This window comes from Arachis hypogaea, chromosome 18 (assembly GCF_003086295.3).
Source record: "Arachis hypogaea cultivar Tifrunner chromosome 18, arahy.Tifrunner.gnm2.J5K5, whole genome shotgun sequence".
Classification (NCBI taxonomy): Eukaryota; Viridiplantae; Streptophyta; class Magnoliopsida; order Fabales; family Fabaceae; genus Arachis; species Arachis hypogaea.
Genome location: NC_092053.1, coordinates 1622826 through 1762274, shown reverse-complemented (window position 1 = coordinate 1762274; position 139449 = coordinate 1622826). Strand labels below are relative to the sequence as shown.

The 139449-nt window shown below is 32.5% G+C and overlaps 18 protein-coding genes and 1 non-coding gene across 27 annotated transcripts; 14 read left to right on the top strand and 5 right to left on the bottom strand.

Moving 5' to 3' along the window:
- Positions 1-8289: 8289 nt before the first annotated feature.
- LOC112771392 (peroxiredoxin-2E, chloroplastic) lies at positions 8290-9345 on the top strand. Its single transcript, XM_025816120.3, has one exon. It carries the CDS (start codon positions 8486-8488, stop codon positions 9179-9181), a length of 696 nt encoding a protein of 231 aa, XP_025671905.1. The 5' UTR covers positions 8290-8485; the 3' UTR covers positions 9182-9345.
- A 1974-nt stretch (positions 9346-11319) lies between these two features.
- Positions 11320-11799, top strand: LOC112772583 (uncharacterized). The gene has a single exon (XM_025817546.1). The coding sequence runs from the start codon at positions 11320-11322 to the stop codon at positions 11797-11799; it is 480 nt and encodes a 159-aa protein (XP_025673331.1).
- A 3621-nt stretch (positions 11800-15420) lies between these two features.
- On the top strand, positions 15421-16767 carry LOC140181701 (protein MAIN-LIKE 2-like). Its single transcript, XM_072225999.1, has 4 exons — positions 15421-15492; positions 15991-16128; positions 16210-16353; positions 16480-16767. The coding sequence occupies exons 1-4, from the start codon at positions 15421-15423 to the stop codon at positions 16765-16767; spliced, it is 642 nt and encodes a 213-aa protein (XP_072082100.1).
- Positions 16768-21238: 4471 nt separating this feature from the next.
- On the bottom strand, positions 21239-22847 carry LOC112772878 (inorganic pyrophosphatase 2). Its single transcript, XM_025817889.3, has 4 exons — positions 22515-22847; positions 22285-22406; positions 21879-22080; positions 21239-21785 (listed from the first exon to the last, which is right to left on the bottom strand). The coding sequence occupies exons 1-4, from the start codon at positions 22650-22652 to the stop codon at positions 21435-21437; spliced, it is 813 nt and encodes a 270-aa protein (XP_025673674.1). The 5' UTR covers positions 22653-22847; the 3' UTR covers positions 21239-21434.
- A 13305-nt stretch (positions 22848-36152) lies between these two features.
- On the bottom strand, positions 36153-49137 carry LOC112772155 (uncharacterized). Its single transcript, XM_025817036.3, has 3 exons — positions 49033-49137; positions 40714-41134; positions 36153-37687 (listed from the first exon to the last, which is right to left on the bottom strand). The coding sequence occupies exons 1-3, from the start codon at positions 49135-49137 to the stop codon at positions 36435-36437; spliced, it is 1779 nt and encodes a 592-aa protein (XP_025672821.2). The 3' UTR covers positions 36153-36434.
- Positions 49138-51895: 2758 nt separating this feature from the next.
- On the top strand, positions 51896-59376 carry LOC112770756 (serine/threonine protein phosphatase 2A 55 kDa regulatory subunit B beta isoform). Of its 2 annotated transcripts, none has more exons than XM_025815152.3 (14): positions 51896-52589; positions 53705-53808; positions 53912-54010; positions 54102-54221; positions 54784-54984; positions 55439-55530; positions 55825-55943; positions 56963-57086; positions 57391-57514; positions 57930-57998; positions 58098-58189; positions 58276-58353; positions 58439-58509; positions 58593-59376. In XM_025815152.3, exons 1-14 carry the CDS (start codon positions 52478-52480, stop codon positions 58727-58729), a joined length of 1542 nt encoding a protein of 513 aa, XP_025670937.1. In that variant the 5' UTR covers positions 51896-52477; the 3' UTR covers positions 58730-59376. The 2 variants fall into 2 exon arrangements, with proteins under 2 accessions (XP_025670937.1, XP_025670938.1); XM_025815153.3 differs by having other exon boundaries at positions 51944-52589; positions 54784-54981.
- Positions 59377-60932: 1556 nt separating this feature from the next.
- On the top strand, positions 60933-61572 carry LOC112770758 (uncharacterized). Its single transcript, XM_025815154.3, has 2 exons — positions 60933-61221; positions 61322-61572. Exons 1-2 carry the CDS (start codon positions 61040-61042, stop codon positions 61506-61508), a joined length of 369 nt encoding a protein of 122 aa, XP_025670939.1. The 5' UTR covers positions 60933-61039; the 3' UTR covers positions 61509-61572.
- A 3668-nt stretch (positions 61573-65240) lies between these two features.
- Positions 65241-67758, top strand: LOC112772587 (uncharacterized). The gene is made up of 4 exons (XM_072225998.1): positions 65241-65329; positions 66237-66316; positions 66540-66597; positions 66834-67758. The coding sequence occupies exons 1-4, from the start codon at positions 65241-65243 to the stop codon at positions 67387-67389; spliced, it is 783 nt and encodes a 260-aa protein (XP_072082099.1). The 3' UTR covers positions 67390-67758.
- A 2205-nt stretch (positions 67759-69963) lies between these two features.
- Positions 69964-75874, top strand: LOC112772586 (uncharacterized). 2 transcript variants are annotated; one of them, XM_025817551.3, is made up of 16 exons: positions 69964-70255; positions 70765-71360; positions 71795-71906; positions 71998-72199; positions 72757-72843; positions 72934-72993; positions 73080-73166; positions 73274-73345; positions 73787-73842; positions 74153-74238; positions 74439-74529; positions 74641-74798; positions 74903-74994; positions 75096-75176; positions 75380-75453; positions 75545-75874. In XM_025817551.3, the coding sequence occupies exons 2-16, from the start codon at positions 70799-70801 to the stop codon at positions 75618-75620; spliced, it is 1896 nt and encodes a 631-aa protein (XP_025673336.1). In that variant the 5' UTR covers positions 69964-70255; positions 70765-70798; the 3' UTR covers positions 75621-75874. The 2 variants fall into 2 exon arrangements, with proteins under 2 accessions (XP_025673336.1, XP_025673335.1); XM_025817550.3 differs by having other exon boundaries at positions 71777-71906.
- Positions 75875-75968: 94 nt separating this feature from the next.
- On the top strand, positions 75969-80010 carry LOC112772585 (uncharacterized protein At1g51745). Of its 2 annotated transcripts, none has more exons than XM_025817548.3 (4): positions 75969-76580; positions 76719-77013; positions 77300-78312; positions 78671-80010. In XM_025817548.3, the coding sequence occupies exons 2-4, from the start codon at positions 76817-76819 to the stop codon at positions 79693-79695; spliced, it is 2235 nt and encodes a 744-aa protein (XP_025673333.1). In that variant the 5' UTR covers positions 75969-76580; positions 76719-76816; the 3' UTR covers positions 79696-80010. The 2 variants fall into 2 exon arrangements, with proteins under 2 accessions (XP_025673333.1, XP_025673334.1); XM_025817549.3 differs by having other exon boundaries at positions 76387-76580; positions 76722-77013.
- Positions 80011-81917: 1907 nt separating this feature from the next.
- LOC112772584 (large ribosomal subunit protein eL28z) lies at positions 81918-83456 on the top strand. The gene is made up of 4 exons (XM_025817547.3): positions 81918-82009; positions 82087-82258; positions 82487-82650; positions 83091-83456. Exons 2-4 carry the CDS (start codon positions 82111-82113, stop codon positions 83229-83231), a joined length of 453 nt encoding a protein of 150 aa, XP_025673332.1. The 5' UTR covers positions 81918-82009; positions 82087-82110; the 3' UTR covers positions 83232-83456.
- On the top strand, positions 82800-82888 carry LOC112774546 (small nucleolar RNA R24). Its single transcript, XR_003189030.1, has one exon. It is a non-coding gene; the product is annotated as a small nucleolar RNA R24 (small nucleolar RNA).
- A 1198-nt stretch (positions 83457-84654) lies between the features above and the next one.
- On the top strand, positions 84655-85966 carry LOC112771194 (ESCRT-related protein CHMP1B-like). The gene has a single exon (XM_025815843.3). The coding sequence runs from the start codon at positions 85146-85148 to the stop codon at positions 85755-85757; it is 612 nt and encodes a 203-aa protein (XP_025671628.1). The 5' UTR covers positions 84655-85145; the 3' UTR covers positions 85758-85966.
- Positions 85967-86817: 851 nt separating this feature from the next.
- Positions 86818-91157, bottom strand: LOC112771466 (jacalin-related lectin 19). 3 transcript variants are annotated; one of them, XM_025816228.3, is made up of 7 exons: positions 90930-91148; positions 90664-90756; positions 89073-90399; positions 88790-88963; positions 88498-88678; positions 87452-87664; positions 86818-87355 (listed from the first exon to the last, which is right to left on the bottom strand). In XM_025816228.3, exons 5-7 carry the CDS (start codon positions 88561-88563, stop codon positions 87017-87019), a joined length of 618 nt encoding a protein of 205 aa, XP_025672013.2. In that variant the 5' UTR covers positions 88564-88678; positions 88790-88963; positions 89073-90399; positions 90664-90756; positions 90930-91148; the 3' UTR covers positions 86818-87016. The 3 variants fall into 3 exon arrangements, with proteins under 3 accessions (XP_025672013.2, XP_025672012.2, XP_025672017.1); XM_025816227.3 differs by lacking the exon at positions 90664-90756 and having other exon boundaries at positions 90930-91157; XM_025816232.3 differs by lacking the exons at positions 88498-88678; positions 88790-88963; positions 89073-90399; positions 90664-90756; positions 90930-91148 and adding an exon at positions 87974-88114.
- Positions 91158-96927: 5770 nt separating this feature from the next.
- LOC112771041 (IAA-amino acid hydrolase ILR1-like 4) lies at positions 96928-100528 on the top strand. 2 transcript variants are annotated; one of them, XM_025815608.3, is made up of 5 exons: positions 96928-97710; positions 98015-98140; positions 98524-98838; positions 99380-99508; positions 99960-100528. In XM_025815608.3, exons 1-5 carry the CDS (start codon positions 97360-97362, stop codon positions 100362-100364), a joined length of 1326 nt encoding a protein of 441 aa, XP_025671393.1. In that variant the 5' UTR covers positions 96928-97359; the 3' UTR covers positions 100365-100528. The 2 variants fall into 2 exon arrangements, with proteins under 2 accessions (XP_025671393.1, XP_025671394.1); XM_025815609.3 differs by lacking the exon at positions 98015-98140 and having other exon boundaries at positions 97170-97710.
- A 20-nt stretch (positions 100529-100548) lies between these two features.
- On the top strand, positions 100549-104871 carry LOC112771039 (uncharacterized). The gene is made up of 11 exons (XM_025815606.3): positions 100549-101146; positions 101270-101512; positions 101616-101777; positions 101849-101958; positions 102116-102224; positions 102609-102764; positions 102909-103024; positions 103142-103308; positions 103690-103820; positions 103895-104027; positions 104289-104871. Exons 1-10 carry the CDS (start codon positions 100772-100774, stop codon positions 104000-104002), a joined length of 1677 nt encoding a protein of 558 aa, XP_025671391.1. The 5' UTR covers positions 100549-100771; the 3' UTR covers positions 104003-104027; positions 104289-104871.
- Positions 104872-109829: 4958 nt separating this feature from the next.
- LOC112771040 (transcription factor bHLH87) lies at positions 109830-111333 on the top strand. Its single transcript, XM_025815607.3, has one exon. It carries the CDS (start codon positions 109830-109832, stop codon positions 111252-111254), a length of 1425 nt encoding a protein of 474 aa, XP_025671392.1. The 3' UTR covers positions 111255-111333.
- Positions 111334-115137: 3804 nt separating this feature from the next.
- Positions 115138-120166, bottom strand: LOC112771037 (putative leucine-rich repeat receptor-like protein kinase At2g19210). Of its 2 annotated transcripts, XM_025815604.3 has the most exons (14): positions 119775-120166; positions 119154-119694; positions 118546-119027; positions 118311-118449; positions 118147-118218; positions 117982-118053; positions 117806-117886; positions 117562-117707; positions 117237-117478; positions 116990-117116; positions 116832-116894; positions 116400-116589; positions 115679-116110; positions 115138-115445 (listed from the first exon to the last, which is right to left on the bottom strand). In XM_025815604.3, exons 1-14 carry the CDS (start codon positions 119851-119853, stop codon positions 115442-115444), a joined length of 2670 nt encoding a protein of 889 aa, XP_025671389.1. In that variant the 5' UTR covers positions 119854-120166; the 3' UTR covers positions 115138-115441. The 2 variants fall into 2 exon arrangements, with proteins under 2 accessions (XP_025671389.1, XP_025671390.1); XM_025815605.3 differs by lacking the exon at positions 115138-115445 and having other exon boundaries at positions 115603-116110; positions 117237-117475.
- A 1304-nt stretch (positions 120167-121470) lies between these two features.
- Positions 121471-128320, bottom strand: LOC112771036 (putative leucine-rich repeat receptor-like protein kinase At2g19210). Of its 2 annotated transcripts, none has more exons than XM_025815603.2 (12): positions 127177-128320; positions 126502-127075; positions 125891-126372; positions 125308-125458; positions 125132-125203; positions 124739-124810; positions 124225-124305; positions 123326-123498; positions 123019-123245; positions 122629-122815; positions 122359-122548; positions 121471-122150 (listed from the first exon to the last, which is right to left on the bottom strand). In XM_025815603.2, the coding sequence occupies exons 1-12, from the start codon at positions 127253-127255 to the stop codon at positions 121712-121714; spliced, it is 2727 nt and encodes a 908-aa protein (XP_025671388.1). In that variant the 5' UTR covers positions 127256-128320; the 3' UTR covers positions 121471-121711. The 2 variants fall into 2 exon arrangements, with proteins under 2 accessions (XP_025671388.1, XP_072080057.1); XM_072223956.1 differs by having other exon boundaries at positions 123019-123242.
- Positions 128321-139449: the final 11129 nt, after the last annotated feature.

Sequence of the window (139449 nt, the reverse complement as noted above, 5' to 3'; positions counted from 1 at the left end):
ATTAGGTAAAAATTATGCCATTATCTTTTATTAACTTTTATGATTAATTCAATGGAGATACTTGCTCATTATATATGTTATCTACATTAATTATGTGCCAATATTTTTAGAAAAAAACTAAAAGAAGAGATATATAAATTGTTCCTTGCAAGATAAAGCTTCTGAAATGTGATCGGCTATAAGATCCGTCAGGGGCTCGGAAGTATTTTCCTCGGAATTGAAGACCTCGGCGTGAAACCTACAAAAAGGATTCTGACGCTCAAGTTAGTGCTCGGTAGTATAAACTTCAACAAGCAAAAGTAAAAATAAGGAATTTGCAGGGTTTGGTGCTATGGAGTCGTTTTTCCTAGCAGCTTGTGATCACTGTTTTTCACTTGCCCCAGACGAGGTTTGCTCGTCTGTTTAAACAGACCGCGTAGTAGAGGAAGGTGGACGTTTTAGTAATGTTCGGCTTTTTAGGGTTTGTTACCAGGAATCAATGTACGAGTTTGGTTAAGTGCGAGATTCTTGGCACTTGTGACGTGTTTGACCTGTTCTCGGTTGTGAGTTTTGTTAGCCGATGATATCGGTAAGGTACATAAATATATATAATATTGTTGCTTTATACGAAGTAGATATAAATTGCTACGTTTTTTTTATTATATTATACAACTTAAAGTTATAGTATCATGTTATTATTAATTATAGATACTTGCTATAATTATATCAAATTTAATTATGACTCTAAATAAATAAAATAGATAACAATCAATATTATTTTAGAAATTTTTTACATTCAATATTTACTGTAAATATAAAAAATAAAATAACTAATGAATAAAAATATGAGTAAAAAATAAAATATAATAATTAAAATTTAATTTTTTAACTAATTAATCTTGTGTCCATACATCATCATCATCATCATCATCATCATCATCATCATCATCATCATCATCATCATCATCATCATCATCATCATCATCATCATCATCATCATCATCATCATCATCATCATCCACTAATTAAAGTGAAAAATAAAAAACTATATAATTAATGAACCATTATTAGAATGAGTGAGAATTATAGCATGAATTATTGTGGATACAACTATCTACTAATAAAATTGTGGATACAACTAATTATTGTAGATACAACTATCTACTAAGAATTAGAACTATATCAATTAATATAATTAGAATAAATAAAAATATTAATGATTGATAATTAGTTTAATAATGCATTGAATATTAATTTGATATAATTATAATAAAGATATTTTCTTAAAATAATATAATTATACATTATTCATGAGATAATTGTAATATAATTAAAATAAATTCACTTGAAAAAAATTCATGTGTAATCTTCATAAATTACAGTAATTTCTTTATTTATGTATATGTATGTATTAATTTTGTTAAATAATTTTAAATATTTTCTTATTTATACATACATATATATTAATTATACATAAAATATTTAAATCACATATATTAAATATTTTTTGTTATAATTATTTTCTTATATATATTATTCCACAATGCGTGCAATAAATTTTTATGTTTGATATGGATATATAGTCTCCAATCCCAGCCTCATTCATATGTAAATTATATACAATTTTTTTTAGTAGAGCAATTTTAATTTTTAATGGAGATACTTGCTACAATTAAATAAAAATTATATTATTTTCTTTTATTAACCTTTATGATTAATTCGATGGAGATAATTGCTCAGTATATATATATATTATATCTACATTAATTATGTGCCAATATTTTTAGGAAAGAGCTAAAAGAAGAGATATATAAATATATATAATATTATTGCTATATAGGAAAAAAATATAAATTATCATGTTCTTTTTTATTATATTATACAACTTAAAATTATAGTCATGTTACTATTAATTATAGATACTTATTACAATATATCAAATTTAATTATAGATCTAAATAAATAAAATAGATAACAATCAATATTATTTTTTTCTTTTTTACATTCAATATTTATTTTAAATATAAAAAATAAAATAACTAATGAATAAAAATATGAGTAGAAAATAAAATATAATAATTAAAATTCAATTTGTTAACTAATTAATCTTGTGTCCATACAATATTATTATTATTATTATTATTATTATTATTATTATTATTATTATTATTATTATTATTATTATCCACTAATTAAAGCAGAAAATAAAAAATTATATAATTAACGAACCATTATTAAAATGAGTAAGAATTATAGCATGAATTATTGTAGATACAACTATCTACTAATGAAATTATTGCACATGAATGAGAATTAGAACTATATCAATTAATATAATTAGAATAAATAAAAATATCGATGATTGATAATTAGTTTAATAATACATTGAATATTGATTTGATATAATTATAATAAAAATATTTTCTTAAAATAATATAATTATATATTATTCATGAACTAATTGTAATATAATTAGAATAAATTTATTTGAAAGAAACAAAATTTTATGTGTAATCTTCATAAATTACAGTAATTTCCATATTTATGTATACATATATATTAATTATACATAAAAATATTTACATCACATATATTAAATATTTTTTTGTTATAATTATTTTCTTTTATATATATATATATATATTATTCCACAATGCGTGCAATAAATTTTTATGTTTGATATCCATATATAGCCTCCAATTCCAGTCTCATTCATACGCAAACTGTATACAATTTTTTTTAATAAAGAAATTTTAATTTTTCGTTTTGTTTTCTTTCACGTACATTTTATTTTTCCTTTAAATAGTGATATTTTAATTTTTTTTTGTTTTAAGTACACTTTTATTAAGAATTGCATTACTAATCTAAAATACAAAAAGAGAAAAAAAGGTGATATATATCCAAGAAAAAAATAAACTTAAATATTAGAAAAAAGAAATCTTATATTAAAACATTTAAAAATAACATATCCAATAAAAATAGTCGTAATATATAAATTGAGGCAATAATTTAAATTTAAATGAATGTAAAATGAATTTAATCAAATACTAATATTAGAACTAAATTACTTAAAAAATATTTAATCTATTCTAGTCCTTAAACACGTATAGATTAGAGTCATTCTCGTAATGACAACCAACTGAAACATCATAAGTTTAGACATTTAGAATTCGTGCAAATTCAGACCATCCTCTTGTTAAATAAGCTTCATCATCTGCTATCCATGCAATACGGCAAGATATAGAATTGCCACACCGAGAAACTAAACTGACCCTTATTTCCCTCAATGGCATTGCATTGATGCAAAAGAAGGCGGATAATTTCTGAATAAAAATCACAATATGTTATAAAATTATTTTAATAACGAAAAACTTAAAATAAGAAAATTTAAATATATTACCAATCGTTGAAATTGTATATCCAAAGTTGACACGAATTTAGCAAAACTGAATTTAAACTAAGGGAATTCAATCTCATTATGTGCTTCATTTCGAAGATCTCCAAGCAGACATAGAAAGCATGGAGGGGATGGAACTTGAACTTGGCTTACAAAGCTCCATGGAAACAATTCCTCAATAAAAAATCGAGCTTCTCCCAAGAAAACTAATTTTACCCACATTATTCCATTAGGTTAGTCATAATATGTGAGTAGATCCAACCATCCTTCGATAAAATAGAGTTTACTGCCTCTTATTTGGACACTTACATCCATGTAGTTAAAATCCGAATACAACTCGATGGGGTATTTCATAGATGTGATGCATTGTAAACGATTGCGGTAAAAGACAATCGCACTGGAACATTAGACGAAAAGAATAAGTTGGAGTAAGAACAATCATTAAATTATCAAAAGAACAATATAATAAAATGAGTATATAAAAAATAATATACAAAATTATAAATTATACCTTAAAAGGATATGAAGAATACATTCTATGAAATAGTAAACGAAGAATAATAAATTTAAAGAAAATGAGTTGACTCTCAGATCTAGACTCATGTACCACAAAAAAATTCTATATATAGACTTTATTTAAAAAACTAAATATGTAAATTAGTTATTATTAAGATAATTTTTTATTATTTACGTTAGTTATACATCATATATTTGTGTTGTTAAAATTATATAATTTTATCATATCATATCATGATTAGAATTATTATTTTTTTATTATGAATAGAATAATCGGGTCAACTTCATATCATTATCATACTATATTATTATTATTATTATTATTATTATTATTATTATTATAAATGGATCACCCGTAACAACTTACCATTAATAAAATCATTAGATAATGAATAAGAATTAGAATCGTATTAATATATTTAAAATCAATATAATTAAAATAATTAAAAATATTTTCGAGTGATAATTAGTTTAATAATATCTTAAATATTGATTTTATATAATTATAATAAATATATTTTCTTAAATTAGTATAATTATGTATTTTTCATTAAATACTAATTATAATATTATAATATAATTATAATAAAGATATTTTTCTAAAATAAATTTATTTAGAGAAATATAAATTGGTTATTAATAACTGGTACCATTATCATATAATTATCATATCATATTATTATTATTATTATTATTATTATTATTATTATTATTATTATTATTATTATTATTATTATTATTAAAAATATTTTTGATTAATAATTAATAAGTAGTTTAATAATGTATTAAATATTGATTTTATATAACTATAATAAAAATATTTTTCTAAATTAGTATAATTATGAATTATTACTTAAATGCTAATTATAATATAATTATAATAAAGATATTTTCATAAAATAAACTTAGAAGAGAAAATAGTTCATTCATTTTGACGGAAAAATGGATTTATGAGGAATCGACACCTCACTTCCATTAGTTGGGGGAAAACCCAATTTTAGTATATTAAGTAGATAAGTAGATTTGATATATTATTTTACTAAATTATCTAACTATTTGTAATATCTTTATATATAAAAATATTTTTATAAAAATAGTCACGTATATATTATATACTCTTTTAATTTAATTTTCTTAAGAACATGCATTGAATATATATCATAATTTATATTCTATACTTCCTTCAACCATGTATAAAGTAAGCTCAACTGTTAAAGTACATTGTATATATTTAATAGTATACATATTTTTAAATGGTGAATACAATGAAAGTGACATAGAACAGGGTGGAGCCATAAAGAGAGGACCCTAATAATTCATGCCCATGGTGCTGTGAGCAAAAGCCCACATGCCAATGACAATATTGACCCTACAAAAAGCTAAATGGTTATTGTCAAATGTCAATGTCTCAATGATCTATGTATATCCCTACATCCACAAACCTACGATACAAATACAAAATTCACACACAATGACATAAATAACACACCCAAAATTCTTCGAGCATTGTGTGATCTAATCTAATAATCAGTTTATTCTCAAAGTTCATCACATGCTCAATGATTCAAGCCCTCTTGAGTGGGCCAATTGGAATCTCTATGCTCAAATGTGCGACATATATATGCTGATATGCATGCAATTTCACGGTAGAAAAAATTATAAAAAATATATAATATATATTAATTAAAATCAACAGTTAAATTTATTAGAATACTGATTTTTGGTATATTTAAAAACTTTCTTTCACTGTGTATGATAGTAAAATTAAATGAGTAAAAAGTTAAATTAGTTTTTAATAGATCACTTATTTTTTAAATTAATTTTTAAATTTTTTTAATCAATTTTGTTTTTCAAAGATTTTAAGTTAGTTATATTAGGTATCTTTTGTTTTGAGGTACTGAGACAGAAAGACTGAGAGATTGAGATTCAGTATCATATTTGTTGGTTTAGAAATTGGTACTAAAATTTTTATCTCTGTTCCCAAAATTTAAGTATTTCAGTACCTCCAAAAAGTAGAAAGACAAGGGACTAAAATTTTTAGAGATAGAGATTGAAACTTTAATAACATTTTATACCTAAAATATCCTCATTTCATTTAGTTAATTTCAATTTTACCCTTTGTGCAAATTAAATTAGAGTTTCATTCTTGTTTTAATTTCTGTCTCCCACTTTGTACCAAATAGAATATTGAGATTTATTTCAATCTCTGTCTCTCAGCCTCTGTCTCTTAGTCTCAGTTTTTTTATCTCTGTCTATCCACCAAATGTTACCTTAGTGCTTCTATCACTTCCATTGCTAATGACATTAGAGTTTGTTAATATAACACATTAGGTGACACCACAACACACACCCAATAACCCTAATTGGAGGCTAATATGATAAGTTTATGAAATTAGATCAATCAACCCTAAATTAAAGGATTTCAATGCCTCGAAGTCCTCTCAATTAGATTTTTATTTGATCTAATTTCATATTTCGTAGTCAATTCCAACTTCTACTAGTATATGTTGTATTATCACTTAACATGTAATATCAACAAACTTTGAAGCCATTAACAAAGAAAGTGACAAAATGATTAACATGATTAATTTAAAATATTTAAAGAACGAATTTGATTAAAAAATTTTTTTAAAGACCAACTTTATAAAACAAATGATCTTTTAAGAATGAATTTGATTATTTACTCAAAGTCAGATATATTCCCATACTTTTTCGGTAGAGAGAAATTACTTAGTAATTATTAGATATATAATATAAGAATTTAATTTCATGTATGAAAACACAAAATTAATTATATATTGTTACATTAATAAAAATAATTAATATTAAAATTTATTATTCAAAAAAGTATCTAAATACACATGTGAATATGGTTAAATGATCATGTTAGTACATCAAAAATTAAATTCATAATATAATTTAATAAGAAAGATAGTATACAATATAAAACCTTAACACTTAATAATCTATCTAAAGAGAACGTATTAGATATAAAAATATAAATTCTCTTTATTTAAACCGAATTCTTTTTTTAAACTTCCAAGTATTCGACAAATATTAGTATTTTGGTAGTCTTAATTATTAATTTTAGTCATATATATTTTAATAATCAACATGCTAAGTATACATCAAAATTAATTATTAAAATAAAATACATATTAAGATACAAAATATATATTAAAAATAAATTAAATTATATATATATATAGACTAACTTTAATAAATAATTTTACTGTATAAATAATATTTTTATTTAATAATTAAGATCAATTACCAAAATCACAAAAACACTAATATTTTTGGAATACTTAGGAATGCTTGCAAAACTATAAAATCTCTTGAACCAAATCCTTCTTTTAAAGCTGCTGGGGAAGGGCACTTGGAGAGGAGAAGAGGGCCTTTATTGCTGCTACCAACAATGCATATTGAAATTGCTTTGTGCTTGTCAGATTCTGATAGCTTAATGATACAAAGAAAAAAGTGAAAAGAACGAACCATGCATGGCAATGAAATAATTGTGCAAGACTACTTGTCCCATGAAGTCTCTTCTTTAGCCTTTACAAACTGCAAACCCAACAACATACATCAAATCTTGTCAGATTATATATATCCTTTTTTTTTTTTTTTTGGGTTTAATATAACTTTTCCCTTTGCTTCTCTTACTTACTTTCATAGTTCATCAGCTTCTAACTAATTTTATAAATTGGACTTGTCATTCCACTATAGTAAAGCTTCTGAACACACAATAAAGAAAGTATATTGGGCTCACCATAAAAAAAATATCGATTTTGGGATTGGGATTTTAACAAGTGATTAATTTTTCGTTGACTAAAGACGAAAAAGAAAAAGTACCAAAAAAAAAAAGGACGAAAAAGAAAGAAATAGCACATAGTATAGAAAGGCTTAGAGTGGGGTTGAAGAGAAAGAGAGAGAGTGAGTAAGAGAGAGGGGTTGAAGATAAAGTAGGCAGAGCTACGTAGGATCGGATTTTCACGAACTAAGCTCAAATTCAAGTCAAGACACTTTTGTCATATAGAAGGTATCTATGTATAACTTTAGTTTAAGACTATTATAGATACAAATGTCAGCATTTTTATTTGTGATAGATATAAATAGTCATTTATTCTTTGTTTAAAAGATGCTTCTGATAAATATTTTTGAACAAGTATAAATATTTTCACCGCTATGTCATTAATCATGGACAAAAACTATTAAAAAACGAATTTAAAAAATAAGTCATTTTTTAAAAATTAATTTAACTATTATCCTGACATAGAACTCTCTTTCCGCACAGGCAATACGCAAACTCTCAAAACCCAAAAAGGCCCAAATCCAAACTATACCGAGGCCAACCGTAATGAAACCCAAACTAGGCCCAAACCCAAAAAAGACAGAGTAACAATTCACAATTGCACACCACACCACAAAGTCACAAACCAAGCCAATCCCTACCATAACCATTCATTCACCCAACAAACTCACTCTCATAACCTCTTCCCTACCTACCTTTTCACACTACACAACACAAAAACCTAACACTAACACATTACACTTCCGTTTTCTTAGTGCCACCTAGCTCCTCCTCCTTCTTCAATGGCCGCATCTCTCACCTTCTCCAGGCTCCTCACCTCTCCCACCACTACCCACTCTCTCACCTCCGCCGCCCTCTTTCCACCCAAATCCCTCTCTTCTAAACTCCCCCTTTCCCCTTTCTCCCTAAAATTCAACCACTCCAAACCCTTCAAACCCTGCACCTTCCGCACCCCATCCTACGCCACCAAATCCACCACAATCTCTGCCACTATTGCCGTCGGCGACAAGCTCCCGGAAGCGACCTTCTCCTACCTAGACGACGCCGGCGAGGTTCAAACCACCACCATTTCCGACCTAACGAAGGGCAAAAAGGCCATCCTCTTCGCCGTCCCGGGAGCCTTCACACCAACCTGCTCGCAGAAGCACGTTCCGGGATTCGTGGAGAAGTCAGCGGAGCTGAAGGCCAAAGGCGTGGACACAATCGCGTGTATCTCGGTCAACGACGCATTCGTGATGAAGGCGTGGAAGAAGGACCTGAAAGTCAACGACGAGGTTTTGTTACTTTCTGACGGTAACGGAACGTTCACGAAGGCCATTGGGTCCGAGTTGGATCTGAGCGATAAGCCCGTTGGGCTTGGTGTTAGGTCAAGGAGGTACGCGCTCTTGGCGGAAGACGGTGTCGTTAAGGTCTTCAATTTGGAAGAAGGTGGTGCCTTCACTTTCAGTGGCGCTGATGATTTGCTCAAATTGCTTTGAATTTGTCTTCTTTTTCTGGAATTTTCGACATAACCGAGGTATTCCGCTGTTTACGAGTTTTTTTTTTCTTTTCTTTTCACGATGTGAGTTCTTCCTGTATCTTAGGATGAAGGCTTTTCGATAATAATAATGTGAATTGAAACCCTACCAGAAAAATTTCGCAATTTTTGGCTAGTAATTTTGAATGCGTTTAATGAACAGTGTTACCCCAAATTCGCTGTGGGGACTCCGGAGATGGGTTTGGCCGATAGCGTTTTATGTGATGAAACTTTGGTTATCCCGTTATATGTTCTAACAAGAACGAGTAAATGAAAAAACTAGACGGTTACTTAAGTTATCAAGACTAGTAAAGTTGTTAATTTACTACTAAACTGTTAAATTATGACAATACAAGCATACATTAAAGAACGAATTTAAAAGATGCTTCAGATAAATATTTTTTAACAAGTATAAATATTTTCACCGTATTTAAAATGTAGTTACTTGTTATTGACATAAATGGATGTTTCTCATAGAAGTGTAGTAAGATATCTCTCGTTTATTTCGAAGAGAGATTTCAACAAAAACTTTAACTTAAGGATCGGAGGTTTTTTTTTTTTTTTGGTCAAAACCTCGTTCGAATCGCCGTTTTAAGTAATCTACGGAACAGTAGTCTATATTAAATAAAGAGGCTCAACTCCTTTAAAGCTTAAGCTGTTGGGCTTTGGAGGATTTTCTTTAGCAATACAAAAGACAAGGTTTTTTTACCATATGACTTTTTTCTGTCTTCCATATTACTAAAGAGTATACATTTTATGCCAAAAACATTTAAGTTGGTTTCCAAATAATCTGTATTTGAAACCGGGACGGGTTGGGTATGGAACTTCTGTATTGGGATCTGGGCCAGGTTGTTGGCCCAGTATGCTGACCCAAAACAGAATTTATTCTTTTTAAAAATTATTGAGATTTGAGAATGACTGTTCTGACTTCTGAGTTCTTAGATAAATTAATTCTCCAGCTTTTTTGCTTTAGACGCATTTGATCCCATGGATGATGGATGTGTGTATAAGAGTCCATTAATCCACTTGAATTTCTTTTATCCACACACATCATACTCGAATATATAAATATTCTATATCCTCACTAAAATCTCCTAACTGATGACATTAAGTTTGAAACACAAAAACAAGAATACAAAGAAAGCAATGGTTAAAAAAGTAAGCTTGATGAAAGATTAAAAAAGAGTTATATACGTATAAAAAATGTATGTGAAATTATTGATAAAACTGTGAAAGAATAAGAAAATAAAAGAAAAGATAAAAAAAATTTTATTGATGGTTGAGTGATTGAATTGAAAAGTATGAAAGTAAAACTCCTACGAAAGATAAGATAAAAAGATAACATAAAGATAAGAAAAGATAATAAAACTAAAAATTAAAACTGAATTTATATATTCTGTTGCGTTGAATTTGTGGGTCACAAAACTTTTTTATTGTCGTCCTGGATTAAGATAAAAGAATAGTTTAATAATTATTTCGAAAAATGGTGAATGCAAAACAAAGAAATGCGATAACGAAAATTAAAAAAAAAAAAAGGACAGCATATGAAAAGTTGGAATGAGAAACGAAAAAAGATAATAATAAAAATAGGGAACGAACAAAAAAAAAGAATGCTAATGAAAAAGGTGACTAAGAAAATAAATATAATTAAACTTTTAAACTATAAGAGTAAGTTGACATAGAAAGGATTCATAAAATCCGTTTACTTCCTAGTTTTCTGGGATATACTTTCTTAGAAAAAGAAATGTGAGAATAAACGAATATCTTACGATATTTTAAAAGATAAATTAAATTAAGAAATCATATTTTAAAATTTAAATTTATTAGTCACTTATTTGTTGAAGAAGTATTACATTGAGGGTTGATTAAGCATTAACTAACCAACATGATTCTATCTTTTATCTTTTATATTTAATTTTTAATTCTTAATTCTTGATTTATCTTGAATAAATATCCCACAAAACCAACAACCACTCCCTCTCCTTCTCCTTCGTCTTCAAACTCTAAAAATTTCTGAAAAATATGAGGACGATCAAAAAGTTTTTCTTGAGGCAGTACTACTCTCTTTGGCCGTCACCATTACTATTATCATCGTCACACATGAATTTTAACTACGGAGAAAATCATGGAAAGAGCGTCGTCGCCACAAAACAAAGGAAGATCAACAAAGAGGAGGGGAGAGGCGAGTCATCCTCGATTTCCTCGTTCATATGCGAAATCTGCATTGACACTAAAATCGAAACAGAAAATTTCTCTATGACTGGTTGCAGCCACTCATATTGTACAGATTGCGTGGTGAAGTACGTTGGTTCTAAACTTGACGACAACGTGACTAATATCCGGTGTCCGGTACCCCGATGTGGTGGTTTCTTGGAACTCGACGGTTGCCACGAGGTTCTGCCAAAGATGGTTTTTGATCGGTGGGATAAGTTGTTGTGTGAAGCTGCTGTTGTTGAGAACGAGAGCGAGAGATTCATGTATTGCCCCTTCAAGGACTGCTCTGCCCTTATGATCGTCGACGATGATTCACCGACGGAATCAGAATGCCCTAGCTGTTATAGGCAGATCTGCGTCACGTGAGAGGCAGTTTGGCATCATGGGAGCACGTGCGAGGAATTTGGGAGGACAGATAATGAATATAGAGTAGTAATGGAGGTAACGGCCAGGAACCAGTGGCAGAGGTGTCCAAACTGCAGGTTCTTTGTTGAGAAAAAACGTTTCACGTGCAATCAAGTCCGTTGCAGGTGTGGACACTTGTTCTGTTACGGCTGTGGAAATAGTTGGGATTTCACTTGCGAGTGTTATCTCACCACCTTCGATACTACCCTCGAAAAAAATCATTCTTTAAATACTGTTCTTGATTCAGTCTTTAAATCCAATATTTTATTATTTTAATTTTTTAATTAATTATATTTTTTATTTAATTTATTATTATAATTACACCCTCAATCCCCCAACCGGATTCTGGTCTGTTATTCATATTTCTCTATCTTCCAACTTCTAAGTGTGTTGTTTTATCACCAGAGAATAATAATAATTTATCTTTTCAATACAACAATATATAATGTCCATTCCGTGCTTCTAAGCATGATAGTTCATCCATTCTCTAAGCCTTAACATATATAATGTCCATCTCAATAATAGATACAGGTTAATTGCTTGCACCTGCAACACTCAATCCTCAATTTATTATTATTTTTCTTTTTATAGCTCATTTTTTGTTAAGGAACTCTATAAATGAATTTAAAATGAATTATTAGAACTTCAAAAATATGAATATAATGCAGACTGCGATAGAATTACTTAGAGTCTATCTTATAATAGATATATCGTGGTATGCACATGTTGGATTAACTTAATAATATTATAAATTAATGTTATAATTTGTCCAAAAATACTATATACATATAAAAATTTAGTTATTAAATTAATTATTATATATTTATGTATAAATATATGTTGTTTAATTTACTTTTATTGTTTAACTCAATTTTAATATTTATTTTATACTAGTATTTTTACCCGTAATAATATTACGGGAATATAAATTTTTTAAAATTACAGTCCATTTTGTTCTGACAGTATAGATTATGCATGACACAAAAAATTTATAAAATTAAACTATTTTTATAAAAAAAAGTTCGTAAGTTAACAAAAGTCTTTGTCTAAGAAAACCAAAATCTCTATGGATAAAAAATTAAATAAAAAAATTTTTAGTTATTATTTTTATATGACGAAGACGGCGACGCTCTTTGGGACCAAGAAGACGTACGACGACGCTCTCTGGAACGCACAAGACGGCGATGCTCTCTGACGCGTCCACGTTCTCCTCGCCGGGTGAGGCGCGTGCGAGTGCTGACCTTGGCAGGGCGCCGTGGAGGAAGCTTCTTCGTCTTTTTTACTGGAGATGAAGAGACGAGTGTGAAGAGAAGAGAGGGAGATACTAACAAAGAAAGAAGAGATATGAAGGTTGGGTGTAAAACCCAGAAAACAAAGAACAAGTGATATTTTTTTAGTATTTTTTAGATTTGTTTATTTTTTTTTTGTATGAATGATTGATTAGGGTTTATAAAGGGATGAATAATTTTGTTAAATGTGATTTTGTTTTTTTTTTTTAATTATTTAAATTTTGAAATTGTAAAATTAAATAATTTGATTAATTTAAAAGAATAATTTTTGTTTAATATATAAAATGAATATTTAAGTTTTTTAAAAAATTAAATAAAAAGATCTTTTTATTTTTATTAAATTATAAAGATATTTTAATAAAATTAGTAATATGATATATAATTTTTAAAAAAAAATTAGATGTTGATGTAAAAAATAAATTCCATATGTAATATTATTGTTTGTTTACATTTTTTAGATATCAGTACGTATAAATTTATCATTGTATCAAAACAAACACCTAAAATATATAATAAATTTTAATATATATTTTATATACATGACTCATTTAATGATTACTTTTTTCGCATATATAACCTAAAATATTGATAATCTATATTTGAATTTAAAAGTTCTAATATCATATTATAAATCATATCTCTAAAAATATTGAAATAAAAGTTCCATGATTTATGATTTGTTGGGAATTGTGCATGAACTTCACGTTGGCCACCTTCTAAGATCATATATTATATATTTCTATTACAATCATATAATATATTTATTGGGGTCATACTACTCATTCTTCATCTTCAAAATCTCAATTTATTCTTAAGTTTCAAGATCTCATCTCATTCTTTATTAAAAATTTTTATTAAAAATTTTTTATGGTTAGTAAGTGTCAAAATAAATAATATTTTTTACGGTTAATAAATATCACAAAAATATATTCTCAATTTTTTTTAACAAATTATTTTTGACAGCCAATATTTATTAAAATAAGATTTAAACTTTTTCACAATTACTTATATGTTAAAAATACTATTTTTGACAAAACTTTTATTAACATATTTTTCATAGTTAAAATAATATTAAAATTTATTTTTTTGACGAATTTTAATTTTTTTTTATACATATAACCCTATAAAATAATCTGTATTATTGTAGTGTTTAAATGTGGCATTAAAAAATAGAAGGAAATTAAATAAACACTTTCGTAGGCTTATAATTAAACATGAGTAACCCACCTTACAATAAAGTAATATATAAAATACAAAGAGTTTTTAAATGTATCCTATTGTTGTTTGAATAATCTTTTAACAGTTAATTTTAATTAATATTAAATTCTTGTATTATTTTTATTTGTTATTTTATTTTTTTAAAAAAAATTATTATGCTTATTTTTTTTATGTTAGTTATGTTTATCTTTTTCTAACAGAATTATCTAAAAATTTTAGTTGTTTTATTTTATTTTAAAATTTAAATCAATTTAGTAATTAGTATAAATAGATAGCATTATTTTTACATATACAACAACAATGTATAATAAAAATTATTTATCTTTTTTTTCTTATTTTTTTACAATTTTATTAATTAATATATATTATATATTTTTTTATAATTGAGATTAACAATTAAAATAATTAAAATACCAGTATATATCAAACACACTTAAAATTCTTCCTACAAAATATGAAGAGGTTGATGATCCAGAAAATGAAGAGTTTGAAAACGGCATTAAAACAAAAGAGACTATTTCATTAAGAAATAATTAATAAACATATGAAATGCATACACGTTTCCTCCTTTTAAATGTATTAATAATTCGTAATATTATTGTGGCTATGATACCGTTGGCGTGGGAGCGGATGATAGTCCTAATTATGAGGGCAAAACACCATAATAAGCCAACATCACTTTAAATTTATGTATATGAGCCAGAAGGAAAATCGATTCAGCAATAAGTCAAATGGTATTTTAATGTAATTCGAACCAGGCCAGTTCGAACTGCATTTAAGAATAATAAATCGAACCAGGCCAGTTCGAATTAGTAAGAAAGGATTGTTGGTAAATCGAACCAGGCTGGTTCGAACTAGCAATGTATGTAATTCGAACCACCCTAGTTCGAATTATAGGTAAGTTAGGGTCTTCAAGTAATTCGAACCACCCTGGTTCGAATTACTAGTGATTGGGCTATATAAGGAGTTCGAATCAGCCTCATTCGAACCATTCTCAGGTTCCCCTACCCCACCAAATCTCAGAGAAAACGACCCAGATTCTCTCCGACAAAGACCTGAACGGAATACTCTGCTGATGGGGGACGATCCGGCACGGTTATATCGCTTGGACGGAGTCGCCCATATAGCTGGAGTCATCAACGAGGAGGTTAGTACGGATATAACTTTGTTCTACCGGTACATGTGAGTTAGTGGTTTTGCATGCGGGTTAGATGGTGGTTTATGTTAGTGGTTTTGCATGCGCTTTAGATGGTGGTTTAGTTTGTGGTTTATGTTAGTGGTTTATGTTAGCGGTTTATGTTAGCGGTTTATGTTAGCAGTTTATGTTGGTGGTTTATCTTAGTGGTTTATGTATGTGGTTTATGTAAGTGGTTTAAGTTAACGGTTTATGTTAGTGGTTTATGTTAGTGGTTTATGTTAGTGGTTTATGTTAGCGGTTTAGTTGTGGTTGTTTAATGTTAGATCTTTCATGTCCGTGGTTTATGCTGGTTTCTTATGTTAGTTGTTTATCCTAGTGGTACTCGTTCATGGAATTTTAAGCGCTTATATTTGGTACGATTTTTTATGCTTTATCAATTATCGTGTTGATTATCTTTGTCACTGGTAATTAAGTTGGTCCTAATAATGCGGTTCATTTCTTTCGCAGCCTCAGCGATGCATCAGGAGCATGCGGCGGCAGCAGGGCATGGTCCTCGATGACAGATATGTTCCGTACCTACAGATGGCTGGTCTTTACCATCTTGTAAGGCTGAACGATAGATGGTTCCGGTTGGACGAGGCCCTTGTCAGTGCGTTTGTCGAGCGATGGCGTCCGGAGACGCACACGTTTCATATGCCGTTCGGAGAGTGCACGATCACACTCCAGGACGTGGCATACCAGCTGGGTTTGCCAGTGGACGGGCGTTACGTCAGCGGCTGCCTATCAGAGTTCCATATATACATCGAGGGTGGCCGTTCAGCCTGGGTTTGGTTCGAGGAGTTGCTTGGAGTGGTACCTCCTCCTAGCCAGGTTCAGAAGTACGCGGTCAACTGCAGCTGGTTTTAGGAGACTTTTGGTGAGTGCCCGGAGGGAGCTGATGAGGATACTGTGCGTCAATATGCCCGTGCGTACATCATGATGTTGTTGGGCACGCAGCTTTTTGCGGACAAGTCCGGCAACCGCATTCACATCAGATGGCTTCCGTTTGTAGCTAGGCTGGAGGAGATGGGGACCTACAGTTGGGGTTCTGCAGCACTTGCATGGTTGTACCGGTGCATGTGCCGAGTGGCGAACAGAAATGTTATCAAGCTAGCGGGCCCACTTCAGCTACTTCAGTCATGGATTTTCTGGCGATTTCCTCGGTTTAGGCCTGCAGGATTTGAGACGTTCAGCTGGCCATTGGCCTCGAGGTACTCTACTAATCTTTGTCTATTTCAATGCTAACTAAGGGCTTGCAATGGCGAAATGCATGGATGAGCGGTGGAAACGTCCAGAAAAGTCTGTGGAAAAAAGCTTGAGACTCGTCTACTTGTCCACTAACTCGAACGGGGCTCGTCCGTAGGATTGCAACAGTACCGGGCATCGTCAACTGGACTCCCAAAACCCACCTGGGGAGCTCGTTGTATGACTCATCCCAGTCACCGTATACGAGGGCAATTGCCTTCTGCTTCGCCATCCAGACCCTCCTGTAAGTCGGCCTAAACCCGAAGTGTGCTGCCGTGGCATTTAGGAGCACCTTGATGCTGACGGATGCATCAGCCCTAACCATTGGCATAACGAACGCGGAAATCACATGATAATCCAAGCTCCTGTGGTCACTCGAGATGGAGGTCGCAAGACAAGTGTGAGGTCCATTGTACCGCTTGACCTCCTAAATGCCCTTGCGCTTCCGCAGACTCAGTCGAATCAACCATGTGCACCCATTCCCAAACTCAGAACACTTGCCCACATAACGGCGATGATCAGACTCCACAACCTTGTACTGTACCCCTCGCCGGATGCTGTAAGTCTTCACACTTAACATGGCCTCCTCTTTATCCTGAAATTACTGACCAACCTGGAACTCTGTCAAACCAGCAGTCACTTCAGCATCTCTAGCTCCGAATCCAACAGAGTGCCCTGAAACACCCTCTTGCCTCATGGCATCCAGGTCCAAAGAGGAAAAATGTGGTGGATACTGCTGTGTGCCAGAACTAGAACCACCGACCGCCAATGCAGGCTCAGTCGCTCCAACCTCGTCGCCGCTGTCATCCTCAATCATATCCGGCTCGACGTCGTCCTCCTCTACATCACCCAACACTCCGTCTCCGACGCCAACCGGTGGAACTCCCTGTAAAGCGTTCGGCAGAATATCAACTGATCCTACCACGTCGCCTACTCCATCATTCAGATCAACAGCAAAAGACGGGGAGGCGACTGGTTGGACCGCTGGCTCATACACAGGGACGGACGAAGAAGCAACGGCAGGCCTGGAACTCGAACCGGCTGCCGCTGCTTCAGTGGTGGCATTCCAGTTCGAACCCCCTGAGCTGGATACCACATCAACCAGCTTTGCCAACAACTCTGGTGTCCTCACCTCGGGAAACTGCCTCCGACATAGAAACATGACTTGCAAGTCCTCATCACTACCAATCGTGAAGCAATCATACTTCACGGTATCCTGCAAGACAGTGATTGGAATGCGATAGAAAAACTTCTTCACTCGCTTCGCACCTTCCAGACCAAGTTTCATCAGTACAGATCTAACAAGGTCATCATAGCTCGTCGTTGGTTTCACGACAATACAGAGAGGATCCTTATCTGTAAACTTCACACCGGAGCGAGTTTTCCTCTTAATGGATCCTCTGTGGTGAACCAAAACCACAAAACTCTCCTCACTAGCCATCTTACACCCTCTATGAGAGCAACTCACGTTTAGAACCATATATATACTGCACTGTCTACTACTAAATCGAACCGGACTGGTTCGAATTTGGTTTGTGTAATTCGAACCAGCCTGGTTCGAATTACTTCATCCAGTGTGTCCCCATATAATTCGAACCAGCTTGGTTCGAATTATGTGCTGCAGTTTCCTCCCCTGTAATTCGAACCACCCTGGTTCGATTTACTTGAATCAATTTCTCTCTTAGTAATTCGAACCACCCTGGTTCGAATTACTCATGAATGGAGTTCGAACCACACCGGTTCGAATTATATAAATATAGGGTTTGGCTCATTGCAGAAACGAATTTCACTTTGGCTCATTTAGGTAATTTGCAACTTCCCTTGGTTTATTCTAGTTTTTTGGCCTAATTATGATACCGGTGGCTGTGGTAGTAACGTGGTGCACATTGGAACCATGTTTTCAGAAACGCATTATATTTAAAACACAAAATTAACATAAGAATTTAATTTCATGTATAATATAAGAATTTAATTTCATGTATAAAAACACAAAATTAATTATATATTGTTAGTTTGTTACATTAATAAAAATAATTAATATTAAAATTTATTATTCAAAAAAGTATCTAAATACACATATGAATATGATTAAATGATCATGTTAGGACATAAAAAATTAAACTCATAATATAATTTAATAAGAAAGATAATATGCGATATAAAAACTTAAAATTTAATAATCTCTAAAGAGAACGTATTAAAAATATAGATTCTTTTTTAATAGAATCCTTCTTTTAAACTTTAAAGTATTCAACAAATATTAGTATTTTAGTAATTTTAATTATTATTTTTAATCATATATATTTTAATAATCAACATGTTAAATATACATAAAAATCAATTATTAAAATTAATTATTAGAATAATTTACATATTAAATATAAAATATAAATTAAAAATAAATTAAAATATATAATGATTAATTTTAATAAATAATTTTATTGTATAAATAATATTTATATTTAATAATTAAGATCAATTACCAAAATCACAAAAACTTTAATAATTTTGCAAAACTATAAAATCTCTTAATCTCATGAACCAAATCCTTCTTAAAGCAGCCGGGGAAGGCACCTGGAGAGGAGGAGAGGGCCTTTATTGCTGCTGCCAACAATGCATATTGATATTGTTTTAAATATATTATTTTTCAAATTATATATTATATAGATATAGTTAATTTTTTTATATTGTATAATTATTTGTGACTTTAAAAAAATTTAAGTTTTAATTCTTATGCTATTTTGGAGGACTATATTTTATATTTATTTTTTCAGTATCAGAAGTTCCGATAATGATTCTTTAGATATTAATGAGTCAAAGAATGATTTTTAATGAATTTTTAAAAATTATTTATTATTCCGTTTTAAATTCATAAGTTTATAAAAATGTAAATTTTTTGGAATTTGAACTAAAACACAAAAATTTGATTTATACTCTTATTCGTTTTGATTTTTTGATATTTTATTTAATCCAAATAGACAGTATTTTTTTATTGACATTTATATTTTAAAGTTAATTAAATTAACTTAAAAATAGTAAATGTTAATAATCTGTATCAATATTAAATCGAATTAAGCTAATTCGATTTACTATATATGGGCTGTACATGTTCAGTAGTAAATCAAATTAACTATAGTAAATCAAATCTAGTTGATTCGATTTACTGCTCATGGGATATATTTCGAATATCAATCTTTGGTAATTCAACTCAAGTATTTATCAATAATTTTATTAATTTGATTCAATCTAATTCGATTATGTACTAAAATATGTAATTCAAATTAAATCAATTTAATTTATATAGATATATGCATAACCATATGTACGTAATATTTTTTATTTTGAGATTATTGTATAATGTTGATGACTCCTTGATTTATTTAAGTTTTTTATCCTAAAACTCGTTGTTAAGTATATGGAAAATTTGCATAGTCAAGCTTCTGAAGCACACAAAAAAGAAAAAAGTATATTGGAGTCACCATAAAAAATATTGAATTCTTGATTATTGGGATTTTAACCAGTGATTAATTTATACGTACGGGTATGATAACAAAAATAAACGAGTAATTTACTTATTTTTTTCGTTGACTAAAGACGAAAAGAAAGAAATAGCACATAGTATAGAAAGGCTTAGAGAATGAAATGCACAACACACAAGCACTAGCTGCAAAATATTAATTTATGTGGATCATGATATCAGAGTTAGACTACACTATCTAGAAAAATTGATTCCTTTGAATTTATAGTAGTGAGATCCAAGCACGTCTGCATTTGGTAGAGAAAGCAAGAGATAAAAAATAGGAAAGTTTTTAAGTATACTGGTACACCAGTATTTTAGTAATTTTTAACTGTTGATCTTAATTATATATATTATATATACTTTTTATAATTAAAATCAACAGTTAAAAATTAATTAAATATCGGTATACCACTACACTTGAAAATTTTTCTAAAAAATATGGTTTAGTGCATGGCACACTACCCAAATAAGCTTTATAACTTATGCATTTGCATTGAACCACATGGCCTTTTACCTCATTCAATTGCTCACCAACTTTCAACAACTCTACCAAATTCAATAATTTCTTAAGCAAGTTCACCAGATATGACAAATTAATAATGACACATCGGATGAGGCATGCATATATATGGATATATATAGGTATTTCAATAAATTTTAATCGTTATCTTAATTATATACATTATGTATATATTTTATAATTAAAATCAACTATTAAAAATCATTGAAACATTAGTGTACAGGTATACTTAAAAGTTTTCCTATATAATGATGAGAGGGAAAGTGAGATTGGATTTTTATAATTTTATTTTGGTGGAACATTGAACAGAATCTTGACTACCGCTGCATTAAAATATAAATGTTTGCATGGGTCCAAGTGAGGATCAGTTTGTGTTTTTTTATTTTTTATGCATGAACCAAAAGCTGCAGAAGTAACAAAATAGAGCAAAGTAGCCAACTAAAGTTTAGATTTCATTCAAATTCACATTATGGAGCCCTATCTTGAGGGCCATTCCAATTTCCAACAGTTGAAACCGTTTAGATTAGGGACTGTTGGCTTGATTAGAAGTGCAAGAAAGATAAACACTTTTGAGCTATGTTACATTTGCTATTGATTATTCACTATTACTATTAGTTACTAATATTATTACTGCCTAACAGGGAGAACATGAGGTAAAGACTCATGAGAAGAAACTGAGAAACTCTGCCTCTTGCAATCAGCTGAAATGAATTCCTCCATAGAGATCTTGTTGATCAAATGCAGCAAAATACGTTCCATGTCTTCTCCATCACTCCATTCATGGATTTCGGCCTTAACAAGCAAAGGATCTTTACATATCAGCTCCCAAACTGGGAAGTTCTTCCTTGGCATCATAAAGTCCTTTTCCTTCAGCCTCAAGCTTGGGCAATAGTCCCCACTTCCATCCCCAAGATAGATGAACCTCTTCTTCTCTTCACCACATGTTATTGAATCTTGGATTCTCTCTATGATTAGACCCTGCAATCCAAACAAAAGTAAATTAGAATTAGCCAAAAAAATTCAACCTTTTTCGGTTTGATTAAATATCAAAGGGGTATCATATAAACAGACCTTGCACATGTTTGGAGGGCAGAGGCTACATCCATGGTGAGATTTGTTGGAGTCATGATAAGGCAAAACTCTTAACCTTCCCTCTTCAGTAATATAGGAAGGGTTTGTGTTGATCTCAGAGAAGCATTCTCTTATTCCTAAGTTCTTCAATATAGTGTCAATAAAAAGTGTGTTTGCATCACTTACAATCCTCAAGTCACACCTGAAAAGTTACAAAAATAAATTTAAAAATTTTGCTGTGTCCTAAACTTATAAATTAAGAAGAATTTAATTTTCACACATCAAGTAATGCCCCATCATAAAAAATTACTACTTTTTGCATCAAACTTAAACTCAATTTAGAATTAAAAGTTTTTGTATTTAATTACAAAGTTTAAATAGATTAGTGACATATGACATAGCATACCCCATAGCATAGGCGGTTTTAATGGCAGGGACAACTCTGGGATGTATAGGAATTCTCTGCAGAACCTTCACAATCTCATCAATGGTTTTCCCATTAGCATGAAGCTCCATCATCATGGTGTCCTATAAAACCCAAAAAAGTTAAAGTCTTTAGGCCATGCAAACAATGTAGTTTATAGAAAAAAAGCAGAGCTTAGTGGCAATACAAATTCAGAGAAAATGAAACCTTACCATGAGAGTGTTCCAAGGCATGGTGGGAAGAAGCTGATTAAACAGATCAGTGAAACCCAATTCATCAACAACCCAATTGTCACTGTCACATTCAATAATGGTCTTGTCGAAGTCCAAAACAACAACAATCCCAGCCATAATAATGGAAATGACAATGAAGAATGATTCTTGTTTTCGAGTGTGGTGGTGTGTGAGAATTGAGAAATGAGAATTCAGATTTGTTGGGAGTCTAAAACTGCTGTAAAAATCGATTCTTTGCTTGGTTTCAACAACGAAGAGAAAATTGGGTATTTATAGGGAACCCTATGAATGAAACGGTGTTCGAAAAAAAAAATAAAATTGAAGATTCCAAATCCAAAGGAATATTACATAACAAACCCCTTTTTTGAAAATGAAATTCCCATCATAACCGTTCATCTTATAAACTCTGGGTTGATAAAAGAAGATCGGAGGGCAGAGAAATTGTAATTTACTAATTAGGTTTAGGTCAAAATCATGATACTAAAAAAGGAATATTCGAGGGTTTTGAAATGAATGTGGCCACCTATGATAACGCACTTAGTAGCTACATGATTAATATTCCTGGTATGGTCTGGTTCATTTTGAGTTATTTTTAGATTTGGTTTTTATTATAATTAGGTATGGGTGTTTTAATTTGCTAATTAAGCATGTGGTGTTCATCATCCTACTTCAAATTGGAGTATTGGACTCTCTTTGGTGATCCACTCCTTTAGCCTTGTTTTTGTTATTTTTCATATATGAAATCGAAATTTATACGGCTTGTTTTTTATTTAGTTTGCCATTATTGTATTGCTTTCGAAATCAAAACAATCAAGGTATTATTAAGTTTTCTTTCTTTATATTTTTGGATTTATAAAAATTCAAGAGGCTCAAACACAAGCTGCATAGCCTATATGGATAACAAAGTAAAAAATGTTAGGTATATACAAAATGATAATACTATATGCACCAGCATTTTTTTTAACTAAATTTAATCGAGTTAATACAAATTCAATAAAAAAAAATAATGCTAGTCTATCATGTAGTTTTTTTATTTTTGTGCCTTTTCAACACATAAATTTTATTACAAAGCATAAAAATTTTATTATCAAACACATAAATTTTTATACAAAACAAAATTGTGTACATAAAACATAAATTTAAGAATATAGCATTGATATTTATATATAATACAAAAAATTATTAATATAGCAATGTGCATCAATTTTTGTGTACTGTGTATCAAAATTTTTATAATTTTTATTGAATATATATAAGAGAATAAGAACAAGAAAAAGATGACGGCAGCAGCAATAACAATAATAGTAGTGGCAGTAGTGACAATGACGACGTTAAAAAAAGAAACACATAAAAGAAGAAGTAGACAATAACGATGATGACAACGAAAGAAAAAAAATTAACACTATGTACATGTGTTTGAAGAAAAAACACGTTATGACTTGATTGAAGATTTAAGTTAAAAAAGTTTGGATACTAATTTTATTGTATACAAAACATCAACTATTAAATTTGTTATCGTATATTTGTATATAAAAAATATTGTGTATACAAAAAAATCAACCACCAAATCGTCTATATTTGTATATAAATATATAATTTAATTTATTTTTAATATATATTTTATATTTAAATATGTATATATTATATTTTATAAACTGATTTTAATAACTAATTTTAATATACATCTAACATGATTATTTTATATATATATATTGTTTTATATATTTTTAACATATATTTTATATTTTAATATATATTTTATATGAATAGGTAATTTAGTTACTAATTTTTAATATACATATATTTTTATCAAAAGATACCCATTTTTTAATATTTGAATTTAATATTATTTAATAAAAAGTTTACATTTTAATTAATTTTATACTTTTATTATTATACATAACGAAAAGTAAATCTATTAATCTTAATAATTCTCGAATATTCGAAGCTAACAATTAATAATCTCTAATAATTCCATCCGACTTTACTTTTCAATAAATAAAAAAATAGTCAAATGCGGAACATAGTGCTTAAATAGTCTAAATAATTATCACTTGTGTCGATTTTATGTTTATATAGAAATGGATTTTCTTAATTTTTTTAATTATATATTTAATAAAGTATAATTTTTTATTTTTTATTTTTTAAATAAAATAAAAAATATTAAAAATATTAAATAATAAAAAATCATATTTTATCAAACAGTTAAAAAAAATTAAAAAATCCACTCCCTATTTATATAGAATGGTTTGTAGTTTGATCATGTTTTGACTTTGCCGAAAACGCCATATTAATTACACGTTGATATATTGATAAATTGGAGTTAATGTTAAAATTTATTCTTAAAGAATTAAAGTTTTTTTTTGTGTCTAAAATAAATTAAAAGTTATAATATATATTTTAATCTGATTCAAAATTTTAATTTATTTAAATTCATTCTCCAAAGCTGCTTAGTTTTAAAAATAGGATAAGACATCACACTAAAAATAGAATAAGATAAGAGAAATACAAAAATTAATATTTTTGTATTTTATTTAGTGATAAATTAAAATAAATTATAAACGTTTAATTTACTTTTATTTTTTTCATACAAAAAATTTAGAAAAAAAATATAATAATAAAAAATATAATTATAAAAAATTAATAAAAATAATAAAAAAATAAAAAATAAATTATATCTTTTGTTAATATTTTTGTATTCTTTTTTTCAAAAATAACATAAAATACACTAAATTAATATCTTTAAATATAATATTTTTATTTTTATTTTATCTATCAAATATATATATATATATATATATATATATATATATATTTTTATATTTCTATTTTAATGTCTTATTTCTAAAAACAAATGCAATCCAACTTATTATTCGTACGTAATTTATGTTAGTCTTTAATTCAACTTCCATCACAAAATTATTAATGGGGTGAACTATCTCAATATTAATTCAATTCGTGTTTAAACTTTTCTATTTAATATAGTGAGCTTTGCCGCTTTGGTAAGAGTAAGACATGAGTGATCCCAATTGGTATATTTTAACTTTTAAACATGGCAAGACTTCTTTCTTCTTCTTTTTTCTTTTTTAATAAAAAAAAACTCGAAAAATAATGTGGAGGAGAAAAAAACAAAAAACAAAAAAAAAAAGGAAAATGAATGATGGGGATATAGACGTCTTTTTTTTTTTCTTTTTTTTTCAAATGCCATTAGACATATCTATTTGATATCATCAAGATAGTGGAAATATACGATATATCAGTAAGTAAAGAAAGAAAATGATAGTGGTGTATATTTTCCTCATGTTTTTTCCTGGGATGGCAATAGCTGGTATTATTGGGCAATCATTATGTTATTATATTCCTATTAACTGTTGTTTCATTTTATAAAGTAAACAAAATTGAGTTAATAATTAAAATTATTCTAAAAAGATATTTCGATTTTTTTAATTAAATTAATTAAATTTATCTCTGAAAAATAATGAATCTAATTACGTTAAATTTTTAGTCATTTTTTTCACTGGAATAGTTAACGCTTACTGACGTAGTCTATTAACAGCTAGTATGGCACTCGTACACTAATATTCTCTTGTTGCTAGGAGAATAAGTTTGTTAGACCAAGTCAAATCAGTCCCTAATCGAATGAATTCTAATCCCAAATTCAATTATTGATTGTCTTAATTCTCTCGTCCTTCTTCCTCTCACTTCGATTGCTGCTCTTGCAGCAATTAATTCAAACTATAGTTATATTAAATCTTTTTATTTTGCCATTGAAGCAACTCAAAAACTTCTTCAAGACTCTACCATAATATGGACTTTAGTGAATTTCTCATATATATAGATAGTTTGTTATGGGAGTTGAAGATAATGTTACCAGAAAATCATTGACAGGGAAGCTCCAGGATGAAATAGAAGGAGAATCAATCTTCTAATAAGGTGATTTTGACCCAAAACTCCAAAAAAGAACATGCTTTCTCTCTATGCAAAGGGCGAGGAAACGTCATAGTAGTATCAATTTTGGAAGATCTGACATCGAATATTTTTCACTTCATTACTGAAAACAAATAAGAAGAGCATCATGGAGTCCATGAATCCGGAGATAAATTTGTATTGGGGGAATAGATGGAGCAATGGAGACATAGAGGAATATCAGCGACGAGTCGGAGATGATGCCACGGGATGGAGCAGTAGTATCAAGGAGGAAAAAGGAAGCACTGCCACAACTGAGTGGATTATCACGCGTGGTGATGAAATGGGACTGGATAAGAAGCGTAAGAGCTATGACACAATCTGCGACGAGGAGCGGCATTGATAACAGACTTAGTTTTACTTTGGGCGACAGCTACGACGCAGATGATGTCAATGCGCAGACGACAACGAACGGCATTGAAGGTTAGGCGGTGACGCGGGCAACGACAGGAAAAACCTGGGAACATGGAATCTGCTATGGAAGTCGCATAACAATATCATTAGGCTATTAGGGCATTAATTAACTGACAACTTTGGCAAGTAAAACAGAATCACAACATTAAACAATATTACTCTTAGGATCTACAATTCATTAATATGATATTTGTAAATAACTGCATGTTTTAATCAACAAAAAATATACAATAAATATACTAACCTGCATGTGCATTACTATTGTTCTATGGTGTAGGTTGTGCTCTACCAGATGGTTGGGGTCTCGAATGTTTCTTCCTGCGTCTCCTTCCCCTGTCAGCAGCTTCTTCAGGGTTAAATTGCCCCTCTTGACCTTCAACGTGTGTCTCATGGTTGTCTCCTACATTGGGGCCTCATCGACAATTGTTGCAGCTTGAGTTTGATTAGGTAGCATCTCAAAAGCTATGTCATTTTGCAATTTCTCATCATGCCCACCTTTACTCAACATTGGTTCACCCTCTTCTTGCAGTTGCTCCTCATGCTATGGGGGATCCTCTTGATGATTTTGCTGATTTTTTGAAGGAGGTCCCTCTACTTCTTCGTCATCAGGTCCTCCATGCTCCTCATGCTATGGGGGATCCTCGTGATGATTTTCATGATTTTTTAAAGGAGGTTCCTCTACTTCTTCGTCATCAGATCCTCCAACCATTGCACTATCCTGATTTGTATCGTCAGAAACCAAGACTTCATCAACATACTCTAGATCGGCATCAACAGGATGCTCAAAATACAAGTAGGCCCTGTTTTCATTCTTCAATGTAGCATCATATCACAAAACTTAACCACATCAGCATTCCTTCTCAACACCCGTAATTTGTTAGCTAAATCCATCCCTGATTTCAACCAATTCACTTCATTATACCTAGTATAACCTAAATCTAGAAATAAACCTTCCACAAAGAACAAATTATATGTATCAACGTGCACCCTCTCGATGATATACTCACTAACCCACCAGTATACTTCAGCACACCATCCTCATCCTTCTCTAACCAACCCCGATGGTAATAGACAAACGTGATATGAGTTGCCATCTAATAAAAATTACCAAATAAGTCACAATAAGCTAAAACAACACATCAAAACACCATCATCGAACCTCCATTTCAAAAAAAAAAAAAACACTTAATCACCAATACTGTGCAAACCCCAACGAACTGATAATAACAACAACGAAAACATAAAATACTTACCCGAACTTTGATTATTCAATGGAGATTTATACACTGAGTATCAATGCCAAACGTGAGCCTGCATGTGACATTACCAATTCCAAAAGATGAGGACAAAGATACAAGAGACGAAGACAAACAGAGACCACCACCAAGAAACTGTTCAATTTTACGCGTCGTTAATAGTCATAGTTACATACGGTCTTTTATTTAAGGTTAATTTGGTCATTTAAATTGAATTGGGATAGGCTTTCATGAATTAGGGATAAAACAGAAATGAGATTGAAACTCTTAAAGGATGTTATATTGGATTTCTGTCTGTCACATTACTAAGCTCTATTTAACGGAAAAGAATTCTCCTCATGGTTTGGCAGATTTGTAATGTTTTTAAAAATTTTAAGAGTACAATTATCGTTATCAAATATTAGGGTTATTATTGTCAACGTTTTACAATTGGAAGCATAATTGACAATTTACTTTTTTTTAAGTATCATAACTATTATATATAGTCACTGCAATTATATATATATATATATATATAATGTTTACAAATATAATTTAATTAAAAATGATTAATAATCTTTTACTTTGTTATTTTATAAATATTTTTATTTTAGAAATATTTTATCACTTTTAAATAAGTTAAATACATTTATATACTGCTTAACAGATGTATTTTCTTTTAGGAACAAGGACTAATAAAAGTTATTAATTTGACTAATATTTTATATTTTAAATATTAAGTTCTAACTCTTAATAATATAAAAATAAAATATTAACTGAAAGTATTGACTAATACTCATAACAAATTTTAGTCCCTAACATTTTCCTTCTCTTATAATAATTGTTATTTTCTAATCAGACTTGTATAAAATCAAATTAACACCCAATAATAATAATAATAATAATAATAATAATAATAATAATAATAATAATAATAATAATTTCTGAAAAAATAGTTTCCATTTTGTCGACACATACGTAGGCTCTTCCTGACCCAAAGGCGAAATGAAATGAACGCAACCGGAAAAAAAATTAACCTATTATTTACACATATAATATGATAATGTTAGAAAGACAATAATTTTAAATTATTTTATTTTTCTTAACAACTAAAATTTTATTAATGTAATGTTTATAATTATATATTTATTATATTTAAAATTATTTGATTATTTTAATAATAATTAAAAAATATAAAATATTATAATTTATGATAATAACTTTATATCAAAATTAAGAAATAATAATATAATATATTTCTATTGTACTTATAGATTTAGATAAGCTTTTTCCAATACATAATGATTTACCATATACACGAAAAGAAATTAAGAAAATAATGTTAGCTAGATAGATCAAGAGATATATATGTTAGGTACCAGACAAATGACACAGCAAAATATAGAGATGAAAAATTAGAAATTTGTATAAAATATGGAAACAATTGAATAACTTTCTTTGAGAATTACAACTTCTCTCTATCACAAGGAGACTACAATAACACTCTCTCTTGACAAAAGGAGAAAACACTTCTCTCTCTATATATATAGAAGAAAACTACTCAAAGAAATATTATGTTATTCTCTTTGGATGACTTGATTGAAATGAATTAAAGAAAAACTCAATTTATAGGTGAGTCTTTTCAATATGAACCATCCGTCAATTAGAGGTATATAATTCTTCTCTTTTTCAACCACTAAAATTCTAAGGTTATAAACTAAGATTGTTTATTACCTCTCATTTTATTTAGTTATTATTTATTTATATATTTTCTAAAATTAGCTTTACTAATTTTCACAATCTCCCACTTAAAGCTAATTTTAATAAATTTTCAAAATTCATGTTGCTCATGTATTCCATAGGCCGTATGAGGATCTACACCATTCAAACTTTTCTGTGTTGATTGGTTTTGTCATGGCATCTGCTAGGTTATCTTTAGTGTGAATCTTCTGCATATCAACACTTCCTTCTTTTACTACTTCCCGAACAAAGTGATATTGTACTCCAATGTGTTTTGTTCTTGAATGAAAGGCAGGATTCCTTGCAATGTGCAAGACACTCTGACTGTCACAATACACAGAAATCTTCTGTTGTTTGTGCCCGAGTTCTTCTATCAACCTTTGGATCCAAATAGCTTCCTTGCATGCTTGTGTAGCTGCCATATATTCAGCTTCTATAGTAGATAAAGCTACAACAGTCTGTAATTTAAATAGCCAGCTCACAGCTCCTCCTGCAAGTGTAAACACATAGCCTGTAGTAGATTTTCGTTTATCAAGATCACCTGCAAAGTCTGAGTCGACATATCCATTGACAATGAATTCTGATCCTCCAAAACATAATGCAACATTTGAGGTTCCTTTGATGTATCTCAAGATCCTCTTAACAACATTCCAATGCTCTTTACCCGGATCTGCCATAAATCGACTTACCACCGCAACTGCTTGAGCAATATCTGGCCTTGTACAGATCATGGCATACATAAGGCTTCCCACCGCTGATGCATACGGTACTCGAGACATTTCCATCCTCTCTGCTTCACTACTAGGGCACATACTTGAGGATAATTTGAAATTCATAGGAAGTGGGGTTGAAATTGGCTTACATTCTTGCATATTGAAGCGTTGCAAGATTTTCTTCAAATAATTCTTTTGCGATAGCCAAATCTTCCTATCTTTTTTGTCTCGGTGAATTTGCATCCCTAAAATCTTGTTTGCTGGTCCCAAGTCTTTCATATCAAACTCCCTAGCCAACTGTGCCTTCAATTCTTGGATTTGATCTTTGTTGGGATCTACCACCAACATGTCATCCACATACAACAGTAGAATGATGAAATCATTATCACCAGACCTCTTGTAATAAGTACAATGATCTGAACTAAGTCTGTTGTATCCAAGGCTAATAATGAAAGAATCAAATCTCTTGTACCAACACCTTGGCACCTGCTTTAGACCGTACAGAGATTTAGTTAACCTGCAAACCAAGTTTTCTTTTCCTTGTTCTTCAAAACCTTCTGGTTGGAGCATATATATCTCTTCTTCAAGTTCTTCATGAAGAAAAGCAGTCTTTACATCTAATTGCTCTAGATGTAAATCAAATGCAGCACACATAGCCAAAACTACTCTAATAGTAGTTAGTCTCACCACCGGAGAAAATATTTCATTGAAGTCAATACCTTCTTTCTGAGCATATCCCTTGACAACCAATCTTGCACGATATCGTTCCACCTGATCATTACTATCTCGTTTGATCTTGTAAACCCATTTGTTACCAATGGCTTTCCGACCTGCTGGAAGTTCAACAAGTTTCCAGGTATGGTTCCTATGTAATGCCTCAATTTCTTCTTGCATTGCTGTCATCCACATAGAAGCGTCTGGATTGCGCATAGCCTCCATAAAAGTTGTTGGCTCTCCATCTTCTGTCAAAAGACAATATGCATCATGGTTTGTCAAAACATAATTTGAGTGCCATGATGGTGTTCTTCTTTGTCGAGTGGATCGACGAACTTCTATGTCATTGGCCTCTGCTTCTTGTTCTTCGTGCTGTGGTTCTACTTCAGAAATATCATCTTCTCTACATTTTTCATCTATTTGAACAGTGATTATCTCTTTAACAGTGCTGTCATTTTCTTGTTCCTTTTGCAATTCATCTTCTGCAAATATTACATCTCTACTGACAACTACCTTGCGGGCAGTGGGATCCCACAGGCGATACCCCTTAACTCCGTCAGTATAACCCAAGAATATACATTTTCTAGACTTTGGATCTAGCTTTGTTCTTTCCTGAGAATTGTACATCACGTACAAAGGACAACCAAATATATGTAAAGAAGAATAATTAGGTGGCTTACCTTGCCACATCTCCATTGGTGTCTTTAACCCAATTGCAGTTGATGGTGACCGATTTATCACATAACAGGCGGTTTTAACAGCTTCTGCCCAAAAAGACTTGGCTAAACCTACAGTTTGCAACATAGCTCATGCTCTTTCTAGGAGAGTCCTATTCATTCGCTCTGCTACACCATTTTGCTGAGGCGTATATGCAACTGTGAATTGCCGTTGAATACCTGCTTGCTTGCAAAATGTTAGGAAATCACCATCGACATATTCTCCTCCATTATCTGTCCTTAAACACTTGATCTTCTTTCCAGATTCAAGTTCTAACTTTGCTTTGAACTCTTTGAACATCGCAAACACGTCTGACTTCTTCTTGATCGGGTACACCCATAGCCTCCTAGAGTAATCATCAATAAATGATACAAGATATTTTGCTCTTCCTAGGGACATCTCCGGCGATTCCCACACATCAGAATGAATCAACTCCAATATGTGCTTGCTTCGAGCAGTTGATCTACCAAACGTCAATCTATGTTGTTTGCTTGTAACGCAGTGCTTACAAAACGGTAAGTTTACCGATTTGAGCCCGAGAATGAGATTACGATCTACAAGAATCTTCAAGCCTCGTTCTGACATGTGGCCCAGTTTGCAATGCCATATCATCGTCATTTCTTCATGGCTTGATGAAGCAACTGATGCCTCTGCCTCTTGCAAAGTATCTCCCACAAGCATGTATAGATTTGCTGCAATCTTTTCTGCTTTTATTACCACAAGAGCTCCTTTAACAACTTTCAAGATCCCACCTTCAATATGGGTCTTGCATCCAAGTTCATCCAATTGCCCAATCGACAACAAATTCTTCTTCAAGCCTTTCACGTGTCTTACCCCTTGAAGTGAACGAATAGAACTGTCAAACATTTTTATTTTGACAGTACCCATTCCAACAATTTCTAAGGCATGATCGTTTCCCATAAACACCGATCCTTCCGAGACAGGTTCATATATACAAAACCAATCACGATGAGGAGTCATGTGCCATGTTGCTCCTGAATCAACAATCCAAACATCAGTGAGCTGCTTGCTGCCTTTAGAACCAATTGTTGCTTCGCCATACAGGATTTCTCCATCATCAGAGGTGCTCGCAACACATCCTTGAGAACTTGATCCTTCTGGAACCTTCTCTATACTCTTCTTATTCCAACAATCTTTCTTGAAGTGCCCTCTCTTACCACAATTGTAGCATTTGACCTGCTTCTTACTTTGTGACTTTGGTCTACTTTGACTCCCACTAAAACCACGCTCCATTGATCTCCCTCTTGTCATCAACAAAGCCTCTGCTTGTTTTGAGCTTTCTAATCTATCTTCCTTATTCTTGCGCCTAGATTCTTCTTCAAGAACCGCAGCAGCCATGTCATCAAAAGAAAGATAATCAGTCAAAACATTATTAGTTAAGTTAATGATAAGCTGATCATATGAATCTGGTAGACTTTGAAGTAAGAGCTCTGCACGTTCATTTTCCGCTATGGTATATTCCAACGATGAGAGTTGGGAAAATAGCGTATTTAGATTGTTGATGTGATCCGTTGCCGATGTGGATTCACTCATTCGAAGAGTATAAAGTCTTCTCTTCAAGAATATCTTGTTGTGAAGTGACTTGACTTCATATAATTTGGTGAGAGCATCCCAAATTTTTTTTGCTGTTTTTTTCTCTGCTACACTTGATAAAACTGAATCAGCTAGTGCCAAGTGTAAGTTTGCAACAACATTGTTGTCCATCTCCTTCCATTTTTCATCTGTAATTCCAGTGGGTCTACCTTCAATTGCTGTCACGCAATTGTCTTTTCTCATAATGGCTTTTATCTTCAATTTCTATATGGAAAAATTACTCCCACTGAATTTCGGAATTTCATACTTTGCTGCCATTTTTTTTTAGACGGTAACTCGCAGCGAAAAAAAAAATATATATTAATCAGCAACCTTTGGCTCTGATACCACTGTTAGGTACCAGACAAATGACACAGCAAAATATAGAGATGAAAAATTAGAAATTTGTATAAAATATGGAAACAATTGAATAACTTTCTTTGAGAATTACAACTTCTCTCTATCACAAGGAGACTACAATAACACTCTCTCTTGACAAAAGGAGAACACACTTCTCTCTCTATATATATATATAGAAAAAAACTACTCAAAGAAATATTATGTTATTCTCTTTGGATGACTTGATTGAAATGAATTAAAGAAAAACTCAATTTATAGGTGAGTCTCTTCAATATGAACCATCCGTCAATTAGAGGTATATAATTCTTCTCTTTTTCAACCACTAAAATTCTAAGGTTATAAACTAAAATTATTTATTACCTCTCATTTTATTTAGTTATTATTTATTTATATATTTTCTAAAATTAGCTTTACTAATTTTCACAAAGTGCGTAAAAGGATAATATTTGCCTTCAAAAGAGTGAGCATGGCATCCGGTGTCAAACTCGGTTAACAAACAAACTAAAACACCTTTGAAATTAAATTGTGTGTTATATTGAGGCTCAGTTTGGCTAAATTTTTTAAATAAGTTCTTTTGAAAAAATAGCTTAAAATATAAGAATTTTTGTTAATAATAACTTTTAAATAAGTTATTTTGTGTTTGAAAAGTTATTATAGAAGTCTTTGTTTTAAAGTTGTGTATTTAAATAGGAGTGATAAAATAATTTTTGAAAATAAGAGAAGTCACATTTTTTAACTTTTTCAAAAATTTTTAAATAACTTTTTAAAAAGTTAAAAGTTTATCTAAAAAATTATACCAAATACTATTAATATAATTTTTTATAAGTAAAAAGCTAAAAAAAATAGCTTTTGAAATTCCAAACAGACTCTGAGTATTGGATTAGCAATACACATTAAGAAACGTGTCGTTTTGTAGGTTAAGTAGGCATTTATTCCTACAAAATGTTTGTTACGTATAATTAGAATCTCGATTTAATTTTTAAATTTTTTTTATTATAATTTTAAATGAGTGAATCAATTTTATAAAATTTGTACTCAATTTGATAATTTTACAATTTAAATCTTGTTATATTTAATTTATTTTTTTAATTTTATATAAAATTTCGATTTTCTCAAACTTTCCATACAACAATTGCTAAGTGACGATGGCGCCTAACCGAACAATAATATCATCATCACCATCCCTATGCTTTGCGTTGCATGGCATGTGTGACGAAGAGGATTACAAGGATTTCCCATTACTTTTCTATTTTGAGTTTGTGGTTGGATCTTGGAACTAGAAACCACGTTTATTTGCAAAACTTACGTGTCTCTTGTAAATTGTAACATTAAAAGGCTCTCCTTCAATAAAAGAATCCGCTATCAAAATATGTAAAAGAATTCTGCTAATAATTAAATACTATAAATGTATATTTTTTATGAAGCCAAAAATAGGAATTATAAATTATTAAGTGTTAGAAGAATAATTTAGTCCATTAATTATCTTTTAAGTTACTATTATAAGATTTTTTTTTAATTTAGAAATTTTAAAAATTTAACAAACTAAAAACTAATAAAAAATTGGTCCACATTATTGAGGAAAAAAAAAAAAAAACATAAAACAAGACAATTTATTTACTCTCAAAAGTCAGAACATAAAAAAATAGGACAAAAATCTTATTTATGCCCTTACCTAAAGGATAGGATCATTATCAAACTACACATCATGAAATTTTGTTGTGTACCTTTCCGGCTTTCCCACCCATAAATATGAAACCATATGCAATTTTGTTTTGTGTGGCTAATTATATGTATTCAGTGTGTTGATGATCTCAAAAGTTTGGCCATTTGACACCTTGTAACATGCCAAAATTCTAGCAAAATTTTCTGTGCAAGATGATGAACTATCATGATCATACTCTCCGTATTTTCATTTAGCGATAAGCTTAAAAGGTGGAGAAGTGGAATTTTTAATTTATTTTGTTCCCTACTTCCCATGGCATTAGATAGTGGAGATATGACATCAATCGAGTAGGAAGAAATTAAAATGTATGCTTATTCTTATTGCTTATGGCATATTTCTGAAGAAGAGTCTAGGTACATGGAATTTATGGAAGGCACATTTGTATGGTTGGTAACAACTAAGGGAAAGTGAAAAACTTCATATCCTACATTAGCATCCTCCATTGTTTCAAAATCTAATAGATTAAACTATTCATATGAAGATAGGCACATATACAAGATAATTTGCAATTGAATATTTGTTTTTGACAACAAAAGCTATGGAAAGAATACAAATCATAGAATAGAGGTTGAATGATTTTGTAAAGATGAAAACTCACGTACAGTTATCTTCACATGACGTTAATAGTAAGAATCGTTAGATGATTTGACATGTTTCACTAAATTGTTATTTAACGGTTCTCAACTATCAACTTCACATAAAAAAAATATGTGAGTTTTTAAGATTAGAGGCAAATGCCATGAAGAAAGTATGTGTTTCCTCTATACCTAAGCACCCTATTGTGTTCTCCAACACACCACAAATGGCCTTGAAGATCCAACTGACCTTTCATTTCAGCAGTTTCCCATACAAACTTGAAAAGGCCAAGTGCTCTGTCCAACTGCTTCACACCACGCCCAACCATCTTCTCACTATCTGAAGTCAAAATTCTTCCCATACACAACCAATTCTTGTTGTCACTTCCACTCTTGTAAACTCCACCAGCCATGTCAACTTCAATATCTGAGACTCTTCCGAAGAGGTAATATAATAATAGCGTGAATAAGCAGCGTGATGAGTGTCCCAATGTTTTGGAAAGCTTCTTTCGCACCAGGTTTTCTTGGTGTCTGGTTTCCTTGTATCCAATACTGTTGTCAATCAAAATGTCCTTGATTTGCAAAAGCCCTTCTTTCATGACTTCAGCCTTCGCTACATGCAACTTTAATCTTGTTTCGCCTCTAAAATACTCGATCAGATCATTGAACATCTCAAGAACATCTTCCCATTTCCGGGAACTAGAGGGGTTGACATCTCTTGAAGGTGAAAGCCTCATCCATGAAGTGGATTCAGGTTCATTAGAAACAGCAGCTTCAGTGAGAAACTTCAGGCAGGTAAGAACAATTTGCTGACCCATTATAGTATCTTTGTCTAAGCCTTGAGAATCAAAAGCATCCAAATCAACTTTAAAATTATTCAGAACTTCCTTGAGTGTACCAATCAATATGCGGTGCTGGGTTGCCTGTGGACACACTTTGAAACGAACTACCTTCCTTTGTTGAGCAGAAACATCAAGAAAGTTGCTCACTTTGGCAAGGTTATCAATCACTAGAGGTTCTCTTTCTCTTGCTTGACTGAAAGGAGAAAATGATTCATTTTGTGTTCCCATAGTGGAGACCAGAACATGTTTCATTTTGTGCTGAACTAGTGGAGATCCAATAACGGCCCGGACAAGAGACTTGAAGGTACACATATCTTGCTTAATCTGATCATCAAAAATGGTTGAACTACTAATTGTGTCAACAAGTTTTCCATTGATTGCATCCACATTCGCCAGAAGGTGAGTCAATTCTTCTAGCTTGGAAAAGTCATTCTGATAGCATTGCAGGTTGGAAACATCTTGATAACAGTGATAATGCATTGAGTTCAGGTCAAAAGGTGTAGATTTGTTAGTTTTGACACCGGAAAGCAGCTTCCGAATTCCAGAAGACAGTGCCATTACTTCCAAGAAAAAAAGAGGAACTGAAAAATAACACTCAAAACGAATGGAAACAAATAATGACTCTAAAAAAAGTAACCCTTTTCACTGAGGCATTTGATCAAACACCTAATGGTCAAACTTAAATAGAACGTGATAATGGCTTACACATTATGCAAGCACTTGATGTTCATATAGATACTTATTCATTGAGATTTAAGGGGAAAGAAAAACAATAAATTTATTGCTAAGCATTGACATATAAATTATATAGCTACTTGTAGTGTGGTATCCACGATGTAAGCATGCTCTTGAATACGGGTGTTCCGTTTGCGGTGTAGTTCTGTTTTTTGGAAAAAAATCATCCAAACCAATTATGTGTAAAATGTTCGGTTTGGTTTGGTTTGGCTTTTTTTGTGAGGCCAACCAAACCAATGAGAATTAGATTGGTTTGGTTCGGTTTTTGAGTTTTTACACTAATCAACAAAAAAAGATAAGATGTCCTAAACTCTTGGTCATATCTATTGCACTAATAAAATGACCAAGTGCTAACATATAATTAACAAAATAACAAGTTCAGCTTCCTAAACTCATAAAAAGTCACACAACACACCCATCAACAAAAGTCTTGAGACGAAATTCAGCAAAATGACAAAAGGAAAAACAACTCCGAGCATAGTGATTAGAACTGAATCAGTGATCAAACCGATCTGACTACTTAATTACTGATTCAATTGGTGGGTTATTGGTTGAACCAACTTATTCGGTCGTACTTAAATAAAAATATAAAATAGTCAAAAATTTAAAATTAAATTTTGAATTATATATCTTCATCAGCACTTTAACACCAATCAAGTCTTAATTTTTAAAATAACTAATACGAAAATAGACATATTATTAATCAATACTACAATATTACAATAATATCTTAATTTGACACAATAACAGTGACAATCTATTAGACAATTAGCAATCAATTCCAATTAAGCAATTAACAATCACACTGCCAAAACAGATCCTACTAACAATTAATCAATTAGGCAATTAACAATCAATTCTAACTATGGTAATTTCAGGGCCCTCAAAATTAAAATTGAAAATAAGGTACATTCATATTATTTTTATTGAGTAGAATAATAATATCATAACCACAAAGTAAAACTGAATAACTAATTACCAATCTCCAAACATGTTCTTTCCACATTCAAAATAAGCAAATGAACACAAAATCAGCAATCAACAGGATAACTAAATTAGTAATTAACAAGCTTTCCATGCAACAAATTCAAGTCTCCCATTCAACAAATTGACAAATTTAAGTCTCATCATAAATTCATAAACCGAACAATTAGTCAATTACATTATATACATACCATCATAAGATTTCAGAGCTCACAAACACACACAAAATTAACTAATTATTTTTAACTAAATTAACCAAATCACATTTTTTATGAACAACAGTTTGAAAACGAAAAAAGTAAGCAAAAAAAAAAAAAAGTAACCTTCGGTGGTCTTCCAATGAGCAGAGAAAAATGGGACGTGGAGAAGACAAAGCTCAAGTGGAGACGCGAGGAAGGTGGCGCGACGTCGACACAAGCAGGAAGCACCGTTAGAAGACGAGAGAGGCGCCAGTAGCTGAGTTCAGACGGAGGAGAGAGGCCAGACGCGAGCACACGATGCAGAGGATCCGGCGAGCGGCTCAGGGACAGCGCGAGCATGCGGTGGCAATGATCCAAGGTGAGCTCCCAGCTCTGCCTCTGTGTCTATGGCGTGCCGTTTAGAGACCAGAGTGTGAGGGAGAGAGTTGTTATAAAAATTATGAATTTGGATCCACTAAATTTTAAATTTGTATTTTAGAAAGTAAAGTTAATCTTCTATCTTTAAATAGTTTCTCTTTTATATTTATTCTTGATCTCATCTATAAAACAAATGATGAGAGATCATACTTTACTCTTTAAAATAAATTTAAACTTTAAAAAATCCAAATCAAAAAATTATAACTTCAATGGCCTTTGGATCTTCGAACATGAGGAAGGAAACGTGAGTAACGCACTGAATGAGAAATGCAAAATTCCAACTACAACGAAAAATGGGCTATGGGGTTTAAGGGCCCATTTTGGGACCATGTCCCAATATTAAACTTTTTATTCTTTTGAGCTAAAACTGTAATTTTCGTTTGAGTGGTTGAATGCAGCTGAAAAGAAACTATGAAAGTGTATTTAATTTAAGCTTCTGAAAACTGGACCGATCATCAAATCGTTATAATTATTCGTTCGAATCAATCAGTTTAATTGTAATTCAAAAGAAAAAATTATTTTATAATAAAATAATAAATAAAACATAATTATCAAAGTTTTAAAAATCAGATCAGTCATCAAATTATTTTAATTATTTGTTCATTAGTTTATTGGTCTAATCGATTCAACTGTGATTTAATTAAAAAAATCGTTTTATAATAAAATAATAAATAAAAATCAAAGTTATGAAAATTAGACTGATCATCAAACCATTCTAACCATTAGTTCATTAATTTATTAGTTCAATTAGTTTAATTATGGTTCAACCGAAAAATTGTTTTATAATAAAATAATAAATAAAATATAATTATAACCTAATACAAATCTTAAAAAAATAATCCAAATTTAAAATACTATCAACCAAAGCCTTATAATCTTATCAAAATACAAATTCAAAAGCCAAATAACAAAAAAAATTCTAAAGATTAACAATGAACAGTAACAATAAACACAATTTCAGCATAATTTTAAGATTAATAAACTTTTTCAAAGATTAACAATAAAGAGCAGCAACAAGCATCATTTCAGCTAAATTATTTTCAATTTTCAGAAAAAGCAACAAAATAGAGTCCAGCACAACACAACCCAGTAGCAATGAACATAGCTAATCAAGTAATCATTCAACAACTCAATCTGAACAGCACTAGCAACATCAGAATCCTAAATCGACGAACAAATAACCAAGAACGAAAAATTAAAAAAAAAAAAACAAAAAAACCAATATGAGTAGCACTAGTAGAATTGTAAACCTTCGTTTTGACTTCTGAGCAGTTTGAGCATAGGGGCAGAAGCGCACCGAAGACGGAGGCTAGACGACGAGCACGACGGTGGTGGGTTGGAAGAAACTGCGGCTAACAAATGAAGAGCAAACTCCAACACGCCGAGCTCGAGAAAGAAGCTGGGATTGGTGGGTTTCGGAAACTTCAAGCACCACGACCAGACAAAGACGGTGGTGCCTGAATGCGACGGAGCAGACAAAGACCAGGGACTGACGCCGAGCTCGAGGAAGGAGGTCCGATTGTTGAATGAAGAAGAAGGGCGGACGACCAAACGATGAAGTTGGTACCTGAGCTCGACGGACGGTAGCAATCCTTGCGGCGGTGGTCGAGAAGCTGGAGTTTCAAGTGACAGCTCTCTGAAGTCTGAACTGAAGAGGAGAAGAAAGGGTAGCTGGGTAGGGTTTCAAGGTTTTTTTTCTCCTATTAAACTTCAAACGGCGCCGTTTTGGGTAAAGTCGGTCGGGTTTCGATTCAGTCCGACCGACCGGTTCAGCAGTTTGCAAACAGTTTTTTAATTTGCGGTTTTCCTTTAAACCAAACCACAAAGACATCTGGTTTGTGTTTGGACCGGTCTGATCGGCGATCCGATTTTCAGAACCATGGTTGGGGTGGAGTGGAGATTCGTTCAGCTAGAATTTTTTTACTAAAAAATTAAAATGTCATACAATGTTTTTGGGTAGGGTTTTAAAACAATAAATACCGAACCTGTCTGGATTTTTCAAACCCGTCGATTTGCCGTTTTTACAAATTTCGGACGAGTCAAACTGGTGAGTTGGGTTTTTATTCTTTACAAGTGTAGTGTAATAACCCGTGTCATACACGTGATAAGATTGAAATTATAATTTTAAATTCTTTTGTTAAGATTAATTTGAATTATAATAATTTGATTAATAAAAATATAACATATTATATATTGTTTATTTTTTCTTAATCTAGTATTAAATGTATTAACTCTAAAATAGTTATTAATTAGTTTTAGTAATTTACTTTTTTCAATAAATTAAACATATATACTAAATGTGACCATAAATAATCTAGTAAGACCCACCAACAATTTTTTATATGTTGTTTTACTGTCAAGTAAGAACATATTAAAATCAACTCAAAATAAATAATAAATTATTAGAGAATTCTAATGCACAAATTTCTCTAATAAACAATAAATAATTTAAACCCACCAAAAAATAACTCAACACTTTTCTTTGATACCTGCAAAACATATACCTGAAATAATATTATATCAATGTTAGTATACAGTTTTACAATCATCGACCGTATTTACTATATGTGACTCCTTCTTAAAAGTTATTCTACATACGTGTGCATTCAAAAGATAAATTACTGGACTTTATTTTATTTTTCTAAATTACTATAATTATGCATTATTCATTAAATGCTACTTGTAATATAATTGTAATATTGTAATATAATTATAATAAAGATATTTTTCTAAAATAAATTTAGAAGAGAGAATAGTGGTTTCATTTTGGAAGGAAAATGAATTTATGAGGAATTAACACTTTACTTTTATTAGTTGAAAATGTATTAAATATTAATTTTATATAATTATAATAAAGATATTTTTCTAAATTAGTATAATCATGCATTATTCGTTAAATGTTAATTGTAATATAATTATAATAGATATATTTTTCTAAAATAAATTTAGAAGAGAAAATAGTGATTTCATTTTAGAGGAAAAAATGAATTCATGAAAAATTGACACCTCACTTTTATTAGTTGGAGGAAAAATCCAGTTTTAGTATATTTTTCGTTATTATATATTTTTCTCTAATCATATATCCACTGTTTTCTTTCCTTTGTTTCAGCATTTTGGATATAGGTTTAACTTATCGTAGTTCTCACTTCTCAGTCATTCTATTAGATGTAGTTGATAACTATTGAAATTCTAAGAAAAAAATATATTATTATATGATAGAATTAATATGAATATATTTTGTTATTAAATACACAAAGTTAATGTAAAATAAAATTACACATAAAAAAAGCAAAGAAAATAAAATTAAAATAGCAAAAACGATAAAAAGATTATTTTTACAATTTTATTTTGTCATTTTATGTATAGAAGATTAGAAAATAATAAACTTTTGACTAAATTAAGTTTGTATTTGTTGTATTCAAATTAAATAAGTAATAAGTTATATTATTTTAATTTATTCCTTAAATTTATATATCATAAAAATCAAATCAATATACATAATTTTAAATTGTGTGATACATAAATATCTAATAAAATCAATTAGTTGATATAATTAATGCATCATAATGAATTGTATTTAATGAGTTAAGCAAAATAAATTAAGAAACACTCTCAGAAACATGCTAAGTTGACTCTATCATTAAATGTAAAAAATCGATTTTTATATAATAGAATCGATAATATAATAGACGGCGAGAAAGAGAAAGATAAACATTTTAGATCTTAGGTTGTTTCATTTGGATGTTGTAATGTGGGTATCACATTATTTTACTTATTCTACCCTATGGACTTTTTTGCAACTTTATTTCAGTATCAATAGAATTTCACTACCTTTTAGTAATAAATTAAAATCCAAAATAAAATTAAAAAAAAAGTAAAGAATATAAAATTATTGATTGAAATTTTATTTTATTTTTTGTTGTTATAACAGGTATTTTTATTTAATATACTAACACCGTACAAAATTAATCTAAAAAAAGTATAAAATATAAATAAATATACTAAATTAGGAGATAAAATTATATTTGTTATCTCATTTTTACTTTTAGCGCACAATAGAATATCATGTACTCAACATAATTTAAGATGTAAATTATAATTAATTATACTTTTTATTTTAAAATATTTAAAATTAATCTTAATATAAATAAAAATAATTTAATATATTAATAAATTAATAGAATAATATAAGTTAAATATTTTTTATTAATTTTGTTATTTTTTTTACTACCTTTAAAATTACGACTTTTTTTTTTTTAAATTTGACCGTGAAATAAAATTAGAGTTGTTGGTCTACACCATTAAAAAAAATAATACTATGCAATTACATTTGTACATATAACATGTTCCTAAATTTTTATATGCTAAACTTAAGATTCTGTATTTTTTTGTTTATGCCGTAAATAAGTATTATTTATAATGATTCGTATTGATTTAAAAGCTTAAAAATTTTTGTAGTATTAATTTTATATTTAATATTAAAACATGAAAATTTACTATGTTATTTTACTATTAATGTATGTAGTATTACATTATAAAATATAAATAAAATGGTTATTATATAGCTTAGATAGATTGAACTAAATATAAAAATATAAAACAGAATTATATTATTAAATTTTAGTAATTTTAATTAGTTAATAATATAAAATAAGATAGAAGTGACTATTTATAATTGAATAATTTTGGTTAATTAGACTAAAAAAATCGAAAAATACTCTAAATAAAAAACCAAATTAACTTTAATATTAAATTCATTAATACGATTTTAATTTTATATAATAGTTAGATAATAAATTAGTAAAAGCAAATGGAAAGATGGCTTTAATTAGTATTTGATAAAATATTCATTTAGAATAATTAAAAAAAAAGTAAAAGTATGATATTATTAAAAATAATACGTTTTTATGTTTAAAATACATTTAAATAAAATATTTGTAAAATATAAAATTTAGAATAACATAGCTTCATGAATATTAATCATTAATCAATTATGAACTAATATAAAATTATAATACAATTTATTGACGAAAAATAATCAACAATTAATATTAATAAATATAAAAATCATCCAAACACTTTGATTAAATGTATGAGTGGTTAATTATCATTTACTATTAATAATATTTTGTTCATAACTAAAACTAAAAATATAATTATTCAGATTTAGATTTTAGAAGAATAAACGTATAAGTAACAAATAATCTATTTTATCATGCATATTATAAATTAATGAATTAAATTAACTGATATAATGAATTATAATTAATTAATTGGTATAAATTATAATAAATTATATGATATTTAAAAAAAATAAAATGAATAAGAAGAAAATAAAAAGAAATAGAAGAGATAAAAGACTACAATAAAATAAATTAAGTGTGAGAGTTTTTTTTTTTTTTTACAATTTTATATCACATCCGTTTCAATAATAATAAATAAAAATACATCAACTTGATATCTAAGAGAAAATGATGAGATAAAATCATAACACAGTTTTAAAACAAAAGATTAAATTAAACCATAATATCATTGCACAACACAAATTGAAAGTAATTCCACACTATAATATACCACACAAACAGGTAAATGACTCAAGCTTAATTACGGAATTTTTTTTAATTTATGCATACATGATAACACAATGGTCTATAATAAATGCTTCATGAATAACATATCATATATTGCTCTGAATGATGAGCACAGGAGTTAGTATGTGGTGGTTTGTGTCCACAATAGTTGACTTCTTGCGACGACGCTTCATAGGAAGAAAAAAAATTGTTGTAAAAGCTACCTAATGAAAGAGTGATTGGTAAATGAATGATATTTTCTTCTAGCATATATGGTCTTTTATAGTGGTAAAATAAAAATGGAAGGAATAAAATTTTATATTTTTATATTCGGAATAGAATTTGATATTTATCGTAATAAAATTAAATAACTAATAAGTTATAATTCATGTATTTAAATAAATAAAATAAATTAAATAAAAATATTTTTAAAAATTAATCAAATCAGTTAGTTGATACAAATAATTAGTATAATTAATTAAATTAATTAGTTTATATAATTAATTTATTATAATTGATTGGATTTAATAAATTAAATTAAAAAAATAAATAGAAAAATATATGAGACAATAATTTTTTTAACTAAATTAATCTGTATTTATTGTATTTAATCATTATAAGTAACAAATCATCTATGCTATTATGTACCTTATAAATTAATGAATTAAAATAATTGATATAATAAATTACAATTATTTGATTGATATGAATTATAATAAATCATGTGATATTTAAATATCTAATCAAATCAATTAGTTGATATAATTAATTTACTGTAATAAATTGTATTCAATGAATTATAAAAAATAAATTAAGAAACACGCTCAAAAGTAGTGACGGATCCAAAAATTTTAAATAGTGGGGGTAAACATATAGCATATAAAAATAATAAAAAATATTTATAAATATATCAAAATATATAAAAAATAAATAATATTAAATATTAAATATTAAATAATTTGTATGTAATCATTATCAATATTAATATATTGATAAATAATGATATGGTTATTAATTTATCTTTCTGTAAATTAAATATAATAATAATAATAATAATAATAATAATAATAATAATAATAATAATAATAATAATAATAATAATAATAATAATAATAATAATAATAAAAAAATAAAATTAATCAAAATATAAATAGATTATCTTCTAATTAATAATAAAAGTGAAATATATTTTTTATGTTATATTTTTTTCAATAAATGATATCACGGGTAATTATTATTATTATTATTATTATTATTATTATTATTATTAAAATGATTAAAAGTATTTTTAATTGATAATTGATAAGTAGTTTAATAATGTATTAAATATTGATTTGATATAATTATAATAAAGATATGTTTTTAAATTAGTATAATTATGTATTATTCATTAAATATTAATTATAATATAATTATAATAAAGATATTTTTTATAAAATAATTTAGAATAGAGAATATGAAAGTTCATTTTGGAGGGAAAATGGAGTCACGAGAGATCGACACCTCACCTTCATTAGTTGGGGGAAAACCCGATTTTAGTATATTAAGTAGATTTTGTTGTGAAATTCCTAGTAAAAATAGTTTATGAGAAATGTTAGGGCCAGTAATTTTGGTGTTTTGTAATCATCAATTGACCATCAATAGTATTTTTAATGGTGTGAGATTATATCTAATGGTGGAAGATCACTCACTTTTGTTTTGATGGTTAAGTGTTAGTCAGAAAACACAAAAATTGCTGGTCCATTAGACTTTTCCATAGTTTTTTTTATCACAAGTTAAAAGCATTATTTTCTTCTTTCGGTATTCCTTTCATCACTTTTCTTGAAACACTTGAACTTTTGTGCCTCCAAGAAAAATAGTCAATGAGAGGCTGTGTGAGGTGCTTCAAAATCAACAATTTCGTTATTTTGCGCTAGTGCTTCATAACGAAGACATATGCCACAAAGATACCCATACTTATTCCAAAAATTACAAGCACACTTGAACTACCCCATCTTTTTGTCAAGTAGGACAATGATATCTCTACCAAGAAATCCATTTCTCCAATGTATGCACTTTTGTGTTCAAAGGCCTTCTTACCCTAATGAAGTTAACAACTGCAACCCTTGTGAACATCCACAAAGATTTCTCGTGTATACAGAAGGGTAGCAAACACTCGATTGCCTCCAAACTAGTAGTTATGACCGACATACTGTCAAAGGTGTGAAATTGAGCCAACAACTCGTTATTTCTATAATTAATGACCATTAGCTCCAAATTTTGCACGAGCTCAAGAATTGTATGCTTCTATTGTAGAAAATTCTTAACCACGACATTAATTTTTTTGCACCAAGATGTCGTCTTGAAACAAGCACAATATATTTACTGTTGAGTTAAGAAATTAACTAACTTAATTAATGATGACAAATATTATTTTATTAGATTAAATACCTAATTAGTTTTGATTGTGTTTGATTAGTGTTGCAAGCCAAAAAAAAAATGATGCAGCAGTCTAATAGGATGGAAAATCAAACCAGTATCTAAGTGGGCTCCAAAACATAAAGCCCAAAGTAATTGAATAAAGAAATCACTTGGGCTGAATAGAAAGAAACCAACCCAAGTCCGAGTTGCTCACTCAAGCTAATCCCTCCAAGTGAATACACTCTAAAGCCAACGTTCACTTTTTTCTTCGGTCAGAACTTCAGAAAAAAGGAGAGAGAAAGCTTCGTCCTCTTCTTGACCATTTCATCAAAGAAGAAAGAAAGAGAAAGTTTAATCAAAGAAAGTAAATGTCTAATCACCCAAATCAAACCCATTTAAGCTAAGTCAGAAGTTAAAGATGATTTATTTCTATTTGCATGCAATTTACTTTCTTCATTCCTTCTCCAACTCTCTGCTACTCCAATTTGGGATAAATGGAGAAAGTGATTTCTGATAATCACTGCTGTGAATCAAAGGCCAAAATTGTTTCTTGGGGACAAAGTTGTAGCTCAAGAGTTCAGATCTGAGTTTACCATTGAACAACTTTTTTACTGCTTACCTAAGGCTTTCGGTCAAGCAAAAAGGGTCAGATTCAAAATTCCTAATTTAGGGATTAATTGAAAATAGTAAAATAGTAAGTTGGTGAAGCACACAGCTCGAAGAGTTAACTTGGAAGAGAACAACTCAGCAACATGGAAGAAGATACAAAAGAAAAATCTTCATCTTTCTGAAAATAAGGAGAAAGAACCAGAATCTGAGTTTCATAGAGAGCTTCCTGAGAAAGTTCAACGTTTTGGATAGTGCGTTCTAGAGAAAGAAGCATTCTGCCGAGATGAAGAACTCGATTAGTGTTAGCTCAATCCGGTTCAACTTATAGCAACAGAGGCTGTTGATACATCAATCTCCTTCATGTTTTAGAGTTTGTAATTTTATTTTCAATGTATATCTTTCTGTAATTTCTTGAGTGGAAAAATGTTGAAAGTAAGAAATCAAGAAAAAGCCTATGAGTGATAAAAGGCTTAGTGAAACACTTGAGAAAAAAGCCTAGAATAATTTCAGATTTCTTTAGGTTGTTTCAAATGTCTTGTGTCTTGTACCTGTGAAGTACCCTTTTCTAAGTTGGGTTAGCACTTAGAGTGGAGAGTTAGGTATTAGCATAACCAAGTCAAGTTAGGATAGAATTTGAGAGGGAAATGATTGTGTCAATCCTATGAAATTAGTGTATGTAATATTTTAACTATAGTAAAAATTCCACCACTGTTGTGGTGGAGACTAGATGTAAGTTGCATTGCACAAAGCAACTGAATCAGGATACATGCTGGTGTCATTCTTCTTCTCTTTTTTTATATTCTGTTTTCTGATATTTATGAGACAAAACGAAATTGTCTCATAAAGTTTCCGCTGCACAGTTCAAACAGAATCTAAGTGAAAACTTATAAGTAAAAGCTTATTTCATTAATGTAAAAGAAGGTCATAGATTCAACCTCCATTTTCTAAGCCTTCTACAACCTTCACTTACTTCGTATATACATATTTTACCCACATCTGCTTCTTACTAAAATCTTGATTAGCCCATAAACTACCACGCAAGCCATATTCCTCAATCGACTGTTTCCACTCACCCAAAAATTGTTCAACTTCCATGTTTGCAAACAACCACCTATTGAATCAGTATCGCAAAGATACATTCTTCACGTTCGATGTCACATTCTTGTGCCATGCGTAGAGATGGTGGGTTGATTTAGGAAAAACCAGACTAATGCCTTTATGCATGGCCTCGTCCCCATCTATAACCACTACGGACGACATCCTCTGACACATGACATCCAATAAGGATTGAAGCAACCATGTTTACGATGCAACTATTTCATCCAAAACTAAACCAAATCCAAATATGGTGGTTTGTTTATGGTTGTTAGAAATAGAGAAAATCACTAGCGACCTTCTATATTTGTTCTTTTTGTATGTAGAGTCAAATACGAGGACATCACCAAAATACTGAAAATCAACTCGACTGCTTCCGTCAGCCCAGAAATAATTGCCCTAACATGTCCTCATATGTCAAGTTGTACCTAACCATTACCATTGGAACTGCTTCTACCAAACCTTCTAAATATGCAATTGCAGCCTCAACATCTGCATCTGCTATCCTTCTACGCCTTCTTTTGTCAATATAGTTGTAAGCATCCTTCTTTAGAAAACCAATTAGAGAATATTCACCTGCCATTCTCGTCATGTGTCGCAAACTCTTTACTGTCAAAATCCCACACTCATTAAGCCCATTTAATTGGGCTTTGGCTGCATCCGTCATTGGGCAATATCTCGGGATTAAGTGCACAATCCAATAGGTCAAGTTATGGTTATGGTTGTTATCGAGCTTCCTTACATGCCATAATGATGCACTTTTGTCTAGGTAAATGGAAAACTTAGCCTCCCAATTTGTCCTATTCTCTTGTTGTGTGCCCTCCTCTTGTCTGATCTATTGTATTGTATTGTTTTTCATCTCGCAATCTTTCCATGTTTCAAAAGAACCTCCTCCTAATTAGGTTCCTGATGTCATCCTTCTGAGAATCACCCTTCCTTACACCTACACCCATGCATCCAACTTTCATCATGATATGTGTTGTCCTCATACCATGATGACAACCATGGTCAGCACCACAGAACCGCCCGAATAATTTTCTAATCTAAAATATCCTATTACATGAAATAAATAGTCTTGAAATAGAAAAAGAAATATCTCGAAAAAATAAGAAGGAAACTCAAGTACATCTAAGTCATTTCATGCAATTCAGATCCCTTCATATAAGTCTCTCATTATTAATTAATTAAGGGTTTATGTAATTTGTATTTGAAGAACACATGTTAAAATGATAAATTAAGATTTTTTTAAAATTTGAATGTATTTGTTTTTCATTTATCAAATAAAAATATTTCAAACATTCTATTTATAGTAATATTAATTATCATTAAGAACACATGTATTAATTAATCATGCTCAAAGTTAATAGAAAAAGATTTGTGTGACATTAGATGAAATTGTGAACCTTAGATAGATACCTAATTTATGGTTTAGTTTATTCCTTTAAGTTTAATTCTAAGCATTGGAGTTCTAGGATTGCCTCTGACTCTCTCGGGACCTTATATCTTACGCACGTGAGCACTTTTACCATGTTGAGAACCTCCAGTTCTCATTCCATATAAATGTTGTTTTCAGATGCAGGTTGAAAGGCACCTCATTAGGTGTTTGAAGTTTTTGCTGTAGCGAAGTTGGGATATTGGTTTATGCCTTTTTGCTATGTTTATATATGTTTAGACTTTTTCTTTTGTATATGTTTCACTCTTGTACCTCATAGAAGTTTTTGATGGAGAACTAGGGTTTATGTTGAGTATTATTTTTGAAAACTTGGGGTTGTATATACTTATGTAAATATCCTCCGGCCAACCTTAGCTTCACAAGTTGAGTTTGGAGTTTGAATATTTGTATCCTTGACACTCTACTCTTATCATATATATGTATCTTTATCTTTCTTTGTACGCAAGTAATCGTTATTCTGAGAGTTGCGCTTTTGTTTTTCACGTTTTTGCTTAACCAACCTTCAAGGCTCATCGAATATTATATTATTTCAATTATATTATGTATGTATATTTTTATTTTACAGGTTGTAATACCTCACCATCTCTATTTTATGAATTTAAATATAAAACTCTGTGTGGTAGGGTGTTACAACTTTCATCTGACATGCGTTGTCTTCATACCATGCTCACAATCACAGTCAACACTGCGGAACTGCCCGAATCATTTTCTAAAATATCCCATTACATAAAATAAATGGTCTTGAATAGAAAAAGAAATATCTCAAAAAAAAAAAAAGTAAAAAGAGGGAAACTCAAGCACATCCAAGTTATTTCATGCAATTCAGATCTTTTCACATAAATCTCTAATTATTAATTAATTAAGAGTTTATCTAATTTGTATTTGAAGAGCACCTGTTAAGATAATAAATTAATTTTTTTTAATAAATACAAAAATTTAAATTTTTAATATATTTATTTTTTATTTATTAAATAAAAATATTTTAAATATTTTATTAATAATAATTTTATCATGTGTCTTAAAAACACATGTTAACTGAATCTATTAATTAATCATGCTCTAAGTTAATAGAAAAAAAATTTGTGTGACATTTGATGAAATATTAATAACACTCAAATTGAAAATCACATTTTAATGATAATGATTGAATAATGAGTATCCCCATAAATAATTAAAGGAATTAATTATGTTATCAATAATAATCAACTTTAAAAATAACCTTATCTAAAAGTAAAAATATTCTTAAGCTCACTACCTGACCTTATCTGCCATGAATAAAAAGACCGTCCATATTGGAATATATTCGGTACCACCACAATAACAGTCCAATCAAACTTGGTACTTCACCTCCTTGTGTTACAGACAAACAAGGGTATCACAAAGACATAGAAAAATTATACATTTACGTAAGTAAAAAACAAACAGAAACCTATTATTGAGAGAACTAATCCTAAAACTAAAAAAACACACAAGTGAGTGTGTCGATGTACTTTGTGTTTTTGTTTTCTAGTGTTTTTCCCAAAGCCATAGAAGTAGAACCGTTTGCTCAGTCATTTTTATTTTATTTCCGAGTTGAGAAATTCCTAATTTGTCCTCCTAGAGAGAGAAAACATCAGACATAGGTAATTGGAAGGTTGTAAGAGAGAGAAAGGAAATTTTGGTCTTTTTTGTGTGTTCCAATGGTTCAACTGGGAACCCAAAGCAGGGTTGTGAGAAGAAAGAAAAATTTAATCTTTTTCTCATGGGTTGTCCTGAGCCTATGATCTTGTGAGAACCCAGAAAGCGATCTTTGATGCGCTCATAGGATTGGCCGATTCAACCCCAAACGTCTTTGGTGGCCGTTGATTTCGTTATTTCATTGTTTTTCTTTTTTGTTCCCTCCGAGATATGAACGGTGGCGATGAGGTCGTCGCAGCTCCGGCGGGTCCACCGAACCCTCTGGAGTGGAAATTCTCGCAGGTTTTCGGCGAACGCACGGCCGGTGAAGAGGTTCAGGAAGGTAATTACAGCACCTTGTATTGTTGATTGGATAAAAAAGGGACATTTTTTTTGGGGACCGAGGGGGGACTTGTCGGATCCAATTGATTTGCTGGGATTAGGGCTTGATTCCGATGTTTCGATCTGTTTTGGATCGTGTTCCGACACTCCCTTGTAGTTTAGGCTTCTGGGTCGTTGAGTAATGTTGGTTTTGGCTAGTGGGTCATTGCTTTAATCATTGCCTGATTCGGCTCTTGATTGCTTTTCTCCTTTTGGTTGCTTTTGTCAGTGTTTTCGTTCGCTTGTGTATGTGTGTGTGGGAAGGTAGTAGTGTGGAATGATATGCTTTGACCTGGATGTTTTTTGAGGTTTGTGTGTCTTTGCATTGTAAATTCACTTGATTGGATTGTGGGGAGTGTGAGACTGAGCTGATGATGACACTTGCCTCGTGTTTGTGACAATTTGTGTTGTGTTTTCTAGCCCGTGCTTTGTGTTGCAAATAACAGCTTTTGTTGTTGCTAATTGGTCGCTGTATTTTCTCAATAATGTGTGAGCTTGTGTGAGTGTGTCATGTTTAAGATCTTGTTGTTATGTAGTTTGATTCGTGGTGTTGAAGATTGGCTGCTGTAATCCGTGGCATCGACAATGGAAAGACATTTGGTTTGCAGCATAATTTGCTACCTATGAGTATAAGTAATGGTGGTGTCTCTTTGACTAGATATTCTTGGTTGAAAACTTAATTTTGTCAGCGTTAGACAGGGAAAGTTGTCTTCCATTTCTCTCAATATGAAACAGCCTAGATGTGGAATTATCATTAAGTTGTATGTACGTGTCGACAAATTTGGAACGTCGTCATGGATTTGTCGTGATACTGATATTTATGTTGTTGCGCGGTTACATAAATTTATAGTGTAGAATTGAGTGCTTTTGGTCTTGCTTTTCTCATGATTGCCCGATGTATTTACACGAAGTCACCGCTTATAATATGGGATTGTTTGCCTACAATGGGAGGAGAGAGTGAGATTTATCAAGGGAATGACTTGATATTGCAATACAGTGATTTATAAATCTGAAATGGTTTTCATTGCAGGGTAATGCGAAGGTTTACTAATTATTTGCCCTATTTTCTTTCCGCAGTTGACATAATTTCTGCTATTGAATTTGACAAATCTGGTGATCATCTTGCTACTGGTGATCGTGGTGGTCGAGTTGTTCTATTTGAGAGGACAGATACAAAAGATGTAAGCCTGGTTTCTGCCATCCCCCCCTTTTTCCCCCTTCTTTTCAAGAAGTTCCCATCTAAGCACTTTGTATTGGAATATGTGTGTATGCTGAAACTTTCAGGCTGGTGGATCAAGAAGGGATCGGGAGAGGATGGACTATTCTATTAGTAGGCATCCTGAGTTCCGTTATAAAACAGAGTTTCAGAGTCATGAGCCCGAGGTAGTCACCCCTTGCCTATTAATATTGCACCAACTTCCTATCATTCAGAAGTTATGAGTGTCAATATTTACGATATACGGTCATTTTTCAGTTTGACTATCTCAAGAGCTTGGAAATAGAAGAGAAAATCAACAAAATCAGATGGTGCCAAACAGCTAATGGTGCCCTCTTCCTTCTTTCTACAAATGATAAAACCATCAAATTTTGGAAGGTACGAATCAAATGCTGAGTTTGGTATTTTCACCAATTTGATAATGAATTGTGCTCAAGGTTGCATTTTTGTGGAATTAAGTTCGATTCCTGGTTTTTCATGCATAGACACTATGAGGCCTCTGCATTTGTATTCTGTAAATTATCAGTTAGCCAGATACATTTGCATGTAGTGGAGACTCTTAAGTATGCATGTATGGGTAGGCTTTTCATTTTCACCTGCAAAAAATTGTGATGTCCTTTTGTACTACCATCTTTCATGCACTTTTTTTACGAGTCTTTTTTTGTTGTGTTTGTTAATACACCTTCATATTTATTTTGTTAAAATGCATTGAGATGATCAAATGTCATGATTAGTTGATATTGAAGGAGGCCGTGCCATGAAATAAATCCTAATGGAAAATGATGTTGATGAATATATTACCTTCCTTGAATATTTGGATATGTATGTATATGAAACTGAATGTGAGTGTCTTCAATTTTTTAAGTTTTCCTCCCTTATGAATAATGTGATTGATCCATCTGCTAGGTTCTTAATCTAAATATTTCTTATCTGAGAACAGGTTCAAGAAAAGAAAATCAAGAAAATTTCTGAGATGAATGTTGACCCTTCAAAAGCAATGGGAAATGGCAGTATTGGTAGTTCAAGTAGTTCTAGGGCATATCTTGCAAATGGAGGAGCTCCAGATAGATCACACAATAACCTAAGCAATGACTACTCATTTCCACCAGGAGGCATTCCATCACTAAAGTTACCTGTGGTAGTTGTATTTATCCCATTTCATCTGCAACTCATTTCCCAATGTTTGTATGTTGACAATAAAATTTATGGTTTTTGTTTTAATTATTGAAAAAACAATAAATTATAAGTAGACTAAAACAAAAGTGTCAAAGCCTAGCAATGGTTAGTTTTTCTTCATTAAATGGAATGCAGTTTGTGTTTGCATTACATTGAGTTTGAACAGCTTAGCAGATATATGTTGAACTAACAAGCCCCGGCAGTAGTTCAACAAACATATTTCAATCTTGGTTGTCCTCATGGTGCTACTTAAGGTTGCTTAAAATGGTCCTAACTTTTTCATTTTTAATGTTCAGTGTGTGTGGTGGGTGGGGTAGGGTTTTTTTTGGTTTGTGGGCCGGGGGGGGGGGGTGGCTGACAGTGCTAACTCACATGTTTGAGATTTCACAGTGCTAACTCGCATGTTATAATATATGTAGGTAAGTAGCCAGGAGACGAGTTTATTGGCTCGGTGTCGCAGAGTATATGCCCATGCTCATGATTATCATATCAATTCTATTTCAAATAACAGGTGATTATAGATTTCTTAGTTCATACTTCAAACCATATTTTGCTATCTCATCTGGTAAATTTTGGGTGAAAGTGAGAAACCTGTGGATTCATATTCTATTATTCTTAGAGTGGATATTATTGTCAACCTTGCTTTCATTATTTTTATTCTCATAATGTGTTGTTTTGAAATGTTTCCTGGCGGATTATTGATTCATGTCGACATGATTCTATTTGAACCTTTTGTTTTGCTTTCTCTCATGGTGTTCCAAATACTGATCAAATCTGGATACTGTTATGCGATCCTATCTTCTAGTGATGGCGAAACTTTCATATCAGCCGATGATTTGCGTATAAATCTTTGGAATCTGGAAATTAGCAATCAAAGTTTTAATATTGTTGATGTAAAGCCTGCAAATATGGAGGATCTGACAGGTAACTTGGAGAACTTCTTATGCTATAAACTTTTCGCTGTTGATAACATGGTTATGCATGAGTAACTTCAACATATAAGTTTTAGTTGACTGATCACTGTGTAATGGCCAGCCCCATAGTAGTAACTTTATTGGGTCTGAGCTGTTCCACCCTGGGAGATCTGTGTTCATCTCGGAACTCTCTATTTCTAAAATCACATTTTTTCCAAAGAAAATATCTTGTGGGGTCATATCTCCCTTTAGGTAGGCCCAGCATGGAATAGTCCAGAATGTGTAGTTACCGTTTTTTTTTTGTTGCACTAGTTTGTTCGTTGTCAAAAGAACTTTAACAAATTTTTGGTGGCTGCAGGAGTTACATTTGTCTTTGAACTACTTTGCTTAGTCCATACCATGCAATTATTTACAAAAAAAAAATTGCGTACCGTGTTGAGTTTAGCTTGTAGTCACTATTTTATACTTCGATTCTATATTTTCCTTTCTTAATAATGAATGTAATTTTCGAAACGTGTGATTTTTCCACAGCTACTTTGCTTAGACTTGCAGTTCAGATTATGTTTTGTCTTAAGTCTAAACTTCACCTTGACTTAGTCCCTGCATGGTCCTACCTCAACTTGAGCTTGATTAGATGTCTAGGTTGGGGCTAGAACTAATAAAGTTTAATCTTTTGGAAATCTCAAGCAAAATATGGGCTTAGTCAAATCTGGTTCATGGAACCGATTTGCATTTGTAATTAGGCTATGTTTGGGAGTTCTAGAAATGTTGGAAGGGAATGTTCTTTAATGGAATGATGAAAGAAAGGTGAAAATTGGAGTGTACTGGATCGTGTCCTTCTCATGTGTGGTGTGTTCAATAAGTATATGAAGGGAGGGAAAGGAGAAAATGTATTTATAGGTAAGTGGGGAGGGACTTGGTGGGTTGAAGGTAGAATCGGCTTGTGTGTTGCATACATTATTTGCAGGAGAGTATTTCCTATTTCTTCAGTCTTGGTTGAGCTTTGACCCCAGATATTTATGATTTCAGAGGTAATAACATCAGCAGAATTCCACCCTACACATTGTAATACGTTGGCATACAGCAGTTCAAAGGGTTCAATCCGCCTAGTTGACTTGCGGCAATCAGCATTATGTGATTCGCATACCAAATTGTAAGCTTTTGTGGTAATCTTCATGTTAATTTCTAAAAACCAAGTAAATAAGTAATAGTGTTTAATAAATGTCGAGACTGTAGGCTAAATACCAGAAAGGTTTTTCTCTCTATTTTTTCCCCTTCTTTCTTGGCGGGGACAATCGAACTACGCAAAAGATCTTCTTTTGCTCCCTTCTTTGTGTGGACACTCGAAATGTTGCTTATGAAGCAAAGAGTTTTTATGAAAATCTATTATACTAATGCAGTTGTGTATGCTTCCTTATTCATTTAGATTCTAACAGGCAATATAATCTTTCGAACAGGTTTGAGGAACAGGAGGCCCCTGGGTCCAGATCATTTTTCACCGAGATTATTGCTTCTATCTCAGACATAAAATTTGGGAAGGATGGAAGATACATACTTAGCCGTGATTATATGACTCTAAAGGTTCGACGTTTTTACGTCAAAAAATCATGTTTTCAGTTGTTGAAGCTTTCTAATATTTTGGGCTTTGGCAAATAGACCCTCCTTTCTAATATTTGAGGAGATAAAGTTGTCAAATTGAAAGTTGAGGACCACACCCTCTTTGCCAAGAGACTTTTTTGATGTATTTTTACTTATTTATAGATAGGGATGCTTTAAATTTTTGTTGAATTGAATTCTTTATTTTTTATTAGTTTGGGTTGCTTTGTTTAAATTGTACTTTTTTTACTTAGGTCTCTTCGTAACTTCAGCATTCTTTGTGCTGTAGCCTAAACATATCAAATATCTCTCATTTGGTTTCTTTGGATGGTTTCTACACTTTTGTGTTTATGATCACTCATTCTTGATCTTATTCACTCATCTTGACTTATTTAAACAGCTATGGGACATAAATATGGATTCAGGCCCGGTTGCAACTTTCCAGGTTCACGAGTATTTAAGACCTAAGGTTAGATTCCTGGGCTTTTATAGGTGAAGTTGATTCATGAATTTCTTTCCACTGCTTTGTTGTCTTATAATTGGCTATGCTTTTGTTTGAACATGCCAGCTTTGTGATCTATATGAAAATGATTCAATTTTTGACAAGTTCGAGTGTTGTCTGAGCGGTGATGGGTTGCGTATTGCTACAGGCTCTTACAGGTCTGTGGTAAAAACTTGATATGTGGTTGAACTGTGAATGAAATTATTTATCCTGTTCCTTACTAATTTGATTCATTTGATGCCAGCAACTTATTCCGTGTGTTCGGTTGTGCCCTGGGAAGTGCCGAGGCTACAACCTTGGAAGCCAGTAAAAATCCAATGAGGTAATTTTTTATTGGAGATCTTATGTGAATCATGCTTTATTACTTAGGTATTGTGGAGTTATTATTAACTCTTTCGTTACGCCAGACGACAAGTTCCAACCACTACACCGAGGCAAAGATCCCTCGGAAACAGTATAACAAGAGTTGTAAGACGAGGTAAGTGTTCAACTCTATTTCCCTAGTCTAACCTCGAACAACATGTGAAATGTATTGTTTAACTGTCTTGCATTCTTGAACAGGTACAGAAGCCCCAGGCGTTGACGCGAATGGGAATTCTTTTGATTTCACAACAAAGTTGCTGCACTTGGCATGGCATCCAACTGAGAATTCAATCGCCTGCGCGGCCGCAAATAGCTTGTATATGTACTATGCGTAAAGGAAGACAAAACGACGAATGAGGACGTGACATGACGTGTATTTTGCATGGTTAAATTGCTGTGGAGAAGGCTGCTTCTTTTCCCTTGTTACCTTACCTACCAACCACACTGGGTTGGAGGCTATTACATTAACAACTCTCACACACACTAGAAAAAAAAAAGTCAAAAGTGCCCTTCAGAGCCTGTTTTGGAAAATGATGCAGAAGTGGCTGTTTCTGAATTCCCCAGGGGTAGGCACAGACCTTATTTTTGTTCTTCTTCCAACCCTAATATTCTTTTCTCCCCCTTTATTTCTCTGTATCTTCTTCTGAAAGAGAAGGTGCAAATCCATGTTTCAAATTGTGTTATGGCTTGCAAGTGAAGAAGAAAAATGTCATTGTAGCTCTCCTGCAACAGATACTAAAGGATGTTCAATATCTGCCATTAGGATCAAGATTGAAAAAAAATGTAGCTTTTCTTTTCTTTTCTTTTTTTTTTCTTTTGCCCAGATCTCTCTGTGGAATGGAGCAGTTGAAACCTGCAGTGCATCATTTTTTCATTGATTATTTTTGTGCTGGAATTTAATTTGACATGTCTGTCCTAAAGTCTTTAATTTTTACTGTAACGGTGGTTAGTTTATGTGCAAGTAATAATTTTAGGTTGCAAAGTAGCTTAAACTGGTGGTTCTCTCAGACATGCATTTATTTAGTGTTTAAAGAACGATTTTATGTTTGTGTCAAATTTTGCAATTGCGATTTTATATGAGAAAAGCAACAATTTTGAAGCGTGTTCTTTTCAAACTATTGATGCTAGAATTATAGACTCCTAGTTGTCTCAAATACATGAGTTATAAATTATAATAGAGGTAAATACTAAAACAAAATAGTATTTAAAAGATGTTATCGACAAAATAGTTTTTGAACAATTTTTAAAGTTGACAAAATAGTTTCTGAACAATTTTTAAAGTTGACAAATGTGATCATTCGTCATTTGATTCCGTTTTCATTGATGGAAAATGCTGAGTTGGTTAACAAATTTGATAAAATTCCTAATTTACTTTTAGTTGCAAATTCTAATCCCATCTTTTTCCAACACCTAACCTAATTTACCTTTTTGATAAACGCCGAGTTGGCAAACAATTGATTAGATATCTTTAGAATTTATTCTTTTTATATATATATATATATATATATATATATATATATATATATATATATATATATATATATAAACAATCAATTGATTGAAAAATCTTTTTTTTTTTTTGGTTTTCCACAGTATCTCCCAACCCGACATGTTAAGGATTAATCCGTCGTAGATCTGACAACACGACGACAACAAATATGCATTTTCGATTGTTTGCGCCATCGAATAGATCAAACATATAGTTTATTATATAAATATTTTTCAAATGATTCATGTTGTTTCTCCTTCTTTTTTCAATAACAGTTCATTCAAAAGTAATAAAGATTGAATCTTAATTTTACAATATAATACTTAAGTTTGAAAATTCAAATTAATTGAAGTAGTTTCTACATCGAACTCATGATGATATTCATAAAACATATCAAATTATAATTAAAGTCTACATTGATAGATTTTCTATTTTTTTTACAGTTTCAAATTGTTAATAATAAAGATTAAATGGATCACGAATAATAAAATAATAATTTATAAAATAAAGAGTACATTTTAAAATTAAATAATAGATGAAAGACTAATTAATAAATAAAATTAAAAAAAGGGTATTTGATAATTATTTAAAAACTTAAAAAAATATATTTTATTATTAGAACTATTTAATAGTCTAAATGTTTAGGAACCATATATCTTTTGTCAAATAAAAATACTATTCGTACACCAAAATCAATAACTAAAATTAGCTACCAATATATTTGTGTATGAATACATGTGTAGTTTAATTTATTTTTAATGTGTATTTGTATTCCAACGTATATTTTATACTATTGGCTGATTTTGGTGTACATGTAGCATATTCGTTTGCCAAAAGATTTAGATAAACCTCCAAATCCTTAATAAAAGTCTCTTGGTAAAAAGGGTAATCCTTGAACACTGAGTTGGTCATCTGTTAGCGGTAGAAACGGTAGCCAAAGTAACTGAATTCAACATCTTCACTAAGATTGTGAAATTATGAGTTATTCTTGTCAGAACAATTCTGTTACTAATTGAGGTGCCATATGGCAGCATGTCCTTATATATATAACTATAGACTATAATGAGTATGATCCAATAATTGAAATAGAGCCTCCATTTAGAATCTCCACATGATTATTATGATAAATTTTGCACCTTTAGTTTAGATCATATTCATGGCATCAAGGATTCCTCAGTTGCAATCAAAGGTGACACAAGCCTCTCAAGTTGTTGCTAAGAATGGAGGTTCCTACTACAAGCTATTGTTGGAACAGAACAGACACTATATCCAAGAGCCTCCCACCATTGAAAAGTGCCAATCATTGGCTAAACAATTGTTTTATACTCGCCTTGCAAGGTTCTTGATCAATTCAATTCCCTCTAAATTGTTGATAAATTTACATAAGAGAATGTTGAGATCTATAACAATATAATTAATTGCTCCTTGATTTCTGCAGCATCCCTCTTCGGTACAATTCATTCTTGAAGGATCTGGATTATGTAAAGAACATAGTGAAGAACAGACATGATCTAAACATAGAAGATGTTGGCATTGGTGCTTTGTTTGGACTAGAGTGTTTTGCATGGTTCTGGGGGGGTGAGATTGTTGGTAGAGGATTCACATTCACTGGCTACTATGTTTAACTATTTCAATCATTATTCAATATTCATTCATCTATTGACATTGCTAGTGAGATCATTTTCATCATCAAGTTTTATACCTTCTGTTTTCATTGATTCATCAGATATTTTGATGATGTTGCTTCAAGGCTATTTTTAAATCATCATGAACTAGCTTTTGTCCTTTGCTTGTTTGGTACGGATGCTAGTGGCATTTTGGGGAATTCACTACCCATGATCTTAAACTAAGGTGGAAACTCAGCAGGTGCACGTGAAGTTGATAGCTGAGAGCTATTAGATGGTTTGACTGATTTGACTAAATTTTCATTTAACGACTCTCAGCTATCAACTTTACGTGAAGTAGACTGCACGTGAGTTTCCACTATCCAATAAATGAAATAGTGGAAAACTATTATTTTTGTCTTCAAATTTTAGTTAAGTTTCAATTTCATCTCTAATGTATAAAATATTCTATTTTTGTTTTAAATATTTTATTTTGTGTCATTTTTATTGTTTGATCACAATTAAAGTTTTTTTTAAATACTATTTTTTCTATTATTATCTTTTTTTTCTTACTCTTCAACTATTTTTAGCTCAAATTACTACAATTATCATTGTTATGACCACTACAATTATAAATTTTGTCGTTGACAGAAGGAAATTATAATAAAAAAAATGTATTTTTGAAAAAAAATTTAGTTTTGAACAAAAATTAAAATAGAATATTTCAACCGTTATGAATTTAATCAAAATTTTAGAGACTAAAATAATATTTTTTTTCTCTTGAAATAATTATTAAGCATCTTGAGATGAGTTTGTTACAAAATATATTATAGTGCTGTAGATTTCTACAGCGGTCCCATTTTCATTTAAGATGCATAATGAGATTGAGATGTACAAGTTAACCTAATGGAGAATTTAAAAAAAAAAACAGAATCACATTCTCATTTAAGTTGCACCTCTTCTTTAGTTAGTTAAAAAGAACCAAGAATATATATAAACATATGTATGTACATAGGTGGAAATGCAAAATAGTACAAGATATTGGAAAAGAATATGTACTCTCTTTACCCTCAATGGAAGTGTGTATGTAGAGGTCACTTTCAAGCGATTGAGATCTTATATTCTATATGTGAAACATGTTTGTTAGGCTTGTTTGTTGTTTATTTCCACCTCAATATATATAAGTAATCACTTCCAAACAAACACCACATGCATGTGTATGTGTGTGTACACTTCATGTGCAAAAACCAAAAAGTGCTTAATTTCATATGCGGCTGTGACCAAATCCAATGGTTTTGATCATGTCCTTGTGTAGCCGCCAACTACTCAAGATTTTTTCAAGGCCTCTCAAACAATGCAATTGGATTTCCACTTCATTAAATGCAAGAGAATTAGTATAACTTTTGTTCATGATTGTAGCGTTTATTTTGAGGTATTGAGATAGAGACGGAGAAATTGAGATTTAATATTGTGTTTGTTAGTTCAGAGACTGGTACTAAAATTTCTGTTTCTATTTTTAAAATTTCAGTATTTCAGTACCTCCAAAAAGTAGGGACACAGGGGACTGGAATTTTTAGAGATAGAGACTGAAACTTTAATAACATTTTATACCTAAAATACTTTCATTTCAATTAATTAATTCCAATTTTATCCTTTGTGCAAATTAAATTAGAGTTTCATTCTTGTTTCAATTTCTGTCTCCCATTTTGTACCAAACAGAATACTAAAATTTATTTCAATCTCTGTTTTTTAATTTTTGTCTCTCAGTTTTTCCGTCTCTGTCTTTTCACCGAACGCTACCGATATGACTAAGTTGATGAAAAGTTATTATAACTTCTTTTGATGTTTATTTATCGCACTTTCATATGAAATATAAAAATCCTTCATATGGAATAACACATGGGTTATTACATCATTTAGGGTTATTTCATTCTTCAAGTAGATCGCTTATGTTAGCTTAATCTTTTTTATTATTATGTTGTTTAATTTTCTCTCTTTTTTGTCGTTTTCAAGTCTTCATTTTATTTTATACAACATGTCCTAAAAATATATGTCCTACATTCAATAGCACTTGGATGGAAATTTTTCTCTAGACGCCTTTTTTTATATATTATTATTTATTAACCTAAACACTGTGTAATGAGATAGAAGGACAATATTAAATTGAAGACTTAATTAACCTATTGATTTTTATAGTTTTACTACAAATTTATAGTTAAAGTCATTATATTTAGATAAAAGTTTTCAATTTTAGATCTCCTTCAAACTTTTTTTTGTTAAAAAGTTGAAAAATTATAATAACTAATAAAGTAAGTAAACTTCAAATAAAAGAAGAAAATGTCATGATAACGGTAAAATATAGTTAAATTAAGAATTATTCGTCAACAAATTATAACTTAAATGATATAATCTTTTTATACTCATCTAGAAGTCGCGAGTACGAACCTCAATCCTAACTTAAAAAAAAATTAAGAGTCGTCCACATGCATAGAATTACAATGTTATAGGAGAGGGGTCCCATTCTCCCATCACAACTCCTCGTGCTATTGTATCTTCATTTCAACTTGCTCTTCACTCCTCCACTACTCTCTCTCTCTTTTTAAATCTTTTATACATACATGTTTTAATTTGATTCATTACTATCCCACCATTCTATACACTTATTACAATAATAATAGTAGTTGGTCACACACATGTAACTTCGAACGATAAATCGTATAACATGGAACCAGTTATGTGTCATTAGTTGATGGCCTTATTGATTCATCAAGCTAAGTAGTGGAATCGGAATTAGGGAGGACGTGGCTGCACAACGCAATTTAATCATAAAACATTATATTATATATAGAATATTGACAGAAATTATTTTAATATGAAAATATATTTTAGTTGAATATTGATATTTAAAATGTATTACAGTATTGTGGAAATCATTCAACATGTCCTCCACGTGTTGGTTAATATGCTGCCACGTGTCAAACATATTCTTCACGTGTTGGCCAGGATGCTGCCACAAGTCCAGCCAACACACCCCACGTGTTGACCAAATAATTCCATTTCTTAAAAAAATACCAATATTTTTTTCATATAAAAAAAATCAGCCGAATATTGATCTTATTACAAGCTGTATTTTTTTAATCACATCACAGCCGTACACGTGTCAAACTTGATCATCAATCACCGCATTTGCAGTAAATGGGGGCCACCTAATCCTTCGCCTATGCGCACGAGGACGGTGCCTCTCTTCAATTCTAATCCATCAACCCAAATCAAATCACAGCCGTCCAAACAATTCAACGCACAATGTAGGACCCGCTTGTTCCCTTTTAAGCTTTTTACCGCTCATTCTTCACCATCACCACGTCACAGTCACACGGGTCAAACATCTACGGCTTCAAGTTGAAGCAGCCAATAAAATGACAAAACGTGGGACCCACAACTGTTCCACAAAATCTCACCGGCGTGTGACTCTAACATTCCTGCTATGAAACTTGTTGCCGCAGTGCTGCTCCAGCTGTCAGTCGAGCACCTTCCACTCATGGGGTTCTGCCACGTGTCCCCCGTGGCATTGGCTGTGATGGGGTGACGGTAACTCAACGCAACCCACTTTCGCACACATTCTACACCGCTCGACACTTTGACGTCTCTGATTCGCTTGCGTGATATTTCAACGGCCATGATCTCATGATGAAACCCACGAAATGATGGGTGTTGATTGCTTTGTCCACACGCAAGCCCTGTCGTGTGGGCTCAATGGGCCACTCTTTTGGCGGCGGCTTTCCCAACATGGCCCAATATACGGCTTGGCTCAGCCACAAATACAAGCTTGGAGATTTAAGTCGGTAAAATTTCTATTAATATTAAAAAAAGGAAAAATTTTCCCCCTGAAAATGCGTTACTAGTAGATAATAGAGTATGGACTAATAGACTATAGAGTAATGAGGTTATTAGTTAGTTGTCTTTTGTGGTTGGTGTCTTTAATTAAGGTGATTAAGTTGATGGAGACATTCTAATATCACAAATACCTCTATATTAAAGGAAGATTATTTTATTTTATTTATCCCATTTGTTTATAACCATAAGAATTTATGACCTTACACTCGATTCTCCCATCTCAATATTCTTATTTGTCTCTTTATCAATATCTTAATTACATTATTGGCGTCCCTTTTTTCTTATTTTATTGTTACATTATATTATATTATTACTACTTTTTCCAGGAGCAGTTTTCATACGGTCATGTAATAATAATAAGAGCGACTAATTCCGTGGTCTACTTTGGTCATTGACCCGTTGACTAATTAAATAAAGTTACTAGTTTTTAATATACAAAAACATTACTTTTTATGAAAGTTAACACTTTTAATCGCCCCACTAATTCTGTTAAATTTTAGTTAAGTGCGATGTGTGAATGCCCAGAAAAAGGAGCTCAAGATTCAAGCCAATCCTTCTACTTGTAGTGAGTAGTGACTGCAACAGAGAGAGAGAGAGAGAGAGAGAGAGAGAGAGAGAGAGAGGTGTATCTATTCTCTTTCTATTTGAAGAGGGTGTGTGTTAGTGGTAGTCATCACACTCCATAATAATCTCCATCATCAAGGTTTTTGAGGCTTTTCAAATATCTTCTATTTTTTTTTTTTCTCTCTTGAACATTCTTTGTTTGTGTTTGTGCTGAACTTAGTTAAATCTCTCTGCTTTTGTTTGTTTGTTTGTTTGTTATGTCATGTTTTTTTTTTTTTTTTTTTTTTTCAGCTGGTATAATGATCCATCCATAGAAATCCAAGGCAACAAGAGAAGCTTCCAATTCCAAGTTCATTCATCAAACCAACCACGTAACTTTCTCGTTCTGTCTCTTTGAGCTTCTATCTGTTTCTTCAAACTACTTTACTTTGTTGGAACTGCTTCTAGATTATGTTACACAACCAACCACAACAACACTTTTTATGTGTTTTTATTTTTGGGATCATGGTCTGATTGATTATCTTGTCATCTTTCCACTTTCTACTTAGTACTATAAAAAAGCTTACACCTTTGTTTTCCTGAACCTGAACTCAGATCTTAACACATCAAGGGTTGCTTGCTTCACATGCCCTCAAATTCAATCCCTTGAAAGGTTTGAACTTTGAACTTTGTTGTCAAATTGATGAAACCCCTTTTGCTTAAATACTGAAGTGCTTTTTAGTATTATAAGGAGAGAATGCAAGACCCAACAATATTTCAACCCATCAAACCCCAATTTCCTGAACAAGAACAACTTAAATGCCCACGTTGCGACTCAACAAACACCAAATTCTGCTACTACAACAACTACAATCTCTCACAGCCACGCCATTTTTGTAAGAATTGCAGAAGGTATTGGACCAAAGGAGGTGCTCTTAGGAACATCCCAGTTGGTGGTGGAAGCAGGAAGAACACAAAAAAATCATCCACCAACAACTCCTCCTCCAAACGCCTTACATCATCATCTGCACCATCATCATCATCAGTATCCCCTTCACCATCCGTTTCCACTCCAGCACAGGCTGCTTCATCCGCTCCTGAATCCGACTCGGCCCAGGCCTACGCCGCCCAGCCTACTGTGGCTGATCAAGGCCCAGGCTTAAGCTTCAGTTCCCTATTGGCAACTAGCCATTTGGGGAGCCTATTGGAGGGTCTGAATTCAAATGGATCAAGTCTTAAAATGGTGCAAATGAATGAATTCGGAGTGAATGTGAATTCGACCGGTTCTGTTGAGCCGCCTGTGAGCTCGAATTCTAGTAGAAATCCAGGGTTGGATGTTCAGAGTAATGGCAATAATGCAGAGAGCTTTCTGAGTATGCATAATGGTGATTCAAGCTGTTGGAATAATGGTAGCAATGGATGGTCTAATCTTGCAATATTTACACCAGGATCAAGCTTTCAGTAGAAGCAGCAGATTCACCAAAACTGATGAAATTGATGAACCTTCTTAGTTAACTTACTATGTTTTTTTTTTTTTTTTTTTTTTTCGGTTATATAGTTATTGCCTCAAGACTATGTATGTTTATTAGTCTTGATGTTATGGGAGATCAAAAAAGCACAGGGGCTACTAAAAATAACATCATCCTTTAGGTAAATTCTTTTTCTGATTTTGTGGTGGTAGTTCTTCAGTTTTATCAGTGGTGTTAGAAAAAGAGAAAAGGAAAGTGGATTTTTTTTTTATCAGTTATTATAGTGACTTTTACTCAGTACCCACCATTGTTGGGGGATTCTAATTTGATCTATATATATATATAAATATGCATTTTACAGTTAATTTGGTTTGTTTTCTGCATCTTGCAGATGGAAAGTTGCTTGTAGTGATCTTAGGAGGAATGTTTTTTAAGGATATTTATAGGTTACGCATGGATAGATAGACAGATAGACACATTTCTTTAAGATTATTGTTATCTTTTGTTCTACTTTAATCATATATATATGTATGTAATTACTAAAATATTAAGGGTTGAGTAGTTTAAAGTTCTGCCCCCTGCATAGGATACCTAGCTACCTGCTTTTTTCTTAATTAAAGCATGTGATTTATTCAAAATGGTGGGTGATTAAACTTATTGGTCTTAATTGGACAGAGAATTTTTGGATCAAATAGAGGGCCACTGCCATTGAATATTAACTAACCACTATGAGTTTATGACTCTCATGACACGGTCATACTAATGTATAGCTGTGTCACAGTTTTTTATTTTTTGAATATAACAAGTACTATGCATTATGCAACTTATTTTAGTTTTATATTTATCGAAAGGCATAATTATGAAGGTTACTTTTGACGAGTTTTAGATTAGTTTGTGTTTGTTCTTCTTGTATATTTGTAAAATTAAAAAAAAATTATTGTATTTTTACTGGTCTTGCATATTCTTTACTTGCATTTTTCAATTTTTATTTTTCAATTTGAATAAAAAAAAGCGATGGTTTTGTTGTCGTTTTATGCAAGTTTTAGTGTTATTTTTACTTTTTTGTCATTGTCTACAAGTGTTGGTATTCTTTTTAATTCAAAAAAAAAGTAAAAAAAAAAAAAAAGGAAGGAAGAAAAAAATTGTATTTCTTGTATTTGTTATTTTTATATATTATTTTTTTAACTATAAGATTCGAAGACGATTTTTAAAAAAAAGAAAATGTTACGTATTTTAAATGTTTGTGATATGAAGAACTCAAATATTATTTAGTAGTATTAATTTATATTTTTAAGTATTAGAATATTTATTTTAATTTTATGTAGTTTGAATTTATTTATTAGTTATTAGATTGGATTTTAATTTATGTTAGGGAGTTTAGTTTTTTTTTAATCTAATAAAAGATTATAAATATCTCTTAAATTAATATAGCTATCGTTGAGTAATTAGAGGTGTGAGTAAGTCTCTCTTTTATGGTATCGAAAAATTAGGTAGAAGATTGAGTGATTTTATTCGACTTAATTCCTAAACTATGGAGTAGATAAATTAGGTTAGGTAAATCTGTTTTTTTGTTGTATAAAAAAATTAGATAAAAAAATTATTGTTTTTTTTATTTAATTTCAATATATTCTTTTTATTTTTTATTTTCTATTTTCAATTTAAATTTATTTTTTTATTTTAATACTTATCTTTTTATTTAGGGTTAACTGATTAAGTATGATTTTGGTCCATAAGGTATATGTTGAAAATTTTGTTTGTTCCAACATTTTTTGGCATACAAAATCATTCTTAAGTTTAACTTGATTTTAAAATCATCATTTGAACCAAAATACTTAAGGACCAAAATCATACGGAGGCGGAGGCAGATGTGGATCGTTGACAACTTTTTCTTTTTCTTTTCTTTTCCTTCTTTTTTCTTCCTTCTCCTTTGTAGGAGCAGAAACACTCTATTTTTCTTATTTTTTTTATTACAAATAATTTGGTCCAAAATTTTAAAATTTAAGTAAAAAAAAAAACTATTTTAAAACTTAATTTTAAACCTTAGAAACGATTTTGTATGCAAAAAAAGTTAAGAACAAAAAAAATATTCGACTTATACCTTAGAAACCAAAATCATACTTAACCTTTTTATTTATCATTAGTTTTTTTTTCTTTATCAGTTTCTCTAAAAGATAATCGGAAAATATTAGAGTTTAATATTTTTAGTAGAAACTAAAAAATACAGTTAGTTAATATTAGTTTGAATATAAGATAAATATAAAAAATATTAACAGTCTAATATTAACATATCTTTATTTAAAGATAGGTAAATGAGCGGCTAATTCATAAGAGTATCTTGATCATTCCATTAAAATTAGAAGTACAAAGTTTGTTTTTCATTTTTTATAATTAGATCGGAAGCTATTCTTTTTCATAATCAAAAGGAGGGGAATAGAGAAACATCAATTAAGAAGTGGGTAAACAAAAATATGCGATTAAAATTAATTCTTCCGTATTATTAAAGTGCTTATGTCACTTGGATCAACGAGTAAGCAAGATTTCTGTCCCAGTCCTTGATCACAGTGATAAACAATTAAACATCATTTCATTCCGTTAATCTTAATTAACTCTCTCATTAATTATTAAGTGAAAATTAAACTTAATCGCTTCCGTCCTTCACTCATTCACTGACCACTCTGCACTCATTCATTCACTCACACCTCCAAACTAAAGTTGGCTCCTTTTTGTTCCCATTCACTGCAACAATTTCCGCTCTGATCAACCTCTCTCTGAGTCTGAGGGCCAAGATCTCGCATCAATTTTCTCCACACTCTCAGCTGAAAACCAGCCACACCAAATTCCCTCGTAACGGCTACTGTTCAGGTTCGTCGCTTTCGTTCCAATTCCATACCTATTTGAACTTGCTCATGAAATTCAATTCTGGGTATTTGCAAAATCTGAGCTTGATGGATATTTTGGGGAGAGTTTCTTCACGTGCTTCGTTAATTTGACATACTGAGCGCTCCCAATTCGGGAATTAAGGTTTTTGAGTAGTGGAAACTAGCTTCTAGATGCTACTACCATGTATTTTTTGTTTAAGGTATGTACTTGAGTGGGGTCTCTGTTCTTAAGTGCTGCATTGCGAAGGAATTATTGTTTTTTATGCTGAATTTCAGCTAGTGAGCTAGTAGAGTATGCACCTTTTAGTTAGAAGAGAAGTTATACAGATATTGTTTTGTGATTGTTGCTGTTTTTAAGTTTTTATATGCATGGTCTCTGATAAAGCTGAATCAGCTAAATGAACATTGAATAGAACAATTTTGAATTTTCCCTTTTTCTGTTTGTTTGCAACTAAATATTTAATTGCATATGTAATGTATGCATCTTGCCAGAACAAAAAGAATTTTAAGAGGGATGTCATGCTGAATGTTGCTGCCCAGCAGTGGATTCGGTATGAATTCAGCGATGGACGATATTAATTTGATTCAGCAAGCTCAGAGGCATCACTTGGTTGTAAGGGAGATTGGTGAAGAGATTGATCTAGAAATTGGACCCGGAGACGATGATCCTTCATTTGGTAACACTACACTAATTGGTGGCCCACCACGGGAATCTTCCACTGAAGAGCAGGGGGAGACGAAGCAGATGGAGATGGTTTCTCCGCTCCCTGGTGATGCTCAGGATATGTCGAAGACCCAACCTGGGAAGAGGAAGAAGAAAGTTGTTAAAAGATGGAGAGAGGAATGGGCAGACACCTACAAATGGGCTTATGTTGATATGAAAGATGGTACGGCTAGGATTTTTTGCTCTGTCTGCCGGGAGTATGGCAGGAAGCATAGAAGAAACCCTTATGGGAATGAGGGCAGTCGTAATATGCAGATGAGTGCTCTAGAGGAACACAATAATAGTTTGCTTCACAAAGAGGCTCTTCGTCTTCAAATGGCCTCTAAGGAGAAAATTACCACTGACAAGCCTATTTATGTAAAAGGTTGGCCATCTCACATGCTATTATAATCACTGGCTGTACAACCATTTTTTCTTGTTTGACATTCCTTAAATTCATTTTCCTTTCGTGAATGATACAAATTTCCCACATTGCAGAGTACATTGTAATATGTCTTATGTCGTGTCTTAAGACGTCAGCGATAGACTAAAATTAGATTACTTTTTTGTTAGTTTTTTATTCTTGTTTTTTTGTAGAGAATTTAGTATTTATATTTTACCGGTGTACATAATGTATTTCAAGTTACATAACCTTTTTTTTAAGGCATTTATGTTGGTTATGTACCTTTTATTTAATCGCATAGGATTCTAAGGAATTCTCTCATTATATATATTAAAACAAAAAGCATTACTATCTTTCAGTGTTATCTGACACCTCTACAAACAATTCTATAATTGAAGCTCTTATTTCGAAAACAGCTGGATCAATTCTCGAGGCTACACTAAAAAGGGATCCCCATGAGGCTGAGTTCATTCAGGCAGTTCAGGAAGCAGTTCATGCTCTAGAGAGAGTCATAGCGAAAAATTCTCAGTGAGTTTTGTGCATATGAAGTCATAACTATATGTTTAATGGTATACTCTGCAGATGACAAATCTAATGCTTTAGTATTTATGCATCTCAGCTATATCAGGATCATGGAGCGCTTGGTGGAACCTGAACGTATGATTGTTTTCCGAGTACCGTGGGTGGATGATAGGGGTGAGACACATGTTAATCGGGGTTTTCGGGTACAATTCAACCAGTCAATGGGTCCATGTAGGGGTGGTATTCGTTTTCATCCATCAATGAATTTAAGCATTACCAAGTTTCTTGGTTTTTCACAGGTACGTTGATTGTTTTGTTATTTATGATAGTTTCTCCTACAGCTAATAGCTCAACATCCAGAACTTAGTCTATATTACTGTCAATGCAATTTTTATTATTTATTTATTTTTGTTTAGCATATACTATCTGAATACCTGGTGCACATAAAAATTGAGAGTTCAAAGCCTATAGTCTATTCACCAACCAGATAAAATTGAACTGGCAGAATGAGAGAAGTTTTGACGTAGATTTTATAAACAAGCCTTTTTTTAGCACACCCGTGTAGGCACATAAATGTGCATATATAAAATTTATATAATGAAGTACTAAATAAGCCAATATGATGGGCTTATGAAGGAAAAGTATGATGTTTGTAGAGGAAGAAGAGACGCGAGCGCGCACGCGTGGGGGTGGGGGGGGGGGTGTTTGTGCGGTGATGTATATCTAAGGCACTATTGATTGGTTTGTTATTAAAAAATGCTGAGGTTCAATTATCAAAAGAGATAAAAGTCTAGACTCTGAGCTGCTTATCTGTTGAGCCACTTTCTAAACAACATAGCTACTCCCTTCGTTGCAGACTTTAAAAAATGCATTATCGCCTTACAAATTGGGAGGAGCAGCAGGTGGAAGTGATTTTGATCCAAAAGGAAAAAGTGATAATGAGGTGACTTTCCTACCTATTCCCCTGCCCCTTCCTCTTTTTTTCCCTCAACTACTTGTATAATTTCTTAGTGTAACTTAAATAAGTTGGCAGATCATGCGATTTTGTCAAAGTTTCATGAGTGAGATGTATCGGTACTTGGGTCCTGACAAGGTAATTGAAAATATATAAGATCCTTTATACTATTTAATTTTGAAGCCTCGTCTGCATCTTATTTTGTTGTAACGGTTGCTTGCTAGGACCTTCCATCAGAGGAGATTGGCGTTGGTACTAGAGAAATGGGATATCTTTTTGGACAATATAGACGTCTAGCTGGTCATTTTCAAGTAATGTAAACATTAATCTTTGAGCTGATAGATGTTTTCCTTCATGGTCTAAAGCAAAGCTAAGTAACTTTATATGTATTTTTCATATGTATGTGCTACTTATGCAGGGAAGTTTTACAGGACCAAGGATATTTTGGTCTGGAGCCAGTCTTCGAACTGAAGCTACTGGTTATGGCCTGGTAATATTTGCTTGACTATGTATAATATGTAACTGCCCTTACCTGTTTTTCTTACATATTATCTTGAAAAGTTATTGAAATTTCTAGATGCCCTTTCTGTAAAGGTCCCAAGCTCCTGTTCACAAGTAATACTTGTGTGTCTCGAGTGCATTGTTGATTGTGCTCACAACCAATAATATAATAGCATTTTATATAAAAGTGTGTTATTGGCCGAGTATATCCATGGGATGCATCACAAGCATCCAAGTTTTTCTCCCAGTGCATGGATTTTTCTTTTTATTAGGAACTGATTATCAGCAATTCCCGTAACTTCTATTTGCCAACTCACCATTTGGCACCATGACTTATTGCCTATTATTGACTTTGAATATTATCCTAAAAGCCTTATATGGATGTATTGTTTCAAATTCTTAAATATAACAAGCTGACAACCCACTGCAGGTTTTCTTTGCACAGCTCATACTTGCCGATATGAATAAAGAACTCAAAGGATTAAGGTTGCCACTTAATTTAGATGTTTTATAAAGATTGCTGTTGTCGGCTCATGTATCATTTGTGCTACCTTCTAACGTTATTTCTAGCTATTAAGATTCTAGTGGTTCAAAGAATGAAGACTTCGAATTTAATACTCCCTTTATATTATAAACTAGAATGTTCCCAGTTGCATGTATATCAATTTCATTTACTAATTGTTTGTCTGCTATTTCAACCAATTATATACTAGTAAATTTTTCGCTAATTAGATTCGTTTTACATGTTCATGATTCTTGCATTTGGGGATACTCTTCTTTCTTCTATTTTTGTTAGATGTGTTGTGAGTGGTTCTGGAAAGATTGCAATGCACGTTTTGGAGAAACTGATTGCTTATGGTGCCCTTCCTATCACAGTCTCAGGTAATTTTGATTTGCTATGAGTTACAAATATAGGAATCCTACAGCATGATGTTATTTTGCATTTTTCATGTCAGGTTTTATCTTTCATATTCATCATGAGATTAAGATTAGAAGTACTCATCAAAATTGTTAGGATTGAGTTCCCTTATGTTACCTGATCTTTTGATGCCATATGCAATGTTCTGAAAAATCATTTTCAGATTCAAGGGGATATTTGGTTGATGAAGAAGGATTTGACTACATGAAAATAGCATTATTGAGAGACATCAAAGCTCAACAAAGAAGTTTGAGGTTTGTCTCCTGTCATTTATGTTGTATTTTCTTTAAAAAAATAAATTTCCCCAGCATAGGCATATATAATATTGGGTGCTTGCTCATAAGTCATAACATTGGCTTATGTAGAGACTATTCAAAGACCTATGCTCGGTCCAAATATTATGACGAAGCAAAACCCTGGAATGAAAGGTGTGATGTTGCATTTGCTTGTGCTTCGCAGAATGAAATTGAACAATCTGATGCCATTAATTTGGTTAATGCAGGTTGTCGTCTACTAGTCGAAGGTATTTTTTTTTATTTAAGGGTGCAATATGTCTTTGCTCTTTGGGTATATTTTCTCTCTCTCATAAATACTAATGGTGACTTCCATATATTATTTGAATGCTAGGTTCCAACATGCCCTGTACTCCTGAGGCAGCTGACTTCCTAAAGAAAGCTAGTGTTCTCATTGCTCCTGCAATGGCTGCTGGCACTGGAGGGGTACGATGTTTGCTATATTCAGAGTGCTATGTTTTGCTCATATTATTGTAGATTCTAGATTGGCATGTTGACATGTTGATGACCTTTCTCCTTGCTTACAGGTTGTGGCTGGAGAGCTTGAACTGAATCATGAATGCAGTTTGATGCACTGGTCGCCAGAGGATTTCGAATCTAAATTGCAGGTATTCTAAATATTTCCCTTTGCTGAAAATATATTACCTATACAAATCACTCATCCTTTATTTCGTTATGTCGAGAATTTATGCTAGATGAAATTTTGACAATTGTGGAAATTGTGAACTAGTTTTACTTTTTATTTCATACTTTGGTAAGCACTAGTTGCATAATGATCTATGATAACTTTCTTTTTGTGTGGATTTGATAGGAAGCAATGAAGCAGACTTATCAGAGGTCCATGAAAGCAGCAGCTGATTTTGGTTATCAAAAAGAAAATCCAGAGTAAGTGGTTTCTCCAGAAATGCCTTCCTTTTCAGAATTGATTAGCATAGAAACCTCTATGAAGATCTGTATGAATGGTTTTGTTTGTCAGGGCTTTGGTACATGGAGCAGTGATCTCATCCTTTCTGACCATTGCTCAAGCTATGACTGATCAAGGTTGTGTATAGAAGAAACAATTGAATGCCACCGCCATGAAGCTTCAGCACAGCAAGTGAAGTAACCAATTTGCAGGCTGATGAGAGAGCATGTTGTCTTGTAAAATATTTAATGTAACAATTCACAAGTTTTTCAAGATAAAAATTATTTAATTAATTGGTGTAGGCTAATTCAATCCAGCTACATGTTTGTTTTTAACTCATAACAGTAAACAAGTATTTGGGGTGTTGAAATTAGGAATAAAAAGCTGAATTAAAAGTTAAAACCACTCTACAAAACGACATCCATAATGCGTTTTATTAATTTCATTCTTGTTGATTTAAATAATTGTAAAACCACTGTATAAAATCCCTGTAGATAACGAAATACATGTGTAATTTTGTTTCGTCTCGTACTATCTATTGACAGAAAAATATACATGTCTACTATTTATTATCGTAGAAGATCTAATTGGTATTTTTTTTTCCTTCAAAATTAATTAGTTCGAGGTTAAAATCTTCGAGGATCTAATTGTCACTTTATTAGTCACCAAAAAAAATAATTGTCACTTTATTTATTAGTTTAAATTAAATAGTATTTAATTCTAAATTATAATTTAGTATATTTTAAATAATATTAAATAATTAATTATTCATTATATATAATGTAAACAAAACAAAAAATATAATTTTATTTGGGCTTAGATCGGAGTGGCCCACATGATTTTGGCCCAGATCGAGATGAGCCCGTCCAATTTTTGTGTCCAAAAAACTTGGTTTTGGAAAATAATATTGTTTTAAGTTTTTGTTTTTGAAATTATTAATTTTCTTTTTTGTTTATGTAAGTGAAAAAAAACGAGTGCGACTCTGTTTCTGCAAAGTTCACAACTTCACATCACGAACACTGCCACCATCCGTGTCCAAAAAAAAAAAGACACTGCCACCATATTTCGGTTTCGGTCGCCCCTTTCTTCCTCCTAGATCTTCCTCCCGGTGAGTCTTCCAACTTTTCTTTCTGCATGTTCTGCTTCTCTTCTTCTTCCTCCATGGTTGTATTTTTTTTTTCAGCTCCTTTTTATTCCAAGCAGACCCCTCTGATTTTTATTCTTATTTATGTTTCTTTGTTCTCAGTAGGCTTAGAAGGTGGCGCAACTAATTTCAATTATTAAAAAAAATTGGAGCTTTATAATTGGGGATTGGAAAGTTTATGACTTTGTTTTGAGGTGGGAATGGGAAGCTGCTCAGCAGGGGAGGCCAATACGAACGGAATCGATGCGTCGGAGGGTGCGTTGGTGTGGGTCCGGCGCCGGAACGGGTCGTGGTGGCCCGGCCGGATAATGGGTCTCCATGAATTATCTCAGAGTTGCTTGGTTTCTCCCAGATCAGGTACTCCAGTTAAGCTCTTGGGTCGTCAAGACGCAAGCGTGTGAGTTTCTTCTTCATCCTTCTAAGTTCTGTATTCCTCTTTTCTTTTCTATTTGTTTTCTTCACTCAATCAGCTTCCTTTTGGTACTACTCTGTTGTATTCCTCTGCCCTTGTTTGATGTTTTTTCGATTGGAAGTTTGGAATTTTGCTAGCAGGGAAGTATGTGACTGAAACCTGAACTAGATGTAGGAATGATGTAAATTTCATTGGCTGTTCAAGAAATGTTGGTTGTCTTCCTTGAATTTGTTTATTGTTCGAGTTGTGATTTTTTTTTCCTCTGATTTAGGGACTGGTATAACCTTGAGAAGTCTAAGCGGGTGAAGGCATTTCGTTGTGGAGAGTATGATGAGTGCATCGAGAAGGCGAAGGCATCTGCTGCTAATTCGAATAAGAAGGCGGTGAAGTATGCTCGCAGGGAGGATGCTATTATTCATGCTCTTGAGCTAGAAAGTGCTCGTGTTGGCAAGGAGCCGTTAGTTTTCTGCTCTAGAACTGGTAAGTTTGTCAATGAAAATGGGGTGTCAGGTGGAGATTCGCTAGTCGTGTCTCATTCTGCTGATGGCAATGAGGATATATCTGACGATGATGGCAATTCTAATTCGGCTCCAGAGTTGTCTCAATCTGGCATATCTTTTGAAGAGCCAAACCAAAATGATTCTACCAAGATGCAGTCTATGCCAGGCCGGAGACGTAGAACTCCTAATGACTCAGAAGATGATGGAATGGAAGGAGTCAAGCGAATGAGAGGTCTTGAGGACTTGGGTGTTGGTGTTGTGTCAAAGAGAAAGGTTCCCAGTACAAGTATGCCTGAGATGCTTCAGCAAGATAGTACAGCACACAATAGTTCAAACACAGGGAGCTACCTGGTAAATGGGACTATTTTTAATGGTGTTAAGGGTCAATATTCATCGTTGAAGCGAAAGAGATCACAGGTAACAAATGCTCAAGAATCATTGAAAAGGAAAAATCGACGCCGGCAGCTGACAAAAGTTTTGGAGAGTACAGCCATGGTGTCAGTTCCAGTAACTTGTGATCAGCTTCCTACTTCAAGCAGTTCTCTGATTTGTACGGTGACTGATGGCAAGAATTCAAGATTAGATTCCAATGACTTAAAGAAAAGCTCTCTACAGGCTATTAATAATTCCAATAGTAATGAGGCTGGTTGTGAGAATGGTTCTTCATTAAATATTCATGACCAAGGTTGTGAAGCTTCTGAAATCAGTGATATGGTGAAGAAGGAGGCTCCTGGCACATCTCATAAATTCATTAGGGATGTAGGGAATGAGAAACACACTGCAGGTATTTAATTTCGGTAGTCATTTCTCTATCTGCAGCGTGAAATGTTTACAAATTTCATCTTAATACTGTGTTTCCAAATGGTTCAGGGTTTTTGTTTTTTTACGATGAATTGAGTCTTTGGATTGTGTGTTAAAGAAATATTAATAATGTTTTTTCAACTGCATCAGTTGTAATTTGTAGATTTGTTGTGTTTGCCTGTGTTTAAATTTTTTTTCTCTTCCCATTTTAACTATTATAACTGCTTTGGTTATAGTTCAGTCATATTTCATATTTGCTTATACTTTTGTTTGGTATGTTCTGTGGTTTCAAATGCCTTGGACTGAATATCTGCTTGCACTGATATAGTTTCTTCTTCCAGATTTGTCACCCGCACTTGTTTCTTGTTCATCTGGAAAGCCTCAAGATGGTGTGTTGGCACAACAATCCTTTCAAGTATGTCAATCTGAAGCTCCATCACTGAGAAATGGCAGTCATAGAATAGAGAAAGGTAGTTCAAAGTGGCAGTCAAAAGGAAAGAGGAATCTAAGAAATAAAAGTAAAAATAGAAAAGGAGTTCCAAGAAAACATGTTAACATGGATAATGAAGCGAGTATCTCAGGTATGCCAAACTCTGATGGAGTCTCTCAGGGTGCTGGTCCAAAAGTTGAAGCGAGTATCTTAGGTGGTACTAGTGCTTCATGTAATTTGACCACTCAAAGATGTAAACAAGTTGCAGAAGGCGAAGTAGATGAATTTCAGGACTTGGGAAAGCATAATATGGGGGCAACAGAGATGAAAGTATTGCCTGATGGATCGCTCACACCTCAGAGATCACTTCCTCGTCGCCAATGCCGTTTTACTTTAAACTCCAAATATCAAACGGCAGATTTTCCGGGAAGGGATCATTCTTCTGATGCTTCATTATTTGATGTTAAGCTAGAAGTTAAATCCAGCTACCGGCCACAGCATGTTCCTTTGATTTCTCTTGCAAGTAAACTAAATGGCAAAGCATTCATAGGACATCCTCTGACAGTTGAGGTTTTGGACAATGGTCATTGTGATACACTGTTGAGTGGCATCCGACACGACCCAGAGGATCGTGAGGGTTATTGTATGGTCAGGCCAAACTCCACGACCAAAAGAAGACCTTCCAAGAATTTGTCCAGATTTAGAAAACCTTCCAAAACGAAGAAACCCAGTCTGTTAAATAAAAAGATTCGGAGACTGTCGTCACTTACTGGCCACCGGCAATCCGAAGGACAGCGAAAACCAATGGCGGATAAGGCCAAGGGTCCTGTCATATCATGTATTCCTCTTAAGGTAGTATTCAGTCGGATAAATGAAGCAGTGAGTAGTCAGGCACGGTCCGCGCACCATGGTTCATTACCACCATCCGACCCTTGAGTTTGGTTATTGGAAAGGAGCTGTTTCTCTGGTGGATTTTTTTCTTTTTCTTATTGAATTATGCAGACCATAATATGATGACTATATCTATATGTAGCAGGTTGCAATACCAGATATTCTACCATGCAGGTGGAATAATTTGTAGGATGTGCAAATGGTAGGGTATAGGAGCTTAATCATGTTGATTGTTGAGGCTTCTTCCCTTTGCTCTGTAAACTTTATGCGCGGACTGTATGCTTAATCCGGTTTGTTGTGTTGTTTTATATGGTAACAAAAACCAATTTATAAGAGCTGGAGTAGTTATATTCTTTACAATTTTTGTTTGCATTAAGGTATTTCTTAGTGAGCAAAATACTTGTCATACTATTGTACACTTTGCTTAACCATACATCAATAAACAATGTAATAACTAATAACAACCTCACTAACAAAAACAAGAGAGGTAGCACCAAGAACAGTTACCTACTTTACTTAGCAGTTAGCGCTGTCAAGTATTCCACCAAAATTCAAGTATGAATAAAAGTCTAACATATTGTTCAGCTCATAACACATTCTTTCTGACACAATGAATGATTAAAATCCAAAGTTGATATTGATAGATACGTTGGATTGAATCTGGTGTACAATCTTGAATCAACTCTAAGGTAGCGTTTGGAGAAGAGACAGAGAGACAGAGACTGAGAGATAGAAAATGAAATAAGTTTTAGTATTGTGTTTGGTGCAAAGTGGGAGACAGAGACTGAAATAAGAATGAAGCTCTAAAAGTTGGAATTGATTGATTGAAATGAGAGTATTTTAGATATAAAATATTATTAAAGTTTCAGTCTTTGTTCTAAAAAATTTCAGTCTTCTGTGTCTTTACTTTTTGAAAATACTAAAATACTGAAATTTTGGGATAGAGACTGAAATTTTAGTACTAGTTTCTAAACCAACAAACATGATACTAAATCACAGTCTCTCAATTTTCGTTCCAGTACCTCAAAACAAATCCTACCTAACAAATCATTGTTGGTTCATGTGTTTTTACCTGTACCTTTTTCCATCCGTTGGTCTTGCATAATTGTATGAGAAAAAATAGATACTTAGTAGAGGATTTGTTTACAATAACTTTTGTTCTTTAACATTAGTTACGCTTTCAAATTAGTAGTTTAGGTAAAATTTCAGATGTATCCCCCCTACCTTTTTTTGTTTAAAAAAGATTGTCACTCACATACAAATTGCAAGAATACATAGCGTACAAAGGCACGCTTTATATTTTTTCAAAAAAAAAAAAAATGCGAGACCCACAAAATAGATCATTTTCCCTCTCTCTTTGTACATCTCTACATGCTTTCAATATGTATCAGAGTTTTCCCCTTTTTTAAGTGTGTGATTTCTCTCATCTACTGATGTTTACTTGTCAAGTACTGAATCATACACTGCTCTTCTATTATATATAAAAATAATGCTATATTAGCTGAGTTATAACGATGATGGATCTAGTATTACGTATTGGTGACCTCATATTAGGTTCTCAAAAAGTGATAATAACGATATTCGTTGTTCATGCAGTTAAAATAAGAAACGGTAGAAGAAGGAAAAAAAATTTCGTATATATTATAAATACTTTCCAGTTGCTTTGTTATTCATGTTATTTTCTTACTGATACTTAAATTAATAATATTTTATTTTAATAATAGTATTTAGGATTTTATATTTATTAAATATATATTTCTCAAAATATAATTATTATTTTTTTACAGTGAAAATAACATTATTACTCTATGTTACATGGAAGTGTATATTAGTTTTTTTTGGAGTTTGGAGGGTGGCAAGGACTAATCCGTCGCAAATCTGAGTTTCATTTAAGGATCTGTCGCTGGTCAATAGCGGAATTCAAACTCCCGATACTTGTTTAAGTGGACGAGTGAGCTGTCCACTCCACCGACCCAAGTTGATTTAATAAATAATGTTTTTTTCTGATACAACAACATTATTATTTTTGGGTTATGAAATTTTTTTTTGTTTAAAGGGTCATTAATTTTTTTTTTTTTTTTGGTAGCTAAAGGGTCATTAATTATTATTACATTTTTGCTTATAAAAATAAACTTTTGTTTTTGGTCACGGAAAGAAAAAGGAAACTTCAACAACTCTTTCTTGTTTGGAAACGGAATATAATGGGCCAATGAATCCTAACCCGTTAGTAAGCCCAATTAAGACCCGGTCCATTTCCGAAAGCGATTAGGGTTTGGCATATTTTTAGTACTATAAAATCTGAATGGAAGAAAACCCTCACATTCTCTTCACTCTCCCTCAAACGCAGAAGTTCGAGCAGGTTTTTCATTTTCCCTTGTGATTCTGGTCATTGCTGTTTCTGATTTCAGCTTCGGATCTCACATTTTCCCGTTTCAGGTGAGTTACTAGAAGGAGAAGAAGATGACCACCGTACCGGGACAGCTGGTTTGGGAGATCGTGAAGAAGAACAACTGTTTCTTGGTTAAGGAGTTTGGAAGGGGCACTCAGAGCGTTGAGTTCAGCAGAGAAGCCAACAATCTCTACAATCTCAACTCCTTCAAGTACTCTGGTACTAGATTTTATCCTCCTCATTCGTCGATTTTAATTTGTGAATCTGTTAAATGTATAATAAATCTTACGAGAAATGTAGTGTTGAGATAGAATTTCTGGTTAGGATTTTGGTAAATGTGATCTAGGTTTTTATATATGAAATGTTTAGTGTTTAGTTTTGTAATGTGCATCCATTGGATCTTAGATGTTGTATGAAGCTCAAGTGTTTGAAATGTATGGTATATAGGTTTGGCAAACAAGAAAACTGTTACTATTCAGCCAGCTGGAAAAGATCAGGCTGTGTTGCTTGCTACAACAAAGACAAAGAAGCAAAACAAGCCGGCTGCATTGCTTCATAAATCTATCATGAAGAAGGAGTTTCCTAGAATGGCAAAAGCAGTGAAAAAACAGGTAGGAAAAAATTTCTTAGGGTGTTCTATATAAGGTCTGCTTTCATGTTGATTGTGTGGTATTACTCGTGAGAATTTCATAGTTCATAGTATCCAAAAAAAAATTATTAGGTTATGTTTTGTGCCTACATGAACATGAGTCGGTTTCCATCGGCAGTGATGAGGCTCTAACATGTAAGAAGAATACCTAATTGGTTTCTTCAGTGAGATATACTTGTTACGCTTGGCTTCTGAGCTTTTTTCCATTTTAAAGGTCTTATATGAGCACAATTCTATTCATGTCATGCTGATTTATCTTTTATAAAATGTGTTGCTGGTATCCTCTGTGTCCTTTTGTTGTTCTACACTTCTACTGCAAATTATTGTTTTTGTTAGCTCCATTGAATATCTTTTGTTTTTTGCAGTAATCTGTTTTATCCATGTTTGTGATCTCTGGTGCAGGTTGCAGCTAACTACTACAGGCCTGATCTCACCAAGGCAGCTCTTGCAAGGTTGAGTGCTGTGAATAGGAGCCTCAGGGTTGCAAAGTCTGGTGTCAAGAAGAGAAACAGACAGGCTGTTAAGGTCCATGGCAGGAAGTGAATTGAGAGTGTTTAAATCTCACTTCGTTTTTTATCTTCCACCATTTGTAGTTTTTGTTCTAGATTTTTTGAGTCTGGATGTTTGGAGTTTTGTTTCAAAGGCAATTGTGTTTTTCAATATGAGACCGGAGCTACCATGTTATAGCTATCAATTGGGATAATTCTTGTGTCGTGATACAAGTTCTTTATGGATTTTAGTTGTGTTCACAAACATTTAAAACGGAAACTCTGAAGCTGAACCTCTTTAAATGCAGAATATTTTTTATTTTTAAAATAGAACTTTTGTAAATCTTCAGAAACTGAGTTACGAAAAAACAACATATGATATAATATGAATCATTGTTTCGTTGTGTCATTAGCAAGGCATAAAAGAGCTTAGAATTGAACAATATTTCGGAATGATACCACATTCGTGATATGACTTTTCTTTCCAAGGATTTTGCGTTTTGCTTGTTTATGGCCCTCGGTAAACGATTATTAGAGTAAAAGAAAGGCTAATTTTTTTTTATATTGATTAAATATATGTGTAATACATTGTTATTGGAAGATTAGGTGTTTTTTTTTTATATGGTGTTTTATTCAAATCGGACAGTCCAATTTGTTTGAAGAAAAAAAAAAACTGTAAATCGGAGGATCCGATTTGTTGGAAGAAATAAAAATCGGACGGTCTGATTTCAACATTAAAATTTTTTTTATTTTCGTCCGATTTGTGATTGTTTGTTTAAAAAAGAAAATCATACAAACAAATGCCTCCGATTTATATATCCGATACCAATGTAAAACACACTTCTCCTCACAGTTTCTTGTTATACACCTCTCTCTCTCTCATGAAAAATAATCTTCTTTTGTATATGGAGGATGTAAGGATCGGTGATCGATAAAAAAAAACTCGGCTTGACTCATTTGTTACCGAGTCATTCCCGAAGTTTGTGCCTCATTAACAGAGATGATTACAAAGTTCAAGATAACTTATGCGTTGGCTTGATCTAGCTATGGGCTAAGCTTTTTAGATTATCACGATTTACACATTTGTAATTTGTAGATCAGTCACATTATTAGCATCCTTGTGTCTAACAAATTTCTTGTGCTTCAACCCGAAAGTAATCAAGTTGGGTTCCATGTGATGTGAGACAGAAGCTAGTGAACTGAAGGTCATATTATAAAGAAAGAAAAAATAGAGAATGTAATGGGAAGTGATCTGTTATCTATAGTTCGACCCAAATTTACCTATTAATCCTATAATTTGGCCTAAAATTTATCTATAAATTGGAATATCTTATAATTTTTTTTATTTGAGTGTTAGAGTCTTTTTACAGATTCCAATGGTGTTTTTCGATGAGTGAAGTATAGCTCGATCTGTGTTCTTAGTCTCACATCGTTGAAGGATCAGAGTTTTATCATACCGATAACGTTTAATTGGATCACGTGGTGTTGTGATTGGGCCATTGCAATGCGCTAGGCCCAGGAAAGTCCCCGGGCCACTATCTGCAGAGATGCAGGCTCGGTAACGAGTAATCTTTGCGCTGGCAAGTTGGCTGAGACACGTGTGGAGCCTTCAATTTGCCGCCAAAGCACCTGGCCGACTTTACAGTGATTCACAAAGGTCACAAAAGTGCTACGACCAACAGAACGGGGCTTACATCCATGTGATCCGCCCTTTTTGCACTTTCCAATAAATAAATGGGCCGTGAGTCTAAAAAAAATGTAAAAAAACGGAAGTTTCGAAGAGGAAGCCCAAATCGTGTGCTAAAAACGCTAAACACTTTCCCTGTTTCCCACAATACAACTTCCCATCCAAATTCATATTCTCTATCTCCTTTTCTTTTTTCTCTCTGTTGTTTCAAAATTTTCAAATGTTGTCTCTGGAAAAGCCCTAGGTATCCCTTTTTGGAACCGTTGAATCGAATCGATCATCATGGGGAACACGGAGAAGCTGATGAACCAGATCATGGAACTCAAATTCACCTCGAAATCGCTACAGCGCCAGGCACGAAAGTGCGAGAAGGAAGAGAAATCGGAGAAGCTCAAGGTCAAGAAGGCCATCGAGAAAGGGAACATGGACGGCGCTCGAATCTACGCGGAGAACGCCATTCGCAAGCGCACCGAACAGATGAACTACCTCCGCCTTGCATCGCGCCTAGACGCCGTCGTCGCTCGCCTCGACACGCAGGCCAAGATGTCCACCATAAGCAAATCCATGGGGAACATCGTCAAGTCTCTCGAGTCATCGCTCAACACCGGAAACCTCCAGAAGATGTCGGAGACAATGGATCAGTTCGAGAAGCAGTTCGTCAACATGGAGGTCCAGGCTGAGTTCATGGAAAGCTCCATGGCTGGATCCACGTCGCTTTCCACGCCGGAGGGTGAGGTCAACAGTCTCATGCAACAGGTCGCCGACGATTACGGCCTTCAGGTCTCCGTCGGACTCCCTCAGCCGGCAGCGCACGCCGTGCCGGCCAAGGAGACCGAGAAGGTCGACGAGGACGACCTCTCCAGGCGCCTCGCCGAGCTCAAGGCTAGAGGTTAACTTATAATTTTTTCAAGAACGGTTGAGAGAATCGTTTTGTGAATGCAGTGTTACATACGCTACATTGTTAATTATCGTTACTATTACTAAAACTAAATGATGTTGATGATCATGATTGCTGATACTGAACCTTGTTGAGAATGAATGAGAGGAGTGGTTTGTGTATATTTCACTGAATTTGATTCCTAAGATCTATTGCTGTTTTATTATGCTGACTTAGCTTTTATGTTCAAAATTTCTTTGTTTATTTGTTTGATTGATAATCTTTTCAGAGATCAAATTGATTCATGCATGATCGTTTAGTTCATAGTTGCATTTGTGCCTCCTTCAATTCCATATGGTCCAAAGCTTCTGTAATTGCTCTCAAATGTCAATTATCTACAATACCCACTCAACTTGACCAATAACTCATTTTGGTCATTGTAGCTTAAACTGTGAGACAAAACCATATGCTTTCTTAGAAGTTAATTTTACAATATCAGAGCGAGATAGAATGATGAAAATGGCTATGAAAAACACGAAAAGGCCCAGAGGTAAAACCTTAAGATCGCCCCATATAAAAAACCATCCCATTTCGTCCAACATGTCACACTCTTTAAGATAATGAATAATGGTTTTATTTGTCTCCTATTCTGACTTTCTGAGCTATTAACTAGCGCACGTAGAATTAAGCTACAGTTCATTCCATTCCAGCTTAACATGCTATTTTCCACATGGAATGATTGCATTTTCTGCTAGGAATCGGATATATATTATTTAACTAGGCACTTCTATGTCTATGGTTAGTGCGCATCAGCTTTTTGAAAATGAAGCGTAGATCTTTCTACATTTACGAATAATTTGGCATCCAAATTCTGTCAAACTAAAGCAGTAAGCAACTCAAGTGGCTTATATTCTGCCAACAAAACCAGAATACAATACGATAACTTTTAAGTTTTAACCTACCGTTTATTCAAGACATTTATATTCACTCGTGTTTCTAAGTGGATATAGATGGTGTTAATTTCTTTACTAATCAATTACATTGGAAAAACAAAATTACTTAGAAGAACAAAAATCGTATACAAAACACACTTTTATTTTTTTATGTCTTGTTAGCTAACATCACAATATCCTCGTTTCACACAGACTATTTTTTATTCTCAAACCAGAAGATATTCCATACATAAACTAAGTAAAGAAAAACGAAAGTTTAAGATCACAATTCACAAACATAACTGCATAAGATATCCACACTCTGAGTACTAAATTCCTATGTTCTACTGGTTCTCCTTCAGAGACGTAGATCTTGGAGCAGTGCTTGTAAGCCTGTACAAGCCTCTCTGAACCTTGTTCATCAGTGACTTTGACGACGGAGCACTTGCCAACGTGAATGTAAGCGAATCCAAATACCAATCGCTTCGCCCCTTAAACCCCACAACTTGCCCTCCATCTACTGAGAAGGTGAATGGGGTGCCTTCTTCAACTCCGTATGGTCCAAACGTTCTGCGGTTGCTCTTGAATGTCAAGGACCGAATAACTGGGGTGCCACCACGCACAACCGGACAGTAGTGACCACTAACACTGATCAAGTACTCATCTGGATATTGCAGCTTAATCTGGGAGACATCAAACCAAACATGGCATAAGTCAATCCAAGACTTAGTTACATGAATCAGATGGCGCTTAGTCTTGTATATTTGTTTTGAACTTACCTCAGCTGTTCTTTTGCCTCCAACTCCTCCATGTTTTTCAGCAGTGAAAGGCTTTCCATTCTTATCATAAACCACACGGATCGAGTCTATACAGCGATCATAAACTAATGTGATTTCTCTCACTCCTGTGAAGTTCCCATCATCCCAGCTTTTCCCTCCATTTCCTCCCCATGATCCCACTGTTATGCTTTTCTTCTTCTTACCTGTTCCTTCCTACAACATTTTTTAGACTATATGGTGAAAACAGATGAAACTTGACTGAAAAGAAGCATAACAATGCAAGCAGTGCTGAAACTTTTAACAATAGCATAAATGAACAGCATGACCATTGTTATTCAGACCAAAACTTCTTTGCCTTGCCAATTGCTATAGATATGTTCTTACAAGATGTTCCTATTTAACTTTGGCAATATAAAACTGGACTAGTCCCTTTGCATAAGTAGTTCTACTGAACAAACATTGAAGAGCAAGAAGATACACAAATTAGATTGTAAGAAACAACAGGGAGTTGTTCATACTTACCATAAGGGCAATTAGATTGCGAGATGGTGTATAACTGAGATCAAAAGAAGTTATGTTATCACAGCACAACTATTAACAGTGATGGGAACTGATGTTTAATATAGGCAATCAAAGTTGGTGCATTTTATGCAGAATCTGATTCTAAGAGAATATCGCTTTTGAATTATGATAAAGCAGTGTCCCCATTCCCTAGGATACTCCATTGACAAACCAAATGGAATACATAACATCTGGCAATATTTGTCTAAGTATCCTGTGTGGAGGACGGTAGGAATCATGCTCAATATAGAAAATCTTCCTCAACAAAATTACCAGCAACTTCATGACATAAATTTTAAAAAGGAGACGCTAAGAGAAGAATAGTGCCAATCGAATAAATTCCAAATAGCAGTGTTTAAACAATTTTCTGTCAGCCATTTACAAATTTTGTAGGGTTTCCGCTGTCTCCACATGCTGTAATCGAAAACTCCAGAACAATCTAAGATTAATCATCTGGCACGACCTTGATGCATACAATGACTTACACCAGTTACACCAGGTGGAGCTATGAGGAGCACATTTGTCGTCCCCAACTTCAAACTCCTCACCATTCAGGTTTTTAATCTTGACATCTTTCAAGAAGTGCCGCCAGCATTTATTGCTCGGAGTGCTATAGTTGCAGCAGATTGGATCCTGGCCTCTGAACCTTATCATTGTATACACTAACTGCAATGATGTCACATTGGAAATAATAGCAAAGTAAGACTTTGACAGAAATAAATAATGCCTTGCATAATCACTGAACACGTATTGAAAATCCAAAAAAGAAGCAAATACCTTGAGGAAGTCACTGCCACGGGGTGATATAATAGTCACCAAGACAGGATGTGTCCGCAACGAACTATATACTATGTCTTCAAGACGTGCTGAAGGAGATTTGAAAATTTTAATGCTGAGGTCTGGCAATGGAGGAAGGCTGATGTTGGTCAAATCCTCATGTATAGCAATATTCTGGATTTAGCAACCAAGTGAGTAAAAGTATATGAAAAAAATAAGATAAGGAAATGGCATAGGATCAAAGCAGCAAAGTAAATATGAGATGAAATTTGAAGAAAAATACCTTACTGGATTGGAGAACCAATTTAAATCCTTTACTATCGAACTTGTGAATAAACGCTCTCGCTAAAAACCAGAATCTGTCACCATGTACAATATCTTGGTCTCGAGATTCTAGAGAAAGTTTGGCATCTCTGAGGCAGAAAGGATCAATACGAACGTAAGGCATTGTTTCACCTTTGTACTCAAAGGACAGAAGATTAGGGGTGTCTATTAGAACAAAACTCAACTTGCTGCTTCCTTTCAAAACAATTCTCCGGAGCTGCGGGTTAGAAATTGTAACATGTTTCATCTTATCGGGTAAACTCAGATCCAAATTTTCAAGCAAAGGAAACTTGGAGATTTCATTTTTACAAAACTCACGAGTCACTTGAGGGTGATCTAATGACAACCTTCTCAGAGAATTACAGCCCTCTAAATTAACTTTACAAGATGTTGATTTCTTGCCACGATACCAAAATGTGTCTAGATTAGGAGCACTGAGATCAACCGTATTCAGTTGCTTGCAGTGGTGGACGTCAACCCTATTGAGTCGAAGAAGATTCGAAACCTGTAAATTTTTCAAACCTGAGCACTCTATGAATCTTAAATCCTCAATTGAGTGACAGCCAGAGATAAAATTTTGAACGTTGTGCTCAGCTAAGTCAATTTTTTGCAGACAAAGCCTACGAAGTTGTGGAAGCATTATGTTATCGCAAGCATCCAGTTTACAACCACTCAACTTTATCCCAGTCAATGTTCTGGACACAAAGAATGTTTCTGGCAATGAATAGCGCCTGCTGTTTTTTATGCCAAAATGGAGATCCAGTTCTTTGATACACATTCCGCTGGCAATACTTAACCAATGGTCTACCTGTGGGGCAGCTTTTAAGTTAAAGGATGTCATATGCAGCACCAATTTCTGAATGTCTGGATTTTCCTCAATGCGAGTTTGTAGACTGTTAGATACATAATCTTTAAATCTCTTTTTCTTGTTATAACTATTTCCATGTCGAATTCCTGCAATGAACTTTCTTTCATCAAAAACCAAAACAGCGTAAGAATGCCACAGTGCTCTCCATCTCTTGGACAGTACACTGGTTCGAACTGCATCGTCCACATTACGAAGCTGGGCAAAGATGTGATGGATGACATGATCGGGCAGTTGCGAGATACGATCTATGGATTGAATACTCTGGTCCATTTGGTTCAAATCTTTTTCACCTGGAATTTCATTATGTCTAGAACCCTCTTCAACTAAGTTAAAACTATCCTCTTGCTTCAGTTTCCTTTTCCTCCCCAAGCACGTCTGCATTTGCACTCCTCCGGAAACCATTTCAATGTTCAGATATCTGGAGTAAAAACAGCCATAATTAGTAAAAGAATACCATAATAATAGTCTGAAAGATTTGTATTTAACACACCAAAGATTCAAAGAAGTGCACAAAAAGGGCCACGTTGAGGCTCATTCTATCCTCCTATCTATAGAATTGATTAATATTAATCCAACAATCATAACAATACGACAGAGAATCCGAAAAACAGAGTCCTGGCTATAATAAATTTAGCTACAGTCCTACGCTACTTGAAACACAAACTATTTACCAATTCCCTACCTTACAAATTATGAATATCAACAACGGAAAAAAAGTCGAGAACTTCAATAATTAGCATTAACAACTCTCTGCAATGCACCACAGCCACCCCTCCTATCTCCAACAAAAGAAGCAGCAAGAAAGAAAGAAAGAAAAACACTTTTTCAGCATGATTTTTGACCGAGCTAAGTTCATGAATTGCGGAGTTAAAGAATCAAACTAAAACTAATCAATCAAGCGTAGATGACTTGAAATTGACGACATTGTTGACGAATATGATAACATACCGTGGATGAATAAGCTCGATGGTGGTTAAGAAAGCGAAGCATGCAGCATGCAAGTGAAGAACACCAAGAAATCAGTGCTCGCGTGAACGCACGCAAGGATTTGGCGGGAGAGGAAAGAAAGCTCCGAACTTGACGTAACTTTCTCCACAAGCACAAGCTGAAGAGAGAGCAAGGGTTTCAGAGAGAGAGAGAGAAAGAGAGAGAAGAGAGAGGGAGAGTGACATGGACAAAAGGGGTTTGCTTTATATAGAAATTAGAAATAGAAGGATGAAAAAACCGTGGGCTACTGTTGTATTGGGCCACAAAATTGGAAAGTCAAAACAAAAATTAATTCGATTTCTAAAAATAGAAAAGTTTTAATGTTTTCTTGTTTCAATTAAAAATTTTCCACTTTTAATTTTCTTAATTTGTTACCAAAATCCATACTAAATATTTTAAAAACATATAGTATCAATTTAATAACATTATTCGCAATTTCATATATCAAACACTCTTGATAGTTGATAGCTCAAATGATATAATCTTCCCATACTCAATTAAAAAGTTGCGGGTTCGAGTCTTCTATCTTTGATAAAAAAAACACTATTGATAGTTGATCACTCGTATAAAATTATTATTGTTATTAATTAATTAATTAATTCTATATTTAAATTATTTTATAATTAACAAAATAAATAAAATTATGTTAATTGTTAAAAAATATTGATGTCAAAATAGCATTTCTTATAAAAATATGTATGTAATATGATGAACATCAATTTAGTTTTAAAAAGTATGCATGGCAATTATTCAATTTTGTTCAATTCTATTCACTAACGAGTTATAGTTTAAATGGTATAATTTTTTTTTATTCATCTAAAAGTTGTAAATTTGAGTTTCTCTATGTATTAAAAAAACAAACTTTATAAAATAGTTATTAGAATTGAACTGATATTTAAATTGGTCTAATTATTGAGTTGCTGAATTATTAGTTAAAATAATAACTAGAATTAATTGATTAAGACATAACTATATAAAACTTTATTTTATTTTCTCATTTTTATAATAAGTCTCTTATTTAGTTTTATTTTGTATTTTAAATTTTAATAATTCATTAATTGGTTTATACTTATTAATTATTATGAACAAAGTTTAAAGACCAATAGTATTTATTATTTTTTGTCAGTATTTTAGTTATTTGTCTAATTTTTTTAGTTTAACATTCTAATAATATATTTCTAGCCCACATTTTTATACATTATTAATTAATTATTGATAAAAATAATAAATTTTATTAATTCTCTAACTTTCTTTATTTATTATACTCTTTAAGTATTTATAGAAAGTAAATAAAGATCATAATCATAGAAATAGAAAATATATTACAATTAATAAAAAAATATTTTCTTTTTATATTTGTAAATATAGTTAAATTTTACTTTTGTAATATATTTAACAAAAAATTATTATGTATAGCAAATAATATATTTTTTTTAATTTAATCGAATTTTATCGGATTTAATCGAATTTTATCGGATTTGATCGAATTTATTTATATAATTTTATCAAATTTGACCAAATTAATTACTTAATCGGTTTAAATAATGGCCAAATTCAAAGACCAAAGTTAATGACCGGAATACCAGATGACCGTATTTATTATAACTATACTTTGTAGATTTATAATTAAAATAATGTTACACATTTAAATTTTTTTTATGAACCAAATTTAACTAAGTTATGTTAAATAATAAGATTTAGAATAATGTTAGACATAACTAATTTTTATTATGTTAAATCAATTTAGTTAAATTTTATTAATAAAAAAACTGAACGTATAACATCATTCTAGTTATAATAGAAAAGAACTTGAATGCTACCCATTTATTTCTTTAAGATTGCTACACATTTAAGTATTTTTTCATCTAGATTTATCTAAGTAGGTCCAACACCAACAAAAACCACTCTTATTAAAAGAGCGTCACTCCACAGCGCTTTTTCTTCTTCTCTTTCCCCACACTTTTTCTTCTTCTTCTTTCAAATACACGCATATGTCATCTTCTTCTTCTTTCAAATTCATGCATACCTCCTCCTCCTTCTTTTTTGCACACGCAAATTCTTATTCTACTTCTCCTCCTCTTTCTCTTTTTCTTCTTCTTCTCCTCTTTCGTTATTGTCATCACCAACAATACCAACATTTTGCTAATAGATTATTTTGTCAATCGAATTGAATGGAATGCAATTTCTAAATTGAATTGAATAGAATGAACACAGGTGTTATGAATTGAATTGAATTGGTAATCTCTAAATTTTAGACACAAGTGTTTTGAATTTGATTTTATATAATGGATAATGTTTCGTTCATTTAGTACTATACAATTGTTTTACCTTACTAACATGTTCGGTCATTATGCAGAAAGCTGTTCTGAATTTAATTTTAGAATCTCGCTAGGGAGCCAATAGAGTATCTGTACAATAGACTGTTTATTTGGTCCAATATGAGTTAAAAAATGAACATACAGGGTAAAATACTACTAATTTCTCAAACACAATACACCCATACTATCCAGAATAACCATCCGGGTACTAGGGATAATAAACATATGATATTCTACTGAATGAAATATCCCTAAATCCCCATTGTACACATTGTACATATATTCTATTGGCTCCCTATACTTCCTCTTAATTTTATATAATGAATAATGTATGTTCCGATCATTTAGTATTATACAATTGTTTCACCTTAATAACGTGTTCGATTCATTATGCAGAAAGTTGTTTTGAATTTGATTTTATATAATGGGTAATGTTCCGTTCATTTAGTACTATACAATTGTTACACCTTAATAACGTGTTCGGTTCATTATATAGAAAGTTGTTTTGAATTTAATTTTATATAATGAATAATGTTCCGTTCATTTAGTACTATATAATTCTCTAACTTTCTTCATTTATTATACTCTTTAAGTATTTATAGAAAGTAAATAAAGATCATAATCATAGAAATAGAAAATATATTATAATTAATAAAAAAATATTTTCTTTTTATATTGTAAATATAGTTAAATTTTATTTTTGTAATATATTTAACAAAAAATATTATGTATAGCAAATAATATTTTTTTAATTTAATCGAATTTGATCGAATTTATTTATATAATTTTATCGAATTTGACTAAATTAATTACTTAATCGGTTTAAATAATGGCTAAATCCAAAGACCAAAGTTAATGACCAGAATACCAGATGACCGTATTTATTATAACTATACTTTGTAGATTTATAATTAGAGTAATGTTACACATTTAAATTTTTTTATGAACCAAATTTAATCAAGTTATGTTAAATAATAAGATTTAGAATAATATTAGACATAACTAATTTTTATTATGTTAAATCAATTTATTTGGATTTGATTAATAAAAAAATTGAACGTATAGCATCATTCTAGTTATAAACTTATAATAGAAAAGAACTTGAATGCTAGCCATTTATTTTTTCAGAATTGCTACACATTCAAGTATTTTTTTTATCTAAATTTATCCAAGTAGGTCCAACACCAATAAATACCACTCTTATTAAAAGAGCGTCACTAAAACGCGCTTTTTCTTCTTCTCCTCCCCCACGCTTCTTCTTCTTCTTTCAAATACACGCACATATCATCTTCTTCTTCTTTCAAATTCATGCATACCTCCTCCTCCTTCTTCTTCTCACATGCAAATTCTTATTCTACTTCTTCTCCTCTTTCTCTTTTTCTTCTTCTTCTTCTCCTCTTTCGTTATCGCCATCACCAACAACACCAATATTTTGCTAATAGATTATTTTGTCAATCGAATTGAATGGAATGCAATTTCTAAATTAAATTGAATTGAATGGACACAGGTGTTATGAATTGAATTGAATTGGTAATCTCTAAATTTTAGACACGAGTGTTTTGAATTTGATTTTATATAATGGATAATGTTCCGTTCATTTAATACTATACAATTGTTTCACCTTAATAACATGTTCGGTCATTATGCAGAAAGCTGTACTGAATTTAATTTTAGAATCCCGCTAGGGAGCCAATGGAGTATTTGTACAATGGGCTATTTATTTGGCCCAATATGAGTTAAAAAATGAACATACAGGATAAAATACTATTAATTTTTCAAACACAATATACCCATACTATCCAGAATAACCATTCGGGTACCAGGGATAATAAACATCTGATATCCTACTGAATGGAACATCCCTAAACCCCTATTGTACACATTGTACATATATTCTATTGACTCCCTATACTTCCTCTTAATTTTATATAATGGATAATGTATGTTCCGTTCATTTAGTATTATACAATTGTTTCACCTTAATAATGTGTTCGATTCATTATGCAAAAAGCTGTTTTGAATTTGATTTTATATAATGGGTAATATTCCGTTCATTTAGTACTATACAATTGTTTCACCTTAATAACGTGTTTGGTTCATTATATAGAAAGTTGTTTTGAATTTAATTTTATATAATGAATAATATTCCGTTCATTTAGTACTATACAATTGTTTCATCTTAATAATATGTTCGGTTCATTATAAATTGAATTGAATTGAATAAACGCAGGTATTTTGAATTAAATTGATAATCTCTAAGAGGAGAAAAAGAAGGAAAAAAGAAAAATCAGCATGTGCAAATTTAAAAGAAGAAAGAAAAAAAGAAGAATAAGAAGAAGAAAAGAAAAAGAACTTGCGTGAATTTAGAAGAAGAAAAAATACGAAGAAGAGGAGGAGGAGGAGAAGGAGAAAGAAATAAAGAAGGAGCGCGTGATTTAAAAAAGAGAAAGTATAGGGAGCCAATGAAAATTTTGTACAATGTGTACAATGGAGGTTTAGGAAGTATTAGAGATATAATCATTAGTGTTACATTTTTCCATGAGGTTAAACTTTTGGAATGAGTAGTTTCATGACATGGTATTAACTTAGGCTTTCATATTGGACCAAAGATTTAGCCCATTGTACACTTAGACCATTAGCTCCCTAGCAGTACCTTTTAAAAAATTGTTACAATAATTTAAATAAATTTAGATAAGAATTTTGCTTGAACCTAAAACTTTATTCTTATTTTTTATTTAGGACTTTACTTTAGCAAACATGAAAAGCAATCATATAGTTTCAAGTGGAAAGATAATAGTAGTAATAGAAACGACTAGGGGTGAGCAGGGGTAGCGGGTACCTGATTATCCATTCGAACTCGAATCAAACCAATTAAATTGGTTCTAGAATCAATGGGCAATCGAGTTTAATTCGAACCAAACCGATGACCTTTGTTAGTAATTGGTTCGGATATCGGTTCTGGGGGTGCAGAATCGAACCGACCCGCAAATTCGATTATATATTAATTAAATAAAAAATAAAAAATATATATGATTTTTCACAATAATTATTCACTATTAATATGTTTGGATTTTAATGAGCTTAGTTTTTAATGTATTTGGTGTTTAACATGTTTAAATTATTTCTATTGATGTTACATGTTTATTGTACTTGTTGAATTTTTAAGATAAAAATTTGGTTTTTTTTAATGAATTTTAAAATCATCGGGTAATGTACCTAATTACCCGAATCAAACTAATCTGTTGTTAATTGGTTTGGTTTAGTTCGAGTACATGTATAAAAAATCACAAATCCAAACCAAACCAAATTAATTATATTTTGATCAATTCGATTCTAATTTTACCATAAATCCAAACCAAACCAAACCGACCCGTGCTCAGTGCTCACCCCTAGAAACGGCGTGTGATGCCGGCCACCATAGTTCAATGAAATGAAAAGAGCCGTTATTATTATAGTCAATGCAGTAATCAAGCATGGCAAGGAACTATAGCCATTAACATGTGGAATATACAAAGATTTATTTTACTTAATTATGCATCTCAATACTCAATAGTGAGTTATGAGTGTAGCCAAACATTCAACATCTTTGACCCTCTTTTCCATCACATGCATATATATGGAGTACCTATCATAGGATCCGTACCCAAACGGCACTAAGAAAAAGAAAGAGAAAGACGAAGAATTTACAGTACTTGTCTTGGGGAAACGTTTTGGAAAAAAATGAAAATTGTCACGTGCTGCAACTTTTGCGGTACCGTCCTCGTGAATTGACACGAGTGGCCGCCCCCTTTTCATAATGGCACGTGTTCCACATTTTTTTAGTTAAGCACTCCATCTTATTACTAACCAGTATTTATTAGTTTAATCCACGCCTGCTAATGCTAACTTATTGAAATTCAATTAAGCTTTTACTACCATTTTAATTATAGAGTACCCAAAACTCAATTAAACTTCAGGTATTCTATAATAGTATTAGCACCTACCTTTCATCCTCTGCTTCCTTTGATTCTCTCTCTCTCTCTCTCTCTCTCATTCACTAACTCAGACCCACTTCAGTAAGATCAAAGTTGAAGATGATGATGGGTTTGGTCAAATGGGTCAACTTGTTCATCATATTTCATTTGTTTGGTGCTGCAACAACAACAAAACCCATCATGGCAGCCTCAGATTCTTCCAAGTTTCTGAATTTGGCGAAGGAACCTTGGGTATTTGATTGGATGGTTGAGATCAGGAGGAAGATTCATGAGAATCCAGAACTGGGGTATGAGGAATTTAAGACAAGTGAGCTTGTAAGGACCGAATTGGACAAGCTTGGGATCCCATACAAATACCCAGTTGCGGTAACAGGTGTTATTGCTTTCATAGGAACAAAAAAGCCTCCTTTTGTTGCAATTAGAGCTGACATGGATGCTCTCCCTATGCAGGTTCTCAACTAGATTAGTAGATTTCATCTCTTAGTCTCTCTCTCATATCTATGCTCACCATGTGTTTGTTGAATGATTTGACTTTTTCATTTTTTTCTTTTTTTGCCAAAAAAAAAGAGGATTATGAATTTTATCCTGGTTTTCCTTCCTTTTTTGGGCTAAGAAGGTCTTCAAGTTTTAGTTAAAGTCTTCTATTCCAATTTGTGGGTCTATGTTTAAATGTTCTGTACTAAGTGGCAACTGTTTCATCTATATTTTCATTTATATTTATTGTTTTTTGATGTTTGGGATATGTGTACCTTAGGAACTGGTGGAATGGGAGCACAAGAGTAAAGTGCAAGGCAAGATGCATGCATGTGGTCATGATGCTCATGTTGCTATGCTTCTTGGTGCTGCAAAGATCCTCAAAGAGCATGAAAAAGATATCCAAGTGTGTGTTTTGATCCCCCTTTTTTGTTGCTCCCTAAATAATTATACGTTTTGTTGATAAACTGATTTTTCAAATCATTTACAATGTGTGTGTGGTCATTATTCTCCAGTTTGCCATCTTCTCAATCTCAAGAATGTTTGTGGCTCTGCTGTTAAAGTTACTGTCTTTTTTATAATGCATATCTAAAAGTCAAACATGGTTATGTGTTTGATACATGCCAAGATTGCTACAACCATTCTATTAATACATCCATGATTGTTGTTATTGTAACAAACGCATCATCTAGGAGCATTATGGCTAACCATTCTTTTTTCTAAATTGGCATGTTTTTTGGTTTTATGTATTTATGTATCCGTGATATCATTCCATATATTTTTCTGTAGGGAACTGTAGTTCTTGTTTTTCAACCTGCAGAGGAAGGAGGTGGAGGGGCTAAGGAAATTTTAGATGCTGGAGCCTTAGAAAATGTTTCTGCCATATTTGGATTGCATGTCGCACCGAAGTTACCTATAGGCGTAGTGGCATCTAGATCTGGTTCTTTCTTTGCCGGAAGCGGCTTCTTTGAAGCAATAATAAGTGGCAAGGGAGGTCATGCAGCCATTCCTCAGCATTCTATAGACCCCATATTGGCAGCTTCTAATGTGATTGTTAGCTTACAACATATCATTTCTCGCGAGGCCGATCCTCTGGATTCCCAGGTAATCTTATTTTCTTCCTTTCTGGTCATGCTATTTGTTCATATTTGATCTTATTTTATCCTTTATTACTGCCTTAAAACAATCAATTTTTACCATATCAAGTATTTTGCAGAGCCAAAGATAAGCTTGCAAATCAATTTCTTCATCTATGATTTGCTTCCCCTGCTTTCACATTCTTATTTAAGTTTAATTTCGAAGTATCAGTTCCACCCTTTTGTTACTTTGCTTAATTTGAGACATTGTGTTTGTTTAGCATTCTACAAAGGCATTAAATTTAACTCCATATTATTATGAACCTCTATTTATGAGTTATTTAAGAGTAGAGATTGTTGGAGTCACACTGTCATGTCCACTGTTTTGGTTTTTTGAAGGGGAAAATGTTGGGAAACATACCATAACTTCATCTTTTCACAAAGACTATTGAATATAAAAACTAAAAAATAAAATAAAACAAAAATCTTTTTCCAGATTTAATTCATTGTCTAGAAAAGCAATCTCCTTTGTCTTCCTGACATAAAAAACATAAAACATATCCCCACAGGTTGTGACGGTAGCGAAATTCCAAGGAGGTGGTGCATTCAACGTTATTCCAGATTCTGTCACAATTGGTGGGACTTTCCGAGCTTTCTCAACAGGAAGTTTTATGCAACTGAGACAGCGGATTGAGCAGGTATGTCACAGAGAAAATGTGGTCTGATTTTCTGGTCATCAACACACCATCTTCTGTATGTTTCTCATAACAGTGTATTAGGGACTAGGAAGGGATTTGAGTTCCCTAATAAGTTTCACATGTTAGGGGCATGGTGGAAAGAGACTTAGATCTACTCACATTAGAAACTCTGTTGAGCTTTTGCAAAGTCTTTTTGTTTATGTCTCCATGTGACTAAGGCTGATGAAAAACTAAGATGAAAGGATTTGAATCTGTGGATTAGAGAAATATGTGAAACGAAGTTAGAATGTGTTTGGTTTGCGTTTTCATTTTCTATTTTCCATTTCTAGTTTTGGAAAACACTGAAAATGAAAACAGAAGATAAAAATGCAAAACAAACATACCTTTATCTTCCTATACTATTATTCTCTTCTGATTTTTTCCAACAACTAAGGATGATTCATTTGTGCAGGTTATCACTAAGCAAGCTTCCGTGCAAAGGTGCAATGCAACGGTCAGCTTTCTCGACGACAAGCCTTTCTTCCCTCCAACTGTAAACCATGCAGAATTGCATGACTATTTCCAAAGTGTAGCCGGAAGCGTGCTCGGCGGCGATAAAGTGATTGACATACAACCATTGATGGGATCGGAGGACTTTTCGTTCTACCAACAGGTCATTCCCGGTTACTTCTTCCTCCTTGGAATGGAGAACACGGCGGTTGAACACCTCGAATCGCCGCACTCTCCCCATTTCAAAGTAAACGAAGATGCACTCCCTTATGGAGCTGCACTTCATGCTTCATTAGCTGCTAACTATCTTCTCAAAATTCATCAAGACTTGCCAGTGGTAAAGGAGAAACACCATGATGAATTATAACACACTTCATATCATCATGGTTTCGCTTCACACATACCTTATTTGTAAATCTATTACATTCACACTGAAGTAATTCTTACTGCTGCTTCATTGTGATCATTGGCAATGACCATATATATTGGAACAAATATTAGAAAATAATCGACAATTTTTCAGATAATTAATTGACAGTTTCAATTTATTCATTCTTATTATGAGCTTCATCAAATTTTCCAACTTCAAAGAGATTCCTTTGCAAAATTGAAAGCAACCGTACTATACAAATTTAAGCCCAAGTGTCCAAAAATAAATAAATTAAAAAAAATGGATATTAATTTCTGTTATGAGAAACCGCCACAAACCGAACACTAGGCAGTTTCATTTCTCTGCGTAGTGCAGAGCAAGTTCAGCTGCCGAAACGCGAAAAAATGGCGACCATTTCAAGTCACTGCTTCAGGCACCTAACCGGTACTCTTCATCTGCCACCGCGTATCCCAAAGTTTCGAGCTTCATCTTCTCTTTCTCTCTCCACTCTCTCTTGTTCTCTCGCCCAAGAAGAAGACTTGGAACGCGTCCACCCCAACAACGGCAACGCAAGCTCCATAACCGCCACCAATGGCAACAGTTCCTCGTATTTCCCGAAGCGAGGGCAGACCCTGGAGTTGGTGTGCGAGTCTCTTGCTTTCAAAGGGAAGGGTCTCTGCAAGGTCACTGACACCGGCTTCGTCGTCATGTGCGACCGTGCCCTACCTGGTGAGCGTTTCATTGGCCGTGTCACCCGCAAGAAGGGAAATTACGCTGAGGTGCCCCGTTTTCTTCTAGAAAAATCTCAACTTGGATGTAACTTAAGTTGTGTTTGTGTGTGTGCTTAGAAATTTTGGATTTTGATGAATTAGGGTTCTTTTCTATTTGGTTAAGAAGAGCAGGTAACTAAGGTGAAGACTATTAGTCCTCCACGTGACATTGTTGATGCCCCTTGTGAGTATGCTTCGCATTGTGGAGGATGCAAGACACAGAACTTGTCTTATGAGGCTCAACTGAGAGCTAAGGAGGACCAGGTTCGTGAGTTGGTGGTGCATGTTGGAAGGTTTTCGCATAAAGAGCTCGAATTGGAAGGTGTTATGAAGCCAATTGTTCCATGTGATATTCAGTTTCATTATAGAAATAAGGTTCAGATTCTAGTGTTTCATTTCTTGTTTAAAGCAATTATTGTGCAATGGTGTTATAGGTAGATACAATTTGGTGATAATTATTATGTTCCTGATTATGCAGATGGAATTCTCATTTGGTCCTTACAAATGGTTACCTAAAGAATCATTGCATGAAAGGCAGGCTGGTAGTGATAATTATGCACTAGGGTTGCATGTGCCTGGTTTTTTCGATAAAGTTTTGAATGTTGACAAGTGCTTGTTGCAAAGTGATCCTGCTAATAAGGTATTAGCAATTTGGAAGTTCATTCAATTCGGATCTTGATTACTTCCGTTTTTGACTTGAAATATGAATAGGTTCTTGCAGCTGTCCAGGATTGCTGGAGAGATCCTCAACTCGATTTTTCTCCCTATGATGTTCATTCACATAAAGGGTTTCTTAAGCATTTGATGCTGAGAACTGGAAGGTATTTGAATTTATGTCTTGTGATCTAAACTTGAGTTGTTTTAACTTTTAAGTGCGTATACATATGATACTCTAGTTCTTGTATCTATGAACACAGCACATCCTTTATATTTGTAAGGTTTGTCTTTTATCAATATAACATACAATTTTTGTTTCAGGGATGTTGTGACTGGTCATCCTGAAGTTATGGTCAATTTTGTGACCTCTTCCTACAAACCAGAGCTCTTGAAGTTCCTAGTTGATAAACTTTCTGCATTTCCTGAAGTGGTTAGCATTAAGTTTTCTAATTACTTCTGTCAAACGAATATACATTCTACTTTGCCTTGTCCACATTTTGCTGCTTGCTTACTATCCAAGTTGTGCTACCTAACAAACAAAAGCTTTTAATTCCATTGCTGAACTTCAGGATTTCTACAACAGCCTTATCATATGAACTTCCATAAAATATAGTGAGAGTATGAAATGTTGTTTTTTGTTCTACATGGTTCCTCAACCTGTTTCCAGTGCAAAGTTTACTCGATATTTAAAAGCTAACAGTCATAGAGTTTTGGGAGAAATTGTCCCATGATTTACTTGTTAACTTGTTTCCAAACTGTATGTATACATTTTTTTAATGCTTTAGTTATTTTTTGTTTTGGGCATGAATGATAGGTGAGCATCATAAACAATGTTAATACTTCTGTTGGTAATACATCTGTTGGCGAGGAAGAATACACTTTGTATGGGAAATCATGCATAACAGAGACCTTAAGAGGGCTTACATTCCAAATATCAGCAAACTCATTCTTCCAAACAAATACTCATCAGGTTTGCAATATGCCAACAAAAACTTTTTATTATATATTTAGATACTGGATCTACCGCAGAGCAATTTTTTCCCTTCCCTTTTTAATTTTTAAATTTAACCATGGGATTAAATAAATAAAAAATAAGCAATTTTTATCCTACTAGGCAGAGGTTCTATATGAGCTTATTGAAGAGTATGCTGGGATAACAGGAGATGGTTCAGAAGTTGTCCTTGACCTGTTTTGCGGAACAGGTACCATAGGTCTCACACTTGCCAAGAGGTAACTTTTTTATAAATGGTTTTTACAATTTTAGGTTAAATTGTCAAACACTAAGATTAGTGTAGTATCTCATACAGTTAAGATAAATTCACAACTTACTTTTACTTCTCTTAACAGTGTAAAACATGTCTATGGCTATGAAGTAGTTCCTCAAGCCATCGCAGATGCCCGTCTTAATGCCGAGATAAATGGAATACACAATGCCACATTTGTCCAGGGGGATCTCAACAAAATTGATGAGAATTTCGGGAAGAATTTTCCTAAACCTGACATTGTCATTTCTGGTATTTCGGTCTCTAAGATCCTACTTATTTATTCATTATATATACTTTGGTTGTGCTTTAAGTATTTATTTGATTGTAGTCTTGATAGGGATTATCCTTGGCAAGTGTTGTTCATTTTGATCATTTTCTTAATTCCTTTCAAACAAGCAGAGAATGAGAGAAGTGTTCTGTAAATGAAAAATTATCAATTGTGTTTTACTAATTTGTATGCTACTGCGAGGAACTAGCATATTTTGTTGTCTCTGCTTCAAGAGTCTGACAAACAATTTCCATTTCCATTGAAAGCATTTTTTGAACTGAAGATCATCCGTTCCCAGTATTTGCTGTAATTGTGCTCGATTCCAATGCATTGTACCTCTCATCATTATGAATTTATTGCAGATCCGAATCGCCCAGGAATGCACATGAAGTTGATCAAATTCCTGCTAAAACTTAAGGCACCTCGCATAGTATACGTGTCATGTAATCCTGCAACATGTGCACGTGACCTTGATTATCTCTGTCATGGTGTGGTATGTGTCATTTTTCTTATATGCTAGCTCTAGTTCTTTGAGATTCAACCATTTGAGTTGAAGATTTTGTGCAGGCAGAACAGAATATAGAAGGATGTTACAAGCTAGTAGGGCTACAACCAGTTGACATGTTCCCACACACACCTCATATTGAGTGTGTATGCCTTCTAGAGCTTTGTTAATTTGCGATTGCCTTTCCATGCGAAGGTTCGACATTGTCTCATTTTCTCTGCTATGTTTGTGGTTCCTTTGAACTTTTTGGATATCTGACAAATTGAGTGAGAATTTTGTGCGAAATATCCCACATATCCCTTCATTTGGATCGTTTACGCATGTTCTTGATTCCTTGTAAATATGAGGCAATCCATCTCTAAATACAATCATGTTTCTCTAGAGGGTACTTCATTTGTTTTCCTCTTTACTCCTTGCTTTGTTTCTTGTATTCTAATTGTGTGACATGACTTTCAGGGCATAACAAGCTTGGTACAGGATATAAGTCAAGGTTGGTGTTCAAGCTAGATAGCTGCGGAAACTGATGCTTCTTTGCTGCATGATCTGACTAATGTGTGCCTCCCAAAACCATTCTAAGAGTCTCATAAAATTGAGTTCATGGAGGACACCCTCAAAGGCTGGTTTCATGCTTAGCATAGCAGCCTTCGAATGTGGATTACTGTTGGTTGTTGATTCCACTTCATATGACAAGTCTATCATAAAATGGATCATATTCTTCACTTGTCAGAGCACACTTAAAAGAAAGGTTGAGCAGCTAGTCCATCATGAGATATTGAATGTTTACCCGGACAAGTTAATAGTATTTAGTGTATACTAAAAACATGGACTATATTGGAAAATTTTGCTGTAGTAAACTGCTAAATTTGAGTTTATATCCTTTCTTTTTCTGGAGATCCAGAATTTGTTCCCTAAAGAAGTGTCCTAGTAGTTAGTACAGAGCACAAATGGCCCATATATGTTTTAGGGGCCATTTTTCTTTATTCCCAAAGTACCTTTGTACAAGTGATCTTATTCGTATTTTAATTCTATTATTGGAAAATTTTCAAGTGTACTGTCATACCGGTGTTTTACTGATTTTTAACCGTTGATCTTAATTATAAAAAATATATATCATTAAGATCAACGGTTAAAAATCACTGTAATACCGATAAATTGATTTTGGGGTTCACCAAAGATCGAACTCTTGACCTTTCGGATCTAGCGTTCTAATGTCATGTCATAATACCATTCATTCCAAAAGCTTCAGCTGATGGGAAAAGATAATACTAATGATTATATCTCTAATACTCCTTAAACTTCTATTGTACACATTATATAAATATTCCATTGGCTCTTCATACTTTTTCATATTTTTTATAGTTAAGATCAATAGTTAAAAATTACTGAAATATTACTGAAATATCGGTGTACCGATATACCTGAAAATTTTTCAATAGTAATAATAACTACAACAAAGCCTTATTTCAGTGAAACAACAACAATAATAATTGAGAAAACTCCAGTGCCATAGCTTTTGGTGTTTTTTTTTTTCTCCAAAACAAAAACTAACATAGAGAGTGTCTCTATAATACACCGACATGGTAAGAAATGAGATGGTTGGATCATGGCTTATCATGGTGCCTCGAGATGAGCGAGGAATGTGTCAACTTTATCATAATTAAGGAATCCATCTGGTTTTGTACATGCATGTCTCTGTGTACAGAGTGTAGTAAGTATTATTTGGTAAGAGCGTGAAATACTGTATGTAATTCACAATGATAATGTATGAATGAAGTTGTGGTAGCTAGCTAGGAAGTAGGAACAAAAGAAAAAGACATAGATGATTGTGTGGGGCACGTGGGCGTGTGCACGTACGTGGTGGTCAACATCAACCTCCATTGTAGGGCACTCTATAATGTATCATCGATTGTGACAAACCTAAAGGTACATGCATGCATAGGATCGAAGAAGTAAAACACTCACTACTGCTTTAATTGCTATATAGGTGAATTCAACAAGCTTGCTTTTTTTCTCTGCGACCACTGATGATGTTGATATATATGTGTTGGCCGACATACATATATATCATTCATGCAGAGAACCAAGACATACATACATACAATAGTTGGCAATGCCCCACTCTTCAGTTTCCGTATTATTACAGAAATTAATTAAAACCTGGTCTTGTGAATAATAATAACAAGACCCTAGTGTAATTCTTTTAAGTTTTTTAATAAATATGTTACGGTTTTTTAATGAACATGTTACAAAAAAAAATGTTTATTAGTTACTGAGTTATAACATTATTTTCAGAGATACTTTGTCGGTTATGATTGAATTATAACGATTAGATAAAAAATTATTCAAGGATTACAACCAGAGAGATGGATCATAATTAGTAAGACGTCATGGACTCATGGTCCATATAGCCTACCTACCTACCTAGCTATATATTAACTACATCTTTTCTTTCAATCCTTAGCTTGTCTTTATCCTTTTCTTAATAATAACGTGATTTAATATTATTTTGTAGTTGTCCTCTTCTAAATCAATACACATTACGCATCTTTTTACTATTGGCTAAAATATAAGACTAGTGGATCATTTTCATGTTAATCTCACAATAAATTCAATAATTGAAGAGTGTGTATCAAATTTCAATGCAATAGCTCAAGTACTTTGATCACCGCCCCTTTTATTATCTTCTGACATGGTTAAGAAAACTAAATTGAATAATTAATACCGTACCGCGTAGGTGCGCAGTCCATAATGTGGTACTTGACTTGAGCCAAGTCAACACATACAAATGTTAAGTCAAGTGCTTCACACAGGTATTATTATTATTATTATTATTATTATTATTAGTTCATGATTCTAACATAGATTACTACTAGAACTCTCCTTCAAAAATTTGAAATATGTGGATAAAAACAATTTAGGACGAAGAGAAAAAATGTTCAAAAACATTAAACATCACATCATATAATTTGAATAATATAATAATAAAGGGATAATGTTAAGGATATGTAGATGGATGGTGGTTGGATTGGATGGGAGGGTTGGTCCCCATCGCGGTTGAAATTGAAATATTTTCCAACTATGCGGGTGAAGCCTATCTATCTCATTGGAATTCCAACCAATGAGATACTGCCACGTGTGAACATTGGTGCTGAGTTCACGTGTGAGTCGTGTAGCGGGGACCATAAGCAGCTGGCTATATGGAGCCGAGCCGATAAGCCAACCCCATTTGGGCATCCATAAAGCCCGACATAACGAGGCGAATGGTATCCGCACACTGTAGGCCCAAATCTGGGCCCACCAATTTGACAATCTCTTTTGGTCCTATCTCTATATATCTCTCTTCCATTTAAATTTCAACCTCCATCTTCGTCAACAAAAATTTAACTAAAGCATTTGAAAATAAGTATGATTAATTGTAATAGGACCACAATTTGATATTGTTGTTTATAGAGAAGCAAATGTATAGAAGGCATTTAGATATAATTCTATCATTAGTGACTATTTACGTAAAGATGTCTCCATATAAAAATGAGTCAAATAAATTAAATTATTTAATAATTTTTACCTATTGTCTTTATATAAAAAAATAACTTCATCTGAATAACCACCTTTTATCGTTAACTATATAGTATATAATAGGCAGAAAATTAATGTGGTGTAGTTCGTACCAATTGGAAGATAAAGCCAAATTATTTGACTGAAGCTTCAGGAACATAATTGTGGGGCTAGAGAACATGACAACCTGAGACAGTTAAGAAGCTGACCACGACATTTGAGTTCAGGAATTTCGGTTAAAGATAGAACGTTAAAAGATGCATGGTGAATTAATTTTAGATACCAAGTCATTTACATGAGTTATTATTGCTACCTATGTACCTATATTATACATTGTAGCTTACCCTTTTAATTTATGTATTCTTCAATAGTGGATATTATATTTATCTAGGCAAAAACTTTCTTCAACCACTATACCTGCTTTAAATGATTTCTATGAAGAAAGTTGAAGCTCTAACATTTATATATGTCTTGACCTGAATAAAAGGATATGGTAAAAGAAGAACATGAGTTGACAACCTAAGAGGATTTGAGGAAATACATACATGCTATGGGAACCCATTATTCACTGAGCTGTGTAATGATGGGGCGCATGTGACCGATGAAATTAGCTACCTATATGCACTGATCAGAACTCAGAACCATTTCTGTGTCCCCGTGGGAGCAATATAATGGAACAACAACAACAACAGCTCCTAATAAAGTTAAACGAAATTTGTGATGAGACAAATTTGTAGAAGCAACTTGCTTTGTTTATTTCTCTATCTACTAATCTGGATCCCTTAATTTGCTAGCCTGCCAACACGTTTCAATGTTCCACTACTATATATTTCTTAATAGAAATTATTATTGTCCTATGATAACATATTTTTTAGTAACATCTTTTTTATCAAGTTTTCATGTCCTGCAAGTAGTGTACACTTTGCTTCTTATATATATTATTTAATATATACACTAAGTTTTAGGAGTTTCATATATATAGATATGTATTTTGGTAAAAGAGAATAGAGATATGTACATACACTAGAGAAGACGAAATTGGGGTCCTTATCCCTTAATATATACAACTCATAAAGCATTTATATGAAAAGCAGAGCTTAGATGCTTAGGAATCATATATACTAAGTAAAAATCTGAGACTTGAGTCATCAACTCCATTAGTTTATTTTTTTCAACTTTGAAGTGAAAAGTTGAATCTAACTTCAGCAGTATAGTGTGCTTTCTGATTTTAATCAGTAGATTCCTCTAAGAGTTTTACCACCCTAACTTAAACAAATACTGTGGTATAAAGTGAAAGCATCAAAAGTGCTATGATTAAATCTATGATTAACAAAAAAGTGGGTGATATTGTTTAAAGATGCTTCCACTTTCACTGCAGTTTTCACTGCAACTGTACAATGCGCATGGAATATATATAATCAACTCAAAACTGGTCAGAGCTTTCCCACTTAAAAAGTATAATATTTTGTATAAGAATAGATATTTAAGGTGCAGCTGTTTACATTATGGTAAAAACCTCACACATACATACAATATTTTATAAAACAGTAAAATTTTATAACAAATAACATTATTTTTATAAAAATAAACACTGAACAACACATTCAATCAGTTTTAGCTTTAGATTCAAAATTCTTTTCTGAAATCTCATGCTCCTTTCTTTTCAAAAATACAAAGTCCTTATCTTTTTCAAAACCATTAAACTGTTCTAAAACTGTTAAAAACATACTAGTATTTTACTAGCTAACCTCTTCTTTCTTTCTTTATTTATTTATATTTCCCCTGGTATAATACATTCCCAAATGCCTATTATTTAATATGCAATTCCTGACATACTTTGTTCAAGTACCAATAACTTGTTTTTATTGTAAAAGCATGTACCTTTTCATTGTTCCTATCTAATCTAATATCTATATATATAAGCTTCTCTTCAACAAACACAAAGCACTACTACATGGTATGTGGAGGTACAGTAATCTTTATTCTCTCATCACATCACATCAGTTCCTTAAATGTATCTGTTCTCTGCTCTAAGTACTGAAAATTTTAGAGTAGTCCTTAGTTTTACCATTCACAGTATTTAAATTAGTTGTTACATAATTTGTATCCAAATGAATTTTAACAAGGCAGAGTTAATAATACTATCACATAAGCTGACATTTAATCTTCTTACATGTCTTATCTCTTCAGTTGTTGGAAGGATTCTCACCCTGTTGGATCCAGCTTGAGTTAATATTCCGTGTTCTGGAAGCATCTAGATAGATCTACATTTGGTAAGCTCTTCAACACTGCATTTATTTTTTGTACCAAACCAGTTATATCTTTTTCTGTGCATTTCAATTCTCTTATATATATAAATAAACATGATATATAGGTAATAACAGTAGCATCACAAGAAGTACCACTTTGTCATTCAAGTTCAAACTACCTAGATCTTCATCCATGGATGGTCTGAGTTGGGATCTTTCTTCACAACTTGCTGCTAATAACCTAGCAATGTTGGAAGGAGAAGAAGACTACTCCATCTTTGTTAATAATCACATGCAAGAGATGCACAAGTCTCATCATCGTCATGGATATCCAAATTCTGAAAAAGTGATGATGATGATGATGAGCAACATGGTTCAGTACCCATCATCAGCAACACCAGAAGCTGAGATTGTGAGTTTTCCACAGAGAACAAGAAACAACAACAACAATTTTAGCATGGCGGTGAAATCATCATCATCATCATCAACCGGTTGGGATGTAAAAGAAGCCTTAACATCTAATCACCAATCATGGCCATCACTTTCAGTAGTCAATTATGTGCCAGATTTCAACATGGCCCACCACCACCAACAACAACAACAACAACAACTCATCAACAGCACAACACAATCATCATCATCCCTTGAATCACTCGATTGCTTGCTTTCAGCTACCAACAGCAACACAGACACTACTACTGCTACTACTTCTCTTGAAGAAGATGATGGCATCTCCATCATTCTATCTGACTGCAGAAACTTCTGGAACTTCACTACTAATTATGGAGCCATCACTGCTGCTGCTGCTGCTGCTTCCTCTGCTGAATCTGAAACCAATAATGCTTCCAACAAACAGAACAACATGCAATATCATCACCATCATCAGATCAATAATAACGAGCTCGATGAAACAGTATCTCAAGCTTCAAAGAGGACAATCATCAATGACCAATATGACCTTATCAAAACTTCTTCTGCTGCTGCTGCAACCACCACCACTGGTCCCTACTTCAGTATCTTCCACAATTCTTCTTCTTCCGCCACTGAAAGCGGCGCCTTCAAGCTTATCAAAGAGAATCCTCTACCAAGATCCAAGAAACCAAGATGGGAGAATAACAACAACAACAACAACAACAACAAGCGTGGTGGTTCATCATCCAACATCAACTTCCAGCAGCCGAATTCATCGCATTCCAGCATTGACGAACCAGATCCAGAGGCCATAGCACAGATGAAGGAGATGATATATAGAGCTGCGGCATTTCGGCCTGTGAACTTGGGATTGGAGGTTGCGGAGAAGCCGAAGAGGAAGAACGTGAAGATATCAAGCGATCCTCAAACGGTAGCTGCAAGGCAAAGAAGGGAGAAAATAAGTGAAAGAATTAGGGTTTTGCAGAAGATTGTTCCTGGTGGAAGCAAGATGGACACAGCTTCAATGCTTGATGAAGCTGCAAACTATCTCAAGTTTCTTAGGTCACAGGTCAAAGCTCTTGAAAGCTTAGGGAACAAGCTTGACACCATGAATAATCATAATAATGTTCCTCCTACCACCATTGCTTTCTCTTTCAACCCTTCTTTTCCCATCATGCCATCCTATTTTCCCAACCCTAAACCCTAGCAATCTCATCTTCCACATTTAACGTGTAATTTAGGAATATTTACTTCTTCTTCTCAATTATAACATGTCATATTTATAACTTATTTGTGCATTAAATGTGCTTTAAAAACATCTCAATCTATTTAAGAACACTCTCAAATACAGTATATAACCTCCGAGTCCGTATGTAAAGACTATCTCATTTTAATTATAACTCATTACGTGTATTAATATATCGGAAATGTTTGGTAACCAAAGAAAATAACCAAAAACAGCCATAACTTGCCTTATTTAGTATTCATTAATTATTGCGATAATTAATTAATGTTAAATAAGGCAAGTTCTGGTTGTTTTTTTTTTTTTTGTCTACCTAGCATTACTCTTTAAAAATATTTTTATCTATGTAAGAAGAGGTTCAAACAAGGAACCTAGATGTGTATTATTTTATGCATTAATAATTTAGTTACTGATTTTTAATATACATATAAAATACATAGTTAAAATGACTAACTATCACTTAATTTTCATGTTATTTGTATGTTTAATTGTTAATTATTAATTATACAGCATAGTAGTCAATGCGTACCATGCATGCATGAGAGAATATATAGAGTGCTTTTGGTTAATACTATCTACTAAATTATTATTACTAATGCATGCCTTTGATGATCATACTTTTTGAGTTTTTTTTTTCCACTGCAGTTAAATTTTCTTTTAGTAGGAACCAAGATGGTTTAATTTACAATGAAAGCAGTGAAAGTAATAATAATGAAAGGTGAATTCATTTACATAACCTTTTAGCTTGCAGAAAGGTGTAGCAATTATAACACCTATGATTAAGATGAAGGGTTAAAAAGTGGTGTTCACTTTTTTATTAGGTTTTGAATAAATGCAATAATAATAATGGGTGAAAATTTTGTGCAGTTGTTTTTATACGAAGTTGTTGGTTGACGTTAGATAATAATTTTTAGAGTAAAGTATATTTTTTGTCTTTAAAGTTTGACAAAAATTTTAAAAATATCCTTAAATTTTATTTTGTTTCAATTTTGTCCCAAAAAATTTTTATTTGCATCAAATATATCTATGACGGCTAATTTTTCAAAAAATTTAAGACTGATTCAACAACAATTTCATAAGAACAACCCTTCAATACAAGTAAATCAAGTATAATTTTCATGCATTTTTGTTATATTATTGGTCTTAAACTTTTTTAAAATTTTGCTGTCGAGAATATATTTGATCCAAATCGAAAATTTTTGAGACAAAATTAAAATAAGATAGAACTTAGGGGTATTTTTAAAACTTTTGCTAAATTTCGGAGATAAAAAATATACTTTATCCTAATTTTTAACTAATAACTTTACATAAAGATAACTGGATGTAAATTTTCACAGTATGCAGTTAAATAAAGCGCATTTTTCTTGGAGATATTGAAGAGGTATTATTTTATGGAAGATAACCAAAGCAAGAGACATTCTCTTAAGAGTAGTGAAGCTGAGTCAGTGGTCCTGTCTCCTTGATTCAACCCAAAGCGTGCTCTTGAAAATCACTCTTTTAAGACTCATTGCTCAGCACGTGTATGTATATGTGTGTGTGTATATTCTTCTTTTTTGGCACCACTGCTTTGTACTATAACCTTGATCTATGTCTTATTTAAAAACATTCCAAAATTCTCAAACTCTTAATGAAACTAATGATATTGTTAATGATGATGAGTATGATAACGACGGCTACAATAACAAAAAATATATAAATATATAATTGGCTCGAATATCTTGACTAAGCACATGCCTATGTGCTATACTGTTGTTGTGTATCACTGCATGTGACATTTCCCAGTACAAAATTGAAACCTTTCCGCTTTTACTCTGTCATGCTTTAGAACTATTCGCCCTTTTTGCTCAACTTTAATTTCATCATCAAAATATACAAAAGTCTATCCTAATCTCCCACTACTTACCCCTTCTTTCGGTTTCAAGCACTCTAACAAGTTAAGTCTTAGTTTATTCTATTTATGACAATTGTCTTTTCAGAGAATATAAATGTTGTTTAGTTAAGATTTCTAATAGCAAAAAGTTTTTAAAGTTTTGTATGTATGTATTAGGGGAAAGTATATTTTTTGTCTTTGAAGTTTGGTAAAAGTTTTAAAAAATATTTTTAAGTTTTATTTTGTTTTAATTTTGTTCCAAAAGTTTTCGATTTGCATCAAATATATCCCTGACGGCTAATTTTTCAAAAAATTTAAGACCAATTCAACAACAATTTCATAAGAACAATCCTCAACACAAACAAATTAAGCATAATTTTCATGCATTATTATCAAATTGGTCTTAAATTTTTTGAAAATTTAGCCGTCGAGAGTATATTTGATGCAAATCAAAAATTTTTGGGACAAAATTAAAATAAAATAAAACTTAGGAATATTTTTAAAATTTTTGTCAATAGGAACAAAAAATATACTTTAGCCGTATGTATTATAATAGTTCAGTTTTATTTTATATCTTGAATGAAAAGTTTTTCATTTTAAATCTTTTAATATGAGCACTCTTACACACTCTTAGCAAAAAGTTGAATATATAGTATAGATAATTTTGAATATTAGTATGTATAGTACTAAATAATGTTATGTTATTATTAATTATTCTGTCTTTTGAAATAGAAAAAAATATATTGAGAAAATATTATATACAATTAGAGTATGTACTTAGCGTTAAAATTAATATTATTTATTCAACATAGAAATTTGTATTTTTTGAACTCTAATAAGAATAGAAGAATATTGGTTGACCTGTCTAATAATATTTTAGATTCACACAACATAACTCTTCCTCACAATTTTTTTCTTTTTTTTTTTCAATTTGATTGAATTGTTTATATTCAAATTTTAAAGTAATAGAAAGAATATGTAAGTGTGGGTCATGCATGCTCTTGAAATTGCTGCAAGAAAGTGAAGGTTGAGGATAGGAATAGAAAGAGATAAAGAGTGTTAATGAGAGAAAATGAAAGAGATTATGGTTGTTATTGGTTTCCTTGCAAAGTATATAGAATTTGTGGTGTGAAAGGGACAAGATATTTGGCTTGTTTTGGATATTTTAAATTTGAATTTGATTTCTCAACCAAGAAATCAAATTACCGTTAATTCATTGTCTTCTTGCCTTTCATAATAAATGGGAGGAAGCTAAGAGAAGAGAATAAAGACATTTGGACTTTGTTTTCATACATTTTGTTGTATTGTGCTTTAGGCTTCTAGCTAATGATTTCACATGATCAAAATAACATGCTATAGTTTACTTATCAAGTTAGCATATAAAATTATAGTTTAATTTTTATATACTTAATATAAGTATTTTAACTAATGGATTATATGTCCACTTAATGAGACATGTGTATGTTTAAATGATTTTTAAAAAAAGTAAGTTTGAAAATTTTTTTTCTTTTCTGACATTGCATATTCTATAAAATTAACATGCATGCTTTCTTATATGTTATATGTCCACGAAAACTTTTCAATTGGATGAAGGGAGATAAAAAAAAATAAAAATTCAAATTCATTTTTTAAAGATCACTCGTTATTTAAATTAATTTTAAAAAAAAAATTTAATTAAATTTATTCTTCAAAATTTTAAATTAATGGCATTAGTCTTTCTGTTATTTTTTTTGTTGACAATGACAAAATTTATTAACGTGGCATGTTAAGTGATATTACAACACACAGGAGTCTTAATTGACAATTAGTACGATAAGTTAATGAAATTAGATCAAATTAAAACCTAATTGAAGGGAAGAACTTGAGGCATTAGCGTTTGGTGCAGAGACAGAAACTGAAAAAAATTTTAGTATTCTGTTTGGTGCAAAGTGGAAGACAGAAATTGAAACAAGAATAAAACTCTAATTTAATTTGTACAAAGGGTAAAATTAGAATGAATTAATTGAAATGAGGGTATTTTAGGTATAAAATGTTATTAAAATTTCAGTCCCCTGTGTCCCCACTTTTTGGAGATACTAAAATACTGAAATTTTGAGGACAGAGACAAAAATTTTAATACCAGTCTCTGAGCCAACAAACATGATACTGAGTCTCAGTCTTCCAGTCTCTATCCCAATATCTCAAAACAAACGCTAATTCCTCAAATTGAGATTGAGTTTATCTAATTTCATAAACTTATCATGTTATCGCCAATTAGGATTACTAGGTGTGTACTGTGGTGTCACCTGACATGTCACATCAACAAAATTTGACGCCGTTAGTAACGGATGTGATGAAAAGACTAAAATGACTACTTAAAATCTTTGAACGACGAATCTAATTAAAAAATTTTTCAAAAACTAATTTGGAGTATAGATTATCTTTCGGAGACTAATTTGATCATTTGCTTAAATAAAAATAAAAAAAATGGAATAAATAATTAGATTTATACATTTTAAAAATTCCAAATAATCTCTACCTTTCTAGAGAGCTCTGTCCACTAATTATATCAATAATGCTGGCCGGTAAACTTTGATGAATGTCAGAATCATGCAACAGATGATTAACTACAGTAATCCTATTTTCAACATTATCATCATCAGCTGGCAAACATTTTTTGAGTTGAGCAACAACATAACTCATTGCTGGCCTGTTAATGGAAGCAGCTGCTACACAAGCCATTGCAATATCCAAGACTTTCTTTGCAGAGTCAACATCAAAGTTTCCTTCTAATCTTGGATCCACAATATCATTCACCTCCCTTTCACTAAGCATTGATCCAACCAATCTAATTATGTGAACTTTCTCTTCTGTTTTGGTTATGGCTGGATGCCCTGTAATTATCTCAAGCAAAACCACTCCAAAACTATAAACATCACTTTTTTCACTCAACTTGCTTGATCTGTGGTACCTACACATTTTAACAAGTTATAATATATTTATTAATACACACCAATCTAAATTAAATTCAAAGGGAGTAACAAAATCAAAATGGTGATTACAATATATTAAGATATAACCTTTATTTTTTGTGCTATTGTTATATGAACTTAATTTTGATGCATCGCCAGTGTAAAGTTTACATAGTCGTGCAATCACATCGGTTCTTTTAGATTATCATTCACACGATCAATGTAAAAGGTAGTTATTTTTTACTTATGTGGCGTTATGTAATTGAATGCACGTGTAAAATTACTTACAGCGGATCAAGGTATCCGGGGGTGCCAGCAACCACAGTGCACATGTGTGTATCATTTTCATTAGGGTAGATCTTGGCCAAACCAAAATCAGCCAATTTTCCTCTAAATTTTTCAGTTAGTAATATGTTCTTTGACTTTATATCTCTGTGAACAACTCCTGGACAACAACCTTCATGTAGATACTCCAATCCTACATGCATACACTCCAAATATAATTTAAGTAAAAACATTGTTATTCTTTTTCAATTCGATATGTAATATCGAATGAAATTACTCCTCCCAAAAGTTTAAACTAGGAGAAAACAAGGATCGAATTATATACATTTTGATCATAGAAATTCTAATATCATATCATAAAATTACTTATCTCAAAAGCCTAAATTGACAAGAAGAAGCACATGAACAATTATATCTCTAACAATATATACTAACCTTCTGCAGTATCCACTGCAATTTGAATTCTTTGTTGCCAACTCAATATAGTTTCACTTTTATCTGCATTATTTATGAAGTTAATTAATTAATTAACACCATAGTGATGAAAAATGGTGATTAGTGAATGATAGATATAGTATCATATAGTAATTTACCTGATAAGTGGTAGGCTAAGTCTCCATTAGGCATGTATTCATAGATGAGAGCCATGTTTGTGCCATCATCACAATATCCTATAAGAGGTGTCAAGCATTTATGATGAGCTACAGCCAGAAGTTTTGCCTGTCAATCACACTCAAAAATGCAACTCTTTCTGTTAATTAACTAACATATAATAGACTAGTGATGTTTATTTTTATGTTAACTAGTTAAATTATATAATTAATTCTTAATTAAGATCACCTCTGCCTGAAATTGTAGATATGCTTGGGCTGAGTTTGAGTCTGAAGGAGACAGCATTTTGACAGCAACTTCAGTATCACCTACATAGCCATGATACACTGTTCCAGATGCTCCTTTTCCCACAACCCTTTTAAAATTTTTGGTAATTTTTTGGACTTCAGCATAGCTAAATTGCTGTTTATTTGACTCTAACTCCATCTTTATTCTTGAATATGCTCTCAGATTCCCCATTTCAGAGGCTACTGTATGTGGAAACAATGCATTGAGTAAAATATAAAGCTAACTGTCTTAGAAATTAAACCAAACATTGATGATTATCATGTACCTCTATGTCTTTTGAATATGAAGAAAGAAGTGATTGCTGTTGCCAGAATCACAAAAGCTCCACCTAGTGATGCCACCAATGGAACCACAACTTTATTACTATTGCTGCATGAACCTGAATAGCAAAGACCTTGATTTCCTCCAAAACTTGCATTTACAATAATAATAAAAATAAATAAGCATGTTAGTAACAGAAAATATTACTATTTGGAACTGAAATTTGAGGTATAAACTATAAAGCATACCTGGTTTTGAGCATGCCATTATTTGAATTCTCTCTGAGTTGCATTGGAACTGCTCCTGTTAGCTGATTCCCTTCCAGGTTCCTTCATTGGAGAAAAAATGTTGAGTGTTGTCACTTATTTTTTATTTTATAAATTCATTCAGAAATAATTTTTCAATATGAAAATATCTGACTTACAGAACTCTTAAGGAGTGAAGTTGAGATAAGAAATAAGGCACTGATCCTGTCAAACTGTTGTTTGATAAATCCCTGAAATTGGAACAAATTATTTTCACTCAAGTTTTGAACTTTATATATACCTCAGCATTTATAATTGTATATCTGATGGATCCAGTGACTTACAAATATTCTATTGACTTCAAATTGGATATGGCTGATGTTATATTTCCAGTTAAACCACTGGAAGATAAGTTCCTACAACCATCATGATTATAAATAAGTTTCATCAATTTCATCCAAGAGAAAACTATGTAGTTTCATCTACTATAAAATTAACCAAAACTTACAAGTATATGATCCTTGGAGAAGAAGAACCAGCATAGCTGCAACTAACACCATCCCACATGTAACTTAGTGGAATGCATGGATCTCCTTGCCAATTTCTTTTTATCCCATAATTTGACTTCACATTCATGATAGCAGAAGCTGTTCTCATAAATATGAGAACTAATAAGTCAATAAGAAGTGAGGAAATTCTTCAAGAGCAAGAAAATTTGTAAGTTAATCTATATATATAGTTACCATCAGTTTGGTCTGTTTGTGATTGTGAGAAATTCTTAGTCATATATATCTCAATGGCACTGAAAAGAGGTGGAAGTGTTGATCTGCTTGTTCTGTTAATCCAAACTTCCAACCGAGGTTTTTCCAAAATTGATATGTAATACACGCTCTGCAGGTACTTAAGATTCACTGGAGAACCATTAAGAAGATACCCATTCACAAAAAAGTTGAAGTCTCTAAATTGATTTGCTTCAAGTTTCTGGATTTCGGCAACGAAGAAGTACACATAGTATGCAGAGGCATTATCCTTGGGATAGAAGTTAAATTCTATATTATCATTGTTATTTGTTGGAATTGCTGCTGTTTCCATCACTGTAGAGGCTGGTAATGGTAAAAAGTTGTATGAAGTTGATTCTTTGTCTATAGCAAGAGAAGTGTTTATCTGTTTCCAATCTTTTGAATTGTAAGGTGTCCATATTCTATCATGGACATCATCTGGGTATCTTTGATCAGGAAAAATAACAACAAAAATGGAAAATCAGAGAGCCTCATATTGTTGTGACACTATATGTTTATATAAGTCTTAATTAAGATACGTAACTTGGCAATGAGATCAAATCAATAATCACCTGACTGTTTTATCTTCCTGTAATCCTATGTCATACCGGGCGAGAAGCTCCATGGAGTTAATCAGATAGGCATCACTGTCAAGAACTCTAATCTCTAAAGCTGATATGAAAGGTGTACCCTTGTTGGTGTTAACTAAGCAAACATGAACATAATCCGAGGAAGCAACAAAGATGATTTCCTTGGTTATTACACTGGTTGGATCCTCAAACACTAGAGATTCCCACCATTTGGTTCCAAGATAGATATCAAATTGAGGAAGTGAATCTTTACCATCATAGTTTCCATACATGAACCTTGCCCTTATTAGATACTTGCTGCTTCTTCCTTGAGGGACCTTAAGGGAGTAGCAGTTTCTGATTCTTTCTGGGAAACTTCTAACATTCCAGAACTGTTTGGCAAGTGAAGAGGCCTTATATTTGGGTGATATGTTGTGGCATTCACCAGTGTCTATGATGCTGGCATCTGAAATGTAATATATGGAAGTTGTTTCATCTTTGTAACTTGCTTCATCCACAAGTCCACAATCAATGCTAACAAAGCCTGAAAAGGGGGAAGTGGTAAGAACAAGAAGCAATAGTTGTGATTCTGATAAAAAAAAATCTTATGAGAGATTACCAAACCTGATTGATTCTGGGCATGAACAATGATAGGAAGATTCCACAGAAGTTGAAATACTAAAAGCAGGAAAATTCCTATCATTTTTCCCCCCTGACCTTTATGTGTAGAATTGAGATCTTGTCACAACTTAAAACTCATTTGATATTTGATGTTGGATTATGTTATGAGACTTGTAATCATGACTTCTATAACATATGATTAAGCTTAAGCTTTTCATTTAATGAAGTCAAAAACAGCATTATTTTTATGTAAGTGTTGGACTTTAGAAACTTCCCCTTTGAATTGTCAGAATTGTAGACTGTAGACTATATTAATATTTATCAATAGAATCATATAGCTGTTTTCTCTCTTTTTTAATTTTTTTTTTCAAGGTTATGCTAAAAATATATATACTCTAGCATATGATGCAGTTGACCAGTGTGAATCAATAAACAAAGTACCATACGTCTCCCAAATTTTCAAGCGTGTGCCAATTGCCACAATATATAAGACTTTTAGGTATCTTATCAAAATAAATAACCATATTCAATAAAGTTGAGGTTGCCCATGAAGAAATATCTCTTGACACTTCTGTCCTAGAGCGTGTCTGGCATTATTCATTTTCAGAAGCACAAGTGATTAGGATGCTAAATAATAATATTCACTTCATAATAGTTGGTCCTTGTAACTCTTCTTTCCATGTAAAATTCAAGATGTAAAAGTTCTGTTTCCCTTCCAGAAAGTTTCAACTTTACAAACAGATAACATTTCTACCTGGCTAAAGAACTCTCTCCACTTATTATCTCAATGGAAGCATCAGTTGTATAATTACATAGATCGTCAGGTAGCCTAGTCATCTCCATTGCTAAACAATCTTTCAATTCAGTCACCACTTGAGTCATGGTTGGCCTATTAATGGAACAGGATTCAATACATTTAGTCTTGAGTCAACAACATCTTCAACCTCCCTTTCGCTTTCGCGCAGCCATTCAACTATGTGAGTTCTTTCCTCAGTTTTGGATATAAGAAGTTGGCCAGTAATGATCTCAAGCAAAACAATACCGAAGCTAGAAACATCACTCTTTTCATTCAGCCTGTTTAACATAAAGTATCTGCAAGACAAGAATTTCAATTCAAATGGCTAGTCTTTGATGAAAAACAAAATACAGACCAAGTTGAAACAATTAAAGTAGTTAAGCACTTGTGATGAACTTTAGTAAGAAGTTCTGCCTACAAACGAAAACAAAATGATATAGACTAAGTTAATAAAAGTGTATCATCATTCATGATAGACTGTGTATATGATATTGATGTACATCATTGTATCTTTAGTTACCTCTGCCTTGAATTGCTGGTACCCTTGAGCTGAAGGGGAGGGTATTTTGACAGCTCCTTGAATGTTACCTAAGTAGCCATGGCAAATATGGACTATAAACGTGCTCTTTATTCCATTTAATTTTCTGCTCATTTTGCACTACATTCGAATATCATTTCAGCAACTTTAACTTATTCATTTGATACTGTACTTGAGCCATTCACCATATTACTTGAATGAAAAGACTCAAAGAGTGATGTATATTGCTTTGGAGTTGTTCTACTTGAGCTGATTACTGGCCAGCCTGCAATCACTAATTGATGTCTCCTTTGGTAGTTCTAGTGGGGAGAGTTCACTGTTAAGGTAGCAATTATATATACCAAAGTTTCTGTGATAATCATCGATTGTTTGAATGCAATTAACTCCTTTGCTTCATTAACCATGTAGTTCATTGCATAAAAGATACATTAAAAAAAAGAGAAAGAAAACCAACAAATGATTGATCATTAAAAAGGCAGAAGGATTGCATGCAAGTCCAAGTTGATCTTATTGTTGTAATACATCACTTTCTACTTGCAATTGTGCCTTGATCTTATTCACTATTACCCTATTAACAAGCTTGATCCTAGACAATCAAGCTCTTAATTACCTGGCCTGAGGAGTGGATTCATTTTGTACATTCACAAAGACTAGTTCAACCGATGAATCTCCATTACTTTTGTTGCCACCACCACCATATTTTGTTTGACTTAATTCCATGGCCAAAGCGTTCTTGAGTTCAATCAATACCTCACTCATGATTGGTCTTTCATTAGAGCTTTGTGACACACAAGCCATTGCTGTTTCCACAACCTTCCAGGCAGAGCTACAGTCAAAGTCTCTCCCTAACCTCGAGTCAACAATGCCATGGATATCCCCTCTCTCCACCATCGAACTAACCCAATGACTTAAGTGAGTTTTCTCATCATCATCATCATCATCTTCTGCCATTCTTATTGCTGCTTGACTTGTGATTAACTCCAAAAGAACAACTCCAAAACTATAAATATCACTTTTCTCTGTTAATCTGCTTGATTGGTAGTAACTGCAAATTAAAAAAAAATGTACAAATGTTAAATTGTTCAATGTATTTTCAATTTTTCATCGAAAGTCGTGATTAGTATCAATCACTGTATTTTCTTGGAAAATACTGACAAATTCTAGATAACTAATATTTTCTTTTCTTATTTTTGTCTTACTTTTTTACTAATACTAATCAATTCTTTTATGCTAAAAATAATTGGATTACTTACTTGGGGTCCAAGTAACCAGCGGTGCCGGCAACAACAGTTGAAACATGACTGCCCCCATCGATTGGGATAATCTTTGACAAACCGAAATCAGATAATTTTGCATGCAAGTTTTCAGTCAACAAAATGTTTGAAGCTTTTACATCTCTGTGGATTATAGGTGGCTTGCAACCATTGTGTAAATATTCCAATCCTGATATCAAATGTACTAAAAATGTATTAAAAGAAAAATAAAAATAAAAATCAGATGTAGTTTGAGAATTAGTTTCCAACCTTGTGCTGCATCTACTGCTATACAGAGCCTGTCTTTCCAGCTCAGGAATTTGGTACCTGATGAGAGATGTTCATGTAGGTTTCCATTAGCCATATACTCGTATATGAGAGCCTTATTGCTTCCTTCATTACAGTATCCAACAAGGGAGGTCAAATTTCTGTGATGAACTCTCATTAGAAGCTTAACCTGCAGGGAATAATATAACCAAATCCAGAATCATCAGTTTATCATCGTTGTGATATATAATAAGAGCTTAATTTTGATGCTCTTTATACAATAGTCCAATTAATAGTTCTTTTTTCTAATATAACATTACGTAATTAGATGCACATGTAAAACTGTTTGATAGTATATTAAAATTAGATTCATATCATAATTAGTCTTGTTACCTCTGCTTGGAATTGCTGATAACCTTGAACTGAGGATTGAGAAAGCATCTTCACTGCAACTGGAGCATCATCAACATATCCCATATAAACTGTTCCAAATCCACCTTTACCAAGGATTTGACAGAAGTTGTTGGTGATTTTAAGGATATCAGAGTATGAATAGATTTTATTCTTGAACTTGAGTGATACATCATCCTCTTGCTTGATCTCCTTTGGAGTAATTTCTACTGCCACCAATGTCAATTAATAAATCAACATGCATGTATATGGATTTTGCAGATAATATAGTGAGATTCATATTTATTACCTTTGGTTTTTCTCCTTTTATTAAGAGTCCAGACTATAGCTGCGGCGGTCACTGCCACTAAAACGACTGAAAGCCCAATAGCTGCAGCTACTAAGAATGGCTTTGTCTTCTTTTTCTTCTTTTTTACTTTGCATTCTCCAGATTCACATAGTAGATATGGATTTTGATCAACACTATCATAGAAGCATTATTATTTAGAGTATAATTATGATGAAATAGAATCAGTTAGTATCGCTTATACTTATATAACATATGTATATATTTATTGTAGAATTTTGTGCTTTTATTATTTTGATTCTTCTAGTACCTATATATACATTTGTACATTATACCTTTAAGAATAACATGAATAATATAATCTTGATTACTCTCTTGTAGTCATTTTTTATAAAAAATAATATTAATTTAGATCGATTCAAAATTTGATTCACCATTTTTTGGTTAAATTAATTTATCTGACCTAATTTTAACAAAATTAACACAATTTAATCGATTATATATGTTAAATTTTAATTATTAAAAAATATTTTTAAAAAAAATTACGTTTTAAACGATTTTATCGGAATGGCTCCAAAAAACAAATTATATTTGTTTTTTTAATATTTATTATCTAGTAATTACTATGATATTTAAAAGCTGGTGTCTAACTTTTAGAAAATATTAAAATTAATAGTTAATTTAAAAAATAAAAATGAATAATATTTAAATAATTAAAATTTATTATAAAAATAAATTTAAAAAAATTAGACTCCAATTTGTAGATACCATAAAATTGATCTTATTTTTAATAAAAAAAAAAACTTATAAAATGTACATTAAAAAATGTGTATATAACATTCTTTAAATAAAGTTAAAAGATGAAGAGTATAGAAGGAAGATTTCATGAATAAGATTCATACTTGAGTGATAAGAAACCTTTGTTAGATTTCTCAAGTAGTGTTGAAGGTAATGAACCACTGAGGTTATTTCCCGCCAAGTTCCTGCCAGAATAGTAAAACTGCTATAACATTCTTTTCTCTTTTTTTTTCGGTCATTTATTAGATGAGCTCGAGTAATAAAACAACAGAAAAATTTAATAACAAACAAAAATATAATCATAATTTACTATTTATAATTTAATATTTATTAATTATTGTAATTTAATAAAGACTAAATAAAATGAATTTGAAAAAGTATAAGATATCAACATACTATCTGCCAACTTATTATCAACAATAATTAATATTAAAGATATTTTTATTAGAAGATACATGTATTAGAATAAAAAAGATATTTCTATTAGACACATTTATAAAGACATTTCTATTAAATATAGACATAAGAATTGACAGAAGTTGGTAAAATTCTTGTTGGCTAAGTGGCGGGATTATTTTTTTTTTTTTTTCTTTCTAGCATTATCATAAAACAACTTACAAGATCTTTAAGTTTTGTAATTGAGAGAGAAACTCCGGAACTTGGCCATTCAAGTGGTTGTTTGACAAATCCCTGGAAAAACAACAAATAACTTGACAACACAGAATATTTAAAATGGTGGATACTATTATGAAGATTTTATAATTGTTTTCATATGAAAATATTTTTTTTATAACGCTTATTAGATGATAGATTGTATGGTTAGATTTTGATATGTTCTAAAAATATTTTTATTTAAAGTGTAACTAAATAAATAAGTCACATTTTTTAACAAAGCATCTTCATAAAAAGATGTTTTTTCCATCTTCATTTGAGTAGTTGCCTATCTAAAAATGAATTAAATGGAAGCAAATTTTGTATTTTTTTTTTATTTAGATTATGAGATGAACTCACAACTTTTCCAACATAGTGAGGTGTGAAAAGGAAGGATCTATAGCTCCCGTCAATCCACTAGAAGATAAATTTCTGCATGAATAAAAGACGAAGACTCAGGTAAAGACATTTAAAATGTTAGATGATTTAATATGCTTAACGTAAGCGTTGTTAATTATCTATAGGAAGTGACTTACAAGGCAGTAATCCTAGGGGATTCATTTAGATGACGAGTACAATTGAGACCGTCCCACTCCCACATGTAGCCTGCGGGGCCGCATGGATCCCCTTGCCACTCTTCTCTTATTGCCAAACCATAGACGGACTGGATCCTTGTGATGGCATCAACTAGTAGTAGCATTTATTATTTATTATTATTGTTTTATTTTAAAATAAAAATAATGAAAAATATCTTTTAAAAAAATTGCCATTCTCATCTTTTCTAAAAAGAAAAAGTATAGATAGACAAAAAAAATACTAAACAATGTAAATAATTGATATATCATATGTTCATTTCACTAGTGTGGGGATAATTATTCTAATATTATGATTTAGGTGGGTAATTTGAAGGTGTAGTGTGTTTTTATTTGATTGGTAGTTGTTCATATTATTCAAAAAAATTATTAATTACTTAACATTACTTTTCTAAAAAAAATCTTTAATTTTTTTAATATAATAAACAAAAAAATAACTAATAAATTAACATATAAAAAAGTTTGAGATATCCAAACATGAAGCCCAATACTGTATTGAATAAAGTAGGATATAAATACAACATACCATCTGCTTGGAATGTATCCAATTGGTGGAATTGAATTAATTCGTAAACTTCAATGGCGTTGATGATGGGAGGCAGGGTTGAAAGCGGCGTTTTTTCGAGTGAAATATCAACCGAGTTCGGGACTACGACTCTGATTGTTTTTGTAGAGAGGTAGGGCGGCTGCACGGGTTTTTCAGAGAATAGCTTACCGTCCACAAAGATGTTAAATTCCCTTATTTCGTTGTTGTTCGACTCAGCCTCAACCTCCATAAAATGCATGTATATATAGTATACATCACTTATTGGAATTTCTGGCCTCCAGTTTATCACTAATGGATCACTTGCATTTGCCGGTGTGATCGCGGTATTCATGACACCTGCTGGCAACTGGTAATCATTCTTGCTAAAGGCATCAGCAGTTGTAATACTTGAATCAGACAATTTTACCCAATCAGGTTGCATGAAGATTCTCCATTGACGATCAAAGGGATCATCCACGTACCTGACAATTTAGTCAAATATATCAAATTATTTAACTATTTTTAATTATGAATTTCATATTAAAACAACTACTATACCTGACTCTTCACTTTAATTTAATTAACCAGATGGAAGATGCTTGATAATTCACCTGATATAGTCGTCATCGTCGTCGTCGCTGGATGAATAACCGAAATCGTCACGGTAGTAGTTAACCAGTGATCCAAAAGCAGATGGAGAAGTGATGGAATAGGTATCATTTTTCAAAGGCCTCAAATCTATGGTTGATATAAATGGTGTGCCATGGCCTGTATTCACCAAACAGATATTTATGTATTCCTGTGAAGCTATATGTATAATCTCTTCGGTCTCGTACCCGTAGGGATTAAGCGTGGCGTTTCCAAAGCTTACTGTATCCCACTTGTTAACTCCAAGATACACATCAAACTTTGGAAAAGTTTTACTCCCGTCGTAGTTTCCGTACGCAAACTCAAGGCGGATCAGATATTTGGAGCCTATTGTGATGTTGTTTATCTTGTAGCAGTTTCTTCTTCCTTCCGGGAAGCTTCTCAGAGTCCACAGTTGATTATGTTTGAAGTAACTTATGGAGTCAGAACTCACTGATTTAGCTACACCACTGCTAATGATACCGACATCTGAAATATATTGTATGTCTTTCCAATCAGTAGAGTTGGGCAAGGCTCCGCAATCTATGCTGATGAACCCTAAAACACACACAACATATTACGTAATATACAATTATTGATATATATTGAATTGAAAATATATATGTATGTAGATTTTGATGTCAATTATATTATTAAACCTGATTGATCCAGAGCTTGAAGCACAACTGCATGAACTAGAAAAGCTAGCAAAGCAACGTTCAAAATAGTCCTCCACATGTTAGTTTTTACTTTCTAATCACTACCTTCTTCTGGCTTTGTATGTGTCTAGTTATCTACAGTACACATGAACGAACCTATTTTTCTAATATATAGACATCTGTATTTAGAGATGTCAAAATCATATTATCTATCAAAATCATATCATTCCCAACATACACGCTAAACCCTAAAGAAGCGTTTATGGTCAACTTGTATACAAGCTAAGTCTCTGCATAGGACATGGGAGTATACTAAGTCTATATTGCAACCTTTTTGTTTGTTTTTTTTTTTTTTAAATCTTTTCTTTGTTTTATCTTTCCGTGTGTTTAGGGGTGCATATGGACAGGGTGAAGCCGGGTTTGATGTGACCTAGACTCGACCCAAAATATACATTGAGTCTATTTATTAGACCCGAATTCGTCCATAGACCCGATGAAACCAATACACTTTCGGGCCACAATTATACCGGGTGAAAACCGGGCCGTTAACATTACAGTACGTTGATACCTTCTTGTAAGCTAGCATGTAAAAATATCCAAATTTTCAAGACTCCAACCATTATTTAACATGGTAAAATTTACTTAGAAAAATATAGCAAGAACCAACCCTTCTTCAAAATTAAAGCATAACCACAATCAATACTAAAGCATAACCACAATCAATATTAATATTGTCTAATAATACCAAATATTTAAATCAATACAAATAACACAATATTATGCATTAGTCTAAAGTCTTATGCATTCTAAACATGAAACATTAACTTATAGTCTTATAATTACTAATAACACAAAATATTAAGGTTTACAATACTTAAATTCCACATAAGAATAGTCATGATCCATCACTAATAACACAAAATATTAATTATGTATGATGGCCGGACCACCAGACCGATTTCGGGTGACCCGAGCTATGACCCGGACCCGACCCGAAATAATGACCGGATTTATTTTTGAGACCTTTATCCGACCCTAAACCCGATAAAATTATACCAAATTAACCCCTAAAGTATTCGAGACCGAACCGAACTTTCGGACCGGACCGGATCATGTGCACCCCTAAATGTGTTAATACTTATACATTTGTGATTTGCTTCAATAAAAAAATATTAAATAAGTTTCTAATTTTCTAAAACCGTAGTCAACACGCTTTAGAAGTCATCCCTGTCTCTACATCAAAGTACCTATAACTGCCATTTCTTTTCCCTTTCTTTCTTCTCTTTCTTATTATATTAATTAATAATTTTAATTTGTTTAAATTAAAAACAAAACAATAACTTACTATGGTTACATTAATCAATTAATTGAAGGCTAATATTATATACACATATGTACCGAATAAAAATTGGTTAAATATTTATCTTAAATAAATTTATGTAGATCAAATTAGCTAAATTAAATTATAAATTGAATCCATCTAATTTGACTTATATATAAATGTTCAGACTCAAATAAATTAAACTAATATTATTCAATTTACTAACAAAAAGAGATAATTTAAAAAAAGTAAATTAAACTAACATAATTCAATCTACTAACAAAGAGAGAAAAAGTAATTTGCATTAACATTTATGGGCTTTTACATTAACATTTAATTTATAGGCTTCTTTATAGATGATATTCTACTGAACTTGAATTTGACTAAAAACTAGTGGTGAAATATTTTTTTTCATTTTAACTAATGATGGATTAGTGCATGTTCTTCATTATTACTATTAAAGAAATTAATTTACTCTTAATTTTTTATATAATTAAAAATAATTTGTTCTTTAAAAAAAATATTGAATTTACTGTAAAAACCGATTTTGTTGCTCGTAATTAAAATAACTTATTTTATTATTTGTTTGAGTAATAATCTTTTTAAAAACGTTAAACATTCGAATCAAAATTTGACGTGACCTAGTATTTTAGATAGTAAAAATATTTTTTAAAATTATTAGATAATTTAATTATTCAATTTAAGATTGAACAGCAAGAAGGATATTACATCAAGAAGTTAAAGATTAACGAAAATAATAATCACTTCACTAAAACATCATTTCGTCTCTAAAATAATATATATTAGGTAGAAACTCAGATGCAGTTGACCCCTTAAATGATTTGACTGATTTAATTAAATTTTCATCTAACGACTCTCATTTATCAACTTCACATAAAGTCGACTGCACCTGAGTTTTCACCATCCCACCATCCCATTAACTTAAGCTTTCTCTCGTATATATTTGTTGTGATGTATATGTTCACTAAATGTGGTGTATAACCACAATTTCTAGCCAGCTATGCCAATGAATATGAACAACCACAAGATAATATATGAAAACAAGATTATCTCCGCGTTCTTTGTCTCATTCTATATATGAAAACAAGATTATATCCTGTGGTTGTGGAAAATCACAAGTTATAAATTAGTCCTACCTGGTCTTCCACGACTTGTTATCGTGATAAATCTGTGGCCTCTATGCAGGCATGGATGGACTTCTTCACAGCGTAAACATCACTAGAATAGAACAACATGGATTTATTTCTGGTTATGAAGTTTATTTAAAGCCATGCATGGCTCAAAATCATTTTCCCATATCCTGGCTCTCTAAGACGTGTGATTTGGTATATATATAGAAGTAGCAGAACCACTTGTTATATATTTTACGTTTCTTTTCATGATATACCTTAACATATATACTGTAATAGAATTTAAACTCGAAATTTTATACATATTAAAGAAATGTTATGTGAATAAATGTTTTTTTATTTGAGTGTTAGTTTAAGGGTTTTTATTAGAAAAATATTAGTTTTTTTAATCTTAGTTTATTGTATGTAAAATCAAATTCTGTGAAAAATACCGCTTTGTCACGGTAAATTTTAGAGGGTTAGATTTAACAGTGTTTGTATAGTTTTTTGGAGTGTTTGAGAATACTCTAGATGGTTCCGGAACGTTCTAGAATGTCCTAGAAGGTCCCGAAATATCCTAGAAGGTTCTAGAAGACTCTGGAAGGTTATAGAGTATTCTAGAAGGGTGTAGATGTATATAGAAGTATAAAGAGTGGTATGGAATAATCTAGAAACATTTAAAAAGTTGTGGTAGGATAGATATTTTTAAAGAAGGTTCTAGATGATTAATCTAGGCCATTGCTTAGATTTAATCCTAACCATCCATTGAGGAGGTGGATGACTATAAATAGGAGATGAGAGTTAGTGTGAGTCAGGGGTGAATCATTTGTAACCACACTTGAGTAATAAAGTGTTCTTCCACCAAAGCTTCCTTTCTCTTGTGTTCTCTTGTATTCTTAGCTTTCTTACTAAGTATTGAGGGTTAGGCTGACTTGATCTTAACTCAAGAGGTTGAGTAAGTCCGAGTGCCGGCACGGTAGCGTTGGAGTGTGTCTAAGGCCGTGACAATTTGGTATCCGAGCAAGGTTCGAGAGGGAGCACAAGTCGCTTGTGGGAATGGCTTCTAGTATCACCATGGAGCATGTTGAGTCTCAAAGGGGAAGAGATACTATTCTTTCTCAATGGGGAGGCAAGAAGGTTCGTTCTTCAAGTGAGCCTAGAGGTAAGGACTCTAACTTCTTAGAAGAAAGAGTTTCTATGTTGGAAAATGTTCTATCCTCTATGGATGAGCGCTTCCAAAGGATAGAACATGACAAGGAGACCCTCGAGGCTCACATGTTAGGAGAACTAGATGCTTTCAAAGAAAGCATGCTCCAAATCGAAGAGAAGCTTGAGAATTCCTTAAAGATATTTGAGGAAGTTCGAGTTTGGTTCGATGAGGTAAAATCTCGACCAACCATTATAAGGGAGACGACAAAGATTGATCTCCCCAAGCCAAAGGAGTTTAAGGGCGTAAGGGACGCTCGCGAGGTGGAGAACTTCCTATGGCAAATGGAGAGGTACTTCGAAGGCCAAGGGGTGGTCGAAGAAGCAATAAAGGTACGCACTGCAGCTCTCTACCTTTCTGATAATGCTACTTTGTGGTGGAGGAGAAAGTGCGTAGATATGGAAAAGGGTACTTGCAACATAGCCACATGGGAAGATTTCAAAAGGGAATTGAAAAGACAATTCTTCCCTGAGAATGTGGTTTATGAAGTAAGGAAGAAGTTGAGGGAGTTGAAGCACAAGAGTACGATTAGCGACTACGTAAAGGACTTTACTACTCTCACGCTTCAAATCCCCAACTTAGCATCAGAGGATGCATTGTTCTTCTTCATTGATGGACTCCAACCTTGGGCAAAGCAAGAACTACAAAGAAGGAATGTTAAGGATGTCGATGAGGCCATCGTGGTGGCCGAATCACTCACTGAGTATCATAGGGGAGACTCTAAATCCAAGTCTTCCTCCAAGCCTAGTTCTGCTAAAGGTGGGGGAGACAAGGGGAAGAGCTTCTCAACCAAGAAGGAAGGAAAATACTCTTCAAAGAAAGAGTACGAAAAAAAGAAGAAGGCTTTCGTGCCCAAAGGAGGATGCTTCGTGTGCAAGGGACCGCACCAAATGAAGGATTGTCCCAAGTTAGGGACTTTGGCATCTATCGCTGAGGAACGAGAAGCTCAAACTCAAGTAATTGAGTGTGTTGGATCTATCCAACACATAAATGCTGTGAAGACCAAAGAGGCAAGTACTGCAGAAAAGAAAGGCTTGATGTATGTCAAAGCCTTTATCAATGAAAAACCTGTCATGGCTATGATCGACACTGGTGCTACACACAACTTCATCACGCCTGATGAAGCAAAGAGGCTTGGGTTGAAGAACACCGAAAAAAATGGTTGGTTCAAATCCGTGAATACCAAGGGTGAACCCCTTAAGGGAGTAGCAAAAGGGGTTGAGATGACTCTTGGTTCTTGGAAAGGCCTTGTGGATTTCTCAGTAGCACCCATGGACGATTTTAAAATAGTCATCGGGCTTGATTTGCAAAGAAAGGCAAATATAATACCTATGCCATACTACAATATAGTATGCGTCATGGAGAAAGGGTCTCCATGCATGGTCCCTACAATCTCAAAGGTTGGAGGAATTCCGATGCTCTCGACCATGCAACTCAAGAAAGGTTTCAAGAAGGAGGAGATGATGTCTTTGGATTTACTACAAGAGGAGTCAACAGCCAAAGGAGAAGATGCTCCCCCTAAAATCAAGGAAGTCCTTGAAGAAAATAAGGATGTGATACCTCTCGAGTTGCCAAAGCAGTTACCACCTAGAAGAAAGATGGATGACAACATTGAATTGGAGTTAGGAGCGAAATCGCCTATCTCAAAACCATACAGGATGGCGGCCATTTCTATGGTTGAAGGAGATATTGTGCATACCATCAAGGAAGGGTTGCATCACGATCCATTAGCCAAGAAGTTGGTGGAGTTGGCTAGAGAAGGTAAGACCAAAAGATTTTGGTTAGAAAACGACCTTCTCTACACAAAAGGGAGAAGACTATACGTTCCTAAATGGGAAAATCTGAGAAGGAAGTTGGTAAGAGAATGCCACGACACCAAGTGGGCTGGTCACCAAGGTCAGCGAAGGACCTTAGCACTCATTGAATCTTCTTATTATTGGCCTCAAATGAGAGATGAAGTGGAGAGCTATGTGAAGACTTGTCTTGTGTGCCAACAAGATAAGATTGAAAACAAGACACCAAGTGGGTTGTTGGAACCTCTGCCTCTATCAGAGCGACCGTGGGAAAGTGTCTCTCTAGATTTCATCTCTGCCTTACCGAAATCCGAGGGGTTTGGATCTATTCTCGTGGTAGTGGATCGATTTTCGAAATATGCTACCTTTATACCCGCCCCTACTGACTGCACTGCAGAGAAGGCAGCACGACTATTCTTCAAGAATGTGGTGAAATATTGGGGATTGCCTAAGAGCATCATTAGTGATCGAGATCCACGCTTCACAGGACGACTATGGATAGAGTTGTTCAAACTCCTTGGGTCGGAGCTTCATTTTTCAACAAGCTTCCATCCTCAAACCGATGGGCAGACTGAGAGAGTGAATGCCTTACTCGAGTGTTACTTAAGGCATTTTGTAAGCGCTAATCAGAAGGATTGGACAAAACTCCTCGACATTGCTCAGTTCTCATACAATTTGCAAAGGAGTGAGTCTACAGGGAAGAGTCCGTTCGAGATTGTGACTGGACAACAGCCGCTTACGCCTCACTCTCTTTCTTCTTCTTACTCAGGGAAGAGCCCTGGAGCCTATCATATGATTAAGTCTTGGGAAGAACAAGCATATGTTACTCGTTCTTACCTCGACAAAGCTGCAAAGAGGATGAAGAAATGGGCAGATAAGAAGAGGAGGCATGCAAGCTATCAAGTGGGAGATAAGGTAATGATTAAACTTCTGCCACAACAATTCAAAGCCTTTTGCAAAGTTCATAAGGGTTTAATCCGCAAATACGAAAGACCATTTGAGATCATTGGACGTGTTGGGGAGGTTGCTTACAAAGTACAACTCCCTCCCTCTATGAAGATCCACCCAGTCTTCCATGTGAGTATGCTTAAACCATATCATGAGGACCAAGACGAACCGAGTAGAGGTAACTCGAGTCGTGCTCCGCCTGTGGTGATTAGATCCTTTGACAAAGAAATCGAAGAGATCCTAGCTAATCGCGTCGTGCGACGAAGAGGAGTACCACCAAGTATCCAATACTTGATCAAGTGGAAAGGGCTCCCGATAACCGAAGCTAGCTGGGAAACTCGCGAAGATCTGTGGCAATTCCAAGAACACCTAGAGCGCTATCATGAACAGAACGCGACGAGGACGTCTGCGCATTAGGTGGGGGAGAATGTCACGGTAAATTTTAGAGGGTTAGATTTAACAGTGTTTGTATAGTTTTCTGGAGTGTTTGAGAATACTCTAGATGGTTCCGGAACGTTCTAAAATGTCCTAGAAGGTCCCGAAATATCCTAGAAGGTTCTAGAAGACTCTGGAAGGTCATAGAGTATTCTAGAAGGGTGTAGATGTATATAGAAGTATAAAGAGTGGTATGGAATAATCTAGAAACATTTAGAAAGTTGTGGTAGGATAGATATTTTTAAAGAAGGTTCTAGATGATTAATCTAGGCCATTGATTAGATTTAATCCTAACCATCCATTGAGGAGGTGGATGGCTATAAATAGGAGATGCGAGTTAGTGTGAGTCAGGGGTGAATCATTTGTAACCACACTTGAGTAATAAAGTGTTCTTCCACCAAAGCTTCCTTTCTCTTGTGTTCTCTTGTATTCTTAGCTTTCTTGCTAAGTATTGAGGGTTAGGCTGACTTGGTCTTAGCTCAAGAGGTTGAGTAAGTACGAGTGCCGGCACGGTAGCGTTGGAGTGTGTCCAAGGCCGTGACAGCTTTCTTTAAACTAAGGAATACACAAATATTGTGAAAATAAATATATAAATTTTAAACAACACAAATTATATCAAAATAATACAAAAAAAAAACATTTGTATTTATAAAAAGAGTACTACTAGAGAGCTAATGGTCCAATATGAATAAAATGAACATCATCCATACTATCCAAAATAATCATCCGAGTACCGGGATAATAAACCACTCATCCCAAAAGCTTAAGTTAATAGGAAAAAGTAACACTAATGGTTATATCTCTAATACTAAATCTAACATCCATAAACCCTATTATATACATTGTACAAATATTTTATTGGCTCCTTATATTTTTTTCTTATAAAAATTGTGAACATTAACAAAATTATCCATAAAAAAACCGAAACAAATTTTGCACTTATGAAAAAGAGTATGTTTGACAAAAATAATCAAACACCAAAAAAATTACTTAAATTTTTTAAATTATTCCTCTTAACTCCACCATACCATCACTGCTCTTCTCTCACTATTAAACTACTTTCCTGTAGTTGTCGTCATCATCATCTCTAACTTCTCTCTTTTTTTTCTAAACCTCAGACTTTCATAATCCCATCACCACCATTTTAATCTCCTTTAACATCATCACACTAAACCACTATCATTATCCTACTACTATTATCTAAATAATTTTTTTATTAATTTAATATTTTATGACTAACCTTATATACATTTTATGTATTCCTACTATAATTAATTATTTTTTATATATTTTTATTATAATTAATTATCATTATTAATATTAAACTAATAAAATATTTATCTAAGTAACAACCACTAACTAGACACTGCCAATATTATTAAACACTACCAACCAATTAAAAATTGAAAATTTAATGGAACGAATATATTGAAACTAGACATTTTAAGTATCTCCTTTGAATACAAGCATGTTAAAAGAAATTAGGAATAGAAAATAAGGATTATTAGAGCCTTAGTTGCCTTAATTATATATCGTCATTATATATTGTTGTATTAAAAGATAAGTTATTATTATTCTCATGGCGATAAAACAAGACACTTAGAAGTTGGAAGATAGAGAAATATCGATAAATCCAAGTAAAATAAAATTGAGTTAGAAACTTAGAATTGAATAACAGGCCAGGGACAACGATTGATTTTCTAAATTAGGTACCATAAACTTTGCAATTTCATGTGAGTCTTCATGTCGTTCAGAACCCCAGAATAGCACGGGTCATGGGACGGAGTAGGGTGGCGATGTGATAACACTCACAGATGGACGGAGAACCCAAACTATTTCGACAGCGATAACAGAACAAATGTCCGCACCTGCAAAAGATTTTATCGCAGCTGAAACGTCTTTTCTCAACAAAGAACCTGCAGTTTGGCACCTCTTCCACCGGTTCTTTGCCGCTACCTCCATCACCACTCTATCTTCATTCTCTTCGCACGTGATCTCATGATGCCAAACTTCCCCGCACGTGACGCAGATATGTCTATTACAGTTAGAGCATTCTGATTCCGTCGGTGAATCATCGTTGACGATCATAAGGGCAGAGCAGTCCTTGAAGGGGCAATACATGAATCTCTCGCTCTCATTCTCAACAACAGCAGCTTCACACAATAACTTATCCCACCGATCGAAAAGAATCTTTGGCAGAACCTCGCGACAACCGTAGAGTTCCAAGAAACCACCACAGCGGGGTACCGGACACTGGATATTAATCACGTTGTCGTCAAGCTTAGAACCAACGTACTTCACCACGCATCCGTACAATATGAGTGGCTGCAACCGGTTATAGAAAAAGTTTCCGTCTCGGTTTTACTGTCAATGCAGATTTCGCATTCAAACGAGGAAATCCAGGATGACTCGCCTCTCCCGTCGCTGTTTCCGTAATTCTCTATGTCGTTAGAATTCATGTATCACAGTGGTGATAGTGATAGTGATAGTGACCGGGAAAGACTCAAGAAAAACTCTTTGATAATCCTCATATTTTTCAAAAATTTCTAGGATTTCAAGACGAAGAAGGTTGGTCTTATGCGATATTTAATGTACATGAGCTTAAAAAAAGTATTTTAAAAATTAAAAGATAAATTTTTAATTAATTATTTAATTATTACTTAAATTTAGATTTTAAAATTTAAAAATCAGTTGATTAGTCAACGCTTAATCAACCCTCAACCCTAAATTAAATTAGACATAATACTTTATCAATAAATAACTGACTAATAAACTTAAATTTTAAACTTTGATTTCTTAGTTACTTTTTTCATTTTCCTTCTAATTTCTTTTCTCATTCCAACTTTTCATATGCTGTCCATTTTTTTTTTCCTATTTTTTGTTATTAAAAAAATCATACAGATAAAAAATTAGATTCATATCATAATTAGTCTTGTTACCTCTGCTTGGAATTGCTGATAACCTTGAACTGAGGATTGAGAAAGCATCTTCACTGCAACTGGAGCATCATCAACATATCCCATATAAACTGTTCCAAATCCACCTTTACCAAGGATTTGACAGAAGTTGTTGGTGATTTTAAGGATATCAGAGTATGAATAGATTTTATTCTTGAACTTCAATGATACATCATCGTCTTGCTTGATCTCCTTTGGAGTCATTTCTACTGCCACCAATGTCAATTAATAAATCAACATGCATGTATATGGATTATGCAGTTAATATAGTGAGATTCATATCTATTACCTTTGGTTTTTCTCCTTTTAAGAGTCCAGACTACAGCTGCGGCGGTCAAAGCCACTAAAACAACTGAAATCCCAATAGCTGCAGCTACTAAGAATGGCTTTGTCTTCCTTTTCTTCTTTTTTACTTTGCATTCTCCAGATTCACATAGTAGATATGGATTTTGATCAACACTATCATAGAAGCATGCATTATGTTTAATTAACTCTCCACTTAATTCTTAAGAGTTCCAGGGTTAAGTTTAGGTATGGTGATATAGATGGAAACTCAGGTGTAGTCGACTTCACTTGAAGTTGATAGCTGAGGGTTAGATAAAAATTTAGTCAAATCATCTAATCGCTCTCACCTATCAACTTCACATGTTCGCTAAAACATAATTTCCGTCTCTGAATTCATCCCATAATTTCTAGCTAGCTATACCAATGAATATGAACAACCAAAAGATTATATATGAAAACAAGTTTGTCTCGTTCTATATATGAAAACAAGATTATATCCTGTGGTTGTGAAAAATCACAAGGAAAAAAACAAGTTATAAATTAGTCCTACCTGGTCTTCCACGACTTGTTATACATATTAAAGAGATGTTATGTGAATAAATGTTTTTTAGTTGAGTGTTTAAGGGTTTTATTAGAAAAATATTAGTTTTTTTAATCTTAGTTTGTTGTATGTAAGATCAAATCCTGTGAAAAACACAGCTTTCTTTAAACTAACGAATTCACAGATATTGTGAAAATAAATATATAAATTTTAAACAACACAAATTATATCAAAACAATACAAAAAAAAAAAAACATTTCTATTTATAAAAGTTGTGAACATCAACAAAATTATCCATTAAAAAAACAAAACAAATTTTGTACTTATGAAAGATGAGTACCGTTTGACAAAAATAATCAAACACTAAAAAAATTACTTAAATTTTTTAAATTATCCCTCTTATTTCCACCATACCATCACTGCTCCTCTCCCACCATTAAACCACTTCCCTCGAGTACTCGTCATCATCATCTCTATCTTCTCTCTTTTTTTTTTCTAAACTTCAGACTTTCATAATTTCGCTACTACTATTTTAATCTCCTTTAACATCGTCACACTATATTTTTAATTCTTCAAAAAACTGTAAATTAACTTTTTGGGAAATTAAAAGCTTTTTTTTAAAAATAATGCTAAACATGCAAATTGTGACTTTTCATAATTCAAAAATAAAAAAAAGTAGCTTCTACTACTTCCCAAACGGACTCTAAACCACTGCTATCATTGTTAGGTAAATAATTTTTTTATTAATTTAATATTTTATCACTAACTTTATGTATTTTTTATGTATTTCTACTATAATTAATTATTCTTTATGTACTTCTATTATAATTAATTATCATCATCAATATTAAATTAATAAAAAATTTATCTAAGTAAAAATCACTAACTAGACACTACCAATATTATTAACCAACCCTACCAACCAATTAAAAATTGAAAATTGAATGGAACGAATATATTGAAACTAGAAATTTTAAGTATCTCCTTTGAATACAAGCATGTTAAAAGAAATTAGGAATAGAAAATAAGGATTATTAGAGCCTTAATTGCCTTAATTATATATCGACATTATATATTGTTGTATTAAAAGATAAGTTATTATTATTCTCTGGACTCTGGCGATAAAACAACACACTTAGAAGTTGGAAGATAGAGAAATATCAATAAATCCAAGTAAAATAAAATTGAGTTAGAAACTTAGAATTGAATAACATACAGGCCAGGGACAACAATTGATTTTCTAATAAAAAGCAATTACACCAAGGTGAAAACTTAGGTACCAGGACTAAATTATCATCTAACATCTTTGACCATCAACTTTGCAATTTCATGTGAGTCTTCATGTCGTTCAGAACGCCAGAATACGGGTCGTGGGATTGAGTAGGAGATAACATTCACAGATGGACGGGGAACCCCAACTATTTCCACAGCGGTAACAGAATAAATGTCCGCACCTGCAACGGATTTTATTGCAGCCAAAACATTTTTTCTCAACAAATAACCTGCAGTTTGGGCACCTCTTCCACCGGTTCCTCGCCACTACCTCCATCACCACTCTATCTTCATTCTCTTCGCACGTGCTCCCATGATGCCAAACTTCCCCGCACGTAACGCAGATCTGCCTGTTACAGCTAGGGCATTTTGATTCCGTCGGTG

What these genes read in the sequence shown, in the direction of transcription:
- LOC112771392 (XM_025816120.3), top strand. Translation starts at nt 8,486, where the DNA reads ATGGCCGCATCTCTCACCTTCTCCAGGCTCCTCACCTCTCCCACCACT.
- LOC112772583 (XM_025817546.1), top strand. Translation starts at nt 11,320, where the DNA reads ATGAATTTTAACTACGGAGAAAATCATGGAAAGAGCGTCGTCGCCACA.
- LOC140181701 (XM_072225999.1), top strand. Translation starts at nt 15,421, where the DNA reads ATGGGGGACGATCCGGCACGGTTATATCGCTTGGACGGAGTCGCCCAT. An exon ending in TCCGGTTGGACGAGGCCCTT is followed by an intron (nt 16,129 to 16,209) that starts GTCAGTGCGTTT and finishes ATCACACTCCAG; the next exon opens with GACGTGGCATACCAGCTGGG. An exon ending in TGGTACCTCCTCCTAGCCAG is followed by an intron (nt 16,354 to 16,479) that starts GTTCAGAAGTAC and finishes TTGGGCACGCAG; the next exon opens with CTTTTTGCGGACAAGTCCGG.
- LOC112772878 (XM_025817889.3), bottom strand. Translation starts at nt 22,652, where the DNA reads ATGGCTGGGATTGTTGTTGTTTTGGACTTCGACAAGACCATTATTGAA. An exon ending in TGCCTTGGAACACTCTCATG is followed by an intron (nt 22,407 to 22,514) that starts GTAAGGTTTCAT and finishes TGGGTTTTATAG; the next exon opens with GACACCATGATGATGGAGCT. An exon ending in AAAACCGCCTATGCTATGGG is followed by an intron (nt 22,081 to 22,284) that starts GTATGCTATGTC and finishes GTAACTTTTCAG; the next exon opens with GTGTGACTTGAGGATTGTAA.
- LOC112772155 (XM_025817036.3), bottom strand. Translation starts at nt 49,137, where the DNA reads ATGGAAGTTGAACAATTTTTGGGTGAGTGGAAACAGTCGATTGAGGAA. An exon ending in TTAGTAAGAAGCAGATGTGG is followed by an intron (nt 41,135 to 49,032) that starts GTAAAATATGTA and finishes AACCCTACCCAG; the next exon opens with CTACCCTTTCTTCTCCTCTT. An exon ending in GCTCAGAAGTCAAAACGAAG is followed by an intron (nt 37,688 to 40,713) that starts GTTTACAATTCT and finishes TTTTCTTGGAAG; the next exon opens with TAATGGCACTGTCTTCTGGA.
- LOC112770756 (XM_025815152.3), top strand. Translation starts at nt 52,478, where the DNA reads ATGAACGGTGGCGATGAGGTCGTCGCAGCTCCGGCGGGTCCACCGAAC. An exon ending in AATTCTATTTCAAATAACAG is followed by an intron (nt 55,531 to 55,824) that starts GTGATTATAGAT and finishes CCTATCTTCTAG; the next exon opens with TGATGGCGAAACTTTCATAT. An exon ending in TGTGATTCGCATACCAAATT is followed by an intron (nt 57,087 to 57,390) that starts GTAAGCTTTTGT and finishes TCTTTCGAACAG; the next exon opens with GTTTGAGGAACAGGAGGCCC.
- LOC112770758 (XM_025815154.3), top strand. Translation starts at nt 61,040, where the DNA reads ATGGCATCAAGGATTCCTCAGTTGCAATCAAAGGTGACACAAGCCTCT. An exon ending in TTTTATACTCGCCTTGCAAG is followed by an intron (nt 61,222 to 61,321) that starts GTTCTTGATCAA and finishes TGATTTCTGCAG; the next exon opens with CATCCCTCTTCGGTACAATT.
- LOC112772587 (XM_072225998.1), top strand. Translation starts at nt 65,241, where the DNA reads ATGGGCCACTCTTTTGGCGGCGGCTTTCCCAACATGGCCCAATATACG. An exon ending in AAGCTTGGAGATTTAAGTCG is followed by an intron (nt 65,330 to 66,236) that starts GTAAAATTTCTA and finishes TTTTTTTTTCAG; the next exon opens with CTGGTATAATGATCCATCCA. An exon ending in TCATTCATCAAACCAACCAC is followed by an intron (nt 66,317 to 66,539) that starts GTAACTTTCTCG and finishes ACCTGAACTCAG; the next exon opens with ATCTTAACACATCAAGGGTT.
- LOC112772586 (XM_025817550.3), top strand. Translation starts at nt 70,799, where the DNA reads ATGTTGCTGCCCAGCAGTGGATTCGGTATGAATTCAGCGATGGACGAT. An exon ending in CAAGCCTATTTATGTAAAAG is followed by an intron (nt 71,361 to 71,776) that starts GTTGGCCATCTC and finishes CTATAATTGAAG; the next exon opens with CTCTTATTTCGAAAACAGCT. An exon ending in GCTCAACAAAGAAGTTTGAG is followed by an intron (nt 74,530 to 74,640) that starts GTTTGTCTCCTG and finishes TGGCTTATGTAG; the next exon opens with AGACTATTCAAAGACCTATG.
- LOC112772585 (XM_025817548.3), top strand. Translation starts at nt 76,817, where the DNA reads ATGGGAAGCTGCTCAGCAGGGGAGGCCAATACGAACGGAATCGATGCG. An exon ending in GGTCGTCAAGACGCAAGCGT is followed by an intron (nt 77,014 to 77,299) that starts GTGAGTTTCTTC and finishes CCTCTGATTTAG; the next exon opens with GGACTGGTATAACCTTGAGA. An exon ending in GAATGAGAAACACACTGCAG is followed by an intron (nt 78,313 to 78,670) that starts GTATTTAATTTC and finishes TTCTTCTTCCAG; the next exon opens with ATTTGTCACCCGCACTTGTT.
- LOC112772584 (XM_025817547.3), top strand. Translation starts at nt 82,111, where the DNA reads ATGACCACCGTACCGGGACAGCTGGTTTGGGAGATCGTGAAGAAGAAC. An exon ending in CAACTCCTTCAAGTACTCTG is followed by an intron (nt 82,259 to 82,486) that starts GTACTAGATTTT and finishes TATGGTATATAG; the next exon opens with GTTTGGCAAACAAGAAAACT. An exon ending in CAAAAGCAGTGAAAAAACAG is followed by an intron (nt 82,651 to 83,090) that starts GTAGGAAAAAAT and finishes TCTCTGGTGCAG; the next exon opens with GTTGCAGCTAACTACTACAG.
- LOC112771194 (XM_025815843.3), top strand. Translation starts at nt 85,146, where the DNA reads ATGGGGAACACGGAGAAGCTGATGAACCAGATCATGGAACTCAAATTC.
- LOC112771466 (XM_025816227.3), bottom strand. Translation starts at nt 88,563, where the DNA reads ATGGTGAGGAGTTTGAAGTTGGGGACGACAAATGTGCTCCTCATAGCT. An exon ending in CTCCACCTGGTGTAACTGGT is followed by an intron (nt 87,665 to 88,497) that starts GTAAGTCATTGT and finishes AAAATGTTGTAG; the next exon opens with GAAGGAACAGGTAAGAAGAA. An exon ending in GAGGCAAAAGAACAGCTGAG is followed by an intron (nt 87,356 to 87,451) that starts GTAAGTTCAAAA and finishes GATGTCTCCCAG; the next exon opens with ATTAAGCTGCAATATCCAGA.
- LOC112771041 (XM_025815608.3), top strand. Translation starts at nt 97,360, where the DNA reads ATGATGATGGGTTTGGTCAAATGGGTCAACTTGTTCATCATATTTCAT. An exon ending in TGGATGCTCTCCCTATGCAG is followed by an intron (nt 97,711 to 98,014) that starts GTTCTCAACTAG and finishes TGTGTACCTTAG; the next exon opens with GAACTGGTGGAATGGGAGCA. An exon ending in CCGATCCTCTGGATTCCCAG is followed by an intron (nt 98,839 to 99,379) that starts GTAATCTTATTT and finishes ATATCCCCACAG; the next exon opens with GTTGTGACGGTAGCGAAATT.
- LOC112771039 (XM_025815606.3), top strand. Translation starts at nt 100,772, where the DNA reads ATGGCGACCATTTCAAGTCACTGCTTCAGGCACCTAACCGGTACTCTT. An exon ending in TTGATGCTGAGAACTGGAAG is followed by an intron (nt 101,959 to 102,115) that starts GTATTTGAATTT and finishes TTTTTGTTTCAG; the next exon opens with GGATGTTGTGACTGGTCATC. An exon ending in GGTCTCACACTTGCCAAGAG is followed by an intron (nt 103,025 to 103,141) that starts GTAACTTTTTTA and finishes TTCTCTTAACAG; the next exon opens with TGTAAAACATGTCTATGGCT.
- LOC112771040 (XM_025815607.3), top strand. Translation starts at nt 109,830, where the DNA reads ATGGATGGTCTGAGTTGGGATCTTTCTTCACAACTTGCTGCTAATAAC.
- LOC112771037 (XM_025815604.3), bottom strand. Translation starts at nt 119,853, where the DNA reads ATGATAGGAATTTTCCTGCTTTTAGTATTTCAACTTCTGTGGAATCTT. An exon ending in TCATGCCCAGAATCAATCAG is followed by an intron (nt 119,695 to 119,774) that starts GTTTGGTAATCT and finishes CCCCCTTTTCAG; the next exon opens with GCTTTGTTAGCATTGATTGT. An exon ending in CAGGAAGATAAAACAGTCAG is followed by an intron (nt 119,028 to 119,153) that starts GTGATTATTGAT and finishes TCCTGATCAAAG; the next exon opens with ATACCCAGATGATGTCCATG.
- LOC112771036 (XM_025815603.2), bottom strand. Translation starts at nt 127,255, where the DNA reads ATGTGGAGGACTATTTTGAACGTTGCTTTGCTAGCTTTTCTAGTTCAT. An exon ending in GGATACATTCCAAGCAGATG is followed by an intron (nt 125,459 to 125,890) that starts GTATGTTGTATT and finishes TGCTACTACTAG; the next exon opens with TTGATGCCATCACAAGGATC. An exon ending in AGCAGTAGATGCAGCACAAG is followed by an intron (nt 122,549 to 122,628) that starts GTTGGAAACTAA and finishes ATTTGATATCAG; the next exon opens with GATTGGAATATTTACACAAT.